This window comes from Typopeltis vanoorti, chromosome 22, assembly GCF_054136105.1.
Source record: "Typopeltis vanoorti isolate ZY-2024b chromosome 22, IOZ_Tvanoo_1.0, whole genome shotgun sequence".
NCBI lineage: Eukaryota > Metazoa > Arthropoda > Arachnida > Uropygi > Thelyphonidae > Typopeltis > Typopeltis vanoorti.
The window spans coordinates 98,854,803-98,998,981 of NC_143570.1; the positions used below are offsets into that span (position 1 = coordinate 98,854,803).

Here is a 144,179-nt window from a genome sequence, read left to right on the forward strand (position 1 = left end):
TTTCACATCTTAATCATCCAGGTGTCTACCAGATTCCGTGCTCTTGTGGATTATCTTATTTCGGACAAACGGGAAGATCTGCCTCTATTCGGCTAGAAAAACACCAATCCTATATTGAATACTTTAAACCTGAAAAGTCTGGACTTGCAGAATATGCCATCTTCACTAGACACAGAGTTCATTGGAGAAAGACAAGAGTTCTTCACAAAAGTCAGTTTCTTATGGAATGCCTTTATAAAGAAACATGCGAAACTCTACTTCATTCTCCTAACTTAAACAGATCCGATGGCTTACGTCTATCCCCTTTATGGGAGATAGTATTTTACAAATCAGGTAATCTTTCCTAACTTTTTGTTGTATTGATTTTTTTTTTTAGGAAATTTATTGACCGTTTTAGTTATCTTACACCAGTTACTTAGGTGGCGCTTTTTGGATTTGTCAGTTATTGTTTAATTTGAGCTTAATGTATTGAAGATGCCTGTGACACACAGGCAAAAATTATACTATTAAATAATCTTTGTATGCGAGTTTTTTTCTGTTATTAATTTTGTATTGAAATGAATATCTCATTTAACAAACAAACCCTTTGGCTACTTGCAAACTGGTGTCAGTAACTGTGTTAAAGGGTAGTCCCTGTAGCAGTCAATTCTCAAAACTTTTGGAATGTAGCTCATATTGATCTAAGTGAAGACTACCTGAAAAAAGTAAACATATCTTCATGACTAACTCTACAGTCTGGGTAATCAGTATAAAGATATAGCCCAGTAATAAATAAATAAATCAGTGTTAAATAAATTTGAAAGGACAAGTGGATGAAGGTGCTAATTCCAAAAAAAATCCCTTTTTCATAAATCAAAACTTTTGCATGGAAGAATGCATTAGGTGACATTAGATCTTTACACCATTTTCCTACATAAAATCTATACAGAACTTTTGCAAATAAAAGCTAACTGCAAATTAAAGAAAGTTAACTTGCATTTCTTTGTTAATTGCTCAATGGTCTGCCTACTGATTTCCTAGATCTGTTAATCATCATCAATTTCCTGATATGGAAATTCCTGAATTTCTTGGTTTCAAGATTACTATGACAGAACTACATGATTAAGTTTACATTATCAATCTCCATTCAACAATTTTCCTCCAAATCAATCTATTACTTGTGAGTGATCCAATATTGTCATATCTAAAATTTTGTGCTTCTAAGGCTTCTGACTGAATCAACCGACCTAGATCTTGATCTTCCTTTTGGGTCTCTTTCCGGCCATCTTGGCATCTGTTTTGCTAACCTTTTCTCTTTCACTCTTTTAAGTGGCCAAACAACTTTAGATTAGCTCTGCTAACCCATTCTTGAATGCTAATAATGTCAAGTTCCTTTCTAATATCTTCATTTTTAATATGATTCTGTCATTGATGCCAGCTGTTCACTTCCTGTTATCTTTCTCAGAACTTTCATAATTGTGGTCTCTAATCTTTAAGTGCTGTATTTTTAACCAAATTCTCAGATTCAGAGCTTAAAACTGGTTTGAACACTTGTATACTGCTTGGTGTTTTGGTTAATTTCTCTCTTATTCCATATAAATTTATTCAATCAGCTCCCCACCATATCAGCTTTGCTTATTCTGTTGTCTATTTCCAGATTTACTTGTCATCTTCACTAAAAACTGTGCCTAAATATTTTACTTGTTCTAGGGAGTAGTGAATGAGTAGAATAGGTTGCCAGAGTCTGTTGTGGGTCCCATGACTGTGAATAAGTTCAAAGCAAAGTATGATAGATACTGTACAAATGTTGGATAGTTCTTGCCATGTTTAGGCCTCCCTCGATGAGTATAACAACTCCTTGGAGTTACCCGTAATAATAATAATAAAGGATCTCCATTCAGAATGGCGCTGAAGTTTTCTATGTTCCTACCTATTTTTATAGTTTTGGTGTTTTTATTGTGATTTTCATACCAAATTTGTTAGAGCTCTCATTCATTTAGAGAATCCTGGAGACTTGCACTAGATGTGTTTAAGAGTACAATATCTGCATAAAGCAGAGAGCTAAGTTTGACATCTCCAATTCTAATATCAGGCTTAATGCCACTTTCTTGCATAATGTGACCCATATAGATGATTGAAGAGTGGAGATAATGTGCATCCTTGTCTTACCCCTGATTTTGCATTAACCTATCTTCCTGTATTTCCTTCAGTTCTAACCGCTGACTGAAAAATTAAATATAGACTAAGTATTGTTCTATATAATGTTCCATTCATCCCATAAAACTATTAGTGTTCCCATATAACTGGACACCTTATCATATGCCTTTTCCAGATCTACAAAACTTAAGAAAAGTACAGATCCTTGTTATATTCTCACAATTTCTCAACAATTTGTTTTAAAGTGAAAAACTGATCTTGACAACCTCTATTTGGCCTGAAAACCTAGCTCGTTCTTTCCAAAGTTTGTCTTCCACAATCTTTCTCAACTGCTTTTCAAGTATGCTTACATAAATCTTACCTGCAACACTTAGTAGAGAAATTCCTCTGTAATTCTCACATTCAGCTTTATTCCCCTTTTTATTCCCTTTTATTCCAACCATCAGGAATTCAACCTTCTGATTGAATTATGCAGTGTAACCACTGCAAAATTTTAATACCTCCAATACTTAAGCATTTATGGTTGAAATCATCTACTCCACCTGCCTTTCCAGATTTCAAGTTTTTGACAGCTTTTTCTATCTCAAGTATTGATGTGTATTCCTCTTGAAAATTTTCTTGTACAGTTCTGTCATCACTGCTTGGTTCGTTTAACAGTCTTTCAAAGTAATTACTTCAGACATCTAGAGCAGGGGTGCCCAACCCTATGCCTGCGGGCACCATGGCACCAGTGGACCAATTTGTGTGTGCCCGCCGTTGTTCAACCATGTGCGGTATAGTTTGAAATAATCATGCAACAATTCATAGCATGTTATATGATGCATGCGTTAATGACACATGAAGTATTAAACGCATACAATGTAAAGCAGACGTTTTACATTCCAGTTTACAGATGTTCATTCCAGTTTAAGAACTAGAATATCATCATATTCTCCTAATTATGAAGCACTGGCCAATGAAATGCAATGCCAAAGATCACACTAACTTACATATATATATTTAAATTTTTATATAATGTAAACTTTTAAGTAATAAAACATTGGATTATAATGTAAACTTTGTATGTATTCATTTAACAAAAGAATTCAAAAAATTTGCTTGAAAAAATAGATGGTGCCATCGCTATACCGGTATTTTAGAATGTGCTCTAGGAAACCAAAAGGTTGGGAACCCCTGATCTAGAGACTTAAAAATTATATTTTGTAACATGACACCTTCATCCATTCTTCTCTTCATTTATTTAATCATATACTACAGGATATTTTTTAACCATGAGAAAGAAATTGAATATCAATTTCTTTCTCATGGGCTTATACTAATCAGTTTCTTTCACTTCATATTCAGGCATGATAGCAATTCAAACTTTTGTAATAAAGATGCAACTTACTCTGCACTAAGTAGATTTTATTTGCTTAAATTCACATTCAAAACACAGAAGAAAATATACAGAAAATAATTTTACAGGAATTAGTTTTCATAGGGTACTTCAAATGGCTTTATAAGTTACTTACTATTAGTTACTATATTAGTTTTATATATATATTATAATATTATAATATATTACTATATTAGCTTTATTAGTTACTTCTAATCTAAGTGCCACTAAAAGTGAATCTAAAATACATATGGAATGGAATGGTTATCAAAATGTATAAAACCCACATTTAACAATGAAGGCAATTTAAGTTCACCAATTACATAAGAAATATCACAAAACACTTAAAATATGTACAAAACAATTAATATGAAAGGCACTAACTCATTCTTGGTTAAATATACATAAACATATTTAAACTTTTATTGAAACTATTATAAGCAACACTGATGATTTCATTGAGGTATTTGCAACAGTGAACTTCAATAAGCATCTTTTCATTCAGACAATTTAAAAATATATATATTATATTGTTACTGTGTATGCATTAGTAATTAATACTGCAAGCTGAAACACGTGACTGCTTTAGCTATTGCTTCACCCTTAACAGCAGTCTTTGGTGGGATGCCAATATATTGTAAAACACGAAACATTAACAGGATTACATGCTGACTTCTTTGTGGAGATTAACTAGCAACAATGTTTGTTATGTTTAGAAGACATGCATTTTGAATTCTGTTAAATGAAGACCTTTACGTGAGAAGTATTTCTGTGGCAACATTATCTGGTATGATAAAGTATTTGCCTGAAAGCATTTTCTATATACTTGGCAAAATCAACCACAGAAATGCACATACAGTATAAGTACTGTAGTAGTCCCCCTCCCCCATCCGTGGTTTCAGTTATCTGCGGTCAACCCCAGTCCAAAAATATTGAATGAAAAATCGCAGAAATAAACAATTTATAATTACATCAGCAAAGTGGATATTAGATCCAACATTATTTCAAAGCCAAATGTTTGTAGAAACTATGAAAGTTTCGTAAGATGACTTGAGAGCTTACGAGAATACAATCCTCGAATTTCATAGGTCCCCAATTTAAATGGGTTAGTAATGACATTACACAAGGGTAACTATGGATACAAAGGGACATTGAAATGCATGTATGTGAACGCAAGAAGTATCAGGAATAAGGGTAAGGAGTTTTTGGCCAAAAATTATTGGCATCACTGAGACCTTATTGACTGAAAATGATATAGTTATTAATGATAGCTGCAGAATTACAACCAACAAAATTAGAAGTGAAAGAGGATATTAGGTCTCAAGGAAATGGTTCATTTAGGCTGTCTAGCGTGAGACAGAGGCAAATAGGACAAAATAGGTTGTTGAGTGCTGCTATAGACCATGGGGTTTACAGAATATGTAGATGTCATGTATCAGCAAATCAGCACAATGAGTGTAGGCCAAACAATTATTATGGAAGACTAACTATGGGGACATCAATTAGAGGGAGGAAAGGGGCATAGCAATGGGATTTATTAAGTTGCTAAGGGATAATTACATGACACAACATGTTATAAAGGGGGACAAGAGGTTGGAGGGTGTTGGATCTGAAAACAGCATCAGATGTATCCATAATCAAGGTAACCTCTGCCTGCAATTGGGGAGAGTGACCGTGCAGTCTTGTTCTGGGAAGTTGCCAAACACGTGGAGTTCTCTATCAAGAAGGGGTTTATGTTCAATTCTAAGGCTGATGATTATGAGAGACTCAGGAGTTATGTTGGAACATTACCATGACTTGAGAAGCTACAAGGAAAGAATGTCAGTAGTGCATGGCAAGTGGTAAGAGATTGCTTGAGGACAGCAGTATCAGACTACATACCGAAGGTAGTGAGGGTAAACCAAGTTAAAATGAAGTGGATGATTAGGGATATAAAGCAAGAGCTGCAAAAACAAAAGAACAATGTGGAGGAAATATAAAGAAAAAAGTGATCAGCATACTCATGAGCAGTACAAAGTGCAAGCAAGAAGGGTGACCAGCATAGTAAAGAAGGCCAAACAGACTATGAGAGAGAATTAGCCAAACAGGCCAAAGTAAACCCAAAAGAGTTTTTTCATTATGTAGCAAGTAAAAGGAAAAATGACTACGGTAGGGTGACTTTAAATAATGCTCATGATACGAAGGCGACTGAACCAAAAGAAATAGTTAAGTTGCTGAGTGATCATTTTGCAAAGGTGTATCATCCAGGTGGTGATTTTATAGCTGCTGATGTTACAGAGATGCATATCAACATTAAGGTGTTCAGCACATTAAAAAATATGAATGTGAACATAGAAGTGGGACTGGGTGGCATATCATCCTGTGTACTATGTGAATGTTCAAGAGAATTGGCATTGCCTCTGACAAAGTTGTTCAATCTAAGTCTCATCTCTGGCATGGTTCAAGGGAGTGGAAAGAGAGTAAGATAAATTTGCATAAAGGTGGCACCAAGACAGAGGTAGCAAACTGCAGACCAATTAATATATCAGGAGTGGTTGTTAAAGTGGAAAAGTTGGCGAAAGGTAAAATACAACAGTCAGTGGATAGGGATGTAATACTCTATAGTTGGTAGCATGGCCAACTACAGTTACAGATACAGAATACTGCATGGAAAACTATTATGAAAACAAGTAAAGATAAGGAATTATTATCTCTCTCTCTTTATAAGGCTATGATTCAGCCACATCTTGACTACTGTGCACAGATTTGGTCACTTGGATTTCTTGGGAATCAGGCAATGTTCATAAGGATTCAAAGACAAGTGACCAAAATAGTGACAGATCTGTGGAACCTTCAAAAATTGATGCAAGTAAAATTTTCAACATATGACAAATACAGAACTAGGACCCATCCATGGAAGTTGTGTAAGAGTGTGGTTAATAGGGACCAGATTTTTTTTTGCATGGAGAAAGTGGAGAGTGAGTGAAACGGATTGCCAGAATTAGTTGAGTTCCTTTGAATGGATTCAAGGAGAGGTATGATGATTTGTGTGTATAATGGTTAATTTGAGTCTCTGGACTCCATGGAGATGTCTTAAAATAATATGGTGAAGGTCTAGGCTCAACTACAGAGGATGACATGACAGCAGGAGTGAGCTTTTTTGATGAATTTGTATATTGCTATTACAAATTTTACAGCTTTCATCATTCTCCTACTCTGTTAAATCTCTCCATATTAGGATTCATTTCCTTACTGAATTATCTGCACTGCCTTAATAATAAAGACATCTGCCAATTTTTTTCATGCAAACTTTTTGTGGACTCAGCTTCCACTTCTTGTTCTGCTTTTTTTCCTCTCTCTCTCCTGCAACTTTTGCTACTAGCTCTATAAGGTCTTCATCTGAGAGCTCTTCCACAGCTTCCAGCAACTGATCTATATCTTTATTTTCAGCTTCCAACTGTTTAGCTGGCAGCAATATATCGTCACCTGTCTCTTGTAAGGATAAGGATGGTCTGTGTTGAATCCTGTGAATGTATGAACATATATTTTCATGTAGATTCTTTCGATCATTTATACTCTGTTGCAACTTCACTCCATGCTGCATTTACGAGATATTATATTCATTCCAAAAGTCTGAGGATTTTTCACCCTGAGCAGCAGCAATTGTCTGAGCAAAAAGTATTGCTTATTTAAGTTATTTAATTCTTAAGTTATTCTTATTTAAATTATTACTTCCTTCATGACAGCAATAACACCTTGGTCCATGAGTTACAGGAATGGAGTAGCAGTGAAAGTGTTAATGGAATGGCTGTTGTAAGTTGCATATGTCATAAGTTGAGGACTGACTGTATACCTTTTTTGAAACTATAACTTTTGAATGGAAATCGCTGCCTGAATTTGAGACAGCAATTTATAAAAGAATCTCAGTGTTCTTGAGAAGATAATGCTTTCTTTATTTAATTCAAAATAATCATCTGGGTATATATTCTCTCTCCCTCCCTCCCTCCCTTTCTTTGGTTGATATTATCCAAGAACATTATATATAAAGAACATTACATAATACCATGCTCTGCATATTTTCACTTAAATATACTGCATCTCCCTCTGCTCAAGATATTTTGTATTTTTATATACAATTTCTGAAGTAAAACAGACAAATTCCTTTTATTTCTGAAATTAATGATGTTTCTGAAAATATTAATGTTGCATTAACAAAAATGTCATGTTTCTTATTAGACTTGTGAAGAGACATGTTAAATTATGTATTCGATTCTGCTATGCATGCATTTCATTATTACTCTCATGTGAAGAGCTCAAATATATATCTGGAAATTTTGATGCTCAGATGCATGGTCATTGCTTTTACACAATCGTTAAAGATATGAAATATTTTTAAAGAAGCACATTTGATTCTTAAGATAGCAACCTTGCAGGGGTAATAGGGATAGTTTGTTAAACTAGTTTGCTATAATGAATCATTTTCTATAGCAGTGGTTCTTAACTGGTGTTCCCCAGAATACTTGTGTTCTGCAAACTGGTTACGGCATTCCACTGGTGAAAGATGTCACATGACACAGTCCTGAGTGTAATTGGTTACTCTGAATAAAAATGTCGAAGGAATTATTTCCGTTATAATTTAACAATTAACAATATTGGAAGAAAAGATTTCAAGTTACTTTCCTTCCTTAAATACACACAATTATGACTGGATCCAAAATCCATTTGGCACAGTTAATACATCAAGTTGTGAATTTGTTACAAGAAGAACAATTAGTTACCTTGTCAATGGATTGTACTCTAAAAATAAAATTCTCTGAAATAACTCTTCAGGAATTTTGGATTTTTGTCCAAACTGAATACCCAGCTCTCTCCAAAGGAGCACTGAAAATTTTCTTACAGTTTTCAACATATTTATGTGAGCTCGGTTTCTCAATATTAACCCATATAAAAACTAAAAAGCGCGAAAGACTTACTAATATAGACAAAGAGATAAGGGTAGCTGTATCACATGTTAGAACTGATATTGCTGAAACCTGCAAAAGCCGACAAGCTCAAGTATCTCATTAAAATAAGTGTCATTTTTATAAAAGGCAAGTCCATGCATATGTTTATTGTTGACCCTAATGCTTTTGGTGTTCCCCAAATTTTTCTTATAATTAAAAGTGTTCCGTGACTTTGAAAAGGTTAAGAATCACTATTCTATAGTTTAAATTGTGTCTTTTGGGCATGGTCAGGACTTTTTGGTAGCATGTATTAAAGTTAATGAGATTGTTAAAATGGTGTTTGTTATAGGAGTTGAGTATATCAGAATATACTAACTCAAAGCAAGTCTGTAACCTACAGCCAGATAACAGTACATTAACATCATTTATTGTTATGAGAAAAGTAACAAGGGGTAATAAATTATATATTTTAAATGACTAGTTTCATCACTAACACCCTTACTGGTATGATTACTTTACTGACATCCTCAAGGTATGCAAAAACTGAGCACACAGCATAACACTAAACATGCAAACTCATTCATGTAATATCAGGAGATATCAGTGTATTCTGATCTGCAGGAAAAGTATGTTGGTTAAGAAGCTTTGCATAAGTATATAAGATTTAAAAAATATCAAACAATCACACTAAAAATTTCTACTCACTAACATTAATTACTAATAATGCTGATATAGAACATGTATATGTCTTTACAAATATTAAAATTAAAAGGGAAAAAAAAACACTAATTGCACTTTAAGTCGTACTAAGAAATAAATAGAAACTAGAATTAGTTCAATGATTGAAGGATTTAGAGACAATATAATAAAGCAGAAAATTATAAAAAGCTAGTTGATCAATTTATTACCATAAAAAAGAGAACTAGGATGTCACTAAAGATTCATTTTTCTTTGTGTTCATAGGACTTTTCACAAAACCCAATGAATGACAATTCATTGGTTTTTGTTTTCCCTGCTTGCAATGAATGACAAGCAGGGAAAACAATTCCATCACCTCCTTCATGACAATAGAACAATAATACTAGGAAACAAAGAATGCCAGTACAATGGGAGCTATTCAAAAAGAGACCTGAAAATACTTGTATGAGAGGAACTGAAACATAAGTACTTGTAAATTTGTGTGCATCTTTTTTTTTTTTTTAATTCTCTTACTTATCATAAAATATACAAGCACCACTTGAATTTTTGAATTTATATTCATTTTACAAAATACAATTTTCTACTTTACTTATTTTTTTTTTTCTTCTTATAACCCAACAATATTTGGCCACGGTCAGTTTGGGGTTTGGGCACACTTGTAAAAATAAATCCCAAGGAGGAAAAAAAATTCAACATTTGAAAATACACAAATTCAACTTTTGGCCTAGTTATAAAATCCCTGTTGACCAGTGTAATTTGTTATTACTAAGGGTCTCTTCAGTGAAATTTGAAAAACAATGCAACATGCAATTTCATATGATGGTAGTAAGTCCCCAACCCTTTTGTTTTGGAAAACATAGGTTTTCCTTCTACAAAACAGCCAGAGAACATATACAATTAGTAAACAAAAATATATTTAGGAAGTAGACAGTGTAGTGTGGAATAGCTTCCTGCAATGAGTCCTGGGATTCCATGGAGATGCTATACACTTAATAAGAGTCCAGGGCATTGAGTACTACATATAATGAGAAGGCTGTTTTTTGAGTGTTTCAGTATGTACAGTCATAAAAATGCTAAATATAGAAATAATATGTGGTAACAAAAATGTTATTTCATTAAAATGAGCTCATGTTAATAATGTTGAAACTGTGGCACACATTACTAATTTATAATTAAAATTAACATGAAATAACATGCTACATCACCACAAAATTACTCTTAACTAGGCTTGCAATTAGTAATATTCAATAAATAAATTGTAGCACATTTGTTTTGGGCTATTTTTTTTTTTTTAGGTATTTGTTCATTTGAATTATTGAATTAATATTCATTGGTCAAACACCAGAACACATCGTTCTTTCTTAATGTGTTGTGAAATGTAAAACAATATTCAAGTGTCAGAATAATAAAAAGCATTTAAATGAGACAGAGGTGAGGTTTGCATGATATACAGTAAAGTATAAATTACTGATGTATATTACTAAATTATTAAATGTCGGTAATATATTATTAATAATATTTAAGATTATTGCAGTTAAATGGTAAAATGAGTAAACTTAATTACCATATTTACTTTTATTAGATGGGAAAAATTTTCTTCTCCAAATGTTTAATAAAAAAAATCTAATAACTTTCGTTATAAATGGTTCTGAGTGTTTGCACTGAATAAGTTACATGGCTAACTTATATACAGCATAGCACGCACGCACGTACACACACATGCGCTGGATATGCTGTGAATGTTATCAAAGATGAAGTGGAAAAATTGAGCAATGTACACATTAGAGGAAGGAGCAAAAATTTATCTGAAATATGTTAAACAACAGCTTCATCCAGTAAATTCATAAATAACATTATACAAAAGCAGCTGCATCTGAAACATCTTGTGTAAATTGCTGTAAGCAGCAACTGCATGCAATATAACATATCTTCAACTGGCTTTAATTACTATTACTACTTCAATCTTAACAAATGAATTGAAATATTACTAATACAATTATCATGTGAAGTAATTTAATTTCTGCTAGAACATAAGAATTAAGGGACCATTCAAAAACTTAGTCTAATCTCCTCCATTTTTTCCCTTCTTATATTGAACTCAAACAAAAGATTGTAAAACGTATAGCACATCAGTGCTATGTATGGGAAATGTTGATGAAATGCAGATTTACATAAAAGGACCTAGGGGAAAATTTCCAGAGGTTAGTAGTCACCTTTTCCAATAATGAATTTGAGAAACATACAGGTGGTATGGCATAAGAGAAAACTTGCCATACTGAATAAAGCAATCAAATAAGAAAGTCTAAACATATATTGAAAATAACATTACATAGATTTGGTCATCTGGTTTTCAATATGATGTGGAAACATTAGAGAGAGTCCAGTAAAGAGATTGAGACAATATCAGTATTCTGGAATGCTGGCTGTGGAGAGGTTGAAGAAATGTGGATTGCAGAGTTTGGTGGAGAGGAGAAAAAGAGGTAATGTGATAGAGACATTTAAGTTAGAGAGGGGATTTTATCGAATTAATCCAGAGGGAATTATAAAAAGAGTAGAAAACAATAGGAAAGAACAAGAGGCCATCTCTGGAAGTTGTGTAAGAATGTGGTGAAGAAGGATGCGAGGAGTAGATTTTTTTACATGGAGAATTGTCAGTGAATGGAATGCATTACTGGAATAAGTTGTTAATGCAGGGAGTGTTAAGGATTTTAAGATTCAGTATGATAGATGTGTTGTCAAGTTGAATTAACCTTCAGGATGAGATTGTCGACTTCATAGAGGGTGTAATAATAATAATATGAACAAATGCTATAGTTCAAAATTAGAACCTTAAGAATGATAACAAAGAACTTTGTAAATAGTTGTTTTTATAAAATGATATGACCAGTATATTCTATATATACATAATTAGATAATCAACAATAGCTAAATACAGACTAGTGTGCTCATACACAAAGCATGAAACTAAATTCTGACATTTCTTTGGTTCAGAAACTGTGAAAGTGAAACAGTGGATGTATGTAAATAAACATATGACAACTATATTGGTACTTAAGTCTAACATACACTCAACGATATAGTCTCAACATAAATTCTCTAAGATAAACTCAACGAGAATTATATTAGCATTTTGTTCACAAAATGCATATTAAAAATTATTTTAGATACACACTATATAAAGAATTTTTTAAAATTTCAGCTATTCAGTAAATTTCACTGTTAGATTTTTTTCAAACTTTTTGGAAGAGAGGCTTATCTATGTAAACTGATGAATACATGAAATAGTATATACAGAATTTCAAACTTGCAAACATTAATAATATATTACATGTTTATAAATATCCATGGTATATATCCTGTAAAAAACTATTCAATGGAAGAAGTTTTAATAGTAACATTAACCATATAATAAAAAACGTTTTTCATTGTGCAGCATTATTTAAAACAATGTCATTAGCATAATTCAAAAACTATTTGATATAAACATTCCTTAAATACTATAATCAGAACTGTTGTAGAAAACAAAGCTGAAAGCAACAGTTCCAATTAATTCATAATTAAGAGAATATTAGCTAACAATCCTGAGCTTCAACAAACTTGTTTTGATTTATTAAAATACTTATTGCACAAAACTCTTGCAATAATATCTGTCCAGAATAAAAATAGACAACTGCAAAACAACTTCATAATAATCCTACACAACCTTCTGTAAAGTATTATCAATAACCATTTCTAAAAACTGTTCATAATGAAGGTTAACAATACCAGTCTGATGGACATCTTTGGTGCGAAAAGCATCAGTCAAAGATTTCAGCATTACACAGGCCTGAATAAAATCATCAAAGTCTATGTTACCTTGGCCACGGCGATCAAAGCGGCGAACAACTAATTCAGAAAACTGTACTGATAATCTAAAAATAATAAAATATTTCCCAATATATATATATATATAGTTATTGGAAGCAAAGCTTTTCAAAATCTCACAGATATGAAAAACATTTGTGAAATTCCAAAATTTTCAGATGAAAATACAAAACACAATTCAGCTTAATAAAAGCCTGTTTTCTTAAAAATAAAACACATGTTGGGCTTTATAAAAAGCACATAAAAACAAAGGAGCGTACTTCACCTTTCTACATCAGGCAGGCTCATTTTTGTTAATTTGACATTTTTAAAATGTCAGTTTAATTATTTTTTTTTTAGAAATTTATCAAGTATTTTTGAACTATCTCAAAGAAATATTTTTATAGAAAACTGTCAAAAAGAAATTAAGCACCTCTATAGTGTAGTGGAAGAATAAACTTAGATTTAAGTTTGTCCATATAAAGATTCCCTTCTTGTCATGAGGAAAGCTTTATATGGACTTTTTAGTTGAAAGTTGTGGGTTATGGGAATGTTAGAAGAGGAGAGAATAGGAACAGTGGAAGAGAGGGAATGAGAGAAGAGGAGAGAATGGAAATAGTAGGAGAGAGGGAATGAGAAGAATGCAAGAGAGCACTGGAACCAGGGATAGAGTGATGTCAGGAAGGCAGGTAAGTAGGGGAACACAGAGAGAAAGTGTTAGACGAGAGAGAGTGAGGTATGCAGGCGAGCAATTGAGGAATAGGGTGGTGAGAGATGTAATGTATGGGGACTCAATGATCCATGGTGTTCAAGATAGGATGCGTGAGGAGTGTTTGCCTGGAAGAACAATAGAAAGTATGGCTATGGCAATTAAGAGGGGTGAAAGAGATGATTATGATGGTAGGAACGAATGACTTGACAGGTAATGTAAATTGGGCAGCGAGAGATATGAGATTCTTGCTTGAGGTTGTGCAAAAGAAGACATAGAGAGGAAAGATAGTGTGTGCGTTGCCTAGGTATGATAATAAAGAGCAGTAATATTGAACAACATAATAGCTAGAATGTGTTAGAAGAGAGGATTGGAATATGTGGATGCTTGGAGGGTGTTTGAGGACAGAGAGGAATTGTATGCGAGAGACCGCTTGTGTATTTGAATGAGGATGGATGTAGGCATCTGGAGAGATTGCTGTTCTGAATGAGTCGATGCATACCCGAGTGGATAGTAGCAGGGGTGGCCTCTTGTGAGAACTGGTACTTGGGAGAAGTGGGACGACATCAGGTAACACTGAGCCTAGTCGAGTCTAGAGGGGATAATGCTGGGTATAGAAACAACAGCATTTTTATGCTTTACACCAATGCCAGGAGTATCCAGAATAAAGGAGAGGAATTGATGGTGCTGATAGTATCAGCCTGGACAAACATTATTGGGATCACTGAGATGTGGTTGAAAGAAGAGGATATAACAACAGGAATAAAAGTAGCAGGGTACAGCATTTTTTGGCAGGATAGGAAGGGAAAGCGTGGTAGTGGAGTACTGCTATTCATTAGTGATGACTTATGTCCTCTAAGAGTGGAGGCTTTGGAAGGCACGGACACTAATGATTTTGAAAGTATATGATGTGAGGTAGAAGTGGGCAGAAACAGGATATTTAGTGGGGCATTGCTACAGACCAAGGAGCACAGAGAGTGGGGACCAGGAGATGTTTAGACAGTTCAGCTTGGCAAGAGAAAGAAGAATGATTGTTATGGGAGATTTTAACTACAGCAGTATAAATTGGGGAGAGGAAGATGAATGTAGCAATAAGGGAATGGAATTTCTAGAATTCTTGAGGGATAAATGTCTTAGGCAACATGTAATAGAGGGAACAAGAGGTTCAAGAATTTTAGATTTGGTCATAGCATCAGAAGAGTTGATAATAACTGAGATGACATCTCTCCCACCAGTTGGAGAGAGTGACCATGTGGTTTTGACTTGGAAGATGAATAGACATGCAGGAGTATCAAAGAGATGGGAAGATATGTGGAATTAAAAGGCATGTGATTACAACAGTCTTAAACGTCAACTTGGGGAAGTTTCGTGGAGGGGGAAATAGGAGGGAAGGGATATCATTAGTGCTTGGGAAATTGTGAACGAATATTTGTTAGCAGCAATACTTAGCTGTATTCCACAAGTGAATAAGAGGACACAATTTGGAGTAAAGTGGATGACGAACAATATTAAACAGGAACTGCATGATGCAAAAAAGAGGCTAAGGAAGAGATATAAGGAGAAGGGTGGAGAGCAAATGCATGAAGAATATAAGACACAGTCCAGGAGAGTGACTAGTATGGTAAGGAAGGCGAAACTGGAATATGAGAAGAGATTGGGCCTATGATCCAAAGAAAATCCTAGGGAATTTTTTAGCTATGTGGCCAGTAGGAGGAGAAATGACTGTGGAAGATTGACATTGGTGGGATAAAAATGGGAACAGAGTGGGAAAATGGGAACATAGTTCCACTATGTCCTCTGATGCAGAGGATATAGTGGAATTGTTCAATAAACACTTTATTGGAGTATTTCATTCTGGAGGAGTCAATTTTAATACTAGAGGGATAGGGCAGATTTGAGGTTTAGAAGTGCAGGAGGAGAGTGTGTTCCAGATTCTGAGTACTCTGGATGTGAGTAAAGCTATGGGATTGGATGGTATTTCAGGGGTTTTAAGAGAATGTGCTCAAGAACTGATAGCTCGTTGACGTGGCTTTTCAATTAAAGTCTCGCTATGGGAAAGGTGCTCAGGAAATGGAAGGAAGGTAAGATAGTGCCATTGCATAAGGGTGGTAGCAGACTGGAAGTGTCTAATTATAGGCAAGTTTGTGTGTCATCAGTAGTTGTTAAGATCTTGGAGAAATTAGTGAGGGACCATATACAGCATTAGGCAGATGAGGGTAATATTATCTGTGAGACTCAACATGGGTTGGGTGCTCTTGTTTTAGTAATATGCTAGCCTTTTATAATAAAGTTACAAGAGCAGTAGATGAGGGAAAGGCAAATACTGCCATTTTCTTGGATTTAGCGAAGGCATTTGACAGGGTGCCTCATGATAAGCTGATATTTAAGTTGCAGCACATGGGTCTGGATGTCAGGTTGGTCAACTGGATTCAGAATTGGCTGTCTGATAGATATCAGAGAGTTGTGTATGATGGGGCAGTTTCAAGGAGACAGAGGGTTACAAGTGGGGTCCCACAGGGACCAGTACTGGGACCTATACTGTTTAACCTTTATATCAATGACATTGTCAGTGGATTGCAAGGGGATATTCAGTTGTTTGCAGATGATGCAAAGCTGGGAAAGGCTATTAGTAATAGTGCAAATGTGGTAGCCCTGCAAGAGGATTTGAATGAGCTAGATAGATGGGCAAATGAATGGGGGTGTCGGTTTAATGCAGCAAAATGCAAGGTCTTGAGGTTTGGGACACGTCGATGAAACACTGCATACTCTAATGGAGGAGCTATTGGAAGTAGGGAGAGAAGGAAGTAGGGAGAGACAAGAGATCTGTGGTTGATGATTGATAGAAACCTGAAATTTAGGGGACATATTGCAAAGGTGGTGAAGGTAACACAGAGGATTGCTGCAATAATGAGAAAGACACTGACCAGCAGATATAAAAGAGTTATCATTCCGTTGTATAAGTCTCTGATCAGACCACACTTGGACTATTGTTCTCAGATTTAGTCCCCAGGATTCGAAGGGGATAAATTAACTGTGGAAAGGATACAAAGACAGATGACAAAGATGGTTTCAGGACTGTACAAGGATAGTTATGAGGATCGGCTGAGGGAATGTGGACTGCAGAGTTTGGTGATAGAAGAAGGTGAGGAAATGTGGACTGCAGAGTTTGGTGGATAGAAGAAGGAGAAGTGATATGATTGAAACTTTTAAGCTGTTGAGAGGTGACACTGGGGAGTTCTTTCGCTTGGTTGAGCATCATGAAGGAGTGATGACAAAGGGCCATACCTAGAAGTTATGAAAGGAAACTGTGAGCAAGCAGGTGAGGAGTGGTTTCTTTGCATGGAGGGTGGCTGAACCATGAAATGCATTCCCTAATAGTGGTGAGAGCAAGAACAGTCAATGAGTTTAAGGAGTAGTATAATAGACTTTGTTCCTAAGAGGGACCTCCCACGATGAGTCTTGATAGATTTGTGTTTCCTCGGAAGGACCTCCAGAGACGAGTCTTTTACTCCATGGAAGTCTGAATAATAATAATAATAGTATATTGCATAGCGTGGATGATGGATTAAATACGGCACTAGCATCGTCATTAGTAGCAGTTGCAGGACATGTGTTGCTCAGATAAGTCCTTATTTTTTAGTAAATATTGGCGATATTATTGCAAATTACAGAACATACTTGCATAACAATAGTTGATATCATACATGCTCCATGCATTTTAATGTACGCGTTCTTCTGAATTTGTAAAAAATATATTTGTATTCGGTTTATTCCTTCATAAGCTGTTTAAGTTTTGTATCACTTTTATACACCCTGACGAGGCCAAACAGCCAAGTTGACGAAACTTGGTGTTTTTACTTTATTTTTGTTATTAAAAATCCTTCGGCCAACATACAACCCAGTTTATGTTCATTTCTTGGTGTTATTTTCTTTATTTTTGACTGTGTTGGTAAGTTGTGACTATTATTGAAGCAATATTATTTCAAATGTTTTCTACGCTATGCCACCAATGTGTATGAGAAAAATGGCAGGCCAAGACATCAAAGTTGAATGATATTAATATGTAGGATTTAGTGCGATGTAGCATGTTTAATGCATTCATTGCTGAGAACGAATGGTTTGTGGTAGTACAAGAGTAAGAATGGAGAGAATGTTTGTCGTAAAATGTTTTGTGAGAAGAAAAAAATAAAAAAAATGAAAATGCGAGTCATGTTGCCAGCAGAAGAATGAAGTGACTGATATTAAGGATATAAGTCAGGATTGTGAAAGTGTTATGGAAAATCTGACAGAAAGCAGTGAATGATAGTGCACAAAATACAAATGAGTTTAAAGGAAGTGGATGAAAATAATAATGTGGATGATGAGATACCAGCGTGGAAAGAAATTACACTTTTATGCAGACCCCTTCACAGGATAAGCATGAGCTCGATCGACTGGAGAAATGATTGGCTTGGTGTACAGCAGAAGGGAGAAAGAAAGAATCAATGGGAAAAGCATCAAAGTGCAAGAAACTGGGAAAAAATAGAAAGTATAGCATGGAGAACTTGATAAGAGGCATACTTAATGAGAAAGTGATAAAGGCATCTCCTAGATTGAAGATAAAGGATGTTAGTGAAGCTATAAGTTGGCAGAAGAAGTGAATGAGTTAATTGTCTTAGCAGGCACAATGATTTGAAAGGTGAGAAACATGCAATGAGAGAGGATTCAAAAGAGCTGTTGGAAAAAGCAAAAATGAAGAGTAAGAAAGTAAAGATTGTGAGTCTGCTGTCTCGGTTAATAGGACAGAAATGAGAAGAAGGTCTGTGGTTGCCAATGAAAGCATTGTGTAGAAGGAATGCTTTATAGATGTGTGGAGTAAATTTGAGTAAACAAAAAAGACCTGTACATGCCTGATGGACTGCACTTGAATGGTTTTGGAGTTAGATACTTAGAGAAAGTGTTGTTCAGTGAGAGCTTGGAAGTGCAAACCAGGGAAACTAGAGATATTAGTGAGGGGAAGCAATCAAGCATGTGTTTAGCCATCCCCAGAACAAATGAGTGTGAGTTCAGGAATGACTAAGGAAATAGCCATTGTGAAGAGCAGGGGTACAGTTTCCAAGGTTTTGAATCTGAATGGGCAGGTAATGACATGTAAGGGTAAATTGTGGGCCCAAGGATATTGAAATGCATGTACATGAACACCCAAAGTATCAGAAACAAAGGACAGGAGTTTGGGTTGATCAGTTTGACTTGGCCAAAAATTAATGGCATCAGTGATACCTGGAGTCAGAGAATGATGTAGTTACAGGGATAGAATGTAATGGATATTTTATTTTCAGGGAAGAGAAAATAGGGCAGGAGGAGGGGTATTATTAACAATAGCTGAAGAACTTCAATCGACAAAAATAAAAGTTAAGGAAGATTGTAGATGCAAGGGAAATGATTCATTTGAGGCTGATGTGAAAAAACAAAATATATTGCTGGTTACTGCTAAAGGCCTGGGGATCCAGAAGAAGATCTGGATAACATGCATCAGCAGATTAGCACAATGAATGCAGGCCAAGCAATTATCATGGGAGGCTTCAACTATGGGGATGTAGATTGGAAGGAAGAAATGGTACATGGCAAAAGAGAATTTATAATGCTTACTTAGGGATATAAATTCTATTTCGCCATGTGCCAAAACCTGAAACAGCATGTGATGGAGGGGACGAGTTGTTTCAGTGTTAGATATGGTAACAGCATCAGAAGACCTATCTATAACTACAGTAGCAACTCTACCCCCAATTTGGGAAAGTTGCTCCAAGTTGGTCAACATATGGAATTTCCAGTCAAGAAACAGTTTATGTAGACCTAGAAAGTTGATTATGACAAAAGGAAGCAACTTAGAGAAGCACAATGGCATAGGAAGCTACATGGAATGAATGTGATTAATGAATGTGAAGCAGTCAGGGATTGTTTGAGTAGGGTAGTATCAGACTGCAAACCCAAAATCAGGAGGATAAATCAATTAGGGATTACATTAGTAGATGAGTAGCAAAATAAAGCAGGAGCTGGGGGAAAAAAAGCACTGTGGAAGGAATATAAACAAAAAAAGGTGATCAGCATGCTCTTGAGCAATATAAAGCACAAGTAAGAAAGGTAACAAGTATGATAAGGAAGACTCAATCAGATTTTGAGAGAAAATTAGCCAAGCAAACCAAAGTGAATCCAAAAGTTTTTTTTTTGCTACATACCAAGTAAAAGAAGGAACGATAATGGAAAAATAACTTTACTCAGTGCTAATGGTAGGAAAGTGACAGAAGTAGAAGAAATAGTTCCGTTACTAATTGATCACCTTGCAAGGCAGTTATTTTTTATATAGTTAGTTATTTTTATACCTAATTTTTTACTTTATAGAATAATCAGTTCATTTACCAGAGAAAATCAAAAATTCTCTAGTATGATCTTTCACTTTATTTGATTAAAAAAAATGTAAAAAAAAAATGAAAAGTTATGGTAAATGAGCACATTTTGAAATTAAAAACTGTGCTATTTATTATTATTTTTTCACTGCAGGCAATATTCTGTAAACAAGATAAAAGCATTAGCAAGAATTTTCGTCGAAATAAAATTTTAAATTAAACGTTTCTGTGTTATGCACTTCACAAAACACACATATGCAGGGTAAATCAGTACACTAGGTTAACTGGTAAATGAAGCAAAAATCCCTTTAAATACCAGTCATTTGGCATTTTCCACTGGTATTTTGGTAAATCAAAAACATTGTTTGCCAGGAGGAACAATAGAAAGGGTGGCTATGACAATTAAGAGAGGTGAAAGGGTGGATGAGATGATTGTGATGGTAGGAACAAATGACTTGAGTGGTAATGTAAGTCGGGCAGCGAGAGATATGAGATTTTTGCTTGAGGCTGTACGGAAGAAGACAGAGAGAGGAAAAATAGTGTGCATGTTGCCTAGGTATGATAATGATGAGCTGAGCAGAAGAGCGGTGATATTGAATGGCATAATAGCGAGAATGTGTGACAAGAGAGCACTGGTATATGTGAATGCTTGGAGTGCGTCTGAGTAAAGAGAGGAATTGTATGCGAGAGACCGCTTACATTTGAATGAGGAAGGACGTAGGCATCTGGAGAGATTGCTGTTCTGAATGAGTCAGTGTGTCCCAGGGAGGATGATAGCAGGGGTGGCCTCTTGTGGGAATGGATACTTGGGAGAGGAGAAACGATGTCAGGTAACACTGAGCCCAGTGGAGTCTAGAAGGGATAATGCTGGGTATAGAAACAATGCCATTTATATGCTTTATACTAATGCCAGGAGTATCTGGAATAAGGGAGAGGAATTGGTGGCGCAGATAGCATCAGCCTGGCCAAAAATTATTGGGATCACTGAGACGTGGTTGACAGAAGGGGATATAATAACAGGAATAGAAGTCGCTGGGTATAGCATTTTTCGTCAGGATAGGAGGGGAAAGCGCGGTGGTAGGGTACTGCTTATGATAAGTGATGACCTATGTCCTCTAAGAGTGGAGGCTTTGGAAGGAAGTGAGACAAATGATTTTGAGAGCATATGGTGTGAGGTAGAGGTAGGCAAGACAGGACATATTTAGTGGGGTGTTGCTACAGACCCAGGAGTACAGAGGATGGGGACCAGGAGATGTTTAGACAGCTAAGTTTGGCAAGTGCAAGAAGAATGATTGTTATGGGAGATTTTAATTACAGTAGTATATATTGGAGGGAGGAAGATGCATGTAGAAATAGGGGAATGGAATTTCTAGAATTCTTGAGGGACAAATGTCTTAAGCAACATGTAACAGAGGGAACAAGAGATTCGAGAGTTTGGGATTTGGTTATAGCATCAGAAGAGTTGATAATAACTGAGATGACATCTCTCCCACCAGTTGGAGAGAGTGACCATATGGTTTTGACTTGGAAAATGAATAGACATGCAGGAGTATCAAAGAGACAGGAACTTATGTGGGATTATAATGCAGGTGATTATAATAGTCTTAGACGTCAACTGCGGGAGAAATTGTGAAAGAATATTTGTTAGCAACAATGGTAAGTTGTATACCACAAGTGAAGAAGAGGACACAATTTGGAGTAAAGTGGATGACAAACAATATTAAACAGGAATTGCATGCGAAAAAGAAGCTATGAAAGAGATATAAGGAGACAGGTGAAGAGAAGATGCATGAAGAATATAAGACACAGGCCAGAAGAGTGACTAGTGTAATAAGGAAAGCGAAACTGGAATATGAGAGGAGATTGGCCCTAAGATCCAAAGAAAATCCTAGGGAATTTTTTTAGCTATGTGGCCAGTAGGGGGAGAAATGACTGTGGAAGAATGATATTGTGGGATAAAAATAGGAATAGAGTGACTGATGCAGAGGACATAGTGGAATTGTTCAATGAACACTTTATTGGAGTATTTCATCCTAGAGGAGTCAGTGTTAATGCTAGAGGGATAGGGCTGGTTCGAGGTTTAGAGGTATAGGAGGAGAGTGTGTTTCAGATACTGAGTACTCTGGATGTCAGTAAAGCTTTGGGACTGGATGTTATTTCACCACGAGTTTTGAGAGAATGTGCTAGGGAACTGACAGTGCCTTTAACCTGGCTTTTCAATGAAAGTCTGGCTTCGGCAAAGGTGCCCAGGGAATGGAAGGAAGGTAAGATAGTGCCATTGCATAATTATAGGCCAGTCTGTGTGTCATCAGTAGTTGTTAAGATCTTGGAGAAAGTAGTGAGGGACCGTATACAGCATTGGGCAGATGAGGGTAATGTTATCTGTGAGAGTCAACATGGATTTGTGAAAGGCGCTCTTGTTTTAGCAATATGCTAGCCTCTTATAAACCTTCTTACAAGAACATTAGATGAGGGAAAGGCATATACTGCAATTTTCTTTGACTTAGCAAAGGCATTTGACAGGGTGCTACATGATAAGCTGATATTTAAGTTCCAGCACATGGGTCTGGATGTCAGATTGGGCAACTGGATTCAGGATTGGCTGTCTGATAGGTATCAGAGAGTTGTGTATGGTGGAGCAGTTTCAAGGAGGCAGAGGGTTACAAGTGGGGTCCCACAGGGCTCAGTACTAGGACCTATACTGTTTAACCTTTATATCAATGACATTGCCAGTGGATTGCAAGGGGATATTCAGTTATTTGCGGATGATGCGAAGCTGGGAAGGATTATTAGTAATAGTGCAGATGTGGTAGCCCTGCAAGAGGATTTGAATAAGCTAGATAGATGGACAAATGAATGGGGGATGTCAGTTTAATGGAGCAAAATGTAAGGTCTTGAGGTTTGGGAAACATCGATGGAATGCTGCATTCTCCATGGGAGGAGTTATACTGGAGGAAGTAGGGGAGACAAGAGATCTGGGGTTGATGATTGATAGAAAACTGAAGTTTAGGGGACATATTGCAAAGGTGGTGAAGGTAACACAGAGGACTGCTGCAATTATGAGAAGGACACTGACCTGCAGAGATAAGAGGGTTATCATTCCATTGTATAAGTCTCTGATCAGACCACACTTGGACTATTGTTCTCAGATTTGGTCCCCAGGATTTGAAGGGGATAAATTAACTGTGGAAAGGGTACAAAGACGGATGACAAAGATGGTTTCAGGACTGTACAAGGATAGTTATGAGGATCGGCTGAGGGAATGTGGACTGCAGAGTTTGGTGGATAGAAGGTGAGGAAATGTGGACTGTAGAGTTTGGTGGATAGAAGAAGGAGAGGTGATATGATTGAAACTTTTAAGCTGTTGAGAGGTGGTTACAGGGTCGACACTGGGGAGTTCTTTCGCTTGGTTGAACAGCGGGAAAGAGTGATGACAAGAGGCCATCCCTGGAAGTTACGAAAGGAAACTGTGAGCAAGAGGGTGAGCAGTGGTTTCTTTGCGTGGAGGGTGGCTGAACTGTGCAATGCATTGTCTGATGGAGTGGTGAGAGCGAGAACGGTCAATGAGTTTAAGGGGTGGTATGACAGACTTTGTGTTTCTTAGGGGGGGGGGGGGGCTCCCCTCGATGAGTCTTGACAGACTTTATGTTCTTAGGAAGGGCCTCCCAAGATGAGTCTTTTGACTACATGGAGGCCTGAATAATAATAATAATAATAATATTGTAATAATTTTGACTAATTTTTTAAAATATCCTGATCTGAACATAAACTGCTAGGACATTCTCCTGTCTGTGTAGTAATATGCTTATGTTAACTGTTGACTGCTTGCATTATTAGTTCAAATATTTGGCGATTTACTTTGTAGTGCTTGTAACTCGTAAAGTTACTATGTTCGTGTTTGGCTGCATCTTGCAATTGTATGTCAGGCGGAAACTTGCTTGACCTTATAACATGTCCCTTTGACATCTGGTGGGCACATTTTTATGACTTAAATATATATGGCATGCCAGTTTCAATTCAGCACTTATTTCTAAAATTAGCATTTGCAAACCATTACTCTGAAGTAGGATGCTAAGGTATTCTAACTAATTTAATGACACTTCTACTTGTTTCAATAATGGAATACTGTGAGTTGGCATAATAACTATAAAAATGGAGGTAAACTAACATTAAAATATATTTATTGGAGAATTTTTGCCTAACACTTAGTTGAAAATTCTACAATAAATAAGTTTTAACAAGTGAATTTTCTTCCATTTTTATAGTTATTACGTTAAATATTTTATTTGGCTTCTGTTCTGTGTAGTATGGCAACTGTGGGGGAATGATGCTTTTCACTGTACAGAGTCATAAATTTCAGTTCTCTAATTACAGTAAAGACTATTTACACTAAATACAATGCACTGGCTCTATATGCTATATTTAATGCTACAATAAAAATTTTTGCTTTCAGTTGTTCAGTATGATATCTTTTGTGGGAGATGTTTCTTCACTACATTGGATCATTTTCATTTCAGTACTAACTACCAAATACTAATACTAAGCTACCAAAGGCACTTTTTATTATTGATTAAATATACCAACAAAATATAGAATTCTCCTTAATTATTGGTTTTTCATATATCCTGAAACAAACAAACAAACCCTTCCCACTACTTTTTTTTTTCAGTTTTGATGGAAGACTTTTCCCTGTCCATCAAGAATATATTAAATGCCAAATAACTGGAAGGAGACCTCCACATTGCCTTCCAGGAATGTGGAGAACCAACTGGGGCTTCTCATCTAATGTCCACTCTTCACCTTCACGTGCTGCACCCTGTCAGTAGATATCTACTGGATACTGAATAAATGAGGGATGGGATGAAAATTTCAGAATTCGCTGACCAAATTATACTCTCTATTGGCTTCAACCACAAATGTATATGATGGTACAACATGATGAAATTTCATGCCAGCTGGAGCATTGCACAGTTAAGCAATTCCCCCCCTCCCACCCCACCAGCTATTTTCGTCAGGGAACCAGATTGAACAGTGACAAGTCAGCTAATGGAACAAACTCCAACTCAAAATCTAGAAGAAGAAGAATAAACCTGACATCAGAAGAACTGACGTTAGGAACCATTAATATAAGGAGTATTAACAGAAAGGAAATCGAACATGCAGAAGAAATGGAAAAGTACCAAGTGGACATACCTGGCATTACAGTGACATTACAAAAACAGGTGGATCTTACTAAATAAAAAGTATAGGATGTTATTTACAGGCAGCAATGATCAAGGAAAAGAAGCAGTAGCAAGAGAATTCAACACCAAACATAAAGATAAACTTCTTGATTGGAAGGCAGTTTCACAAGTTATCTGGGCAAACTTCAAAATGGGGACATGGACAATGACACTTATTTGTGCCTATGGTCCCACAGAAGGTTCTTCAAGGAAGAAGTGGAGGATTTTTTTTGAGACATTAAAACAGGCAGCTGACCTAAAGAAAATGGAAAAAGTAGGCCTTGTTGGAGATCTGAACAGGAGAGTAGGAAATGAATCCCACCAGTCATATAGGAACATTTTGGGAAAATTTGGAGAAAAGGGCAGAGCTAATAATAATGGTAAGTATTTCATGAACTTCTGCTCAGGACATGGACTAGTCATTACTAACACCATGTTTCAACATTAAGATGTGGACAAGTGGAGAGAAGATGCAAGAAATAAGAAAAGACTCAATGACTACGTCATTGTTGATAGTGATATCATAAGGTTGGTTGAAGTTACAAGACTGTATAGGGAATTTGAAACTGGAAGTGACCATGTAGTACCAATGAAGCACCAAGCAAAATAAAAATGGATATTGAAATCATGTTAAAAAGAACAGTATGTAAGACAGTTTTAAAAAAAAATTAAAGTTGAGCAGCTTTTACAGGTAAATTGTAAACTCAACTATGCAAACATTATTGAAAAAAAATTTGCAGAAGTTTGAAAACAAGAACCAGGGGCGAATGCTGGTCTTGAAATTCACGCTTGCTCTTGTTATCATTCAGGTAGTGAGAGGTATGATTGAAGTCTGATTAGCAGAATAATGAATTACACACACGTGTGTGTGTGTGACCATTTAAAACTATATATTTAGAAATTTATGTACATTTAATCATACAAATAATATTCTATCTTTTTCAATTTATCTACTTGAATACAAATTCTATGCTACGGTTCTTCTTTATGAACTGGTCAATAACATTATCATAAAAAGTTGGTTGTAACTTAATTTTCCCAAGCAACACGCACACTTGTAAAGGCTGGCTGAAGCTCACTGAATAGTGAGCTTCAGCCAGCCTTTATGTTGACTGTTATGTTGACTGTGTATGGCCTGCGTTTAAGCAACAGAGTGAGACGACGTGAAATGGCTATGCGCACGCATGAAATCACAGTGATGCTGCAAGGACATGGAAGCTCCTACAACCGAGCAAGTCAAGGTAGCTTTGACTAGACGAGCAAGCATCGCCCTTTGATACACAATGCAAAGCTCAATTATTGCCGCGCAAGCTTAAAGAGTCTTCTGTCTACAAAAATAAAATCCTAAATGGAATGCTTATAAACGCATGCATTTATTAACAAATAAATATTACTTCTTTCTCAATTAATGAGCTTGCACAGCAAGCATGGAGAATTCGCCCCTGACAAGAACCAAATCTTGGAATCTCATTGGCAAACTCTGAAGACGACATTAATTAATTCAGCTAGAAAGGTATGTGGTGAAGTTGTCTGCAAGGATAGAAAAATAAGAACACCATGGTGGACACAAGAAGTTAAAAAAGCAGTCCTGGAAAAGAAGAAAGCATACCAAAAGTTCTTGGCAAATTATTCAGCAGATGCCCTAAAAGAACAAAGAAAATGTAAGAGCTAAGCTGTGTGTAAGAGTAGCAAAACAAAAGTCATGGGAAGGCTTCGGTAAGAGTATGGAAGAAAAATATCAGGAAGGTGGCAAAATGTTCTAGAGGCCATTGAAGAAGTTTAGAAATTGAGGAAAGAGTACTGTAAAAGGAATCAAACTGGTAATTAGTTTATGGAATTAACAACGCATATAAAGTATATTAATTAAAGGTAACTTTAATGAATAACTTCTATATTTCGGCAATGTCACATTGCCATCTTCGGGAACATAAAGATATGGTATGTGCACTCAGGAACTAACACAAAGCAAATGAGGAAGAAAGCAAGAAACTAATATTGTTCCTAAAAGTCCTAATGGTGCCCTCTTGTGGGCTAATTTGGTAGTCTTGGCAGTTGGGCTGAAGTTCTCATAATGAAAGTCTCCCAAATTTGGGGCAGTTTCATGCACCCAAATTTGTTGAGGTTAGGAACGTTTTTTAGAGCTGCTGAAGATTCTTTGAATAATCTTTCGTATTTAAATTTGCTGCGATGGATTATTTTTGTTTTCTTCCAACGAATTTTATGGTGGATATCTAAGGCATGGTCTGCCAGCCTAGAGCGGCTGTACTGGTGAAACCGGATGTAGTCTTGGTGTTCTGAAATCCTGATATTTGTTGTTCTGCCTGTTTGCCCAAAGTAGGACAATTTGCAGCTGCAAGGGACCTGGTATACACTAGATAGGTCTAGGGGAAGTGGTTGGTCTTTGGTAGAGCGGATAAGGGATGCCAACTTTTTATATGGTCTGTAACTGGAAGTAAGGTCATATTTTTTGAGGATATTGGTTATTTTTTTTCAGAGGTGCCCTGGATGTAGGGGATGGTAATAGACTTGGTGTAATCTTTATTGTGGAGGGGGCGAGGGGGGGTTGTGGTTTACAGGTTTTAGTATTTTTTGGATTTTTTTGGGGTTATAGCCATTGGCTAAGAAAGTGTTGAGGATGTGGTTTAGTTCAAGTCAGGGCCTTGTCATCTGAGCAGATTAATTTTGCCCTGTTATATAGTGTTTTTATCACCCCATATTGTTGTGAGGGGGGGGGGATTGCTGGTGAATGTATCTTCCAGTGTGGGTGGGTTTTCTGTAAACAGAGAAAACCAAAGATCCATCAAGCTGGTGGGTGATTAAAGTGTCTAGGAAGGGGAGGGTGTTGTTATCCTCTTTTTCTAAGGTGAACTGGACTCTGGGATGTTGGTTGTTTAAGTGTGTTAAGAAGGAGTGGAGTGTGTCTGAGCCATGTGGCCAAATAGCAAACACATCATCCACATAACGAAGCCAAATAGTGGGTTTTTGTGGGGCGGAGTTTAAGGCTTTCTCTTCAAATGTCTCCATAAAGAAATTGGCCAAGGGTGGGGAAAGTGGTGAACCCATGGCTGTCCCCTCTATCTGTTTGTAGAACTTTCCTTGCCAAACGAAATAGCCTGAGTTCATTGTGAACTGAAATAGGGCTGAGATATCGGGAGGAAACTTGGCTTGGATGAGCTCAAGGGTTTCTTTGAGTGGGACATTAGTGAATAGGGAGGAGACGTCAAAACTGACCATTATGTCAGTGTGTTGGAGTGTAAGGTTTTCTATACTGGCTTTAAAGTGGGCCGAGTTTTTTATGTGTGATGGTGTGTTGCCAGTGTAGTGTGTGAGCATTTTGGCTAAATGTTTGGTTAATTTATATGTGGAGGAATCAATGCCATCCACTATGGGACGCAATGGCACATTTTGTTTATGTATTTTTGGGAGTCCATATAATCGGGGGGGTCTAGAGTTATAAGGTTTAACTTTGTTGGTGACTTCCACAGGCCAAGAAGTGACTTAAGAAAGTCACTTTCTTAAACTAACTTGGCTATGGCTGAGGAAGATCCTTCAGCTCCTCACGTCACTGACGGGAATCGAACCTAGGACACTCCTTCCCCAGGCATATGGTTGTGAAGGGCATAGCCACTAGGCTAACTGCGCGGACCTTGGATGCATATTATTGCCACTCTTATTCATCATTTATATGGATCACATTATGAAAGAAAGTTAAATGAGACCTGATATCAGAATCGAAAATGTCCAACTTAGCTTTCTGCTTTATGCAGATGTTGTACTACTAAACACATCTAGTACAAGTGTCCAGGATTCTCTAACTAAACTGAATAACAGTATAATAAATTGGCATGAAAATCAGCAATTAAAAGACCAAAACTATGAAAACAGGCAGGATCGTGGGGGAAAAAAAAAACGTCAGCTGCACTCTGAATGGAGATCCTATAGAAAAAGTAAAATATTTCAGCTATTTAGACACAGTTTTTAATGAAGATGACAAGTTAAATCTGAAAATCGACAACAGAATAAGCAAAGTTGGTATGGTGGGTAGCCAGCTGAATAAATTTATATGGAATAAGAGAGAAATTAGGCAAAACACCAAAGCAGTATACAAGACAGCATTCAAAGCAGTTTTGAGTTATGCATCTGAGAGTTGAGTTAGAAATAAAGCACTTGATCAAAGACTAGAGACCACAGGGTTTCTAGTCTTTGAGGTATGAGGGTTCTAAGAAAAATTAGGGGAGTGAACGATGGCAGAATAATATTAAAAATGATATTAAAAAGGAACTTGACACTATTAGTATTTAAGAATGTGTAAGCAGAGCTAATCTAAGGTAGAATGGCCACTTAAATAGAATAGGTAAGGAAAGATTAGCAAAACAGGTGTTTGATGCCAAGATGGCCAGAAAGAGACCCAGAAATGTTTGATGTGACAGTATTGGGGTGCTCACAAGTAATAGTTTGATTTGGAGGAAAACTGTTGATAGGATCATGTAATTAATCATGTAATGCTATCATAGTAACCTGAACACTCCTTTGGGGTACATATCAGGAAATTGATGATGTAGATTAATGACAAAATTATATTCTGTTCTGCATTATGACTGATCATCAAGAGAGCAGTGTCAAATAGTTAAAAGTCAAAGATAAGAATTAGAATATTCCATGTGACGATATTTGATAAAAGGGGGTATACCAAAAAGTTTTTTTTTTAATAAAATGGATAAAAACTCACCCTGGTATTAATTTAAACATACTGAAGTGTGAAATGCAGGTGTGAGTTTGTGTAAAAGTGCTAAAAAAGTGGGAAGTATTAGCAACTTATATACCTATTTTAAAAGCTAATACAAAATTAACTTTTTAAAAACTGGAAAAAAAAAAAACTAACACAGCATTTTCAAATGAAATTATTGCTAGTAAGTCTAAATTGGATTCTTAGTTAAAATTATATCATATTATAACAAAGCATGCAAAACAGCATAGGATGGGCTTATCTTTAGTAAATTTATATACAATATATATAATAACAAAGATAATTGTGGACTTAGTGGAAAAAAAAAAAAAAGGGAAAAAAACTGAAGTAGCTGTGATGATCTAACTTCAAAAAAAAAAAAAAAACTAACAATGGTTGTTAAACTGACGTTTCAAGATGAAAATGACAGGAAAATATTTAAAAATGTCTTTTCTTATTATCATCCTAAGACCCCAGAGTCATAGACTCATCTAGGAAGTCCCTTTTGTCATACACACAGTGCTCATCATACCATACCTTAAACACATTCAAATTCTCTGCAGACACCATGTTCTCAGGTAATTCATTCCAATCAATCACAACTCTCCATGCAAAAAACCTGCTTTTCAGTAACCTGCTCACACCTCCTTATACAGCTTCCAGGGATTCTCCCCCAGTCTACCACCATTCTATGAAAAATCTCTTCACTGTTAATCCTATAACAACCCCTTACCAACTTGTATGCCTCTATCATATTACACCTCTTCCTCCTATCCACAAAACTCTACAAATTGTATCATCTCAACCTTTCTTCATATTCAACAATTCAGAGATCAGAAACTATTTTGGTCAGTTGCCTCTGGATCTTCTGCAACATCTCTTCATCCTTTTGAAAACCAGGTGACCAAATCTGTGCACAGTGATCCACATGTGGCCTAATCAAAGCCTTATACAATGGAACTAGAATCTCCCTACTTCTACAAGTCCATGTCCTCCACATCATTGTCAGAGAATTAGTTGTGTTGTACTCACAATTTTAGCAACGTGTCCTCTAAATTTTAGATCCTTATCCACCATCAACCCCCAAGATCTCTTATTTCCTCCACCTCCAACAATATATCTCTACCAAGCATAAATTCTATATCCCAAATTGTTTCCCAAATTTTAAAACCTTACATTTGGCAACATTAAACTGGCGTCCCCACTCCCATCCATTCAATCTATTCAAGTCTTCTTGTTAAAACAACATCTGCTCTACTCCTCATAGTTAGTCCCAACTTTGCATTATCTGCAAACAACTGAATACCTAATCCAAATCTTCCCCAATATCATTAACATACAGGATAAACAGCAATGGGCCTAAAACAGACCCATGAGGCACACCACTAGTGACCTTCCTCTTCCAGGATATTGCTTCCCCACATAACTTGTTGATACTTATCAGACAATCTCCAATCCAATGAACTAGTCTGATATCAAAAGCTTTTGCAATGTCAAAATATACTACTGTGTATCTATCTCCCACATCTAATGCTGCTGTCACCTTATTGTAATAAGTAAGTAGATTACTAAAACGTGACTTCCCTTTAGCAAATCTGTGCTGTCCATCAAAGACAATACCTTAGTTGTCAACCTAATTTTGGATCCTGAATCTCACCAGCCTTTCCAACACTTTAACTACAACATCTGACTCACAGATTGGCCTATAATTTGATGCTTAAATTCTGTCACCTCCTTTATGAAGCAGAAAATCTTGCCTTCCTTCCACTCCTTTGGAACTTGACCCAATGTAAGACTCATATTAAACAAATATGTCAAAGCACATGTCAACTCCCTGGCACATTCCTTCAAAATAAGTCTGTGATATCTCATCAAGTCCCACAACCTTATTAATATTAAGTTTGCTTAATTCCATACCTCTTCCTCACTCACAGGCAGTCTCTACTCATCATCAACTGCTCTCAAACTCTTCATGATGTCACATTCAGAAGGATTAAAGACCTTTATTGAACAGCTCATTAAATATCTCAACCATATCCTCTGCAGCAACTGTCCTTATATCATTTTCTCCAATCAATGCAATCCTACCATAACCATTCTTTTCTTTTCTTTCTTTTTTTTTTTTTTTTTTTTTTTTTTTTTTGCTGGCTACATATCGAAAGAACTCCCTATGGTATTTTTTTTTGGCTTCATTAGCTGCTGCTCATACTGAACTCTGCTACCCTTACTGAGTCACCCTCCTTACCTGTTCTTTGTATTCCTCATGGAATTATTACTACTCCTCCTCTTGCATGAAGAGATTAAGCATATTGAAAGCTTAATCTCTTCATTCATCCATTTCACACCTATCTTATTTAACCTTCGGTTTACATTTAGACATTGCTTCTTCCAGACAGTTCTTGAATATAATCCAAGCAGCTGATTTCCTTTCCACCCAACTCCTCATTCCATGCTACACCTGCAAACTGTCTCCTGAGCTTCTCATAATTACCAGCATTAGTTCAGCATATACCCTTTCATCACATAAGTCCTCAACAAGTAACTTCTCAGAACACCTTCGTATGATATACAGCTTTCCTTGTCAACGTGATTGCAAAGTTACCTACACAGGCTTGATGATCAGATCACTAAAGTTGAGACTACAAGAACACTTCTGTGACTGTAACAAACCCATTCTGTAATATCTAAGTAACAAAAAAGAATAAAAACCAAAACACAAATAAAAAATCAAATACTGGAAAAACTGAAATTGCGATCCATGCATTTGAACAGAATCACACTCTGTAGATTGAAAAAGCTATCATAATTGACAAAATAATGAAGCAGTGTTAAGAATCTCAGAAACCATATACCCATAAAGTAGGGCAGGAATTCCATAAATGTCCACTGCCCCCTACTCAAATTTCAGAAATTTGGAAGCTCCACACATGCAAATTAATCTGAGATTTCCACCAATAAGCAATAACCCAGAAAATTTGATGCAACCACATAAAAAAGATGATATGACAGACCCAATAAAAGTTGAGTCTGTCATATCATCTTTTCTCCCTTGAAAGATGACTCATATGTTGAAATGGCTAGCACACTGTAAAAGCCACATTTTTATTTTCAATCATTTATTCTTCATGAACCCACCATTGCACCACTATACGTATTCCCCTGTTTTTAATTTCCATATTTTTTATCTTTATTCTATTCCCTTCTGAAAAAAGATTCATGCATTTTTTTAATCTAACTGATGGTCTTTAAACTTCTTTTATAGCTCCTTACTGCTTTAAGAGTTTTAGCGTTTCTATTTTTACCAATTTTATATTTCCCAACATTGTTTCATCAAAAATTTTAAGGCAAACACAAGGATCCTTCCAAAAGATATGTCAAACATTACTTTTTTTCATACCATTTCTTTTTCAATATATGTTTGAATAAATACCATTCATGTCTTAATTTAACTGCAGTAAAAAGCCAATTGTTTAACCCTCTCATGCATAAGGGCCTCATATGAGGACACATATTTTCCCCTTATAATTATTCATTCATAATTTAGTGCTACTGTATGCATGTAGTCCTCATCTGGGGAGACCAAAGTGTTCTTAGAAACTACACCAGATGGCAAGAGTCTCAACAGAGTTACAGGAATACCAATCTCTCTGCAGTGCATGGTGGTATCAAGGAGGAAAAGAAAAGCTGCTGTTTTGTTGATTTGAATTTGGTGATTTTATGAGTCTTCTGGAAAGGTAGTATGGTTTTATATATTGTTATACCTTGTAGATGAAGTGTGATATTTCATGTTTATTACCATATTCATAAAACGAACTTGAAACAAACCTGTCCTCACATGTGGACAATATGTTTGTAAGGTAATCTATGTGGCAAAAGTTTGAGGTTAGAAAGTTCTTGTACAATATTTTTATAATTTTATTTATTTTATTTTTGCAAACACATATGAATAGTAAGTGTGTTAACTGGCATTATCATGTCTTTTATAGATGGATAACCAAAATTCAGGTCCATTAGGAATAAAAAAAAGGCCTATTACCACAAGAAGCTTACTGAAGAGGAGATTGAAAAACTCTTGAAGGGATCTGAAGATGGTTTGGAGCTGAGTGATTCTGATGATGATCGTACATACCAGCAGCCACAAAATGATCCTACAGAGAGTGACAGTTGAAGTGAAGACAGTGATGTTCAGTGTCCTTCCCCTGTTGGTTAGACTCACAATGTTCAAAGTCCAGCTAGTGTGCAAAATATCTTTTGTGTAAAATTATCTTTCTCACTAAACCAGTGTGGTTTAGTGAGAAAGATAATCCCTTTGCTGGTAGTACTGAACCACAGTTTAGAGAAAAACACCAAGTAAATATTCAAGGAGAGAGAGCCCTGTAGATTATTTTTCACAGCTATTTCCAGATGAATTGATGGATGAAATTGTGAAACAAACTAATCTGTATGCACGCGTTAAAGGCAAAGATAATTTAGCACTTACTGTGAGTGAACTCAAAATTTATTTTGGAATTGTACTTGTCATGACATACATAAAATACCCACGTGCAAGGCAGTGTTGGTCTTCTGAACATGGACTGTGCATGGATGTTATAGCTGATGCTATGTCAGTGAACAGATGGGAGGACATAAGGCGATATTTGCATTTTGTTGATTCAGACACAATATACCAACAATAAAGACAAAGGAATACTTGTATAAGACCAGTGCTGCAAAAAATTCATGAAACATTCCATGCTGTTGTCAGCCCAGAAGAATTTCAGAGTGTAGATGAGATGATGATTCCATTCAAGAGACGTTCACAACTCAAACAATACTTACCTAAGAAACCAAAAAAATGGGGTTTCAAAATGTGGGTGAGGGCAGGCATTTCAGGCTATGTATATTGTTTTGATCTTGATGTAAGTGCAGATCCTGGAAGACAAAATTCCGACTCATTCAGTGCAAGTGAAAATGTAGTACTCAGGCTTTGTCATGATCTTGCTGGTAAGAACTTCAAGGTATATGCAGACAACTTCTTCACGAGCATCCCCCTAATTAAGGAACTAAAGGAAGATGATATTTATTATGTGGGTACATGCAGAAGAAATCAACTTCAAGGTGCTGACAAGAAACCGAAAAATGAAAAGGATTTGCAGAAGATGGGATGAGGAAATATGTCAGTTACCACATCCACTGATGGCATTACTGTCACTAGATGGGTTGATAACTCAATAGTACATGTGGTATCTAGCTACTTAGGAAAGGAGCCTCTCAGTGTATGTCAGGGGCTCAGCCAGAAAGAAAAAAGTATGTTGAAATTCCACTACCTCACAGTATATCTGTTTATAACAAACATATGGGCGGAGTCGACCTTATGGACTCTCTTGTGGCTTTGTATCGAAATGATACCAGGAACAAACGATGGTATATGAGAATTTTTTACCATATGTTGAACATACTTGTTTGTAATGCACAGATCATTTCGAAATGGGAAGAAAAAGAAAAATTGGATTTGTTGGAATTCAAATCAAGAGTGGCAACTGTTTTGATATATCAAGGTTTAGCTCAGCTAGGTTCAAAGAAACGAGGACATCCTTCAAGTCAGACACCACCAGCACTAAAGAAATGCAAAACTCGCATGAGAAACGTTATGATGGCAATGGACACTTCCCAAAGAAGACAACAGGTGCTAATGCCAATCGTTGCAGAGATGTACACTGCAAGAGTAAAACAAGATATATCTGTGGTAGATGTGAGGTTCCAATCTGTCTGGAATGTTTCAATCTTTCCATACAAAATGAGGCAAAGAGAATAAGACTATTCTTGATTTACATAGCTCTACTGCAAATTCTAATTGTTCTACTTTTTTGTATGTACTAAGTAATCCAAATTTTGATCATTCTGCAGTGTTTCAGCAAAATATAAATTGTTTATAATCTGTTTTGTCATACTTGTAATGTCTTTCAATGAAAATAAATTCCTTAGTTTAAGTCATTTCCATGGAAATATGTCTGTAGTCTGTTGGTGTTAGTGCATGATGTTCTCAGATGAGGATATCATTTTTTACATGTACAGGACATAAATTTAGTAAAATTAATGAATTCATGGTAATACTACAAGATTAAATGGTACAGTATCATGCCATTATAATTTTTTATAAATGAATATAAAAATTCATGCATGAGAGGGTTAATACTATGGATGCCCCTTTAGAAAATAAGCAAATGTACTAAAAGCACCGATTACTTTGAAAGATTGCCAAATGAAATAAGCAGGAGGGTGGTCTGAAAAGCTCTCAGCCTCAACCATAGATGGCAACACTATCGGCAAGATTTTTTTTTTCCAAGTTGGTACGTCTGTAATAAGTACCAATTTCCATGTGAAATTGAAACAAACTACTTGATAGAATGACTTGGTTTTATACAGCTGTCCAAAGCAAAAGTGTTGTCTGTATAAGATCGAGTATTGTGCAGTTATAAAATTGTTTATAAAAGAAGGTTTAACGGCAAAAGAAATTCATTCAAAGTTCATAAAAGTTTATGGGCACTTTCCTATTTCATTTTCAACAATTAAGAACTTGGCTGCCAAGTATAAACGTGGTCATACCAGCCTTGAAGATGATCCATGTGAAGGACATCCAAAAAGTGTAACACCACTAGAAATTATTGATCAAGTGCACAATATGGTAACGGATAACCGGTAAGTCAAAGTGCGTGAAATTGCTGAGACTATAGGCATTTCAAAAGCACGTGTAGGATATATTTTGCATGTAAAACAATAACCGGGGAATATTGTTCTGATCTTTTAACCACTAGATGAAAAAATTTACAGAATAGAGTGGTTGTTCGATCTGCACTATGGATTGTTGGAACCACCACCCTATTCTGCAGATTTGGCTCCCTATGATTCTATCTCTTCTTCGCTGGTCAGCGTTTTTCTTCAAATCAAAAGTGGTTGCAACTGTAGAGGGATATTTTGCAGATCTTACTGAGAAACACTACAGGGACAGGATAATAGTGCTGGAGCATCACTAGAATAAATGTATTAGTCTTAAGGGAGATTATGTTGAAAAATAAAAATTATTTTGAAATTATAAATTCGTTTTTTCATTGTTAGGCTGAGAACTTTTAACACTACCCTTGTAGTATCAGCACAGTGGTATAAACTCCCAGCAAGGATGCATATCAATAATCAAAAACATGAAAATGCGGAAATGCAGATATAGTAGACGAAATTCGAACAGAAATGCTCAAATATGAGGTATAAGTTTTACAGTGGCCGTATTGCATAATTCAGAAGTCACAGGATCAAATTCCATATAAATGGAGCAGAGCTCTCATTGCCCATCTATAAAAAGGGAAATGAAACTGAATGTGAGATTTACAGAAGTATTTCCCTGCTGAGTATGCAAGTATGCTTATGAAATAGCTAAGAAATATTGTGGTCAGGAAGTTTGGTGAAGCTTCCATTCCCTGGGGCAGCTGCTGCTGACAGTTCATTGACAGGAATGCTTGCTGACAGTTCATTGGAACAGTGACCATGGAAGTATCTGTAGAACAGACAGTGTCTGTGGGATAGTTTGAAGTGAATCTCTAAGAGAGGAATCACCTATGAGTTAATTACTCACTTCTGGACAGCATCAAGGATATTAACACCACCCCAAACACACGAGCATTATTCCGAGCATGGGCAGATAAAAGTTTAGTTGGTTGGGTGTAAAATAGCATCCTGAACGAAAAGAATGCCTAGTGTTTGGATGCTGAGGAGGCTATTGAGGTGATGTGTTTATGCCAGCAATGACTAGAGGCAAATGTTAGTCCAAGGTTGTCTCAACACACTGAAGGACAATGTGTAGATCAATGTTTAAGGCACTAGTTCTAGCTGATCTTTTAGCCTGGGATGTCATAGTATTGCATGGTTTGCCAAATGAGTAGAATGAGTTGAGAATACCATCATCTGCAAAGCTGTGGATAGAATTATTGGTGAAGAGAGGAAGCCATCTACCATGACTCACAGAGAAAAAGTAGCTAAAAAGCCAATTACAGAGAGTGGCGGGGAAACCAAAGGATAGCAATTTGTTTAGCAGGCTTTGATGCCATACATGATAGAAAGTTTTTGAAATGTCAAGGGTAACAGGTCATGAGTATTTAAAATCATTTTCATGGCATGTGTCCACTGGTGGGTAATATAAGCTATGAGATCAGCTGTGGATATTGAATGGCAGAATCATGCTGGTGGCTGTTGATTAATTGGTGGGCTCTAAGTAATGAAGGGGTTATCTATTGATAACTTTCTCCATTATTTTTGAGTGGACAGAGATGAAGGGAAATTCGTTGGTAGTTTGGCAATAGACTTCTGTTACCCTTTTTTGGAATATGATGGATATCATAAAACTTCACTGCCAGCTCTAGCTATGATCAGATGAGTCGAAAAGAAAGTGATACAAGGGCTAGGGCATACCCCTCAAGCAACATGCAGCCACATCGCCCTACAGCTGCGAGAGATGGACAAGGGCGGGTGCAGTTAAAGAAGCGAGCTCAGCAAATGGAGAGAATGTTGTGAGTGGGAATGTTGAACGTTGGAAGGGGAAGAGAGATGGCAGACATGATGAGGAAAAGGAAGTTGGATATTTTATGCGTGCAGGAGACAAGGCAGAAGGGGGAAAAGGGCAAAGAAACTAGGAGACGGGTGTAAATTGTTCTACTCTAGAGCAAATAAAGAGAGAAGAAATGGTGTCGGAATTGTGGTGTGTGGCAGAATGAAGGGCGAAGTACTGGAAGTGGGTAGGAGGAATGACAGGATCATGTGAATGAAACTGGGCCTTGGAGAAGAACAACTGGTCGTGTTATGTGTATATGCCCCACAAGTTAGCTGTACAGCAGAAGAGAAAAATGAATTCTGGAATATGCTAGATGAAGAAATGAGGGAACTGGAAGAAAACAAGATGGTGATTGTCGGAGGAGACTTGAACGGACACATAGGGAGACAGAATACGAACTGTGAAAGGGTGCACGGTGGCCATGGAGTGGAAATGATGAACCAGGAAGGAGAGAGAATTTTGGACTTTGCAGTAGCGTTTGATCTGGCAATTGTGAACTCCTTTTTCTGTAAGAAGGAAGAGCATTTCATAACATTCAGAAGTGGCAACAATAGTCCACAGATTGACTACATTTTGACTAGAAGAAAACATCTTAAGGCAGTAACAAATTGCAAGGTAATCCCAACAGATCAGGTGGCGCAGCAACACCGGCTGCTGTGCACAGACTTTAAAATAAAGTTGAAGAAAGGAACCTTTGGAAGTCACGAGAGGAAGAAAATTAAGTGGTTTCGCTTAAAAGAAGAGGGTGTGAGGAACCGTTTTAGGGAGAAGGTGTTAGAGGGGATTTCGGATGGACTAGAAAGTGTATAAGACTTGGAGACATAATTCCAAAGTAATTCTTAGCTATGTAATTGAGGTGCTTGGTGAAATATCCGGAAAGATTAGAGAGCAGGCTTTCTCTAATTAGAGAGAAGGAGGGTTGGTGGTGGAATAATAATGTACAAGCTGCAGTGACGACTACGAGGAAGGCAAAGCAGAAGTGGGACAAATCAAGAGTGGAAGAGGACAGAGAGGAGCACAGAGAGAAAAAGCGAGAAGTCAAAAGAGTTGTTGCACAGGCGAAGGCCATGGCATATCAAGACCCTTATGATCAATTAGAAACAAAGGCAGGACAGAGAAAGATTTATCGATTAGCAAAATATAAAAATAAGGCATTAAAGGACATCATACATGTGAGGCAGAGCAAACACTCTGGAGGAAGGGTATTAAGGAAGGATGTGGATATAAGAAACAGATGGAGAATATACTTTGAAGGGCTTTTGAATGAAGAAAATGCAAGGACTCACAGAGAATATGGGGGAGCCTAATGAGGGAATGGTGCAGAACACTAATAGAGTGGAAGTGAAGGAAGCTGTAAAGAGGATGAAGAATGGAAACTCGATAGACCCTGACAGGATCCCAGTGGAGGCATGGAAGGCACTAGGGGAAAAGGGAATTGACCTGCTGTGGGACCTGTTAATGAAAGTTTGTCAACAGGAAAATATACCTGAGGAATGGAGGGAAAGTACTCTTGTTCCCATCTACAAGAGTAAAGGGGATGCTCAAGACTAAGAAATACAGAGGAATAGAGTTGATGTCCCACACAATGAAGATCCTAGAGAGGGTTCTTGATGGAAGACTGAGGAAGGAGGTAGGGATTGCAAAGGAGCAATATGGCTTTATGTCTGGTCGATCGACGACAAATGCTATCTTTGGGTTACGACAGATGATGGAAAAGTTTTGAGAGAAGCAATGGGAGATACATCTGGTTTTTATTGATGTGGAGAAAGCTTATGATAGAATACCAAGGCAAGAAGTCTGAAGGTGTTTGAGGGAGAAGAAGGTACCGGAGAAATATGTCAGGTTGGTGCAAGAGATGTACAGAAATGTGAAGACAAAAGTTCGAACCTGCCTGGGAGAGAGAAAGTTTTCCAGTGACAGTTGGCTTGCATCAAGGGTCAGCATTAAGTCCGTTTCTGTTTAATATTGTGATGGAGGTGGTGACAGAGAAGGTGAGAGAAGACTCACCTTGGACTATGTTGTATGCAGATGACATCGTGCTGTGTGCAGAATCAAGAGAAAAAGTGGCAGCTAAACTGAAAATTTGGAGGAAAGTACTGGAAGAGAGAAGTATGAGACTGAGCAGAGGTAAGACAGAGTATGTGTTGCAAAGTGGATGGCAGCCAGGAGGCAGATCTAGAGCTGGAAGGAAATGTCATCAGGAAGGTCAGTGACTTTAAAATACTTAGGTTCAACAATTAAAGAGGATGGTGAGGTTGAGAAGGAAGTGGCATGCAGAATACAAGCAGGATGGAGGAACTGGAGAGAGATGGCTGGAATGCTTTGCAATAAGAGGGTGCCAATCAACCTAAAAGGCAAAATCTACAAGACAGTAGTGAGATCAGCTATGATGCATGCTAAGAAAACTGTGGCCCTGAGGAAAAATAACATCAGCAGAATGGAGGTAGCAGATATGAGAATGCTTAGGTGGATGTGCAGTGTGACCAGAAAGGATTGTCTGAGAAATGACTATGTAAGGGGAACAGTGAAAGTTACGAACTTAGGAGCAAAGATACAGGAGGCAAGGTTGAGATGGTTTGGTCATGTGATGAGGAGGGAGGACGAGTATATGGGAAGGTCATGCAGATAGAGATACGGGGGGGGGGAAGCACGGACGGCTAAAGAAGAGATGGAGGGAGATGGTGGAGGAGACTCACCACAAACAGCGACCCTACTTAAGTAGGAAAAGCTGCAAAAGAAGAACAGTGGTACCATTAGAATGAGAGAGGTGGGAGTGCAGATGAGCAGAAGTTGTATCCACTGGCCTTAGCAAGGAACCAGAAGATTTCGCTTCCATTTCGATAAGAGACAAGTTTTCTGCTGTTGGCTAAAATAAAGTCTGATTTTGAGGCCTCCTTCTTTTTATTAGAATGTGTAATTCTGAAAAATTTCAAATGAAAGAAAGCTTAGTTATCCTATATTACATATAATGAATATGCACATATGCTGTTGGCCAACTGGACAGCATGATATGACCTTGAATCCCATCATGAATATGAATGGGAGTGAAAGAAAGTCTTTAGGTGATAGATAATTTCATCACCAGGTGTGAGATTGCCATTCTTCTCATTAGAGGCCTGTAAGTGGTTTGGAAAAAAAAAAAAGTCCATTTGTTCTATAGAGCAGGCTTGTATATTATTTAATTCTTAACTGCTGTATAGGTTTGCAGTCTTTTATGAGGGGAAAGGGGATTTACATAAAAAATGTAATAAAAAAATAATGATCTTGATACTTACCGATATCCAAATGTAGTAAAAGCCTGATGCAACTCATGTGTGTCAATAGTACCAGACCTGTCCAAGTCAAAACTATCAAAACATTGTTTCCACTGCTGGATATAATTCCACAATGAGGAAAATTCATATATATCTATAGTTCCACTTTGGTCTCGATCAAACATTCCTATCATCAGACGACATGTTTCCTATAACATACAACCACCAATGTTAAAAACAAGGTGGCTTTATATTAGCTATATTCTATAAAACATTTCTTAGAATAATAGTAGATTTATTGTATGCCCACACTTCTGATAGCCTATTTTGGCGAATTGCCAAGAAGTCAATTTGTGCTGAAGGGGAGAAAGAAATGAAGAATGTACAAATTGCTAACATGCGAAATCACGTGCTTTCTTGTCTGTCGCTGTAGTAGTAGCTTGATTTTTGTTATCACTTTTTGGCATTATTTTTTTTTTATTATTGATTTGTATGTAGTCAACAAGTTCTGGTGTTAAACCTTTCAGTAGTTCTTGCAAAAGAATATTGCATAATGTGCTGCCATCCTGTGAAAATGAATCGTTAGAAGCCAGTCTCCTTGTTCCACTTCCTCATGTCACAAAACGTGCAAGTGCAATTGTGGGAGTATCGGAGTCGACTGTTAAAAGAATTCGTATGGAATCAAAAAGTGAAGGTAAGCCAAAATTTAAATCTCCTAAAAAGCGCCAGAGAAAGAAAACCATTGAAAACATAGCTTTGAATGATTTTGATGTAGACATTATAAGAACTATTCACAAATTTCACGTGGCCGAAAAAAAAGTGCCAACTGTTCCGAAATTGATTCCTGTGCTGAAAGAAAAAATTAATTTTCCTTGGAAAAGAGAAATTTTAAGGAAAATACTTCATGAAATTGGATTTTGTTTCAAAAAGTCCCAGAATAAAGAAAACTTATCATGGAGTGAAGTGACATTGTTTTATCTAGAACACAGTATTTGAGAGCAATACAATGTTTCAGGGAGGAGAAAAGACTGATTGTGTATATAGATGAAACTTGGAATGACAGTAATTTAACTTATGGAAAATGTTGGCAATCTAAAGCAGAATGTGGAGTGTTACAAACTGGAAATGCTTCAAGGCACATAATTTTGTGTGCAGGTGGAGAAATGTTTTTTTTTTTTTTTTTTTTTTTTTTTTTTTTTTTTTTTTTTTACCAAATTCAAACTTACTATATAAAGCCAATTCAACTACTGGAGATTACCATGGGCAAATGAATTCTACGATCTTCGAAAAGTGGGCAGAAAAAAAACTTGATTCCAAACCTTCCTAAAAAATGCTGTTGTTATAATTGATAACGCTCCATATCACTCCATTCAATTTAACAAATTGTATGTCCACACTTCCGAGAGCCTAGTTTGGCGAATTGCCAAGAATAGTCAATTCAAGCTGAAGGGGAAAAAGAAATGAAGAATGTACGAATTGGTCGCTAACATGCAAAATTCTTCTAATAAGAAGCAAGTCCTTATAGATTGGCTCTCTGCAAATAACATTTCTCATTCTCCAGATATGCGAAAAATTGAATTGCTCAACTTGGTCAAAAGAAACCCGCCCAAAACCAAACTATTTAAATCTGACATGATGCTCAAAGAGCATAGATTCCTAGCTTTGAGGCTACCACCACATCGTTGTCACGCTATTGAGCATGTTTGGACAGAAGTGAAAAATTTCATTCGTCATCGCAACGTAACTGGGGATATTGATATGGTGAAACTTTTTAAGATTTCAAAACAGGCAATTGAAAGTATTACAGTATAACTGGGGAAAATATTGCTCTCATATCACCTTATTGGAAAATATGTATTGGGAAAGAGACGGAATTATTGAAGAATTATGCGACCTTTGGAGATCAACGTAAGTGAAAGTGATGGTGATTCCGACACTGATTCAGATGACTATGAAGATTAAAAGGATTTAATAATGGTATTTTTTTTTTCAAACTTTTTTGCATGGTTTTGTTAAAGAGTCACGACAAGTCATAAATAATTAATCAGTTTAGGACTTAAAAGTGTCTCAGTTCTCTCAACTGTAAGTTTAGAATATCTAAGTTCATTTGAAAAAATTTCTGTGTTTCTGTATAATTATTATTTTTTATACAAAAAACTTTCTTAAAAATAAATTTTGTTAAATTTTTATTTTATAATATCTTTTTTTATTTTGTTAATACTATACATACATTTTTTCCAACTGTTATACAAGCAAAATAGTTACTACTTTAAAAACTACAATGTTCATAAAAGAAAAACTAAATTTTCTGACCTGTAATAATAAATTCATCCCAGAAAATGGATTGATTATCCTATTATCAGAATGGATTCTCCTTCTTGTGACATGCGCAGGGTCTCGCATTTGTGGGTATACAGTACTTTGTTTTAATTTTTGAAATTATTTTAAAATATTTTCAATGTGGGATAATTTGACACATGTCAAAACTAGATAAATGGGAGATCTCCACATAGAATGCAGAGAACTGACAGTGTCTCTGACTCAACTGAATCACCTTCCAGTGGTGCATCTTGTTAACTAAATAACCATTTGAATTACTAGACAAATCAAGATGGGTTAATAGTGAGACACATCCAACTAAAGTTTATTCAGTTTAAACCATACACAACATGATAACATCATATGACTAAAGTCATACTGGCTGAGACATCACCTGGTTAAACCAAGACATCCAACCATCAAGGACAATGAACAATGCTGATGTAAGCTAGTGGAAAACAAATTCAAGAGAAATGAAGACAGATACTATAAACAGAAGTATTAATGGAAAAAAGTAGTGGAGTTAGCAAAAGAATTAAAGAAATATCATGATATAACACGTGAAATAAAGAAGACAAAAAACAGGATTTTTTTTAATCTGATTTTTGTTATCCACACACACAAAAGGTCACAATACCTATAGCAATCACTGCCATGTATGGGTGAGATACTTCTAAATAACAATAAGCTGTTATGTTTTGGCAATAGCAATCAGAGCAGGGAACTATCTAGTATTCTGCACTAAACATGAAGATAAACTTCTGAATGGTAGGCAATTTTAAGAAATGATATGAACAGCCTTCAAAAATGGGAAAATAAACAGTGAGATTTATTTACAGATATAGCACTAGAGAAGATTTGAGTAAGAAAGAAGTTGAGGAATTTGATTCCTTAGAGAGGGCAGAGCTGACATAGAAAAAAGGCCTGGTTCTTGCTAGAGATCTAAACAGCAGAGTAGAAAATGAAGTCATACAAAGAAATTTGGAGAAAATGTGAAGAAAAGAGCAAAGCTAAATAACTGTAAGTGGTATATTCTTGGTTTAATCCCTTATCCAAGTGTAAGCGAACAACTTCACATCACTTGCCTTAGTATCCCATAATGCAACATCCTCATGGAAATGTATAATGTTATGCATTATGGGAAGGGTCACTACCCAGACCGGTTTCAACCTTTATTGAGGTCTCAGCAGTGGGAGTCAGATCCAGAAGCGATAGCAAGGTTGAAGTCATATTTCCATATACAAGTAGCCAAAAGGTGTCGCATAGCATTATGCATGTCCATGAGAATATGTGCTTTGCATTATGGGATACTAAAGCAAGTGATGTGAAGTCATTAGCCTCTATATACAAGTGGTCCAGTCATGAAGTTACTTCACGTGCAAACTTTGTTTGCTTACACTTGGTTAAGGGTTTAAACCAAGAATATAGTTCCTTGGCATTTTTAATTTATAGTATAGCCAAGTGGAAAAACTTTCAATATTTAATTAAGTCTTACAGACTCAGTGGCAAATTTGTGAGACAAACATTGCTTATTTCAAAAAGGGAAACATGATGCGAAGTCATCTGCAAAAAATAGAAAAATTAGGCCTTTATAGTTGTTTGGAATTAGAGTCACAGAAAGTAAGGCTACGAAACATTTTGTGTGTTAATCTTCTGGCTAGTTCGCAGGATGAAACAGAACCAAATGAAACAAACTTACTAATATAAAACATAGGTTGAAATGACTGATTCATTAGACAGGTTTCTTGCATTCTACACAGGATTCAAACCCAGGTCTTTTCATACAAAATGTATCATTATCAAATATGAAATGAACTTGAGCAGACGCAAAGAGACAGTTTGAGAAATGAAAAAATTATATTAAATGCTCCTGGAAAGTAAGCCAACACATCCTTGTATGGGGGGGAGGGAAGAACTTAACTTAAGAAAGTTAAGTTCTATGTAAAATGTAGCAAAACAAAAGTCTGGGGAAGACTGCAAAGAATACAAATAATCATGAAAACGGCAGAATGTCCTAGAGATTATGCAAAAAGCTTAAAAATTAAGGAAAGAGTACTGTAAAGAAATCAGAAGTGAAATATGTGACAAAAACTGAAAATATTTTTTGGATGTTTTTTTCACATCACTCCCACCAACAAAGCTTTTATAACCTTTCTTTGTGAGTTTATTTTTTATTTATTATTATTTTATTACAGGCCTTTTTATAACTCAGTGGAAATGGTGAGTGCATCTCTGGCCACCCAAAGAAAGACTTAAGTTCAATTCTAGTTGCTGACTAGAGGAACTTTTCTAAGCCTTTCTTTGGTTGTTCCCAAGTTAGTCAATCTCTGGCATGGAGAAGCAGGGTTTTTTTGTCCCATAAAACCAAGAAAATCAACTGTAGAATCCACGCTATTTCAGACAATAACATCGTGTTGGGATTAGGGACTGAGATGGCAACACTTGTCAGCCATCTCTTCATCAGGCGCTGCTTATAATTAGAGAGTTGGTATAATTAGTTGGTAGCTATCTCTGATTAGCTACCAACCAACAGAGATCGAACTTCACCCTCAGTCTCCAAAAGACAGATATGGCTAAAACAGCCTTGCCTACTCCCTATAAGGAAATAAAAGGTATTAGCTGATTGCTGAGCTATTTTTTTACATAATTCAGAAACCATGCTCCACAAACCTAACATGGAATTTTTTCTACCTTATATAGAATAGCAGTCTCACAATCATGATGAAATTCAACTCTCGCTTAAAAGACAACTGCAAATACCCATCTCCATATGAGTATTTGAATCCATAGCCTGCTGGTTGGAATGCTAACTGTTGGATAACTAGGACAGTCTGGAGTAATTACTTGGAAAAATTATCATGAACAGTGATAAATATGTAGGAGAAATTCAGTCATGAGAAGATTTCAGTACTAAAGGTAGAAAAGCTGCCAGAAATCTGAAATTTGGAAAAGCAGCTGGAATAAATGAACATCCAATTCCTAATATATGGAAGTCTACTTCAAGGCTATATATAGTGAAAGGTTGGTCTATTTTTATTGCTTTTCTCCAAATTATAATTAGTTTTTTTTAAATAGTATATTGCTTCTGATTTTCATGTATTTATAGTATCAGGTATATTTCTTGATATTCTCTTGGAATACTTGAATATTAAAGTAGTACTGCAAAAGAGCACAAGAATGCACACAGCTGCAATGAGGATGAATGCTAGCATAACTGTGAACAAGGATGCTTGTCCCCAGCATACAGAATCATGACAGTTTGGAAAGCAATGAGGATACTGAGATGAATTAAGTTTTGAAATGTCTAGAATATAACAAATTATCAGAGACAGACTAGGAGGGAACTGGAAAAGTTGAAAAGTGGCATCAGAAGGATGGTCATGAAAAGTAAGCAGCAAAAGAAACAAAAAAGCACTGCCTTACATAAAATATTGCATAATAATATTCTTCATCTTCAGCTTGCTGAACTTCAAAGATTCTCTGCATGTACCAACTTCTTCAATTCCTTTCTGTCTTGAGCTTTTTCATTCCAGCTCTTGATTTCTATCTCTGCTGGGTGTTATCCTCTCAATGCATCTGCAGCCTACTTCTAGGTCACTTTTCATCTGGCTTCAATACTTGTGAATACTTGTACGAGCCATCTCAATCTGCATGCTCCGATTTCATCAACTAGAAATGGGGATCTATAGAGTTCATATAGTTCTTGATTACATCATTTTCTCCATTCACATGGTTTATCTCTTACAGGTTCAAAGACTTCTGAGGGTTTTATTTTCAAAGATCTACAACATGTTTACATTTTGGGTCTGTTATGCTCCATAGAAAAACAACAGGTGTAATGATTGTCTTATTTGTTTTAGCACTGCTTGATAGAATATTGGAGGGTATTAAATGATGGTACAAGGTTTCCCAAACTTTTTTTCCCATGGCCCGGTTATTTTAATACTTCATCTTCGTGACCCATTAAAATTTTTAATGGCAAGCGAGATGAAGAAAGAATGAAATAAAATATTTAGAAACAATTATGGTTGTTCAGCCAAACCTACCGGGCAAGGTACATATAATCAGTAAATACAAAAAAAGTCTCTATTAATTAAATTATTTATTCATCAGTCCCGATTAAATGCTATTTACTTGTATTTTAGAGTTTTGTGAAAAAAAGAAAACCCAAAAACGAAACACCTAGGTTTTCGAGAGTTTTTTCCCCCTTGTTACTCTCTCATTGAATCTCAAAATGGCATGCATATCAGATGTGTAATTAAAGCCAAATGTTTCTTTTTTCTTTACTGCCAGTTCACATTCTTCATTGAACCATTTTTATGCTGTATTTTACTTTTAATTCCAAATGAATTTTCGGCTGCTACTTTTATGCTATCCTTGATATGATTCTAGGTGTTTTTAATATTTTCATTCTCTTCTAGCTGCATATTTTCAATTTTAATTCACACTCATATCTTCTTCTCTTCAGTCTTAACTAGTTTGTTAATATTGTAGAAAAATATTTACTATTTATTTTAAACTAAAGAATAATATTATTCTTGGTAAAATATTTTTGGTAGTGTGCTGTTGTCCATTCGATTTAAAAATCAAAAATTTAATGAATATAACTGAAAAGCAGAAAAGAAAAGTATAAAAGAGATGATAGGTCTGATAGAAAGAAGTGATTTGACTGGCAATAAATACAATGTGAGAGAGGATATGAAACGACTGATGGAAGAGGTGAGAGTGAGAAAATTAGAATAAACAGGTGTTCAAAAGCTAAAGCTGAACTACATTTTTACCTGTATATAAAAAATTGTCATAATTACAGCCAAATGTGGACATAAATTTTGTACAAATTAAATTGCAATATGTTTTTGGCAAAAGTTGCAAATTTCCTAAGGATGTAGTTAAGGAATTAATGCACAGTGCTTACAGAAAACTATGCTGAGAGACATTTCAGTATGAAATATGTCCACCCCAAACTGCAATGTAGCTCTCATATTGTTGTACCATGCTTAGCACCAAGTGATTCAGGATTCTTGAGGAAAACTTGCCCACTCCTCCTTCAGAGCAAGGATAAGGACTTGTTTGCTTTCTGGAAGGGAATTTTGAGCAGCAATATGTCGATTTGTCTCCCTATTGCATTCCAAACTGTGGTTGAAATCTGGGGAACGTGCTGGCCACTCAATTTGATTAATATCCTGGGTCTCCAGCAGTATCTCCACTGCTTGTGTATGATGCAATGTAGCATTATCATCCATAAAAAGTTTTGCCTACATCACCATGGAACAATCAAACATGACATTGAGGAACTTTATTGCAATATTGTTCACCAGTCGTAGTCGCTTTTTCTAGCACTTGTAGCTCGGTGCATCCATTACGCATAATGACTCACCACACCATGACCTCACCAACATCTATCCCTTTCAAGAACACTCTCAGAATGGTAAGCAGTATTATTTTCACGCCAGATCAAGTGTCATCTAAAATCAGAGGAAAGACTAAAACACTCTTATATGTAAAGAGTACATTAGCCTATTAGTGTCTTGTCCAATTTTTATGGATACAACACCACTGAAAACATACGCTACGATGAGCTGTGGATAAAGGTGCACAGACTACAGGCTTTCGGGCACATATAGGCCGACTTGTCGCAGACATTTTGCCACGGTTCGTTGAGATATCCGCATATCTGTGATTGAACAGAGTCTACTTGAAAGCTGAATTTCTGTGGTTCGCAAATTACATTTTGTTGTTATAACCAAAAATGTGTCTTTATGCTCTGTGGTAGAATGAGGTGACCCCTTAGCAAATGTCTGGAATACATTCCACTGGCTTGAAATGCTGCCCAAAACTTGGTTATAATGTTATGTTAGATTCCAAACTCTGTGACATCATCAGTAATTCTGCAGCCTTCTTCAGGCTTTCTAATAATTCTTCCTTATGTGAAATCATCTAGATTTCTTTAAGACATTACAGGACATCCAAGATTGCAACTTTATTCCTTCACGAAAAGAGCTTCGCTTAGTGCTGCCTTTTAACCTGTTGAGTGCTACCCTGTGATCCCTTTGTGTGTGATTCAAAACTTTAAATGTATACCTGCTTTTTACTCTAAATCATCAGTTATACAAATTGCCACAAGCTGATTTGTCTGAATTTACAGTTGTAATCTTCAAAAATAGTGTGCATCCATAGGTTTTGGATGCCAGTGTAGTTAGTATATTACCTAGATATGATAGCATGGAATTAAACAGAAGGAAATTATGGAAAACAATTCGATGCATAGAATGGTTGTGAATTTTGGGGTATGTAGAGTGAGTTTGAAGGAAGAATGGATTTATATGAGGGATGGCCTGCACTTGAATGTGTTTAGTATCAGGAGTCTGAGAAATTATTTATTAGTCATCATCATCATAACACTAATTATGGGTATAGACCATATTGGTCTGTTCAGGTCTCATTATCCATCCAATATCCTTTTTTTGAGGTCTACTTTGCCTTCTCTTTCCAATTGACTTATATTTTAGTATGTGTTTAGGATGTCGGTTGTTGGCCATTCGGTTTACATGGTCAATCCATTTTTGTTTATAATTGTTTAGTTTTTTTTCTATTGATTTGTTTTTAGTTCTTTTAAAATGTCTTCGTTCCTTTTTTGATCTAATAATGTGTATTTTGCAGTTCTTCTCATAAATCTCATTTTACTTGTTTTTATTTTTTGTTTATCTTGTTTGTTTATTGCCCAAATTTCACTGCCATATAATAATGTGGGCACTGCTAAAGTATTGTATATTTTCAAGCGTGTTTCTTTTTGTACTATATTTGGTTGAGTGTTCTATTTATCAGGCCTATAATTTGTAAAAATTTTGAAGTTGTTAATTTTATGTCTTTTTCTCCTTCATATGATATTTATTAGTATGAGACCTAATACAGAGTCAGGGAAACTAGATTATGAATAACAGCAACTAAATTATGGAACTATATTAATGATATGAATATACTTAATAATGATGAATAGGATGAAAAGATGACTGTGAGCTCATCCAGTTCAGATTTATTAAGTATGTTATTTTTAGAAGCACCTCTGGCATAGTATAATTATTAAAAGAACATGTAAGACCACAGTAATCACTTTTAATTAATAAAGGTACAGATATTCCATACTAAAACTAATAGTACATCTTCACACAAATAGTTATAGGAATGGAATACAAGTAACAAACATTTGGTGGATCACCTATTAAAATACAATTGTTGCCGTGTGCTAGGAAATGATAGAAAATAATAATTAATCTTTAAGATAATTGTTTTTTTTATTGATTACATAAAATAAAAGTCTCCCAGATCTTCGAGAAATAGAGACAATCATTTCGATTTAAATTCGGTCGGTGTAAAATAGCTTCACGACTTTCTTTAAAAAGGCATTCATATTTGAACCTGCATCTATGCAGGAGAATAGCTTTATCCCACTGGATATTATGAGTAGTGTTAATAATGTGTTGTGCTAGACCAGACTTCTGAGGTTTGTTGTATTCAATATAATATTGATGTTCTTTAATTCTTTTTTCCACAGAATGGCTAGTTTGTCCAAAATAAGAAACATCGCATTCACATGGTATTTGGTAAACACCAGCCAAAGATAGAGATGACAGTTTACCTTTGTAGAAGGCAATAAAGAGGAAATTTTGTTGATAGGAACATACGTGGGAATCAATTGGTACTTTTTTCAAAATTCTACCTATAGGTTCTGAGATTCCTGGAATGTAAGGGATTGGAACTCTGCAGACTGTTGAAGAAACTTTAGGTATTGGAACATAAGATTCAATTATCTGCCTTGGATTTGATTGGGGTTGTAATTATTCGATTCCATTAACTTTTTAATGATGGAAAGTTCTTGTTGTAAGATTACTGGAGAAGAGCAAACTTTATGTGCTCTATTAATTAGAGATTTAAGAATGCCAAATTTTTGAGATGTGTGGTGAGCAGACTTTTTATGAATGTATGTCAGTAAATGTGGGCTTTCGAAAGATGCTTGTAGATAAGGTACCAGAAGAAGTTCGAGTAAGGAGGATGTCCAAGAATGGTAAAGTACCAGAATTTTCTTTTTCCATGGTAAATTGAATATGTGTTGTAGAAATGTGGAACGCTCATCTTCAGTATGTGACCAAATAGCAAAGACATCATCGCCATAATGATACCAAAGAGATGAAAACATAGCGTCTTCGAATTGTTTCAAAAAGTAGTTTGCCAAAGGTGGAGACAGAGGGCTACCCATGGCAGTACCTTCAACTTGTTCGTAGATCTTGTTTTTCCAGCTGAAATAACCAGAATGGATAACAAATTCGAAAATCTTTGTGTTATCTGGAAGGTAATCTTCATATAATAATTTGACTGTGTTGGTTAATGGAAAATTGGTAAAGAGAGAAACAATGTCGAAACTGACTAACAACTCAGACTCTGATTTTTATATTCTTGATTTTTTCAAGAAAATCTGTTGAATTTTTTTATGTAGTATCTGGAATGTCCAGTGAGAGCACTTAAGGAACGTGACAAGACTTTTGCAATTTGATAGGTAGGAGAATCAATGCAATTCATAATAGGTTGCACTGGATATAGCCTTCTTTATGAGTTTTCAAAAGTCCATATAGACGGGGAGTTCTTCCAAAGTAGGTGCATAATTTATCCACGTAATTTGGGTCCCAAATGATAACCTCATCAAGTAATTTATTTAATTGTTTAATTTGTGAATTTGTAGGATTATGCGTGATCTCTTGGTAGGTCGAGGTGTCTTCTAAAAGGCTGGATACTTTTGTCTCATAGTCAGTCTTATTCATGATTACAATAGCTTTTCCTTTATCGGCCTTAATAAAATATCTAGAAATAGATATTTTATTAACAGTACTCATAATATCCAGTGGGATAAAGCTATTCTCCTTCATAGATGCAGGTTCAAATATGAACACCTTTCTATCAACAAAATTTCCTCTTTATTGCCTTCTACAAAGGATAAACTATCATCTCTATCTTTGGCTGGCGTTTACCAAATATCATGTGAATGCGATGTTTCTTATTTTGGACAAACTGGCCGTTCTGTGGAAAAAATAATTAAAAGAACATCAATATTATATTGAATACAACAAACCTCAGAAGTCTGGTCTAGCACAACACAGTATTAGCACTACTCATAAAATCCAGTGGGATAAAGCTATTCTCCTCCATAGATGCAGGTTCAAATATGAACGCTTTTTTTAAAGAAAGTTGTGAAGCTATTTTACACCGACCGAATTTAAATCTAAATGATTGTCTCTCTCTCTCTCTTGAAGATCTGGGAGAGTTTTATTTTATGTAATCAATAAAAAAAACCCAATTATCTTAAAGATTAATTATTATTTTCTATCATTTCCTAGCACACGGCAACAATTGTATTTTAATAGGTGATCCACCGAATGTTCGTTACTTGTATTCCATTCCTATAACTGTTTGTGTGACACTGAAGATGTACTATTAGTTTTAGTATGAAATATCTGTACCTTTATTAATTAAAAGTGATTACTGTGGTCTTATACAGACATCCTTGCACATACTTGATAATTATTACAAGAACATGCAAGGATGTCTGTATAAGTGAAGCATTAGATATAACCAGGAATCTGAAAGTTGTCCAGCCAAGTCATGCACATTACAGAGGGGAATATATCAGAAAGCACAGAAGTAACTTATGTCTGTACACAAATGCCAGGAGTATCAGGAGAACAAAGGGATTAAGTTTGTTGGCTTAGTAAGTGAATGCATTGTGATCTCAGACTATTGGCATTTAGTGGGACCTGGCTGTCAGAATCAGATGTACTAACTGGTATTGAGTGTAAAGGATAAAGTATGCTTAGAAGGGATAAACACAATAGGAGAGGAGAGGGGAGGATGCTAATGATATTGAACGAGTTGAGTCTACCTGGGTAGAAAGCTATGATTGTAATATTAGTAATAGTTGTCCATGTAGAAGTGGGTCTGAAGCTATATGGTGTGAGGTGGTGTCAAACAAGATCAAAGCAGATGGTAGGGGGTGTTGCTGAAGAACTCATAGATCAGTTGCTAGTGATAATGAAATGCATTACCAAATACACCTAAATACGTACTAAATGATTAATCATTATGGATGATTTTAATTATCTAAAGATTGATTGCATAGCAATGAAATCTTATGAAAAGAAATTTATTAAGCACTTAATAAATTTGATTTCATGGTAACTGATCAGTAAAAGATGCAATTGTTCTGACTCCAGTTAATGACATTGATCATGCTGCACTGACCTGGGAAATGGCTATGTGTATGGATATTGAATTCAGAAAAGATCAGTTACCACAAAGCAAGAAATTATGGCCAACTGAGAAGAATGCTAAGGTTTATTATGGTATTGGGTGCCGAATGTGAAGGATATAGATAGTGCATGGGAAGTATTAAAAAATATACATATAAATATACTGGAATCATTCCTAGAGTTCAAAGAATAAACAGGGTGAGAGTGAAACAGATCTGCAATCTTGTTAAGCAAGAAATTCTTAAAGCAAAGATGTAGAAGAAATACTGGATGCATGAGAATCAGTTATGAAAATTATGAAGAATTATAAAGAAGAAAATTATAAAAAAGAAGAAGAGGCCAGAAGATTTACAAGTACTGTACAGAAAGCTACGTGTGAATATAAAAAGAAAAGAAAACTGGTGCTAACTAAAGACAACCAAAAGAATTGTATTATATTGCAAGAAAAAGAATGAATGTGAAAGAATAACTACTGAATGCAGATGGTAGAAGCGGAAGAGATTGTAATGAGTGCCAATTTTGCTAAAAGCTGGTGTATGCAACAGAGCTCCATGCTACCTCTATGCTGTATGAAGAAATTCACAAGGAGGAGAATGTACTAGAGCTTTTGGAAAAACTAAGGATTTGGCAACAAACACTGATGGGAGACCAGTATGGATGCTAAAAAAAAAGTGTTCAGTTGAAATGCCTGTATTTGATCTCGTTTGACAATATTCTTTCTGCAGAACATATGATAGTCCCATTGCACAATGGTGTTGCAATTAACCTACCAGTTCTCTCTCTAGAGGGGGTAGTGAAAATTTTGAGAAATGTCAATAAGATCTTGCATAGAAATGAGTTAACAGTGAATCTATTCTAAAAAGGTGCAGAGAAAGAACAAAATCTAGGTGGATTGATACTGTAAAATGTGCCTTGAAAGACCAAAATATAAGATCTGACAATATTGGAGTCCTGAGAGATAACAGATCAATTTGGAGGAAAATTGTTGATAGGAAGTAAGTAATGATGTAAACTTTCATGTACAGTAGTGAACCAATTAATCTGAACAAGATGAATTTTCATCAAGTTTTTGGTTTTGGTTTTAGTTCACTATTTTGATTGAATGCTGCATGTTTAACTGTTTCTACGATGTACATTGATAAAGTTGTTGTGTTTTTAGTAGTGTAAACAAGTTGACATTCATAGCGTTTCATTCATTTTGTGTAGCTATAAAATGGAAGCATCTCCTAGAAAGTATTCAAAGATATGTACAGTGGGTAATCGGTTAACATAATCCGTTCAAAGACAATGTTCGCTACCCGAATTGTTCGTTAACCGATCATTGATTTACCATAGATTTTTATGGGAATTTGATTAATTTGTTCTGGAGACCCAAAAAAAAAAAAAATATATATATATATATATAATTTCTTACTACATTTATTTATAATAACAATAATACACACATACACAGTCTTGCATTTTCATCAGTCATGTTTTCTTTCTGTTTGTGGAGCATTAAAGAATCTGTCCAGTGTCAATTGCTTTTCTCTCTTCTTCAGGATTTTTCGGAAGTGATTAATGGCATTGTCATTGTAGAGATCCCCAAGTCCATTGACCTCAACCTGGTTTGGGTGCCATTCTAAGACCGTTGTTCTGACATCCTCCCGCTTCTTCAAAAGATTTTTAATAGGAGATGTCGGCATTGGTCCTCTTTCATCTTCCTCTTTTTCAGAAGAAAACACATCTCGCTGAGTTTCTTGAAGTTCTTCTGTCTTCAGATCATTTTCATGTTCCATTATGAGCTCTTCAATGTCATCTTCATTCACCTCCAATTCCAGATCTCTAGCAGTTGTCATAATTTCATCTATAATTTCAGGGACATCATCTCTGTCTCCCTGAATGCAGGATGGACACAGCTTTCGCCAAGCAGAATTCAACTGTTGTTGAGTGACTTCTGACCACGGCTTTTGAATGAGCCGGATAGCTTCAAGAATATCAAATTTTTCTTTCCAAAGCGTTTTCAACGTCATTGTTGAGGAGAAATGGCATGCTTCAAAACACCGACGAAACAGCGCACGAGTGTACAATTTCTTGAAACCCGCAAAAACCTCCTGATCGATTGGCTGAATCAACGAAGTGGTATTTGGAGGCAGAAACTGAACTGTCAGCCAGGGAATCTCGTTTCCCTGGAATATTCCCAGGGAATTCCAGGGAAACAAGTCTTCCAGCAAATTATCTTCAAGGTCTTTTGAGTGTCCTGGTGCATTGTCAAATAGCAACAGTGCTTTCAATGGCAATTGATTGGTCTGAAGGTAATCCTTGATGCTTGGGACACAAACTTTAAACAGCCATTCTTTGAAAAGAACCTGCATGATCCATGCCCTTTCATTCGATCTCCACATCACTGGCAGTCTTTCATTAATTATGGAATTTTTGTTGAAAGCTCTAGTGTTCTCAGAGTGATAGACAAGAAGCAGTTTAAGCTTCATATCACCACTAGCATTAGCTCCCAAAAGTAACGTCAATCGGTCTTTCATGGGTTTATGCCCAGAAATATTTTTCTCATCTTTCGTGATGTAGGTATGGTTCGGCATACGCTTCCAAAATAAAACAGTTTCGTCACAATTGAAAATTTGTTGTGGACAATATCCTTCTTTTTTAATGAATTCTTGAAATTTGAGACAGAACTTCTAAGCTTTTTTATCTGCACTAGCAAACTCACCGTGCATTACCACATGTTTAATGCCAGATCTCCTTCTAAACATTGCAAACCATCCAGTGGTAGCTTTGAATTCTATCTCCTCATGTGACGAATGTGGAGTTTGTTTCTTCAGTTCTTCAAAACTTTCTCTAGCCTTCTCTTGAATGATAGTCATACTAATTACATCTCTTTTCATTTCCCTTTCTTTTATCCAAACTAAAAGCAATCTCTCCATTTTTTCATGGATGGCAAATCTTCGTTTCTCAGATGTGATTTTCGTTACTCCTTTAGCTGCTTGAGTCTTCTTGATTTTATCTTTCTTAGCTAAGATTGTGCCTACTGTAGACCTGTTCAAGCCATACTGCCTAGCAACATCAGACATCTTCTGCCCACTCTCTACCTTGGCTATTATCTCTTGCTTGGTTTCTATGGTGAGCACAGTTCTTAACACTCCACTCTTTTTAGGCCCCATAATATTATCAGTTTTTTTTTTTAAATAAAAAGTTCAGAAAAGCACTTACAAAAATTCAGAGAACAGAAATCAACTGGCAGTAAAATACAGTTCTACAAATCTTACATACAGCATCGCTTCTTCTTGTGTTTGCTCTGTGAGGTGTTCGTTATCCAAACATAAAAATCTTTCGCGAAAGTGTCCATTGTCCAATTTGTTTGCAGTCCAAATTGTTCGTTAACCGATCACCCACTGTATTCTTTTTCAGCACACATCCATGACTCAAAGACAAATTGCTAATGAGTGTGGCGTTGGTTTGGGTAATGTTAATGCAATTTTAAAGAGAGTTAGGAAGACAGCTACCTTTTCTTCTGACAGAAAAGGATGTGGGCAAAAAAGGAAAACTAAACTTACTCAAGATTGTTTACTAGTTAGGAAAAGAAAAATTGTCCAAGATTGTCTGCTGTGGACTTAAATAGAGACTTGGCAGCTAGTGGGGTTAATGTTTTTGACATGACAGTGTCGAAGAATGTTGGAAACATGGAGGACTGCTCACTGCCCAAAAAAGAAAACCGTTGACAAAGGCTGTGCAGAAAAAAAGGATCCAGTGGGCAAAAGTGTACAAAGGTTGGGCTGTTGAGAAGTGGGAGAAGGTCATATTCCGAGATGAGACCCATTTCTTTGTCCAAGGAGAGAGAGTATATGTACTCACATGATGATCCAGAATCACTTGTGTTGTTGACAGTATAATGAAAACAGTGGTCCCACAGATCTAGAAAGACAAAGAACTCATTTTCTAACAGGATCTCACTCCATGCCACACTTCAAAAAAGTAAAAGAGTTTCTCAAAAACCACAACATCCAATTGCTTTAGTGTCCAGGTAAATCTCTTGACATTATTCCAATAAAAAATGTGTAGGCCATAATGAAAAAGAGAGTTGAAAAATTAAATTGTGATACAAAGGATAATTTAATACAATCCATTATAAAAGTATGGTTTCAAGATGCTGGAATAAGAAAAATGTGTTCTATATTTGTAGAGTCCACACCTAAGCAAATTAATGAACTTCTTAGGAACAGAGGAGCATATATAAGTTATTAGTTAAAGTGGGAGTTTATTTTTTGTGTTTACTTACTTGCAATATTAAATTTTTTTTTTAACATGTGAGTATTCAGATTAATTTGTCTGCTACTGTACAAGCATGTTTGTTAAAAGTCAGATTTCTTCATATTCATTGTATGATTTTTTACCTTGAGGCATAACTGGATGGGAACTGAAAAAGGATGCATGTTAGGCATCCTATTCCTCAATTTGTTGCATAATTAGACATTATGCAACAAGTTTTTGTACCCTTCTCTCCCACCATCACTAATGCTTTTCATTGGTGAGTAGCCACAAATTGATAATCAGTTCATTAACATACCAAAATGATATATTGCACTTTTCATGGTAAGTTCAGTTCATAAACTCTGCTCATTTTTGCTTAGTTAAACATTATTAGCTAAAAAAAAAAAAATTGAAATGACAGAAATTAGAGTGTTCGGATTAATTTGTTTGCTACTATAGCATTATCATAATATTCTATACACCCCTGAGAGTACATAAAGAATTTGATGATGCTTCCCTTGAAAATAATTATGTTAAAGGGTTTTTTTTAAAGGGATATAATAGTAAAGTTTTTTTTGTTTGTTTAAATCTAAAAGTGATATTATCAAAATAGCACATACTGAAATAAATATGGTTTCAAAAATTCAGTATATTGTATATGCTTCATCATAGTTAATTTTAAATATGTTGCTGTTCTGAACAACAGATAATGTTCTAATGCAATCTTTCCATTTTGAGATAAATAACAAATTTATCTGCATGCTAATACTTTATATCCTTCTAAAGTAGATTTTTTTTTTGTAGAGCACTCATTTCAATAATAATATAAAAAAACACTTAATCACACTGTTAAACATATGATGAAAATTATGGAAACATCATATACAGATCGATTTGTATTCTCAAAACTCAAGCATTTTAATCACATCTCCTGAAGCCAATGCACATGCAGCTAAACATTATAATAAATTTAAGTAACTATTTCCAAGTGAGGACTATTTTTCCCAGTACAAAACCACAAACAAAGATGTCAAATAGAAACTATGTTTTTATTTTGACTAGTTTCATGAAATACTTTGTTTTGCTTCATTGGGAAATAGATTATTACTTGATTTCTAGTATTTAGTTTATTTATATTATTTCCTGAAGAAATGAAACTAAGTATTTCATGAAACATATCCTAAATCTATGATTGCATTTTATCAATTTTCAAAAAAATAAACAAAACAAAAATAAAAGAATAATAATCTTTGTTTAAACAAGTGTTTCTAAACTAGGCTATTTTTCAGTAATTTGATTATTCCAGACAATAACATATTTTCCCTCCTCTGGGCTCTCAGTTAAGAGAACTGGAAATAGCTGAATTTTACTAATACATATTGCTGTTATATTTCTAATGTCAAAATCTGCTTTATATTTCAATCATAAAAAGTTACTTTTGGAGGAAGGGGGAGGGGGTATGCATCTAAAAAAAATAAAAAGAAAGCTGAGAAATAAAATGATTTTCAGAAATAAATGCTTTTGAAAACACTTATCTGCAGAGATTACATTCTTTCAGTTTTTCTTCAACTAAACATTGAAAACAATTATAAGAATTAGTTTAGATATTTTAATGAATTAGCTGCAAGTTACTTGATTTGTAAATATTTAGTTTAATGAGTGATTCTGGGAAAGTGCGTGTCTGGAGAGAGATGTTGCAGCTCAAAATACTAACTATTATTTATCATATATCATTTATCATATATACTATCAAAATACTAACAAAATAGTAACTATTATTTGTATGTTTGCTGTAAAAAAAAAATTAAAAAAAATCTGCACAAATGGAGAAAGTGTATGCATTTCATTGCTTCAATATTTGCTCCATGTAAACAGCTTGTTTCAGCTCCTCGTCATCTACAAAATGATTTCCTAAAAGTGTCCTTCAGAAGACAAAATAGTTGGTAAGTCAGGGTGCCAAACAACATATACAGGCTGTGAATGAGACAAAGAAGATTAGTCCAGTTAAATGTTGCAACTGCATCCCTTGTGTCCAAGCAGGCATAAGTTCAGGCACTGTCATCATGGAGAGAAGACCTCATGTTTCTGGTGTCTGTGTGTTTACATCAACAGTATCATCTTCATACACATTTTTCTAGTATGAATTTCCAATGGACTCATTTCTTCCACAGTAAGAAATTCAGTAACTCTCTGATTTGTATGTGCATCAATAACAGCTGCCATTTTGGACAACTTGTATACTATGCCCATGTGAGCAATCACAACACCACTCACACTGTTATGGAACTAGAAACTACTTATGTCCAATCAGTGACATGTAAATCTTTCTTAAATAAAAAGAAAAAAATAGAAGGCATTACTTTTTCACCAATCCTCATATCTCTTACGTGATGTGTAAAGAATAACACATTTCTTGCTTTTGAAAACACTAGCCCTATGATCCACCTATCAATGGGTAAAATCCAGTTAAGTGTTCTTTTGAATGTGAAAGATTATCGTACCTTGTAACAGAGAGAATAGATAGCTTGAACTTCACATCCAACATCATACACTTCACTTCTATGTTATGAGCAATGCCTAAACACAATGTGACCAAATAAGGTTAGGTTAAAATCTTCCTTAACGGCAAATATTTTCCAACTACAATTATAATATTTTCACTGACAAAGGAGTAACAACTGTTTTCTGTTTCTCTTTCATGTAGACTTTCTATACAGTAGTATCTTATGCTATCAGAATTAAGTGGATATTGAATCCAACATTATTTCTTAGCCGAATATATAGCGACTATATAAAAGTTTCAGCAGATATACAAGCGTGAGTCAAGTGGTTCATGACAGGGCAACTCGTAAAAGGTGGATTAAGCTCTGATCACCCTCCTTAGTATTTTCCCATAATGTAAAACATACCTCCTAGGAGATGTATGATGCTATGCATTATGGGGGGAGGTCACTACCCAGACCAGTTTCGACCTTTTTGAGGTCTCGTCAGTGGGAGCTAGACCAAGAATACTCAGGATGAAGTGATACAGAACTTATATACTTTACAATACGAGTTGCTAAAAAAAAACGTGTCACATTACAAAAGGCACCAAAGAATAACTAAAAAAGAGAGCAAAAAGCTTCACTTCAGCGATGTAGAATTATTCAAAGCTTTTTGCTCTCTTTTTTAGTAATTCTTTGGTGCCTTTTGTAATGTGACACCTTTTTTAGCAACTTGTATTGTAAAGTATATAAGTTCTGTATCACTTCATCCTGAGTATTCTTGGTCTAGCTCCCACTGACGAGACCTCAAAAAGGTCAAAACTGGTCTGGGTAGTGACCTCCCCCCATAATGCATAGCATCATACATCTCCTAGGAGGTATGTTTTACATTATGGGAAAATACTAAGGAGGGTGATCAGAGCTTAATCCACCTTTATTACGAGTTGCCCTGTCATGAACCACTTGGCTTACGCTTGTATATCTGCCAAAACTTTTATATAGTTGCTATATATTTGGCATGAAAATCTTGTAGTTTCTATATTCAGCTAAGAAATAATGTTGGATTCAACATCCACTTAATTTTGAATAATTCTGCATTGCCGAAGTGAAGTTTTTTGCTCTCTTTTTTTAGTAATTCTTTAGTACCTTTTGTAATGCGACACCTTTTTTAGCAACTTGTATCGTAAAGTATATAAGTTCTGTATCACTTCATTCTGAGTATTCTTGGTCTAGCTCCCACTGACGAGACCTCAAAAAAAGTCGAAACCGGTCTGGGTTTCGACCTTCCCCCCATAATGTATAACATTACACATCTCCTAGGACATAGATGGCGAACCAATGGCACGCAGCCAGAGGTGGCACTTCCGAGAATTTTGCTGGCACGTCAACGATTTACAGGTGATATCCTTTTATACGCTTATTAATGTAAATTATTCAACTTTTTTTTTAAATTATTATAATACACACAAATTAAATTTTGTTTTACATGAGAGAGCAGCTATGAAGACGTGGATATGATTGGTGCAGTATTAACAAAAGATCGTGCTACTCAAAGACAAAGGCAACCGACAAGTGTTGAGTTGAAATGCTAATTCTCTTCAACTGAATTCCATAACATCTGAAACTGTCATAACAACATTCGCTATATATTTCTTAGTTTTAACATATTCGTGACGGGGTGCTGTTTATCGTTCTGACAGAGCTTCTCATTACCAGCAGGCACAACTCAAAGTTTCAACCCTTGGTTGAATTTTATTACTACCTGTTTGTGTTTGAGCTGGCAGGCGAACTCACACACGCATCATATGTACAGTGACCATATTTTTTTGGAGAAAATAAAGAACAAATCAGAAATTGTTTCATAATAAAAAAATAAAAAAAAAAAACAGGTTGCATTTATTTGTTTCACTGAAACTAAAAAAGCTTTATAATGTTTATTGTAAAATATACACATATACATAGCATTTTAAACAATGATATTATTACTTAAAAAATTTAATTTTGATACTTTTCACAAAAATGAATTTTTTTAAATAAATCAGGTTTGTGTTTTAAAAATTCATAAAACTGTATACAATTCATGTCAAAGTTGCATTTGGTATAAACGAATGCTTTCAATGTTTCGATTTTTAATTGAGTTTTCTGACAGGTCCATGTATTGTTCACTAATGAAAATACTCATTCATTGGGGGCATTAGATACAGGTAGACACATAAGCAAAATTCAACGATTTCTAAATGTTTTTAAAAGATACATATTTATTAGCGAAATATTTAAAAATTTCAAACCATCTATGTCGGCAGGATTCTTCATTCTGTCGCCATTCTTCGATCTTCTCACTGGTGACATGACTTTGAATACACGAACTTATCAAATAGTTCGCCATCATTTATATTTAAGTTCCAGTGATTGAATATGAACAAAACACTTTTCTCGATCTTCACCTGCAAAGGGATTTCTCGTAGTAGGACCCATTCAAATACTTCCATTTCGACAAAACAGCTGTTCCAGTTACAGTGGTACCTCGACTTACAAACCGCTCGACATACGAACTTTTTTCATATCCCATTTTGACCTCTAGATATGAACCGTGATGCTTTTCTTTTCAAATGAACTAAAGCCTGTTTTACATATACTTTTTTTTAAACTTTTTATGCAAGTTTAGCTGAGTGGACGCTGAAATGTCTCTAGTGTAACGATTGTTGTTACTATGTCGTATTTATCTGAAATACGACGAACATGCTGCACGTATTTGCTTTTTTGTGTATCTATTTCGATATTTGTGTAAATAAACAATACACTTTGTGAAGATTTTTTTAGGTTTGTATTTACGATGTGTACTGTATGTATTTTTTTTTTTTTTTTTTTTTTTTTTAATATAAGTGACGTATTTTATTGTAGCTTCACATTTATTTTCTGAATAATCTACTAGATAAGGGTCATTTCACTGATCAGCGTATTATTTTGAACATAGGGACAAAGAAACTAAGAAGAGAAGAGAAGAAAAAAATCACAATTGAAATTAAGAAAGAGATTGTGGAAAATATGAGAAAGGAGTCAGGCAAAGTGATCTGTGCAAGCAGTATGACTTGTCCAAAATCCACCATAGCTACAATTGTGAAGAAAGCAGATTTTTATAAGGAACTGGATTTGGCCAAAGGAGTATCTATAGTGTCATCTCGAAGAAATAAAGTTATGGAAGAAATGGAAACTTTCTACTCGTCTGGATTAATGACATGCAACTGAAAGGAGATAGTGTATCTCAAAACATGATCTGTTTACAAGCTCAAACTATTTACAAAGATCTTTCGCAGAACTTGCCATCCACTAGCAGTAGCAAAGACATCGGCAAGGAGTTTAAAGCTAGCAAAGGATGGTTTGAGAAATTCAAGAATAGAACTGGTACCCATAATGTTGTTAGACATAGAGAAGGTGCTAGTATTGACAAAGATGCTGCTGAAAAGTTCGTGAAGGAATTTCAGAAACTGATGGAGTCAGAAGGTTACAGACTAGAACAAGTTTTCAACTGCGATGAAACTGGGCTTTTCTGGAAGAAAATGCCTAAGAGAACGTTCATCACTAAGGAGGAAATGGCATTGCCAGGACACAAGCCAATGAAATACAGACTAACTTTGCTTTTTTGTGCCAATGCCAGTGGTGACCTGAAGATAAAACCTCTGTTGGCATACCACTCTGAAAATCCTAGAGTCTTTAAAAAGCAAAAAGTTAACAGGCACAAACTCAGCGTTATGTGGAGAGGTAACAGCAGAGCCTGGGTAACCAGGCAATTCTTCTGTGAGTGGATGACAGAGGTCTTTGCTCCCACAGTGAAAAGGTATCTACAAGGAAAGGTTCTGCTGAGAAAGTTCTTCTTATAATGGACAATGCTCCAGCACATCCACCACAGTTGGAAGAAGATTTCGACGAAGAGTTTAATTTCATCAAAATTAAGTTCTTGCCTCCTAATACCAAACCACTCCTACAACCAATAGATCAATATGTTATTTCCAACTTCAAAAAGCTTTATATCAAAGCTCTTTTCCAAAGATGTTTCGAAATTAACACCAACACAGAATTAACCCTCACGGAATTCTGGAAGAATCACTTCAATATTCTTCATTGTTTGTGTCTTATTAGTCAGGCATGGGAAGATGTTTCTGTGAGAACTCTAAAATCAGTCTGGAAAAAATTATGGCCCGACTGTGTCCGAGGGACTGCACTGGAAGGACCTGGAAGTGAAATTGACATTGTAGATACAGTTGTCTACTTGGGCAAGACCATGCATTTGGAGGTTGATGAAGTAGACATAGTAGAGCTGGTAGAGGAGTACAACGTTGAACTGACCACTGAAGAGCTACAGGAGTTAAGAGCAGGAAAAAGAAAGGGATGAGGAGGAAAACCAAATTTCTTCAGAGGACAAAGAATACAGCAACAAAAAGGTAGCAATTCCAACAAGTGACGTAAAAAAAATCTTGCAGCACTGGGGAAAATTGCAAGAATTGGTTAACAGGTGGCATTGAAATCAAGGTGTTGTTTCTAGAGTCATCAATATCTTCAATGAGAATGTCATTAATCACTTTAGAAGGTGTTAAGGAAACGACAGATTCAGTCAACGTTGGATAGGTTTTTTAAACCTCCCTCACCTAAGAGACAAAAAAAAAGCAACTGATGGCAACCAATCGAAAATTCCTGAACCACAAAACCAGCCACAAGAAAACTGATTTTTTTTTACAATTTAATGGAAGATGATTTTCATACTAATCATGTGAAACCAAAGATTTCATAAATAAAAATTAATATGTAATGGTATACAAAATGCATATTTATAGTAAAAATGCTCCTTCTCACTCCTCCATTTCTTTGCATTTCCTTCATTTAGTTGAGAATAGTTTTTTTTTTTGGGGGGGGGGATTTTTTTTAAATTTTTGAATCGGGAACGGATTAATTGATTTCCCATAAGATGCAATGGAAAATTCGGTTTCATGATACATACTTTTCGAGATACGAACTGCGGTCAGGAACGAATTCAGTTCCTAAGTCGAAGTACCACTGTATTTAAATAATCAATGCAGGGTTGGTAAAATTTATGAATTGCATCTTTAAATATGTTGGCATCAATATTCAATTTACTATTTCAATTCACAAAATAAAAGACAAAATGGCCATTTTTGAAAAAAATAAATCTAAAGGACAGAGCAGTGAAATAAAGGACTGTCCTCTTAAATAAAGGACGTAATTATATGGCATGTCTCAATTCGTGGTAGAATTTTATTTGAAGTTAGCCTTTGTGATCTGTCATAATGACATTGTGAATTTCAAATGCAATATAACAAACACTTATTTCATGTAATTGAAAAATTGGACAATAGTTTTTAATCAGATATTGTTTTTCAGTGCAACATATGGTTTTGCTTGAGTCCATACAGCATAGTTTCTGTGGGAAAGGAAAATAATAGTTCAATTAGAGGCAGCTGGAATAAAAACAGTGCTAACTAATGAATCACACTATTTGTTGAGAAATACAGACTGCAAAAACCACTGTACCTTATTCGGGGATACAATAAAACTGCTTGTTTTTCTTGCATCTGCAGTATAATGGCTGTTGGGGAGGATGTGTTGTTACTGCGGGGAGCGAGTTACTATCACCGCGACGTGAACATGTTTAAACATTTTTCGTGTGCGAGGTATATGCAAACCCTTTTAATGACTTTTTTCATAAAGAAAAATCAGGGGTGCGAGTTATATGCAAGGGCAAGTTACATTCGAGTAAATACGGTAAGCATTTCCCGACAAGTTGACATCCTTGTGTTGCTATCTGTGCTCGGATGACTTGTATGGTGAGTTAAAATGCATAAATATTTTTCTCAATAATGTTTTTTTTTTCAAAAAAATCAACATCATTAAAATCAATTTAATAATCAATAATACAATAATCAATTTTACACTGAATAATATTATAAATTTATATATAAATAAATATAAATAAAATAGTATTTATAAAATTATAAATAATTATTTATAAAATATTATATAATATTATAAATTAATTAATTTTCCCCCTACTAAAAACTGCCCGGCACGTCAGCAACTTGATTTGTAAATTTTTGGCACACGGCGGCATGTCAGCAACTTGATTTTTAAGCTTTTGGCACACACGTGTGAAAAGGTTCACCACGACTGTCCTAGGAGATGTGTTTTACATTACGGGAAAATACTAAGACAGTGATCGGAGCTTAATCAATCTTTACTTCGAGTTGCCCTGTCATGAACCACATGGCTTACGCTTGTACATCCACCAAAACTTTTATATAGTCGCTATATATTCGGCATGAAACTCTTGTAGTGTCTATATTCGGCTAAGAAATAATGTTGGATTCAATATCCACTTAATTTTGAATAATTCTGCATCGCCGAAGTGAAGCTTTTTGCTCTCTTTTTTAGTAGTTATGCTATCAGTTATTATACTCAGCAGACCTCCAAGGAGCCAAAAAAAATCATCATGGGAGAGTGGCACTCTCAAATATAGATTCATTCAAACTGTACTTTTTATTTCACATCCTGTTTCCAGGAAATTTCAGGAAATGCATTCCATTTACCTGCCACTCACAAGCAAAAACCTACATCTCACTCCCTTACTCAAACCATTGCTTTTGCTCCATAAAAAATATCTGCTGCATTAATCTGGTACAAATCCTTCATATTTATATATCAATCACTTGAAAGTGCACACCCACCAACACTTTGCTTGTTAAGACCTGTTGTCGGACTTCAACGCCAATCGGTTGTAGCTTGCATTTTGTAAGTTTCCTTGGAAAATAATTACGCCCTTTACTTATGTTATACAACAGTTATATCATCAAAAATTTTTATGATAAATTTTTTTCAGCATCTCATTTTTTCAGTGTCCTAAGTTTTATCCTTATTTTGCTTTCACTGCCCCATTATTTCAATTCAACACCCCCTTTTGCTCATGAGGCCATAACCCCCCGGATCATTTCACATTTCAGCACCCCAAGGGTGCGGTACTGCCCACTTTGGGAACCACTAACCTATATAGATCACAGTACGAAAGAAAGTGGTATCAAGCCTGATATTAGAATTGGAGGTGTCAAACTTAGCTCTCTGAGTTATGCAGATGATGTTGTACTCCTAAACATATCTAGTGCAAGTCTTCGGGATTCAATTGAATAATAGCTGTAACAAATGCGGCATGAAAATCTGCAATAAAAAAACCAAAACTATGAAAATAGGCAGCAGCATAGAAAACTTCAGCTACATTCTGAATTGAACAAGTAAAATATTTCAACTATTTAGGCACACAGTCTTTAGTGCAGATAGCAAGTTAAATATGGAAATAGACAACAAAGCAAAGTTGCTTTGGTGGGTAGCCAGCTGAATAAATTTATATGAAATAAGAGAGAAATTTGCCAAAAAAAAAAAAAAAAAAAAAAAACTAGCATAGTATACAAGACAGTGTTCAAATCAGTAGTTTTAAGTTATGGATCTGAGAGTTGGGTTAAAAATAAAGCACTTGACCAAAGACTAAAGACCACTTTCTAATATCATCATCTATGATGGCAGATTATGATATTATACAGGAACTTGATACTATTAGTATTCAAGAATGTGTAAGCAGAGATAATCTAAGGTAGTATGGTCACTTAAATAGAATGGGCGAAGAAAGGTTAGCAAAACAGGTGTTTGATGTCAAGATGACAGGAAAAAGACCCAGAGGAAGACCAAAGTCTAGGTGGATTGATTCAGTCAAAAGTGCCCTAGAAGCACAGAATGTTAGATATGACAATACTGGAGTACTCACAAATAATAGATTGATTTGAAGAAAAATGTGATAGATTATAATAATGTAAACTTAATAATGTAGTTCTGTCATAGTAACCTGAACACCTCTTATGGGTACATATCAGAGATCATTTCAGCTATGATCTTAGATAAGATCATAGTTGAAAAGAGACTATAAAAAATTGTGTCAGAATAATTTGGGTTCAGGACAAAGATTGCCTGGATTAGGACATACTTGAAGGCTAAAAGTCAAGAAATCATGGAAATGTAACAAAGATCTGTATTTAAGTTTATTAGATCTAGAAAAGGCTTAAGCTGTCAATAGCTCCTCAAAACACTCCATGGTGTAAATGAGACATTATACAGATATCTACAATAGACCCTACCATTCTAATTGCTGGCATATAATTGATTAAGTGAAGGAGGTACAGGAATAGTTTCATGTAAAATCAGGTAACAAGAGAGCACATGTTATCTGTTATTTATCTTATATGGATCACTTTATAAAAAGAATAAAGTCTACAAGTCTTCTACCACAACATGATAATAGCAAATTGAAAAGAACAATGATCATAAATGAGCCAATGTGTAAATTGAGCAGGAGGAAGGGCATGCAATTTGTGGATGTGTGGAGAGAATTTGATGGACTGGAGGACTTGTATATGACTGATGAATTACACTCGAATGGATCCGAGTTGGATGTCTGGAGAAAATGTCATTCAGAGAGAGCCTGGAAATGCCGAGTCAAGGAAATGTTTTTTTTTTTTTTGGGGGGGGGGGAGAAGTTAGTGAAAGAATTGATAAAAGATGCTAAATTAGTTAAATCTCAGGTCCTGAAATTGAGTGGAATAGTGAATGAAAAACTGTAAGGGTAGTTGCGAGTCAAAGGTTATATATTGGAAATTTATTGATACTAATATCAGAAGTATACAGAATAAGGAGAATTTTTGTTCACTGGTTAGTCCAAGAAGTTATAGACATTAATAAGACTTGCTTGACAGAGGATGCTATCATTACAAGAAATAATGTAAGGAGTACTGTATTTTCAGATGATTTCAGGAACAAGATATTGGAGGGGAAAGAGAGAGAGAGAGAGAGAGAGAGGAAGAGGTTTTGCTAATGATAACAGAAGAACTGCAAGCCAAAATCAGTATGATAAGATTTCAGCAGAAGAGTAGTGAAGCAGCAGGCAGTGCATCTGAGGCCATCTGGTGTGAGGGAGAGGACACAAGACAAAATACAGTCTGTTGCCCCTATAGGCCAGGATGTAAGGGAGGATATGGTGACAGAATGCATCAGCAAATTAACACACTGAGTATAGGACAAGTTATTATGGGGGATTCAACTACTGTGACATAAGATTGAAAGGAAGAAAGGTTACACTTGAGGAAAGGAAATGGAATGTATTCAGACAATCTCTGATGATAAGATCAAAGATTGTCTGACAAGCTAAAAAGCAGCTTAAAGCAGTGCCATGATATAAGAATCTACAAGAAAAAGGGTGTTAACATTATATGAGATGGCCACGGGATGTATAAATTTAAGAAGCAGTAGCAAAATGCATACCCATGGTCAAGAGAAGAAATCAGGTAGGGGTTAGAGATGGATGAGTAGCATCATTAACTGCCGAACTGGCCAAGATAAATGAAATATCAGCCATGTTACACTTTGTATCCATGTTATTTTAATGGAATCTCCATGGCATACTTCACATTCATATTTTGGTTAAGAAATATCCATTATGTCCCACTGGATAGGTGAGCAGGAACTGCAAAAAATAATGTGAAAGGTGTGTTGCTGATCACTTTTCTCCTTATGAAATGAAATCCTATAAAACCATTAAGATTTTATAAGATTTCTGCAGAAGATATTTTTCAATATAGGAGACAGGCAACAAGCAAAAAATAATGTGAAAGGTGTGTTGCTGATCACTTTTCTCCTTATGAAATGAAATCCTATAAAACCATTAAGATTTTATAAGATTTCTGCAGAAGATATTTTTCAATATAGGAGACAGGCAAGAACAAGGAGTCAGTTTTGTCTTGTGTAAAATTGCAGTTAGAAAAGACATGAAGGATTAGTTTTTTATTGTTTTCTTCACTTAAAGTGGTCAATGGGGTTGCAGAGTCAGCTGTAAGTGTTTTGTGAGCAAATTTGTTCAAGGAGTGCAATAGGTATCTTGTAAATAATGGTTAGTGTGGTCCACCTGTAATGAGTCCTTGAACTCTTTGAAGATGTCCGAGTAATAATAAATATGCAAATAGGAAGGCCATGGAAAATAATTGCATTTTCAATGAAGAATTTACAGAACAAGTAAATAATTTTACAATGGTCTATAAAATTTTTTTAACAGTAAAATTATTTATTTGTTCTATATTTTCTCAATAGATCACTATTTAGTCTTGAGCAGAATAAAATATTATTTCATATTGAAAAGAATAACATGTAAGAAAATTTTAAAGCGAATAAAAGTTGAGTAGTTCTCGGATGTGAACTGTAGACTAAAATACACAAAGATTATTGAAGAAAAAACGAAAGAGTTTGAGAACAAGGAACCAAACCTTGGAGATTCAGTGGCAAGCCTTGAAGAAAACCCCGATTGATTCAGCCAGAGAGGCATTTGGTGAGGTTGTCTGCACGGATAGAAAAATCAGAACTCCATGGTGGACACAGGAAGTTAAAGAGGCAGTGAAGGAAAAGAAGAAAGCAGATCAAAAGTTCCTGGCAAATAAGTCAGTGTCATAATGAAAATAGGTAGAATTGTTGAAAATGTTAACTGTGTTTTGAACGGAGAACCTGTGGAACAAGTAAAACATTTCAGCTACTCAGGCACGATTTTTACTGAAGATGGTAAATTAAATATAGAAATAGACAACAGAATCAGCAAAGCTGGTGGGAAGTCAATTGAATAAATTCATATGGAATAAGAGAGAAATTAGTCAGAACACTAAATTAGCTGTATACAAGACAACGTTCTAATCAGTTTTAAGTTATGGATCTGAGAGCTGAGTCAGAAGTAAAACGCTTGACCAAAGACTAGAGACCGCATTCCTGAGAAAGATTATAGGCGTGAACAGATGGCATCAAAGGAATATCATATTAAAAACGAAGATATTAGGAAAGAACTTGACATTGTCAGCATCCAGGAATGCGATACCAGAGCTAATCTCAGGTGGTATAGTCACTTAAACAGAATGGGCGAAGAAAGAGCAAAACAAGTGTTCTCTGCCAGGTTAGCAGCAAAAAGACCCAGAGGAAGACCAAGATATAGGTGCATTGATACGGTACAAAGTGCCTTAGATGATAGAAATATAAGATCTGATAATGTTGGAGTCTTGACTAGTAACAGACTGATTTGGAGGAAAATTGTAGATAGGAAGTTCGTAATGATGTAAATTTTTCATGTTGTACTATCATACCTTGTACACCCCTTGAGGGTAACATTGCAGGAATTTGATGATGATATTTTCCAAATCTATTTAGGCATAATTTTTACTGAAGGTGATAAATTCAATATGGAATTTGATAACAGAATAAGCAAAACTATTATATGATGTGGGAAGCAAAAATATGCTATACATTGAGACAGCATTCAAACAATTTTTAACTTATGAATCGGAGAGTTCAGTTAGAAATAAAGCAGTTGATTCAAAGACCATTGTTATGAGAGTTCTGAGAAAAATTAGGGAGCGAACAATAACATTAATAAAAAAATCATTAAAAATGAAGTTATTAGAAAGGAATTTATTAAAAATGAAGTTATTAAAATGAAGTTATTAAAAAGACACCAATTGAAGATGTGAACAGAGTTAATTTAAAGTGTATGGCCAATTGAAAAATATTGAAAAGAATAACATGTAAGAAAGTTTTAAAACGAATAAAAGTTGAGCAGCTCTCAGATGTGAACTGTAGACTAAAAGACACAAAGGTTAATTCAGTGGCAAGCCTTCAAGAAAGCCCTGATTGATTCAGCTAGAGAAGCATGTGGTGAAGTTGTCTGCAAGGACAGAAAAATTAGAACTCCATGGTGGACACAGGAAGTCAAAGAGGCAGTGAAGGAAAAGAAGAAAGCAGATCAAAAGTTCCTGGCAAATAAGTCAGCTTGTGCTCTTAGAGAATACAGAGACAAACGTAAGAAACCTAAACACTGTGTAAAACTAGCTAAACAAAAGTCATGGGAGGACTTTGGCAAGAATATAGAAAATAAATATCAAGAAGGTGGCAAAATATTCTATGGAGGTTGTTGAAGAAGCTTAGGAATGGAGGAAAGAGTGCTGTTAAAGGAGTTAGAGATGATAAAGGAGACATGAAAACGGGGGGGGGGATATCCTTGAAGTATGGAGTAATTACTTTGAAAAATTGCTAAATGAAACAAGCAGTGATGACAGCACAGTGGTAAAAAACACTCAACAGGCATACAGTCAGGAATACATATCCATACTTCAAGTAGAAAAAGCCATCAAAGGCTTGAAATGTGGAAAGGCAGCAAGAGTAGATGATATTCGACCAGAAATGCTGAAGTACGGTGGTATAAAAGTCTTATAGTAGATGCACTGCATAGTTCAGAAAGTCTGGACAGAGGGACGAATTCCCGATGATTGGAATAGAGCTCTCATAGTACCCATATATAAAAAGGGAAATAAAACTGAATGTGAGAATTACAAAAGGTATTTCCCTACTGAGTGTTCCTGGCAAGATCTATGCAAGTATACTTGAGAAATGGTTGAGAAAAATTGTGGAAGAAAAGCTGGGTGAAGAACAAGCTGGATTCAGGCCAAATAGAGGCTGTCAGGATCAGATTTTCACCTTACAACAGGTAGCTGAGAAAGCATGGGAATATAACAAAGATCTGTATTTAAGTTTTGTCAATTTGGAAAAGGCATATGACAAGGTGCCAAGAGAGAAGCTATTCAATACGCTACAGTTATATCGTGTCAATGGGTCATTATATCAAGCAATACTTAGTCTGTATTTGAGTTGTAAGTCAGCAGTTAGAATTGAAGGAAGTACACGAAGATGGTTTAATGTTAAATCTGGTGTGAGAGAAGGATGTACATTATCCCCTCTGTTATTCATTATCTATATGGATCACATTATGAAGGAAAGTGGTATTAAACATGATATCAAAATTGGAGATGTTAATGTCAGCTCTTTGCTTTATGCAGATGATGTTATACTTCTAAATAAATCTGCTACAAGTCTGCAAGATTCTCTGACTAAATTGAATAACTGTTGTAATAGATATGGTATGAAGGTCAGCAATAACCAAATTGTATTCTTATTGGTTAAACCAAAATAAAAAATGATGGTACAACATGACAAAATTTCATGCCGGCTGGGGCGTCGCCCGGTTAAACAAGGCCCCCGTTGTTTTCGCCAGGGAACCAGGGCGAACAGCGAAAAGTCAGCTACTGGAACAAATCTGAAAACAAACCCCAACTCAACATCACCAGAGTTAAAGATCGGTACTATCAACGTAAGAAGCTGAATGGCAAAGAAATGGAGCTAGCTGAGGAATTAGATAAGTACCAGATCGACATAATAGGGGTGACTGAAACAAAAAAGACCAAAACTGGTGAGATCTTTCTGAGCAATAAATACAAAATGTTATATTCAGGCAATAACAATCAAGGAAAAGAAGGAGTAGTCATAGTATTCAACACAAAATATGAGGCTAATCTTCTTGAATGGCAGTCAGTCTCAAGTAGAGTAATGTGGGCAAATATGAGAATGGGGAACTGGACAATGAGACTTATTTGTGCCTATGGTCCCACAGAAGGTTCTACTAAGGTAGAAGTGGAGGAATTTTTTGAGGCTTTAGAAAAAGCAACTGACACAATGAAAAAGGAAAAGTTGGTCCTTGTTGGGGATCTAAATAGTAGAGTAGGAAATGATTGTGAGACATACAAAAATATTTTGGGAAAATTTGGAGAAAAGAGCAAAGCTAATAATAATGGCAAATATCTGTTGGATTTCTGCTCAGGACATGGACTGGTTATTACTAACACCATGTTCCAACATAAAAATGTGCACAAATTCACATGGAGAGAAGAGGCTAGGAATAAGAAAAGTCTCATTGACTATGTTATTGTTGATAGTGATGTTTTCTCCCTGGTGCAGGACACCAGAGTGTACAGAGGATTTGAAATTGGAAGTGATCACTATTTAGTCTTGAGCAGGATAAAATTGAATTTCATATTGAAAAGAATAACATGTAAGAAAGTTTTAAAGCGAATAAAAGTTGAGCAGCTCTCAGATGTAAACTGTAGACTAAAATACAGAAATATCATTGAAAAGAAAATGAAAGAGTTTGAGAACAGGAATCAAACCTTGGAGATTCAGTGGCAAACTCTGAAGGAAACATTGATTGATTCTGCCAGAGAGGCATGTGGTGAGGTTGTGTGCAAAGATAAAAAAATCAGAACTCCCTGGTGGACACAGGAAGTTAAAGAGGCAGTGAAGGAAAAGAAGAAAGCATATCAAAAGTTCCTGGGAAATAAGTCAGCTTTTACTCTTACAGAATACAGAGACAAATGTAAGAAAGCTAAACAGTGTGTAAAACTAGCTAAACAAAAGTCATGGGAGGACTTTGGCAAGAATATAGAAAATAAATATCAAGAAGGTGGCAAAATATTCTGGAGGTTGTTGAAGAAGCTTAGGAATGGAGGAAAGAGTGCTGTAAAAGGAATTAGAGATGATAAAGGTGAAATGAAAACAGGAGAAAAAGATATCCTTGAAGTATGGAGTAATTACTTTGAAAAACTGCTAAACGAAACAAGCAGTGATGACAGCACAGTGATAAAAAACACTGACCAGGCATGCAGTCAGGAATACATATCCGTACTTGAAGTAGAAAAAGCCATCAAAGGCTTGAAATGTGGAAAGGCAGCAGGAGTAGATGATATTCGACCAGAAATGCTGAAGTATGGTGGTATAAAAGTCTTACAGTGGCTGCACTGCATAGTTCAGAAAGCCTGGACAGAGGGACGAATTCCCGATGATTGGAGTAGAGCTCTCATAGTACCCATATATAAAAAGGGAAATAAAACTGAATGTGAGAATTACAGAGGTATTTCCCTACTGAGTGTTCCCGGCAAGATCTATGCAAGTATACTTGAGAAACGGTTGAGAAGAATTGTGGAAGAAAAGCTTGGTGAAGAACAAGCTGGATTCAGGCCAAATAGAGGCTGTCAGGATCAGATCTTCACTTTACGACAAATAGCCGAGAAAGCATGGGAATATAACAAAGATCTGTATTTAAGTTTTGTCGATTTGGAAAAGGCATATGACAAGGTGCAAGAGAGAAGCTATTCAATACGCTGCAGTTATATGGTGTCAATGGGGCATTATATCAAGCAATACTTAGTCTTTATTTGAGTTGTGAGTCAGCAGTTAGAATTGAAGGAAGTACAGGAAGATGGTTTAATCTTAAATCTGGTGTGAGACAAGGATGTACATTATCCCCTCTGTTATTCATTATCTATATGGATCACATTATGAAGGAATGTGGTATTAAACCTGATATCAAAATTGGAGATGTTAATGTCAGCTCTTTGCTTTATGCGGATGATGTTATACTTCTAAATAAATCCGCTACAAGTCTGCAAGATTCTCTGACTAAATTGAATAGCTGTTGTAATAGATATGGTATGAAGGTCAGCAATAAAAAGACAAAGACAATGAAAATAGGCAGAATCATTGAAAATGTCAACTGTGTTGGGAATGGAGAACCTGTGGAACAAGTAAAACATTTCAGCTACTTAGGCACGATTTTTACTGAAGATGGTAAATTAAATATGGAAATAGACAACAGAATCAGCAAAGCTGGTATGGTGGGAAGTCAATTGAATAAATTCATATGGAATAAGAGAGAAATTAGTCAGAAAACTAAATTAGCTGAATACAAGACAGGGTTCAAATCAGTTTTAACTTATGGATCTGAGAGCTGGGTCAGAAGTAAAACACTTGACCAAAGACTAGAGACTGCAGATATGCGAGTCCTGAGAAAGATTATAGGCGTGAACAGATGGCATCAATGGCAATATCATATTAAAAGTGAAGATATTAAGAAAGAACTTGACATTGTCAGTATCCAGGAATGCGTTACCAGAGCTAATCTCAGGTGGTATGGTGACTTAAACAGAATGGGCGAAGAAAGATTAGCAAAACAAGTGTTCTCTGCCAGGTTGGCAGCAAAACGACCCAGAGGAAGACCAAGATATAGGTGGATTGATATGGTACGAAGTGCCTTAGACGATAGAAATATAAGATCTGATAATGTTAGAGTCTTGACAAGTAACAGACTGATTTGGAGGAAAATTGTAGATAGGAAGTTAGTAATGATGTAATTTTTTTCATATAGTACTATCATATCCTGTATACCCCTTGAGGATACATGGCAGGAATTTGATGATGATGATGGTCACAAAAAAAAAAGGGGAAAGGAAAGGTTAGGAAAAAAAGTGACATGATACTAGAATGGAAAGAACAAAAGCCCAGAGGATTACCAAGGAGTGTCCAGTCAACAGGACCTTAGAAACTAAAATGTAAGAGTTCAGTGTTGGACAGCTGACAAAAGACTAATTTGGAAGAAAGTAGTTCATATGTGGCTAGCAAATAATGCAAACTTAATCGTGTGGTACTGTCACAGTACCACAAGATTAAGTATTCCATGCACTCCTTGATAAAATCAGAAATCTGATGAGTAATTAAAAGTAATTATTTACTATTATTTACTTCTTCTTCTTCTTCTGCAGCTTCTCCCACTTACGTGTGGTCACTGTTGATGATGAGTCTCCTCCACATCATCCTGTCTCCACATCCAAGTTCTTCATCCTCAAGTCCTCTTCTACCAGCTTCCTCCATCTTTTCTTTGGCTGCCCACACTTCCTCCTTTCTTGCACATCCATCTACATGACCCTTCTTCCCACTATTCATCCTCCCTCCTCATCACATGACCAAACCATCTCAACCTTGCCTCCTGTATCTTCGCTCCTAAGTTCGTACCTTTCACTGTTCCCTTCACATAGTCATTTCTCAGACAATCCTTTCTGGTCACACCGCACATCCACCTAAGCATTCTCATATCTGCTACCTCCATTCTGCTGATGTTATTTTTCCTCAGGGCCACAGTTTTCATAGCATGCATGATAGCTGGTCTCACTACTGTCCTGTAGATTTTGCCTTTTAGATTGATTGGCACCCTCTTATCGCAAAGCATTCCAGCCATCTCTCTCTCCAGTTCCTCCAACCCATTTGTATCCTGCATCCCACTTCCTTCTCATCTCCTCCATCTTCTTCCACTGTTGAACCTAAGTATCTAAAGTCCTTCACCTTCCTGATGACATTTCCTTCCAGCTCCAGATCTGTCTCCTGGCTGCCGCCCACTGTGCAACACATATACTCTGTCTTACTTCTGCTCAGTCTCATACCTCTCTCTTCCAGTACTTTTCTCCATCTTTCCAGTTTAGTTACCGCTTCTTCTTTTGAATCTGCACACAGCAAGATGTCATCTGCATACAATATTGTCCAAGGCACATCTTCTCTCACCTCCTCTGTCACCACCTCCATCACAATGTTAAACAGAAACGAACTAAATGCTGACCCTTGATGCAAGCCAACTGTTACTTGAAAACTTTCTGTCTGTCCCAGACAGGTCCGAACACTTGTCTTCACATTTCTGTACATCTCCCGCACCAACCTGACATATTTCTCTGGAACTTTCATCTCCCTCAAACACCTCCAGACTTCTTGCCTTGGCACTCTATCGTATGCTTTCTCCAGATCAATAAATGCCAGATGTTGCTCCCGCTGTTTTTCTCGAAACTTTTCCATCATCTGCCGTAACCCAAAGATAGCATCTGTTGTTGATCTACCAGGCATGAAGCCAAATTGTTCCTTTGCAATCTCCACCTCCTTCCTCAATGTTCTATCAAGAACCCTTTCTAGGATTTTCATTGTGTGGGACATCAACTTTATTCCTCTGTAATTTTTACAGTCTCTTGTGCATCCCCTTTATCCTTGTAGATGGGGACAAGAGTACTCTCCCTCCATTCCTCGGGTATATTTTCCTGTTATTTACTCTATTTTAATATTAGTAATGACTATTTTGCTTCTGACTAACCCTTACCTACAAATGCCACTATTTTTACAATTAATATGTGGTATTTGTGTGGTGGTATATTTAGCTTTTTGCTATTATCCCATAGCTAAACATTCTGTTCAATCTGCAATGTATTTTCTTATATTTCAAGACAAAAAAAAAATCTTATGAAGTTATTAGAAAGGAAACTGACACCATTCAAGAAGATGTGAGCAGAGCTAATTTAAAGTATCTTACATGTTGCTACACAAACTTTTGGTCTTACATATTGATTTATATATTATTTAATCCAAATATTTCTCATCTATTTTTATGTTTTTCATTAATGTGGCTACAATCAAATATGTTTTATATCATAAATCAACAAAACCTATATTCGTGTTTAATATTATATACTAAAATCCATACTGTTTGAATAAATCACCATATGAATGTTATTTAAAGATCTCAATTGTTGAGCTTTTTTGTTTTTTTCAGATTACACCAACATAAGTTATATCTGAGAAGAACCATTTGACTTTATTCTTACTTCCACTACTTCACACATTGATGACATTCACTGTCAGCTCTGCACTCTGCTGAAGTTGTTCAAATGCTTGATTTATCCTGTTCTTTGGAATAAAACAGATAATAAAAACTGCTTCATTTATTTATATATAATTAATCTCCCAAAATGTTTTCATTTTTATAAATTCTATTAAGGCTTGTATTTTTGATACCTCATTAAAAGGGGAGAAATTTCCATTTAACAAGGCTCTCTGCAATTCAGTTGCAGATATTGCACCACTACAATCTTGATCAACTGCTTGGAACCAAAGCCATAATTCAGGGCTTATTCCTGGAGGTGGTGGAGCTATAAAAACATAACAATACTAGTTCAACAAAGTATAACAGACATAAATATTTAACTTGCTATTTGCAAAATATCTAAATTAATTAGTCTACTGTTGTTCAAGATGAGGTAGTGTAGCAAATTGCACAGATTATCTCAGCACTTCACAGAATATTAAAAACACTGAAGAGCAAACAGGAAAGTATAAAATGAAATTTCACATGAACAAATAAACTTTAATGTATGCAATGTGAATGCAAGAATTTGAGTATTTTGGATAATGAATTAAAGTTCAGGAAATCATACTGATAATTTATTGTTTTGACTAATTTCTTTCTTATTCCATATAAACTTATTTAGCTGGCTTCCTACGAAATCAGAAATAGAGAACAGAACTACTAAATCTGTTGTCTGTTTCCATATTTAATTTGCCACCTTCACTAAAAATTGTGCCTAAATAACCAAAGTATTTTACTTGTTCTATAGCTTCACCAATCAAGATACAATAGATGTTTTCAATGTTTCTGCCTATTTTCATTGTCTTTCTTTTGATTGCAGATTTTTATACCAAATTTATTATAACAGTTATTCAATTTAGTCAGGGAATCTTGTAGATTTGTACTGGATTTATTCAGAAGTATAATATAATGTGCATAAAGTAAAGAGCTAAGAATAACATTGCCAATTTTGATATTTAATACCACTTTCTTTCATAACGTGATCCAGTGGAGATAATGTACACCTCTGTCACACACCTGATTTAACAAACCATCTTCCTGTACTTCCTTCAATTCTAACTGCTAACAGCTTAAATAAAGACTATGAATTGCTCAACATAATGTCCCACTCATACCATATTACTGTAGCATTTTGAAGAGCATTCCTCTTGGAACCTTGTCACATGCCTTTTGCAGATTTATAAAACTTAAATACAAATCCATATTACATTCCCTAGATTTGAACTATTTGTTTAAAGGTGAAAATCTGATCCTGACAACCTACATTTGGATTGAATCTATCTCGTTCTTCACCAAGCTGGATTTTTTCATAGCTATTTCTCAAGTATACTTACATAATAAATCTTTCCAGTAAAATGTTCAGTAGGGAAATAACTCTAATTCTCACTGTCAGTTTTATTTCCCTTTTTATAAATGGGTATTCTGAGAGCTCTGCTCCAATCATCTGGAATTTGACCCTCTGACCAGGCCTTCTGAATTATGCAATGCAGCCACTGTAAAACTTTTATACCTCCATATTTGAGCATTTCTTTTCAAATTTTCCACATTTCAGATTTTTGGCGACTTTAACCTGACTGCATTCCTGCTGGAAATTTTCTAAAACTGTACTGACGTTCCTTGTTTCATTCAGTAGGCTTTCAAATTAATTACTCTAGACATCTAGGATAACTTTATCATCCTTAATTCCTTTTACAGTACTCTTTTCTCCATTTCATCCAGAATATTTTGTCACCTTCTTGATATTTATTTTCTATGTTCTTACCAAAGTCTTTAATACTTTGTTTTCCCATCACTTTTGTTTAGCTAGTTTTACACAGTGCTTTGCTTTTCCCCCCCCTCTATATTCTCTAAGAGCACAAGTTGATTTACTTACCAGAAGTTTTGATGTGCTTTATTATTTTCGTTGACTGCCGCTTTAACATCCTGAGTCTACCATGGAGTACTGATTTTTCTATCCTTATAGACAACCTCCCCACTTGCCCCTGTGGCTGAATTCATGAATGGTATTTCTTTTTTTTTTTTTTTAAACATTTGGTTCTTGTATTCAAATTCTTTTTTTCTTGAATGATGTTTGTGCATTCTGAGTATACAGTTCACCTCTGAAATGCTCAAATTTGATTTAATTTTAAAACTTTCTTACACACACTTCTTTTCAATATGAAATTCAATTTTATCCTGCTCAAAACTAAATAGTGACCTTCCTATTTCAAATCCTTTGTATACTCTTCTTGTGTCCTAAACCAGTGGAAAAACATCACTATCAACTATAACATAGTCAATGAGACTTTGCTTATCATGAAGGTTATTTTCTTGATCATAAATTAGTAAATAATAATATTTGGTTTACCAATCAAATTGATTAATAAAATTGATCAACACTTGATCGGTAAACCAAATATTATTATTTAGAGACTTTGCTTATTTCTTGCATCTTCTCTCCATATGAATTTATACATATTTTTATGTTGGAACATGGTGTTACTAATAACCAGTTCATCCTGAACAGAAATCCAGCAGGTACTTACCATTGTTATTAACTTGACTCTTTTCTCCAAATTTTCCCAAAACATTTAGATATGTCTGGTAATCATCCCAATTCTAGTGTTTAGATCAACAAGGACCAGCTTTTCCTTTTTCATAGTGTCTGCTGCCTTCTCTAACGGCTTGGAAAATTCCTCCATTTTTTTCTTTGGCAGAACCTTCTGTGGGACGATAGGAATAAATAAGCCTCATTTGTCCAGTTTCCCATTCTAATATTTGCCCACATCACTCTACTAGATAATGCCTGCCATTCAAGATTATCCTCATATTTAGTGTTGGATACTATAACTATTCCTTCTTTTCTCTGATTGTTATTGCCTGAATGTAACGTTTTTTTTTATTTCTTGCTTAGAAAGATCTCACTTGTTTTCGTCTTCCTTGTTTCAGTAATTATGTTGATCTGGAACTTATCCAATTCTTCTGTAGTTCCATTTCTTTTCCACTGATGCTTCTTACAATGCTAGGCTCAATCTTAAACTCTGCTGACTGTTGAGTTGAGATGTGTTCCTGGATTGTTTCCAGTGGCTGAATTTTGTGCTGTTTACCCTGTTTCCCCTGACGAGAACAATCAGGGCCTTGTTTAACTGGGCAACACTCTAGCCTACATGAAATTCTATCATGTTGTACTTTCATTTTACATTGTGGTTTAAGCCAATGAGAATACAATTTGATCAGCTAAATCACAAATTGGCAATCCATCCTTGTTCTTTCAGCATCCAGGTAGGTACCTAATAGGGTACACCACAAGGTGAGGATTGAACATTAGGTCAGAAGCTCCAATTGGTTTTCTGCATTCCTCAAAAGACTGCATGGAAGTCTCTCTCCCATTATAGAGCTTTGACCTTTAAGCACCCCATTAAAAATCTCATAAAAACACAAAGCTGAAGCTCATAAATATAGATCAGTTCAGACTCCTACTGTCTATAGGATTCTTCAACAAGAATCTGTTGCACTTGCTGAACAAGGAATATAAAAAATTCAGTAGAGAGAGAGAGAAAAAAAATAGAAGTTCATTAAGTATGTTCTACAAGATGTGTAAGTACCTGTAAAATGTTGTCAGTTGCTGCATTGTATATTTTATATTCTACCTAGCTTATTATAGCTCTATTTCTTGTCCACTAAAATTTCCATTAAGCTCTATTCAGTTCTCATGTACGTGCACACTTTATGCCTAACCTCAAATCTTCGTTTTATTCAACTTAACAATTATCTGCTTATCTTAGGCTCCACAATTAATCCCTTCTATTCTTACCTATGTTAGCTTTGTTAGTGAAAGACCCTTGGATTTTGTCTGTCCACTATAACAGGTTACCAACTCCCACTTTGAGTAATTTAGAAAAAGTTATTTGTTTTATGACTGCAGCATTCTAAATTATGTATACAGCATGAGAAATTGGGTTTGAACATATGTAAGATCTGAATATTTATATGCTCAATTCTTTAAAAGTTAGTCGTGGCAATTTTTACTTTAATAGGCTCGCAGGTTTGATGTTTATTTGGAAACAGTGCATTGGCTGATAGATCAGTCAAGAGATTTACACAAACAAAACATGTTTATTTTAAACTAAGTCAATTGTACAATGCAATAGATAATTATGAGACATAAGCTCCGAAAGGCCTATCACTTGCTCAGCATGCAACGTATACAATTGGACATAACATATACAAACTCTTAATCAACTTGTTTATAACACTTAGCTATCTAGAGCTACCTCTTACATTATACTCAGTTAAGTATTCTATCCAGGCATACCTAAGTTAACATTTTCCTTCTCTCTCTATTCCCGCAATTTAATAACTAACTAATCACAGTCTAACTTCAGTAAGTATACATACAAATCTCAAGTACAGCTACTTCAACATTAACAGAGCAGAGCTTACTCACATTTGCGTTTCACATACAGTCCTAACAACTTGGATGAAACTTCCAAAGGTTCTACTACACTTTGCCTTTCTTTCTGAGTGCTGGCTATAATCTGGATGGCTCTTGGTGGTCCTGCTGTGGCAGTTTTCTCGGAAGAGTGTAGATTGATTCTCTGTTGGTAAACTAGAACTACTGGATGCTGCGAACTCCACACGTTCATAGCAGTCCAGCAGCTACTGGAAATACCTTGGACGGTAATGGCCTCTCCTGGATACCCCCTATGCCTGGGGTCACGCACCTGGAGCCAAGGTCTCGACACTAGCAAAACTGAGAGAGAGAGTGAGCTCCAAGAGCCTAGAGCCATTTTACAGCTCTGTTTATTCTTTGTTCTTTGGCTGTAACTCCCCGGATCTTCTGCAAACATGATGACGTCACTTGGGCTACCTTTGGTTTTGGAGGCAAATTTCTACATTTCACGACCTTTCGAACTTAATGGGTCAAACATAATCCGAGCTAATCCCTTATTTTTCGTTACACATAGACCTTCAATATACATTGTTTTATATACAAGTTAACAGTAGAATCATTACATTAGTTTTAAAACTTTACAATTTCTGATTTCTACATGATTTAAAACCTATATAAAAGTGATCGCAGAAATTTGTATACAATTTTATCGTGAGAGATTTTACATACCTATAAGATTCATTTTCTAGTTCATACACAAGTACTTCTGAATTCATGCTGGCAAATTTGATTCATTAGAAACATCTGTTAGTCCATCTTAATTTTTACTTCAACTGAAATGCTAACAGGAGCTAAGAGAACATTCACAACATCATACAATTAAGCATCTAAAATACTTTATCCTCCACTTACACATTTCATAATATTCACCATATTACATCATTTCTACCCACTCATTGGTGTCTGTAAATTGCATGTTTCTCTGGGAAATTTGACTGCATAAAGGAGGAAAAACCCAAGTTTCCATATGAAACTCACTAACTGACGATACAAACATTATATATAAAGAAAATATACTCAAGTTGCCCAACACAGAAAAAGAGGAAAAATTCAAAAACATCTAATATTAGTATATATAAACTATATATGCTAATATTAAATTTAAAAAATATAAACTATACATTAATATATATAAGCTATATATCTTCTTCTTCTACGCGTTATTCCCGCTTCCTATGCAGAGTCCACGTGTTACTTAGATGCGACTTCTTGTTAGTACTACTCCCAACTGACCCGTCGTCTGGTCTGCCACTGGGGGGGGATATATATTTTTGACTGTAGAGGCATATGTTCACGGGGCCGGTTTGCCTGCTTGCGGGATGAAAAACGCCAGATAAACTGGCGGAAAAAACCCTACTGACCGTGCCCAAGACCGACTAACTTGGCTATGCCTGAGGAAGATCCTCAAATTCCTCACGTCTACAACGGGAATCGAACCTGGGACACTCCTTCCCCAGGCATATGGTTGCAAAGTGCAAAGCCACTAGGCTAACCGCACGGTATATATAAGCTATATATAAACTATATAAAAAAATTAAAAATTGCAGAATAAAAAACAAAGGAATGTTAACTTGAGAATAATAAGATTAAGAATAATGAAAATTAGGAAATCAAAAATCAGACTTCACATTATTATCTTGATTGTTAATGTAGACATGACACAGATATGTAAACATACAATTTGGAACACTATTCCAACAAGTATCTCATAACTGAGACAATGATATAGACAACTGCTCAGCAGAATTCATCATTCATGCTCTCTGAACCATTTTTGATACCTCACAAAAGTTTTTGGGCTAGGTGTGGTGGCACTGTCAAGACCTATTACATGTGAAAGTGTTGGTATCATAGGCTAAACATGATATGTTGGGGTCAACACACAAAATACTGCAGCACATTGTCCTCCTACAGAATGGTTTTCCTGATCATCATAGTTCTATTACAAGCTTGAACTATACTTATTATTATTAGTGTATGATAAACACTTTAAAGTCCTCTACAGGTACAGCACTATTTCTGTAAACAATCTGGGAAAGGAGATGTCCCTAATATCTCTTTTCCCAACCCACTACCCATACATGTACTAACATATATGTTAGTTAACCAACCTCTCATGTATGGGCTCAACATAAAATTTTATATATCAGGGGCAAATATTCAGGGTGTGCTGGGTGTGCAGTGCACATTCATGGAATAGCAATATCACCGATATTATATTTTTGCATTTATTCCTGTGAAAGACTCCTCTAATTGTTTCCTGGCTTCATATGATTCCTAAAATTAAACATAATATACAAATGTTTCATGAAGAGGACACTTTTCAATGCATAAAGATTGCATCACATTCACATTAATAGTCAGTGGTGTGGTCACAAATACATACACCTTTGAGCCCTTTGAACAAACATACAGATAGTGCAGTGAGTTAAATTCTTAGCATTCCAGTAGTTTTAAACTGCCCAGAAGACAAGTCAGGGTGAGGGCTGAGACAATAACATCCAGAAATCAGTGGCTGTAATTGGTCATTGTGTCAACCAATCCAATCGGAAGTTGTCATGAGTTGCTGTGCTTTTGCATGTGTGAAATGTGAACTGATGTGTTTATGACGCTGATCTACTGAATGTCCCATTTTCTGCCAGAGCTTTCGCAGATTATATGACTGATTATAGTCGAAGGAGGTTAGAATTTGTGTATACATAAAATGAGTTATTACTATTACTAGTGACACCTCCAGGGAGTCCAAAGACTCATCAAGGGAGGTCACCTATTTTACAGCTCTGTCTTCCACCAACCTTCACCGTTCACACCAACGCCACCTATCGCCGACCACCACTAGTATTTTCACAGACAATCACAAACATCCATGCCCATGGTGGGATTCGAACCCGCAGCCTTTTGGCTGGAGAGCGGATACGCTAACCACACGGCCAACCAGGACAGCGATTATTTCAGCCTTTCTCTGATTCAATCTGGAAAAATAATAATTTCCCAAGTGATTACCTTTTCCAATTTCTGTGCATATTATATGGCTGCATTTAAAAATTTTATCAAAATTCAAATTATCTGCATCTCACTAGCATTTGCCAATGATAATCTAATCTCACCATGAAGAATAAACCATTTGTGCTTCCCACATAAACAGCACGTGTGATGCATAGCTATTGTTCATTTGACCTTTATGTTTTCCATATTTAAAATTATATTAATTGATAAATTAAAGTATTCAAATTTATCCTACAATTAATTGCATCAATTAAGATGAACGCTAATGCACTATGCACTCTTAAAACTTTCGCACATCAATAAAAATGCAATCATATGTTCAAATTGACCTGAATTATGTGTTGCATAAGCCATATGACAGCACACCCAAAGTAAATGATATATATAATATATCAATGCCACTGATATATATAATATATCATTGCCACTGATATATATAATATATCATTGCTATGATAATGCATTTTTGCCTATAAAAACTGCATGTATTCTTTGGCCAGTTTGTTTTACAAGATGAGTAATCCTATCGCCTCCATATCAGACTTGCTGACCCATCTTTAGATGAAATAACTCTTATAAAGATTCATGTCCTAGGGAAGATTTGAATCCAAAATTTTTCCAACCAAATGGCACCGTTTGCTATTGGCAGCTGAACTACAGAGAATGTAAGGTATAATGGCAGTGTATGATGAATCCTTTGGTCAGTAGTCCAAAAATCTCGGCTAGAGTAGATGACATTTTGTGTTACTGAGTTTCCAACCAAGCATACTCTCAGATGTCATGTCGAGCTTGATCAACTTGGCTACTGAGGACTTATGGATAATGGACAAAACAGAAGTATTGAGGTATGATAGGTACCCATACTTAAGCAATGCTCATGAACATCACTTTGTGCAAGCCCATAAATAAAAAATTTGAATGGTTGGCCATTCAAAACTGAACTAAGGGACAAATGATAGTGTTTCCCAGACCACAATCCAATGTACTCTCCTCTGTATCACCTCTGAAGTAGGCGCCAATTCAAGGTACCCACACCTACACCTAATCATTACCAATTACATATTCAACTGGTATCTAAGATGCCAAATGGATCATTGAAAACTTGCCTTTGACTGAATCTCATTTCCAGCTATGCCACATGGACAGTAGGTGCAGGGTCAGAAGAAAATGAAGGGAAAGGAATCACTCTCATATCACGGTGATGGGATGTTTTTCTGAGAATCTCTTGGGCCCTGATAGCCATAGCGGGTAGAATAAATGCTCAAAGTACATTATCCATTATCCCTTCATGGCAACTTTCTTCACAGATAGCACAGGTTTATTCCAGAAGGATAATGCACCATGCCACATCACTAGTATCATTCTAGAGTGATTTGCCAAACCAAACACAACAACAAATTCCAGGTGTTATATGGTTGTTGAATTCAGATTTCAATCATTGAATGTTTCTAGGATTACGTAATGCGAATCATCAAGGAATCAAATTTGAATGTCCATCCCAAACACTTGCATATCTGTAGCAGGCAGTCCTGATGACATGGTACAGCATATCATTTGCAACATTTCAAACAATAGAGTATATGCTACACTGTGTAGCACAGCTCTGTCAATAAGTGAGGAACCTATGAACTATTAGGATGGTGTGGTGGTTATAATCTTAATAGGATTGTGTGTGTGTGTGTGTGTATACACACACACACACACACACACACACACACACACACACACACACACACACACACACACAGAGCAAGCACTGTTTATAAAAATGTTTCTGCCAGTATGACAATGAAAAACTACTAGCACATTACAGTAGTGCTGATACCTAATAAACACTGACATAATTTTACAATGTTTATATTGTGCCTGCATCTGGCAATGATGTGCTATAGATTTTGCAAACCCTTTTTACATGTGGGTCAGATAAAGTAGAACGGATCAGCACCATTAGTTTTTCTAATTTCTATCATTTCAATTTTTTTTTTTTTAATATTTTAGCTAATAATGTTTAACTAAGCAGAAACGAGCAGAGTTTATAAACTGAACTTACCATGAAAAGTGCAATATATCATTTTGGTATGTTAATGAACTGATCATCAATTTGTAGCTACTCACCAATGAAAAGCATTAGTAGTGATGGGAGAGAAGGGTACAAAGACGTTGTATAATGTCTAATTATGCAACAAGTTGAGAAAAAGGATGCCTAACATGCATCCTTTTAACAAACATGCTCGTACAGTAGCAGACAAATTAATCTGAATACTCACATTTTAAAGAAAAATGTTAATATTGCAAGAAAGTAAACACAAAAAATAAACTCCAACTTTAACTAATATGTGCTCCTCTGTTCCTAAGAAGTTCATTAATTTGCTTAGGCATGGACTCTACAAACATTGAACACATTTTCCTTATTTCAGCATCTCGAAACCATACTTTTATAATGGATTATATTAACTTATCCTTTGTATCACAATTTAATTTTCCACGTCTCTTTTTCACTATGGCCCACAAATTTTCTATTGGGTTAATATCAAGGGAATTATCTGGTAACTAAAGCAACTGGATGTTGTGATTTTTGAGGAACTCTCACTTTTTTTGAAGTGTGGCATGGAGAAATCCTGTTGGAAGATGAGTTCTTTGTCTTTCTGGATCTGTGGGACCACTATTTTCTCCAATATTTTTTATGTATTGGTCACTTTTGATCATATTATTAATAGCACAAGTGATACTGGATCGTCATATGTAAAACAGTCCCAGAACATCTTTTTAGCTGGGTGTTTAGAAGCTTGTTGAAGGTGGGCAGGAGACATAAACATAGGGTACTCTCTCTCTCTCTTCCCCTCCTTGAATGGGTCTCATCTGAGATTATGATCTTCTTCCATTTCTCAACAGTCCAATATTTGTAAACTTTTGCTCACTGGAGCATCTTTGTGAACTGTGACATGACAGTATGTCTTTTCAACAGACTGTCATGTCAGAAACATTAATCCCACGAGCTGCCAAGTCTCTATTTAAGTCTACAGCAGAGACCTTGGATTCGTTTTGCTTTTCCTAACTAGTAAACAATATTGAGTAAGTATAGTTTTCCTTTTTTGTCCATGTTTTCCTTTTCTGTCAGAAGAAAAAAAGGTACCCATCTCCTAAACCTCTTTAAAATTGCATTAACAGTACCCAAACCAACACCACCCTCGTTGGCAATTTGTCTTTGAGTCATGGATGTGTGCTGAGAAAGAATACATATCTTTGAACACTGTCTTGGAGATGCATCCATTTTATAGCTACACAAAATGAATAAAACACTATGAATGTCAACTTGTTTGCACTAAAAATGCACAACTTTATTAATAAACATCATAGAGACAGTTAAAACATGCAAAACTCAATAGTGAGCCAAAACCAAACCACGTCAAAATCGATAACTCAATGAAAATTCGGGTCATATGGATTAATTTGTTTGCTAATGTATGTAGCAATTGTTGGTAAGATGACTAATAGCATGTGCTGCTGGGGAAAAATAAATAAAATAAATAAAGTGCTACATATATATGTGTATGTGCATATACATGTGTGAGACCACCTTGAAGGCCTGTAGTGGCTAGAAAAAGTTGCATGTTTGGTCTTCTCTAGAACAGGGTTTCTGGACTAAGCAAAAAAAGGAATAAAAAAATATATAAAACTGATAAAAAAAAATCCTTAGTCCTCCCATGGTACAAAATGTGCTATAGATTTGCAAATAACCTTTTGTGGGTGGGAGCAACATAAAAACATGCATGTGTATGTGTCTTTGTCTGCATTTTTCTTTGCTACCAACAAAAACTGGAAACTACCAGTAAACCTCTGGCTTGGAGGACCTTAGACTAGAAAGCATGATTTGTTCCTACTGACAATTAGCAATGGACTGAAATTACAGGCATACTGCTGACTAGCAAAACTCCTCTCTCTCTCCCTCTCTCTCACAGCAATGAAAAAAACAAAAAAAAACTTGCTTCTTGCTCACACTCTCCTTACACATTTTCCAGGAATGCTGCTTGTATTATCCTTATTTCTCACTGCTATGAAACATTTATACATATCTTCTTATATCTCCATGGTACAACTGGAAGAATAACAGGGCCCATGCTCTTTGATTATAAAAGTTCTCAAATTATCATTGTTCAAAGAATTATGTGAACTTTTTCAACTGAAGGTGAATTAACCAGTATTATGGTGAAGATAACATGGTTTTTCCTTCCTCCTACTTTTGGAAATATTTTTGTCCAAAGACAGGCAAATCAGCCAACAAATCAGGCAACAGGTTGTGTAGTGTATCCTCCTACACAAGTTCTCAGATCTCACGGAGGTGTTGTAATAATAAAATCTCTTCTTCATTAATCTGATATCTCTTAACAACTTAGATATCTTGAGATATCATCATCATCGTGCTTTAAGAGGAATTAGGTCTAGAGTGGCCTGTTCTGGCCTTAGAAGTCATCGTTGAATCTCTTTAGAGGATGTCCTGCTTTTCTTTTTCCTAATGGCTTGTAATTTATGGCTTGCTTTGGAAATCTTGCTGTTTTCATTCTTGCGATATAAAATATATGCTTGAGCATATTAATTCTCTTTATATCCACCAGGGATCTTCAAATGCATTCTTTCAATCTCTCCTCCTACCTAACATACCAGAGGCCTGAAATTGCTTAATCATTCTTCTCTGAATCCTTTCCAAATCTGTCTGCAGCTATCTGTATCTTTATTTCTGCATGACAATATCCTCTCCATCATTGACAGTTCATTGTATTATGCACATAACGTTCCCAAAGTGTCCCTAAATTCCAAGTACGTTATCATGTCCACCAATGTGCTTTTTTTCTATTGGCAAACATAAGAAAAGAACTTGATATTTTACAGGTGTCACTGAACAAGAATGAATGGAAAACTTCATGGTGTGGAATTGCAATTTTCAACACTATGTTGGAAAAACAAGAAATCCAAACAATGACTCTTATGACGAATGTCATACCAGAACATGCTAAGCTACACTTTTCCCTATCAAACAATTATTAATGTGTTCCCAGAACAGAAATGTCATGAACTAGCAAGTTACTGGCATGGATTTCAATGCAGACTGATCTCAACATTTGCAAAATATTCATGATAGAGGAATAATAGAGCAAAGCATCACTGAGAAAGGATTAGATATACTATTTAATTCTTCCAATCTTTCATCTGTTACAAAGACATTGTCAGGGAGTACAACACAGGAGTTGTAACACACCATGGCAACACAAAATTAAGTGAAACATATGCTGTACTCCCTGACTATGACTGAGCCAAAATACTAGAAGAATTAAATATTATTTTTAATCCTTTCTCAGTGCTGTTTCACACTATTAAGCCTCTAACATGAATTTCTCCCAGAAGTTAAGCCTTAATACACAGATATTCAAAATATAGTCTTACCTGAATACTGAACTTGTGAAGTAGTAGACTTTTTCTTTCCAAAGAGAGATGACAACATCGCCGGTCTCTGAAAAACGTAAATGCATCTTTAAAATTTAAGACAGTATCTTGTAACATTTTTTCGCCCTTTCAGTATCTACCTTTATAACACTACATCATAGTTAAATAAATTAACACACCATTCGGAATCCTTGAAGGTGTCACGAAATAATAAAAATAATAACACAAAGTGAAAGTATGGGGGGGGGGGAGTAAACGCTGGCTGAGGCGAAACGTTTATCAGAATAATAACTGGCTAAAATTAAGATTGTTTCTTTTGAAAATAGCATGAAAAATCATTCAATGTCTTCATGTCATCGATGAATTTCAATGACCAATGCACAACGCTGGCTGAGGCGAAACGTTTATCAGAATAATAACTGGCTAAAATTAAGATTGTTTCTTTTGAAAATAGCATGAAAAATCATTCAATGTCTTCATGTCATCGATGAATTTCAATGACCAATGCACAAAGTAGCACATCACAAATCAAAACAAAAACATATCACGTCTTATTTGTCTTCTATTTCCATATATATATATATATATATTTCCATATATATATATAGGGCTGTTGAACGCGAAATAAAACAAGTACTATTCGCCAATTTTTTCAAGAAAAATCCCTCGATGTGTCTCTTGACTCCGGGATGTGTCTGTACAATAATAATAATAATAATAATAATAATAACAATAATAAAAGCCTAACTTATAATTTTTTTTTTTTTTGGTATTCCAGGATGTGTCTGTACAATAATAATAATAAAAGCCTAACTTAGAATTTTGTTTGTTTTTTTTGGTATTCCAGCTTCATTATGATAACTCAGTAGATGATAATAATAACAAATATCAAATGATCTTCAGGAGTTACCCTTCATTATTATTATTTAAATATATGTTTTAGAATCATCTGAAAATAATAAACTTACGCTCTTTAATCACAGAAAAAGACTATTAATCACCTGACAAAGTGATTAAAATAAGCAGAACAATAATACACTTGAGCAGCTTTTAAATTCCTAATCACTCTCATAATCACGTGTGTGTATGTGAACTATCATGCGCCACTTCCAACGTCAACTTTCTGTACATTTTGTTTAATATCAAATATCTAAAGGATTTAAAATATTGTAAAATATGCCTAAAATTGTCAGTTTTCTTTTCATTCATATCCATACATTTTTATTATTTTTATTACTCGGCTGTTAAACATATTTTTTAACAGAATTGAATGACATAAATCGAGAGTAAAGGGAAAAGGTTTAATGGTATCACATGACTAGTTTCGGCTTTTTCCATAAACTTCTTCAGGTGTTTTCATATAAGAAAAGAAAAAACATTAAACATTGAAGATAAAAACTGTGAACAGCACAGGAAAGTCACTATACATATTTAATTTATAGTAGTTGTGAAAATGTTGTAGTTAACGTATTCAAAGTAGTTCCTTCGTTGGTTACATTGTTGAGTGAGTGCGTGCGTATGGCATCTCGTGAGCGCCAGTATTTGATCACAGCAGAATGACAGTCTAGGAGGTATAGCTTAAATTCAGGGCCGCGCCAACCCGAGGGTAAAAGGGATGCACCGCACCCGGGCGACAACATTGATAGGGCGGCATTTTGTGCAACTAATATCTAATTTGGATTGTACAATGCAGTATTAGGGGCGGCTGATAAAAGTTTGCACCCGAGTGGCAAATACCCTTGGCGTTCCCCTGCTGAAATTATTATTTAAATGTACAGGGTTGAGGATAATTTCTCTAGGTTCTACAGTTTTTCTCTCAAATTCGTCATGGAACGGAAAATGTTGTTAGATCTATCCCAAAGGATTATATGACCATGGTTTTCATCATCAGAATCGGCAGAAAAAAAGGATATGGATGGATAAAGCACTGGCACGTGTTCTCTTGTAAACGATGTCCCTTCTGTGCTCCTTCATACGCAATTCAATAGACTTATCCGTCTGGCCAAAGTAAGGGATGTCGCAGTCACACTATATCTTATACACACCGGGATATTTCAGATTGTGATGGCTAGGCTTTGGACGGCTTACTAGCGAGCGGATCTTAGGAAGCGGAGTAAATAAAGTTCTAATGTTATATTTTTTGAGAACCTTGGCTAATTTTTGAGAAACTGTGCTTATGTATGGAATAGATATATTGCCTTTAATATTATTCATTTCTTGAGTGGCAACTAGGAGGATTAAAAAGGAATTTTTTAGTAATTTTTTGAGAATAACTATTCAGTCTGAAGGTAGATGTAAGAAAATTGATTTCTTTACAAAGTTCATCAGGTCGTCAAGAAGAGCTCTATGTGTCAAAGTAGAAATAATTCCAAGTTTCTGAGGGGGGGAAATGATGGGACTGACTATGGAGATATCTATTGGTGTGTGTAGGTTTTCTGTACATCGAAATTTTAAGTTTTTCAGAAGAACGGGTTAGTTTCACGTCCGAGAAGGGCAGGGAGCCATTAGTTTCAAACTCAGCCGTGAATTGGATACTCGGGTGTTGACTATTGAGATGTTCAAGGAAATCCAGGAGAGAATCACGTCCATGGCTCCAAATGAGGAAAATGTCGTCCACATATCGTTTCCAAATTCTAGGTGCTAAGGAATAGGAAGAGATAGCTTTGACTTCAAAATCTTCCAGATAAAAGTTGGCAAATACAGGAGATAAAGGATTACCTGTTGCTAGATCATGTTTTGCGTGTAGATGGTGTCTCGAAATCTAAAGTATCCAGACTTGACGCAATGAGCAAGTAAGGCTAACATTTTTAAGTAAGTAAGGCTAACATATATTAAGGATACCAAGTAATTTTATAAACTTGGTTTTTTTACTCCTTCTCCCAAGTAAGCAAAACAGTTAAGTTTGCGCCTGAACGTAGTTCAAGTCTAAAGGTAGTGCAACACCAGGGCAACTCGTTGTAAAGGTGAGTAAAGCTCTGACCACTATTCTTAGTATTTCCCATAATGTAAAACACATCTCACTAAGAGATGTATACTGTTATACATTATGGGTGGGGGGCCACTACTCAGACCGGTTTCAACCTTTTTTTGAGGTCTCCTCAGTGAGTAGCTAGACCTTGATATACCAAGGCTTTTAGTAATACAGAGCTTTATCAACTTTACCCATACAAGTTGCTACAAGGTGCTTTTGCTTTGAATAAGAAATTCTGGATGAGATAAAGATGTGAAAAATAATGATCAGGGCTTTACCCACTTTTACAACGAGTTTCCCTGGTGCTGCACTACCTTTAGACTTGAACTACGTTCAGGCACAAACTTAACTGTTTTGCTTACTTGAGAGAAGGAGTAAAAAAACCAAGTTTATAAAATTACTTGGTATCCTTAATATATATTATCCCAAAGGTAAAAAACTTTTCACATATATATATATATATATATATATATATATATATGTGTGAAAAAAAAAAAATATATATATATGCCGACTTCGTCATGTGAATACATTACCATGGAGAAAACAACATCTTAAAAATATATTGTACTTTAGACAAAACAGAATTTAGAACAAGTATAATTCAATCTGAGCGCTAGTTTTGGCATGAAGCACTGTGTGTGTGTGTGTGTGTGTGTGTGTGTGTGTGTGTGTGTGTGTGTGTGTGTGTGTGTGTGTGTGTGTGTGTGTGTGTGTGTGTGTGTGTGTGTGTGTGTGTGTGTGTGTGTGTGTGTGTGTGTGTGTGTGAATGATATCATGAGTGCACCAAAACTGGATTACAGCGCTATGTTAATCGGGAAGGGTGTAACTGAGATTGCTGTTTTTAGATGGGCAGGGTCCAGAGCTATTTCTTTGGATTCCAAGATGCGTCTTTCTAATTCATCAGAGCATTTATAGATGTTTGAAGATGAGTTCCGTTCTATTTGATGTTGTCGACCTTCAACATTGGTATTGGCTGAGAATTAAACGTGGCTGGATGTTATGATATTCATCAATGATATTCATTGATGAATGTCATAACTAGCACGGACTCTGTTATAAGCAATGTCACGTTGGTGTTCTTCTAGGCCAGTGGTTCTTAACTTTCCTAAGTTAAGAACTAACTTTCTTAACTTTCCTAAGTCACGGAACACTTCTGGTTATAAGAAAAATTTGGGGAACACTAAAAGCATTATGGTCATAAACTAACAATAAACATATGCATGGACTTGCCTATTATAAAAATTGAACTTATTTTAATGCGATACTTGAGCTTGTCGGCTTTTGCATGTTTCAGCAATATCAGGTCTAATATGTGATATAGCTAACCCCATCTCTTTGTCTATATCAGTAAGTCTTTCACGCTTTTTAGTTTTTATATGGGTTAATATTGAGAAACCGAGATCACACAAACATGATGTTGAAAATTGTAACAAAATTTTCAGTGCCTTTGTGAAAAGAGCTGGGTATTCGGCTTGGACAAAACTCCAAAATTCCTCAAGAGTTATTTCAGAAAATTTAATTTTTAGAGTACGATCCGTTGATAAGATCATTAAATGTTCTTCTTCTTGTAACGAAAATTCACAACTCGATGTATTAACCGTACTAAATTTATTTCGTATCCAGTCATAATTCTGTGTGTATTTAAAGATGGAAAGTAGCTTGAAATCTTTTCTTCCAATATTGTTAATTGTTCTTATAACGGAAATAATTCTCTCGATATTTTTATTCAGAGTAGTCAATTACACTCAGAACTGTGTCATGTGACATATTTCACCTGCCGGACACTTGTAACCAGTTCGCGAAACACAAATGTTCCAGGGAACACCGGTTAAGAACCACTGTTCTAGGCAGAGAGAGATGGACTTTTTTGTCTGGCCATGATATGGTTTGCACAACTGCAAATTATTTTGTATACTCGTGGGAACTGAAGAAGGTTGTTTTTACTTTAGGTTGACTGAGGTACGATCAGAGTTTTGGAAAGGTAAAGAAATATGTTTTAACATTAAATTTCCTCAGGATTTTCGCTAGTTTAGGAGAAAGACAGTTAAAACACAATCTTCTTCAGTTCCCAGGAGTATACAAAATCATTTGCAGTTGCGGCAAACCATATAAGGAGTTTATAGCCAGAAACCATAATATGGTTTCTGGCCATAAACTTCTTTCTTCCTACCCAAGAGGCAAACCTACTCTGCATTGAATCCATTTTCATCATCATTAATGCCAAACTCCTACAGATAATATCTCTCTCTTCATCAGAACGACAGGCTCTTAAGAAGTTACAAAAATCAAAAATTCAACTAATGCCTTTTATTCCCTAATAGGGAGTAGGCGAGGCTTTTATACCCCATCTAGCTTTTGGAGACTGAGTAGGCAGTTCAATCTCCACCGGTAGCCAATCAGAGATAGCTTGCCCATGTCTATTACTAATTATAGCAGCCACCGATGAAGAGGCTGGCAGACAAGTGCTGCCATCTCTTGGTACCTAAACCTGACAAGATATGCCACTGTCTGAAATAATGTGGGTACTACGGTCGATTTTCTTGAGTTTACGGGACGAAAAACCCGAGTTTCCGGGGAGAAAGACCCGCTTGCTTGTGCCAGAGATCGACTAACTCGGGAACCGATCGAAGATAGGCTTAGGAAAAGTTCCTCCAGTCAGCGACTAGACTAGAACCTAGGTCTAACTTCAAGTGGCCAAGCGCCACTTCCACTGAGCTACACAGATGGAATTGTTATGGAGTGACACTTACTCGAACCTCGAGCAAGATCTCACCCGTGAACTCCACAACCGGGCCAACAATCTACTAAGAACTATCTCTGTACTACCTAGAAACATACACCTTTCTCTTCGTTCTCTCCATCCGCTTATTTGACGATTATATGGACTACTTAAAATTCATAAGGAAAATACACCACTTCGACCTATCGTAGAAGGAATTGATTCTCCGACATATAACCTTTCAAAATATCTGGCTAAATCTCTCAAATGTTTTTCCAGTAAATCATCGTTTTTATTAAAAACTCCGCATTTTTTGTTTCACGTATAAAAGATATTATTATTAAGGAAGATGAAATTGGCTAGTTTTGATATAGTCTCCTTATTTACCAATGTTCCTACAGACGAAGTTCTTGTGCTACTCAAAGATAAATTATCTAAAACGATCATGGCCTTACTTACTTATTGCATCCACTCAGGATACTTTAAGTTTCAGGACACCATCTAAAAACAAAATTATGGCCTTGCAATGGGTAATCCGTTGCCATCTGTACTTGCCAATATCTATTTAGAAGATCTGGAAGTTAAAGCCAACTCTTCTTATCCTTTAAAATCAAGAATTTGGAAAAGATATGTTGATGACAGTGGCGGCTCGTAAGAATATGTAGTGGTTAGGGACAGTAGCAATAAATGTAAAAAAAAATCAATATTAAAACAAAAAATTATAGGAATTAGTGAGACTTGGTTAACTAAGAATGATATAGTTATTGGGATTGAATGTAAGGGATACTATTTCCAGGAAGGACAGAGATTATGCAATGAGGGGAGATGTTTTACTAATGATAGACGAAGCATTAAAGCCAAAATGGATAGAAGTGTCACAAGGTGACAAGTACGAAGAGTGCAGCTCATTTGAGGCTGTTTTGTGTGAGATAGAGATCAACAGAGCGAAATATGTAATCAGTTGTTGCTATAATCCAAGGGATATAAGGGAGAATGTAGATAGTATGTATTGGCAAATTACCATGATGAATGAAGGTCGAGTAATTATTATGGGGGATTTTAACTTTGTGGACATAGATTGGGAGAAGAAATGGTCACAAGGAACAAAGGAAATGGAGTTTATACAGTTGCTAAGAGATAACTACCTGAGACAGCATGTAATGGAAGGGACAAGAGATTTTCGGGGATGTTAGATCTGGTCACAGCATCGGAGAACATATCAGTAAGTAATTTAGATACACTGTCTCCACTTGGGGAAAGCGATCATGTGGTCTTGACCTGGGAGATTGTAAGATGTGCTGAATATTCTATTAAGAAGGGGTATATGTGGAATTACAAGGCTAGTGATTATGACAAGCTGAGAAGTCAGCTTTCAGCAGTGCTATAGCATGAGAATTTGAAGGGGAGAGATGTTGATGGTGCATGGGAGATTGTCAAGGAATATTTAAGGAAAGTTGTATCAGACTATATTCCCAGAGTCAGAAGGAGAAATCAAGTAGGAGTAAGATGGATGAATAATATTGTTAAGCAGGAGTTGAAGATAAAATAAAACATTGTTGTGGAAGTATTATTATTATTATTATTATTATTATTATTATTATTATTATTCGTGACACATCCAAGGAGTCCGAAGACTCATCGCAGAGGACACCTAGTGTACATCTCTCCGTCTCCACCCTACCGAACCTCCACTACCAATCAACTACATCAACGCCATCCACCGCCCACCACCACCACAACCAAAACAAGTATCTTTTGTCTGTAAATTGCGTGTGTTCTGAAGGGCGGATTTGTCTGTATGCGGGATGAAAAACCCGAGTTTCCGGGGGGAAAAACCCTGCTATAAAGAGAAAAAAGAGGTGATGAGCGTCCCATGAGCAATACAATGTACAAGCAAAGAGAGTAACCTGTATAGTAATGAAAGCCAAAGCTAATTATGAGAGGAAGCTAGCTGATGAGTCCAAAAGAAATCCTAAGGAGTTCTTTTGCTATGTGACAAGTAAAAGGAAGAATAGTCATGGAAGGGTAACTGTAAAAAGTGTTGATGGTAAGGAAATTACAGAAGCAAATCAAATAGTTGAGTTACTTAGTGATCATTTTGCAAAAGTGTACCATCTTGGCTGTGATATTGCAGTACCGAATGTGTCATTGACTGATGAGAGCCTAGAGATAGACGAAATAGAGGTGCCATCTAACCCAATGGGTTAGATGGCATGTCGGTCCATGTGTTACGAGAATGCGCAAGAGAATTAGCACATCCTCTAACCAGGATGTTTAATTTAAGCCTGTTCTTGTAAAGTTCCAATAGAGTGGAAAGAGAGAAAAATAATTCCACTCCAGAGGTAGCAAATTTGCCACCAGAGGTAGCAAATTATAGACCAATCAATGTATCTGGAGCGGTGGTTAAGGTTTTGGAAAAATTGGTAAAATTGGTTTTGTGAAGGTTGGTCTTGCCTTAGTAACTTGCTTACTTTATATAATAAAGCAACAGCCGAGTTGGATAAAGGAAATCCTTACTGAGTGATACTGCTAGACTTTGCTAAGGCATTTGACAGGATTCCAGACGGAACTCTGTTGCATAAATTGGAAGAAATGGGTATGGATCCAAAGCTAGTGTTTTGGATTAGAGGGTGGCTGGTGGATAGATATCAAAGAGTGGTTCATGGAGAAGCTGAGTGCAGGAGAAGGCAGGTGACTAGTGGCGTAGCTCGGGGCTCAGAGCTTGGTTCTCTATTGTTTAATTTGTACATTAATGATATTTGAAATAATTTGAAAGGAAATATCCACGTGTTTGTAGATCATGCAAAATTAGGAAGGGCGGTAGTCAATTCAGATGATGTAGATATTTTGCAGGATGAATTTAAGGGCTGATGGTATGGGCTAAGGTAAATGGCTGTAAGTTTAACGTAGCTAAGTGTAAGGTGATGCACTTTGGGAGGATGAGATCACATGCTGTTTACTGCATTAAAACTGAATTGCAAGAAGTTGACGAGGTAAAGGACTTGGGAGTTATTGTGGACAGAGAACTTAAGTTTAAAGGGCATATTGTAAAGGTTTCCAAAACATCGCATCAAATTACACGGTTGTTGAAGAACACACTAACAAGCAGGGATAAGAAAGTAATTGTCCCACTTTATAAGGCATTAATAAGACCGCATTTGGACTATTGCACACAGATCTGATTGGGGTTCAATCAGATCTGTGTGCAATAGTCCAAATGCGGTACCGATCTGTGTGCAATAGTCCAAATAGTTCAACGTTGGGGTCCATGTCATCAGCCATTTTGAGAACATCGCTAGCTGCAGAGGACATTTCTGCAAGACCCTTCACTCCGAATTGTTGAACTACCTCTTCATGTTTCCCTTCCTCTTTTGCAAGCCCTTGTTCCTCCAGTTCGACCAATTCTTCGTTGGTCAACTCCTCAGGGGCACTTTCTATTAATTGAGTTATGTCGTCATCATTCCCTTCGAGATTCAGATTGTTTGCTGAGCCCACTGTTTCTTCACTCGATTTACAAAGGGGTTCGTTTTTTTTGTTTTTTTTTTCAAAACTTCCAAAATCGTGCAGAAACCTTTTTAATGTTTTTTCCATGTGCCACTCATACAATTAGAGTCACTTCGTTCCAAGCCCAGGGCGCGCCGGCAATAGGTGCAATGTGTGCGACGCACACAGGCGCCAGGACAGTAAAGCGCCAAAGATTTCAGGCGAGGAGGAAATACTTAAAAAAATATTATTCTTTAATTATATCAAAATAAATTACATTTTTTGTTTAAATTTTAATTATATTTTATAGATTTGTCTTAAACAAATTATTTATAATCACTTATTTGTTATTATTCCTTAAGATCTTATTTTATTCTGATCCTAGTTCTAACAAGTAGTTTAGCGTAAACAAGTAAAAACTTGCGAGTTTACTGTATACAGGATGACGCGCGTTTGACTTGTTTAATGTTGTTCACACTCGCTCTAAACATATATAAGAACATCTGCTGCAATTTTAACTTTATTCTATATTCTGCTGTTATCAGCAGAATATAGGCAACATCTTGCAATGTACTTGATTCGTCAGGAGAAAAATTTAAATCACTTGAACAATTACAAAAAATGGACAGAATTAATTACATCCTTAAAAATAAAACTTGTATTGATCATTTGCAGCAAACAGTTTTAGATAATGAAAGGAAACGTTGGTATGAAGTTATAAAAATAATAATTTTCGTAGTACAGTTTTTAGGCAAACAAAATCTAGCTTTTCGTGGTAAAAGTAATAAACTTTACGATTGCAACAATGGCAATTTTGTTAAATGCACTGAGATGTTAGAAAAGTTTGATCCTTTTATATCGAAGCACACGCGACGGGCTAATGATCCTGACTTTAAAAATATGCCCTCCTATTTAGGAGATAAAATTGAAAATGAAATACTCACTTTATTGGCATCAAATATTAAAAATAACGTTTTTATAAAGTGTTTTTATAAAGTGTTTTTTTTTATTGGGGGGAAGGGGTATAGGGGCGTCAACTAAAGTTTTGCACACATGCGCCGGACACTACTGGAGAGTCCCTGAGCCACAGCAATATTTTAATAGCATAATAAACATCGAATGCCTTCCAGAAATGCATGAGAGTCTGATCATTTCCTTCAGTGGCGGAAATGACTTGCGAAAAAAGTTCTCTGTAGATAATAGGCCTTAAGCACTGTAGGGACTCCCTGATCCATTGGTTGGATCAATGAAGTAATGTTTGGAGGGAGAAACATGACCTTGATCTTGGGGTGAAGATCACCGATGTAAGGTGGAGGACCTGGAGCATTATCTAGAATTAATAAAAACTTTAAATTCTACATTTTCTTTCACACAATAGCTTTCCATTTCCTTCTCAAAACAGTTGATTAAGGCATCCTCAAACAATTTTTGAGTCCTCCACGACTTCTTATTGCTCCGATAATGAACTGGAAGAGTAAACTTCCTAATGTTTTTAAAGGCTCGTGGATCCTCACTGTGACATATCACAAATGGTTTCAGTGTATATCCAGCCACATTGCCCTAACAGAATCGTAATACGGTCTTTAAGAGCTTTGAAACCAGGCATAGATTTTATCTTTTTGTGGAGATGAATTGTCCGCTCAGGCATTTTTTCCAAAACAAGGCGGTCTCGTCCATATTAAATATTTGCATTGGCATTGGTTTTATTACTGATGAACAAGAGCATCAGCTGGCAAGAGAGAGTGAGAGAGTGAAAACGTTAGTCTATTATTACCGAGATATGGTAATACTGTGCGAATACAGACACGAAATCCCACGACAAGCATTGCAGAAGAAGGTGAATCCATTCCGATAACAGGGTAATCAATGCGTTCCGTGGGATGAGTGTTTATTATTATACGTCGGGAAATTAGCTTTTCTTTTATGGAAATTCTAATTTTAAAATGGTAACTATTTTGCTTGTACAACACTCGGAAAAGTTTACGTATAAAGCACCTGATTTCGCATGTATGGTAACGAATTCGTACATTGCCTTATTCCTTTCTCCCCTTCAACGTGAATTGACTCTTCTTAGCAATCTTCCAAAGACGGCTCTCGCTTCCGTGGTAGGAAGAAATTGGGTTATTGTTTTGTACATTATTTTAATAGACAACTATAAGAGGGAAGGCCTGCACGTAAATAGATTTGGCATCACACTTATCAGCCAAAATATGGCCACGCAACTTGTTTTCGGTCAACCAGAATGGGCGGTTAGTTGTCCAAAAACACCAGCAATGGTGGTGTTGGGATTGATTTCTGATGAACATCACTCAGGACCGGATTTATTATTATTGTACAGGAACTACTACGGAGTCTGAAGACTCATCGCGAGAAACCTAATTTAGCCACACAATCAATAATACCTCTCATTGAACCCATTAACAGACAAATCGCTAGCATTAACTCTAGCAACCAATTCAATTCATTCACAACTCTCCAAGTGAAAAATCTAGCCGTCACCCTTAACTCTTATACAACTTCCGGAGATGACTCTTGTTCTCTCCCTTCTAGATAAGTGCCAAAACATTTCTCCTGCATCAATCCTATGAAACCCTTCAAGTAACTTGGAAAATGGATGTCAATTTAATGTGGCAAAGTATAAAGTTATGCATTGGCGTGAAAAGATTAGCAGCAGTATATCGCATTGGTGGAACCGTAATCCAGGAGATTGATGAGGCCAGGGATTTGGGAGTGTGTGGATAGGAATTTGAAGTTTAGGGGGCACATCGCAAAAGTGGCCAAATCAGTTCATCAAATCACTTGGTTGCTGAAAAATACTTTAACAAGCAGAGACAAACAAGTTATTGTTCCTCTGTATCGTGCCTTGATAAGACCCCCATCTAGACTATTGTGCCCAGATATGGGTGCCAGGGTTTCTTCTTGATGGGGAGGAGGTGGAGAGGATCCAGAGACGAGTGACCAAGATGATAGCAGGTCTGTGGAATGAACCTTATGAGAACAGGTTGAAGATTTGTGGGTTGCAAAAATTGGTCGATAGGCGGAAAAGGGGTGATATGATTGAGACATTCAAATTAATGAAGGATCTCTATAAGATTAATCCAGAAGATATTTTTGAGAATAGGACTGGTGGTGGGAGGACCAGGGGCCATACATGGAAGCTGGGCAAGAATGTGGTTAGCAGGGGTGTTAGAGCTAGGTTCTTTACTTGGAGAGTGGTAAATGAGTGGAATAAGCTGCCAGAGTCTGTTGTGGGTGCCATGACTGTGAATGAGTTCAAGGCGAGGTATGATAAATACTGTGTGAATGTCGAATAGTTTTCCTTGACATGATGTTAGGGCCTCCCTCGATGAATCTGTCGACTCCTTGGAGGTGCCCGAAATAATAATAATAATAATAAACTTAAATGTTTCTATCATATCCCCTCATTTTCGCCTATCAACCAACTTCCGTAGTCTACACACCATCAAGCTGTCCTAATAGCGAACTTCCACATGAAACCAAGATGGTGAGTGGTTTCATGCCTCTGAATCCTCTCCATCACTTCAACCCCAAAAAAACCAGGAGACCAGACCTGAGCACAGTAATCCAGGTGTGGACGTATCAAGGTGTAATAAAGGGAAATAACAACTTCCTTATCTCTACTCATTAGTGTGTTCTTCTCCAAGTAATCTTATGAGCAACCTTAGTAATATGCCCTCTGTCTCTAAACTTTAACTCTTTGTCTAGCACCAGCCCTAAATCCCTAGCTTTATCTGTTTCCTGGAATATCAATGCGGTACACAGCTTGTAATCTGTTTACCCCCTGACATGCAAAACTTTACATTTCTACACATTAAACTGAACCCATCATCTTTTGCCTATTCTGAAAGCCTATTTAAATAATCCTGCAAGCTCTCCCCATCGCCTTAATTCGCTATTGCTCTACTTAATTTTGCATCATCAGCAAACTGAATATTTCCTCTCAGGTTACTTTTTGTATCATTTAGTACGAATTAGTACAGCAGTGGTCCTAGCACTGAACCTTGCAACACATCACTAGTCACCAGCTTTTGCCTGGATTCTGTCCCTCCATATAACCGCTCTTTGATATCTGTCCATCAACCATCCTCTTATCCACTTAACCCATTTCACATCCCTCCCCTTTTGTTCTAATTTGCGTAACAGAGTTCCATGAGATATTCTGTCAAATGCCTCTGCAAAACCAGCATAATCATCGTGTAGCCATTTCCCTTATCGGACGCAGCTGTCACTCTACTATAAAACGTTAGTAAATTACTAAGGGATGACCGACCCTTCACAAAGTCATGTTGCCCTCCTCATAGTTATCATATTTTATCCAACTATTCTTTAATCCCCTTTTTGATGAACTTTCCAGTACTTTTACCACCACACCTGAGATATTGATTGGTCAATAATTTGTTGCTGCAGTCTTAGAACCTCCTTATGCAAAGGAACAGTTTTGCCCTCTTTACATCCCTTGGAAATCTACAAGAGCTGAGATTTAAATTAAAGAACCTAGTCACAGGCATTGCCAGTTTCCTTGCACATTCCCTCAAAACGTAAGCTGATATCCCATTTAATCCAACAGCTGTATTCACATTGAAATTCTGTAATATTCCAAGAACCTCCAATTCATCTACCTCGGTTCACCCGTAAGTCATTCTCACGTATTTCACAGCAGTAACCTCACTTGGATGATAACCCATGGAAAGAGATCACTCAGTAACTGAACTATTCTATCTCTTCAGTCACCTCGTGACCATGAGCACTCATTAAGATAATTCTTCCATAGTCATTCTTCCTCTTACTTGCCACACAACGAAGAACTCTTTTGGGAACTCTCTTGGTCTGCTCGGCTAGTTTCTTCTTTTAATTCGATTTTACCTCCTTACCATATTTCTTGCCTGACACTTGCACTGTTCATGAGTTTGCTGGCCATCTTTCTTCTTATATACCCTCCACAGCACTTTCTTTTTCTGAAGCTAATGCTTAATGATCTTACTCATCCATCTACTCTCACCTGAATGACCATTCTTACTTTAGGTCTGCAATTTAATATAGCTTCCTCTAAAATGCTCGTTAACTATCTCCCTTGAACTACTAACATCCTTGCTTTGCAGGGTTTTATGCCATGGAAGACCTTTGAGCTTCCTCCTAAGCTTTTCATAATCACCTGCCTTTTATTTCACTCATACTCCATCTTGAAGAATATTCCTAATTTTTTACAGTCTCCCAAGTCAAGACTGCATTGTCACTTTTCCCGATTAGAGGCAATGTGGCCACCTTAGTTTTCGATAACTATAATGATCCCATGACCAGTTCCAATGCTCTTGCACCTCGAGTCCCCTCCATCACATACTGCCTCAACTAATTATCTCTCAGTAGGTTTATAAATTCGACTTTATTCTGGCCATATGATCTTTCTTCCTTCCAATCTCTATAGTTGAAGTCTCTCATAACAATTACTCATCCTGCACTCATTCTACTAATTTGCTGATGCATGTCTTCCAGATCATACTTGGAACCCACTGGGCTTATAGCAGCAACCAACCATTATTTTGAGTTTACGAAAGGACGAAAAACCCGAGTTTCCGGGAGAAAAAACCCGCTTGCCCGTGCCAAAGATCGAACTCAGGAACCGGTCAAAGAAAGGCTTATAAAAAGTTCTTCTGGTCGGTGACTAGACTCGAACTGGTATTAATCTTGGAGTGTAGAAATCAGTTCTTATTCGATTATTTCTAAGAAGGGATCGGTCTTTGCCTTTTAATTGTCGTCTAATTTCACCGATTTCTGTTCGTTCTGAAGCAATGGAAAACCCACTAATACGGAATTTCTATGACAAATTGAATCTTCTCAACTAACTAACAATCGCAGTATGAATTCCACGACTGTCGAACAACATAGGTACTTCCTTCTTTTCTTCTCCATTTTTTTTTTTTTAATGTAAGGAAAATTTTTGTGAGTATCAAGTAGCCATTGATATCTCTGAGGCATTTGATCGGGTATTGGATAATTGCCTATTAAGTAATCTCCCGTTATATGATTTGACTTGTGCAATTGGACCAAATTATTGTCTGGATATATTTTACGCGTGATGGAGGATGGATCTCTACCCTTTAACTATGGAACAAATTCTGTTCCACGACTTTGTCTTCCGCCTGATTTCTTCCTTCTGTATATCAATGACCTCCATTGGACTGCAAAACTAATTAAAGCACATTGTACCCATCTGACCTATTTGACAAGCTTGCAAAACATAAATCACCAAAACTTCCATAAAATTTGCACAGTCCCAAACAAATTCTGATCTCAAAACCATCATTCATTGGCGATTCTTTGGGTTTTTTTTTTTTTTTGCCAAATTTTTATAAAATTATTTCATCAAATACAAATATTTAATAAAATCTAGCACACAAAACAGAAGAATGATGTTCACTTTAATTTAACCAATCTATTATTTAAAAACTGACTATAAAAAAATAATAAATAAATATTTTCTTCATTCTCTCTGTGTTCTTAATTTCACTTTTTTCGGGAGAGGGAATCAATAATTAGGTAAAAATTGTTTTAAAGCAGTAGGCAGTGCATTAAAAATTGTACTGAGTGCTTTCCGTTCTTTCATATCCAGAATGCAAAGGTCATTGAATGCGAATAAATCAATAAGATTCTATGATATAGGTAAAATACCAAGAAAGAGTCACACAAGATTGTCCTCTTGCTGTTTGCCTTCGTTATAAAACATGTCCCATAGGAATGGATACTTTGAAGGATAATGAATCCTGAATGAAAATGAATCCCTGTATTATTATTATTATACGGGCACCTCCATGGAGTCCGAAGACTCATCACGGAAGACCCAATCAATCCACACAATCTGTCATACCACTCTTTGAACACATTAACAGACAAAGCGGTCACGACTGACTCTCGTAACCCATTCCATTCATTCATCACTCTCCAAGCAAAAAATCTAGTCTTCACACCCCTTCTGACCACACCTTTTTCCAACTTCCAGAGATGACCCCTTGTTCTGGTCCCTCTAGCCAAGTGCTGAATCATTTCCCCTGCATTTATCCTATAAAATCCTTTAAGCAACTTAAATGTTTCTATTATATCCCCTCTTTTTCTCCTATCAACCAACTTCTGCAATCCACACACCCTCAATCTATCCTCATAGGGAGCATTCAACACGCCTCTCACCATCTTGGCCGCTCGCCTCTGAATCCTCTCCACCACCATTTTTGTATCAGTGATACAAATGTGTCATTTTTGTTTCCTGAAAAAATTCAGCGACGGTCAAAGGACTAACTGCCAACCCTGACCAGAAGAAATAAATGGAGGAAAGGACATCGGAGACATTCCATTTTGTCGAAGCCCTAAGAGAATGAAAACTCAGATCACTCTTTTCTTCCAGACCTTCTGTGCTTAAAAGGATAATTTTTCCTGTCCATCAGGACGTAATTAATATTAATGAGAACACCAAAACAGAAAGAAAAAAATGGGGGGGGGGATAACGGAATTACAGATACAGGGATGTCAAAAATGAATTCCTTCAATGATCACGAGCAAAAGGACTTCTCGATTTTAGTGTGAAAGTTTTATCTCTTCAAAAGTTTATATTTTCTAGTTTATCCCACATGCGAGGACCCCATCCCAAGCGAGCCCCTTCGCTTAAAAAGTTCCAAAAAACGTTAAAAATGTTTTGCAAGGTAAAGCTGCAAGAAATTCTAAAGGTAGGTTTTTAAAGTTTTATTTTTATAAATAAATAACAAATAATATATTTTAAACTTGGCTTGGGGGGGTTGGAGATGGAGAGGTTGTCCCACATAATCAAGGTTAATAGTTTTGATAGGTTTATCAGCAAATTGATCTATCAAGCACCCAATCTGGCTGAAAATCTTTTCCCCGGGTTAATAATGACCTTCCACGCAAGTGAATATGTTCCTTTTTTTTTTTTTTTTCTTCCCATAAACTAGGATCAGCAAAATTAGAAAAACCAGTTGTAAAATTTATAAGCTTCACACGTTAGCACTATAATACTAGTCTGGAGTAGGTAAATGGATTGGCAATAACGAAGATGGCGAATAATTGCCAATCTCCTTCGTGACGACGAAGAGGGCCATCAAATCCCAAAATACCATAGAAGCAGCATTATCACGTAGTGTGTTTGCTGTGGATATATTCTGGTACAAATCCCACTCCCCTTTTCAACACTATTACTGCTGAGTCTAGAAGAGGAAAAAAATGGGGGAGGGGGGGATTGTTACCAGAATATATCGAGAGCAAATGCGTTAATAACGACATTTTGGCTCATCCATTTCAAATATTAAAACAATAGTTCGTTATCTTATAGGACCATGTGCTTACAGCTTGAATCCAAATGATGTAGATTTCATTAATATCTAAAAGGTTAAGTTGAAATCCCTCTTGAAATGTCCTTTAGTGATTCAGTGATGATGATGAGGCTCCGTGATTGAGGGATTCCCTATTTTTGTCGAAAATTTTAGTAAGAGAGATGTCGAAGGCCATCCTCGCTGAGTCTCTCGCCCTCTAGAAGCGCTCTGTAAACATAATAAGAAGGTAAGATATTAATACACATACATTAATCCAATTTTCACTAATATTTGCAATGCTATGTATGAATTGCATAGACAAGATAAATATAAAAGAATTCTCTGACGTATGTAAAAAAAAAAAATAATAATGATGAAAAGGATGATAGGAGAAATTTGAAATTTCAGAACAAGAAAAATCAGAATTACAACAGGAACAGAGTCTGAAATGAGTGAGAAGAGAATTGTCTTAAGGACAAAGTAAATGAATAACCCTTAAAGATGGAAAGGGAGTACTAATTGGAGACTAAGAAAGATCGTTGGAAGAATAAAACCTTTTATGTCATATGATGGATTACACCGATATGAAAACAATCATGTAATACTCTAAATGGAAGAGGATGACATATGTCCTGATGATGCTTTAAAAGAAAAACTAAATAAAACTCTAAAACGAAATATAAACGGGCCCGTACAGACTTCGTTGCTGTTCATCGGGCGATTTGAATGGTTGGTGCATCAGTAAGGAAAACTTTCGCACATCACAATAACGAAAAATGAATTTGCAAAATAATAAAGCTGGCTCAGCTTCCAATCGGGCTTTAGATCATTACGTTCAGGCCGTGGACCTTTTAAACAGACTTTCGGAAATCTCGGAGATTTCCAATAGACCACCTTAGGAGTGTTTGAAATCATGTGGTCACGTAACTATTACTCCGAGAAGAACCTTCTGGGACAACTGCAATAACAAACAGCAATTTGAAAATAAGTCGACTTGGGCATGCAAAAAAAAAAAAAAAAAAATCACATATTGAGTGCTGGTTGCTTTTTGAAACACCCCTTCGTATTTTGTGTAAGGAGAGTCAAATACTTTTAATCGCAAAATGACGGTGTTTGATGCCATGGAACTGCCACAGACAGGCGTTCAGGATTGCATGTCACGAGGTAGCCACACACTTCGTTGATGTCTTGATTCTTTTGAAAATTTTATTATAAATTTGTTGGCTCTAAATAGGAGCGATTTGCATGTGTATTACGGTAGTTTCCCGAAAGATCAAAGTAAAGTGTGCCATATTGTGACAGGATCGATAATATCCTTTCGCTTCGACTTACGAAAGAGTTCGATAGTCCTGCCTTTATTTTCTGACTGATCTACGGGTACCTTACGATAAAATAAAATAAATAAATAAATAAAAATAAATCTCCTATTGGTATATTACCGTCCCAGAATTAGACGTTTCGTACATCAGTTCACATCGTCTGTTTATCGAGTTCCCAATTTAAATCTCAAGCGCTGCACTTCAATTACGACAACACGCAATAACTCCATTCATTTGCATAACAACAAATGAGATGGCTGCGTATCCGCTAATCCTAGGTGAGAGTAATCGGATTATTGTTTATTTCTTGTTATGGCAACTTCGTCACTACAAAAACCAACTGCTTTTAAAATTGAGGGGCTTCTTAAAACTCATTTTGAAATATTGCAAATGCTAAGCTGTTACATCTCCCGGGGTGTGGGGAACAAAATAATAAAATGCACATCACGATACAGAAAACAAAACCATCACCGAACAAAATTATTTGAATCGTTGAAGAAACGAGGTGGAGTACAATAAGAAAAGGTGGGGGAATTCAGAGCTACCAATTTCAGCAGAGGGTAGTCGAATGCTACCCTACGGAAGGGTTTCATAAACTTTACCTTAAGAAGTTATGGATTTACCTCAACCATAAATCCCGGTTCAGGCGTATGCCGACGATTGATTTGGATGTTAAGCAACGGAGCATTCCCGTTGAAATTGATGCGGCTCAAGACAGTAAGTAGCCTCGAAGGCAGGAAGTTTTCAAATGCTAAGAAAATCACAAGGTCCTCGTTACTTTATTCTTCCTCCGAGGATTCCAATTTATTTCATTGCAAACTCTTTGGGGATCGGAAAAATCGGCTGAAGAATGGGCATGAATTTCAGCCAGCGTCTCTTAGTAACCCCGAAGAAAGTGAACTGTGCGCCTTTATATACTCACACGTGAAGTCTGACTCGGAAAAATAAATAAAATAAAATTTTAACTATTTTTATATCCCGACACTCCTTCGTAGTGGTGGGTATGGCAATTCACCCACGGCTCGTACAGGTATAAAAGGAAGTCTTGCAATCTTAGTAGACAAACATTAAGTAAAATAGGCCGTACTGAAGAGCTCAGTGACTTTCAACCTTGAGCCACCCGCCGGATTCTCACTCGTTGGACGAATTTTACTGCAATTTTATTTTCTGGATGGGACTAAAATTTGTCCAGTTTAGTTTCACTTCCAAACGTTAGAAAATATTGTCATTGCCCGTTAAGTGTATTCCTTGCTCTTCTCCCTCACTCCCATTAGCCGATTTCGATTTGACGTTTTTAGCGTGTGTGTCTTCGTATATGCCTCACGTTTAGTTTCGAGACAGCAAATAATCTCTACATCCCATAATAGTTGATTTCCTGAAGACTTTAGCCGTCAAGTTTTATTTTTTGATGCGTTTGTAACGAGAGGAATCGCCACGTGGTTAAACTTATCCGCACAAAGTGAGATTCTTTTTAATGTTTTTTTTTTTTTTCCTGTCAAATTTTCCCAACATATCAATAATATCAATATGGGAGGATTTCGACCACTCGTAGAATATTTCGGCTAATGAAGCAGGGCGTGTATGTCGTAAACACTGTGACCCTGGGACAACGATGCACGCCAACAAAATCAAATTGTTTCTTTTGGGAGGATCTTGTTTCTCTCTGAAGTTAACGTTATACTGTGCAGTGTAATGTTCAGTGAAAGAAAAAAATGCTCGCGGGAAAAACATCTGTTATTCTACGATACTTTGAATTAGGTTGTCCTTTAAGAGCAAATGAACAGCACTCGTTTCCAACTGTTAGCGTTGGCTGCGATCTGTTTAATTGAAATTAAACTGACTACATAACATGATCGATAAAATATTTCCTAACAAGACTTTCATTTAATTTTCATTCATTCAGTTATCGCCTTGGGAAAGGTAAACTTCCGTCTCGCAGCTATTAACCCCTCCCTTTAAGAAGCCCTTTGTTCTTCTGCGTTTTGTTATTATTTTGTATTGCAACATCGCCGTTTCGGCGAACTTGAGTTTTCCGTATAACTCCACCCTTTCCCCCCCTCTCACTCTAGGGCAGCTCTAAACGCTCGACCAATCGCGCACCACAAAAATTGCTAAACGAAGTCCCGACTTCGGTCATTGGTTAGCCGATTGCAACATCCAGAAAGGTTTGTTTGCGTTTTTTTCGCGCTTAAGAAAAAAATCTGAGGAGTTTTCGCTTATCCCTCTGCAGCTGAGGAATATAAACACGACACAGAATGAAATGGACGGCGCTACGATTGGGCCGATCTACATCATGCACCCCAGGTAATGAGGAGCAGCTCGAGATATTTTGATATCCCTGCTGCACCTCCCACCCCCTCACCAGCTAGCCGACTGCACGTCGTCTATGAAACCGAAAAGGTGGTACGATCTGTGTTTATATCTTGGGTTCCCTAGCAACCGAGCCCCATATAACAGTGACCCACATTGATATCCGCCTCTTTTTCGGCGATCCACGGTCAAGGTCAGGTAAGTGGAATCTTTTGCAAATTTTCACTTGGCGAACGTTAGAAACGAAATATTTACTGAATTTCACGAAATGCGGCGTCAATAGAGCGAGAAAGAGATTGAGTGAGTGAGGGAAGTTTACCATAACAGTATGAAAAACGGAATCAAATGGACATAAAAAATGTAAAAAAAAAAAAAAAAGGGAAAGGAGAGCGAGATAGTTTTTCTTTCTCTCTCTCTCGTTTTAAGGGAGTGCCTCAAAATGAAACAGAAGAAATTGATGGAGATGAGAAGCAGAAAATAGAAGTAAAAAAAAAAAACCAAGTCTGAAGGACTTTTCTCTCAAGTTTAGACTGCAAAGGAATGAAAAATGTGAATAAGAAATCGAAACGCGCAGAATTAAAGGAAATGTGCGAAAACGGGTTAAGAAGAAGAAACTGCGCAATCGAATTGACGGGGAAGAATTTTCTTCTTATGAAGTCCCAGAGAGAAGCACCCCACTGAAGGCATTTAAAACGGTCAACTTTACGAGAGAGAGAGAGAGAATTATTTCTTGAGGATACTGCTAATTGTGCAGAGTTGAACATGCATCGATGAAATCTCCGTAACAAAAGAGCTTTTTCTTTTTTTTTTTATTATTTCCTCTCGGAATTCTTTCTGCAGGGAAAAAAAAAAAAAAAAAAATCCTCTTCTCTGGTCTTGAGCTAAGGACCAAACCGTATATTTCGCTTATTTACGAAAGTGAAAGGATTGCGATTCGGGGACGGCATTAGAAGCAAGTGACCGCCTTTAAAGTTCGGAAATCAGTATGTGTGGGTAACGGAATCGTTGACCCATTCGAGCTCTTCTGTCGATATTTAAAAATGTACCCGCTCTTGCTTTTAATAACTCGGGCTGCTGCTTTATCCACTCGGAATAGAGCAGACCTGCACGGAAGAGACGGCGAGCTTCAGCGAGACCCTCCCAACATTCATTTCCGATCAACCGCAGTTCGGAAATACTTGAAAGCAGCTTTTCCGAGCAACATTCGAGGAATATTCCGAACACTCGAAAAACATCCTAAAAATAAGCCAAAACTTTCCTTTTGTTTTTTATTAAAACATTTTCCAGACCGAAGTTTTATGCGGGGATCGTCCCTTTCTATTCATTTAAAATTAAGAATGCACGCGCTAATAAAGCGTATCTGCGAGTTTTTCTCGTCGCGTTAGGAGCGCGAATTAAAGCTTTTCACGCGCAAAACATGACCTCTATGTTTCGCGGGTGAAATACGGAAGTGTGGTGGGTTGAACACAAACAATCATAGAAAACGAGAGACATTTAAGAAAGTGGCCAACTCGCCGCGAAATCAGTGACCAAGTCAGAACCTTCCCCTGACCAATTTCTCGAATGAAGAGAATCAGAAGATTCCTTAAGAAAAATATTGGCGTAAAAAGAATCGGTTCTAAATGGAAGAATTGGTTCCCTTCTCCTGATTTTTCTTTTCTCAATTTGTCATAAGAATTCTGAAAATCGGATCAGAATTGAAGACGCTGAAGAATCGAAATGAAGATTTTCAAAGTATTGTCACTTCGCTGTTTAGCAGTACTTGGGTGGGTGGGTGGGTGGGGGGTTGCATCTGTCTTTAGGAAAAAACAATCGCTGGAAAACGCATCCAGGCAGCTTCAACAAGATCGAAAAGTGACGCCGATTTAACTACTTCTAATTCAATCTGAGTTTCTGGAATTCAGTTAGCAGACAAACAGAAATATTTCTCGAATCACTCTTCACTTTCGCGATCATCATCCTGTTTTTTATTTTATTTTTAAATAAGTTAAATACCGGTGTCGTTTTCTTTGGCGTTGATATTTAAAAAAAAAAAAGAAAGAAAACGCTGGGGATAATTTCAGTAAGGGTTTAATCGATAACATCAAAACTACGCTTTTCAATTGACCACAGATTAAATATTAGCTTTCAGAGACTAAGTTTGCTAAAATCTGACTTCGATGAGGAATCCCGTCCCGCTTTGAGCCAAGAAGGCGATAATCAATAAGCAAGCTCATTTCCAAAATAAGTTTTCTTTCGCGCCCAGAATGTTGTAAAATATATTTGCGTGTCTGACGAGCAATGTTTGTTTGTTTCTGAATTTACATGCGATCCATCTCACGTGAACTGGATGTTCTGGAACTGCACGCTTAGATTGTCAGTGCGATGCTGCTGCGAAATTCCAAACATAACATTCATTGCACGTTTCCCCCCCTATCCCCACCCGCATGTCGAACTCTTTCTTGTTGTTTGGCTTTGCTCAAGCCGACAAAAGTAGTTTTTCCGATGAGTCACTTCACAGACGCCACTCACACACGCCTTCCAGGAAGGCGAAGGCAGGAAGAGAACTTCTTCTCCCTCAATCGGCTTCATCGCCGGGAGTTCATAAAAGTTTCCTGAAAATTATCCCTCGAGTCCCTTTTTGTTTTCTTTTCGTTCTCCCTTCGAATCTCTTTTAAGGAGTTACTCGGTTTTCAGTGACCAGATCTGACCTTTGAGGTGATTTCTAGAGAAGGTTCGTTTGCCATGCAATCGACCTTCGTTACGTTAAGAGTATTCTTCTTTCTCCTTAACAGTGCCCACTTACCGTTATCAAGGGCGACAGAGAATCTGCAAATAGACGTCAAATAGTTTGATTCCTGATTTTTACACAAACAGGAAATGCGTTCTGAGGAATTCCAGTTCAAAATTCTGTCTGCACGTGATGCAGAAATCCTCCGTCAGCCCTGCGCTGTTCCACAAACACTCTTTGAGAACAACAGATTTTTTTTTTTTTTTTTACCATTAATCACATTATGAAAAAAAAAAACTCCACGCACTTCCTGTTTGGTCATTTGCGCCGCGTGAGAAAGTGATGCCATCAAATTCAATCAAGTGAAGAATAATAAAAGTTGCAACGGAATCAAACCAGTCCGAAACAATTGTAATTATAAAAAAGGGAGTTCTTCGGAAGTTTGTATTAAGATTACGCAACGAATGGATCGTGGATATGAAAAAAAATGGAACTTCGTAATTAGTTGCACCGCGCCCAAAACTTTCATAAATGCATTTTTCTTTTTGTTTAGTAGTTTAAGAAGGAAACGCCTTTAAGTGGGTTCGTGTTGCTCTTTTACTGACGTTTCACTAGCAAGTGAACTCAGTCGGTCCACTCAGATAATCCTGATTCGCGGTGTTCTGTGGGCAGAATTTTCTCTCCTTCTGTCAAGCCGCCTTCGTCAGTTTCATTTTACGCGCGGCTTTCCTGGTTTAGAAAGACAGCAGCACGTTAACCGATGTTTAAACGTCGCTTGGAATTGGGCATTGAAAAGGAGTAGGACAAGAATTAGGGTTACTTGATTTTTTTTTTTTTTTTTTTTTAAGCTCCATTTTCCAGAAAACTGGCTCCAAACTAACTATAATACAAAGAGGTGGGGGGGGGGGGGGAGAATAAAGAAGGCAGGCGAGTTTTATTCCTTTATCTTATCTTGGGGTTTTATTATCGCTAATATCAGATCTCGGGATGACAAAGGAATTGAATCCCGCACAACCAGAAGAGTATTGGGGGTGGTTTTTAAGTTAAAACACAGCTGCCATTCGCTCTTCATTATAAAATGGGGAGGACTACGGAAATGCAATTCTTAGTTTCCTGTACTTCCTTCGTCTCATTTGATAAAACTAAAGGGGAAATGAAAATCCGGTCAAATTTCATAATCGCCCCAAATAGCAAACCTTTCCCGGTGTAACGGGGTGGAGCGCGTCTGCTCTTTGAGGCTTTGACGAACACGATGATCAAAGCGAATTTCGCACGAAACCTTCTGCCGAAAGGGAACTCTGACACCACGGACAAGAACACCATCTTTAAAGTCAAGTTTTAAAATGACTTCGAGAGAGAGAAATCTCCGCGGCTAAGTCGATGAAGCTCCGGTCGGGATGATCTGGTTTGTGAGTCCCGTTTAAGAAAGGAGAGCAGCCTGCATTCGTGAGGGCTTCTCACGTTTGAGGAGGTGAAAAGGTTTTTCATTCTGCAAGATAAACCGGCCAAAGAACACACACAGGTATCAGACATGAAAGACTGGATTAACTGTCGTGTCGGAGCAACGATGAGGTTTCTAAAGTCAAGTTTACTTTAACTTGTCGTTTTTTTTTTATTATTTTTTTTATTTTTAAGCTTCCTATAATAGTAAAATATGTTGAACGATTTATGCGCAATAAGAGCAACAGCTTATCCAGGTTACGATATGCATAAAGTCACAAAAATTTATGTAATTCATTTTCATTATATACACATGTACATTCATATAATATACATATTAGAATATAATTACATAATAAAATCACATGCTAATATGTACAGAGAAAGTTGCATAACATTTAATTAGGAACAAAATAAAACAAAGCAGTTAAATAGCATTAAAATTTTTATGATCTTTGAATACAAATATGCTAAAAAGCAATAATTTATACAATTATTTTGAACAGAGCTTCCTCAATTGTGGGAAAATAAATACCCTTTGATTAGAGTTTTTTTGTATTTCTTTGGGTTAGTTTCGTTTCTTATTGTAAAAGGTGGTGCGTTAAATACTTTTGGCGCTAAATAAGTGTAATGTTCGTGTATTGCTTCTTTATTTGCTTTTGGAACTAAATATTTTAGGCCCTTATATCTACTAAGGAAAGTATCTTGTTTGATATTTACGTATTCGTTGTCGTGTTTTATGAATAACAGTACCCTATAGACGTATAAATATCTAAGAGGTAGTACGCTTAGTATGGTGTATTTATTGCACATTGCAGTATTCTTATATTTGTTTCTAGTTAAGATTTTAAGTGCTTTTTTCTGAGTCGAGACTGAAGGTTTCAGCGTAGTACGATGGATTCCTCCCCAACTTAATATACCATATTTGTAGTGCGCTTTGAATCCACCCAGAATATAATATTTTTAGCATATTTGAATTTAAGAATCTGTTTAGGTAGTAAAGTCTGTTCAACATAATCCTTACTTTATTTACGACATCGGTGATATGCGGTTTCCAGCTTAAACTACTATCAATTTTTAATCCCAAGTAAGTTATTACACTGACTTTGTCTGTTTCCTCACAGTTGTAATTTGAATTTGTCCTGCAAAGTTAATTGTGCATTGAAGTTCATTTTGCCAGTTGTATTTCGCAAGTTAAAATTTACGTATTTAGTTTTTGAGACATTCAGACTGAGTTTGTTTGACTGGAACCAATTTGTTACTTTCAAAAGATCAGCATTCACGATGGTTTTCATTTGTTCGGCTGTGTCCGTAGAGAACATTAGGACGGTATCATCTAATATTTATGTCATTATTTATCAGGGGCGAATGCTGGTCTTGAAATTCACGCTTGCTCTTGTTATCATTCAGGGAGTGAGAGGTGTGGTTGAAGTCTGATTAGCCGAATAATGAATTACTGACCATTTAAAACTATATATTTAGAAATTTGTGTACATTTAATCATACAAATACAACATTTATTTTACAAATGATATTCTATCTTTTTCAATTTAGCTACGTGAATACAAATTCTACCCTCCGGTTCTTCTTTATGAACTGGTCAATAACATCGTCATAAAAAGTTGGTTGTAACTTAATTTTCCCAGCAACACGCACACTTGTAAAGGCTGGCTGAAGCTCACTGGCTAGAGCTACTTTGAACTGCGTATGGCCCGTGTTTAAGCAACAGGGTGAGATGACGTGGGGAGGGGACGGAAATGGCTATGTGCATGCATGAAATCACAGTGCTGAAACGAGGAACTGGATGCTCCCACAGCCGAGCAAGCATCGGCCTTCGATACACAACGCAAAGCTCAATTATTGCCGCGCAAGCTTAAGACGTCTCCTGTCTACAAAAATAAAAGCCTAAATGGAATGCTTATAAATGCATTCATTTATTGACAAATAAATAGTACTTCTTTCTCGATTAATGAGCTTGAGCAGCAAGTATGGAGAATTCGCCACTGATATTTATCATCTAATATCATTTAATATGGGTCTTAAGACAGATCCTTGTGGTACATCGCAGTCTACTGTTTTGGAGCTGCTATAGCTGTTGTTTTATTTTTACAATTTGTGATCTGGCATTTAAGTAATTTTTGAACCACTTTTGGGAAGTACTTCGTATTCTTATGACTTCTACTATTTTTTTATTTTATTAAAATTTCATGTGATACAGAGTCAAAAGCTTTGTGTATATCTAAAAATACTGCAAATGTTACTTTATGTTCATCTAGGGAGGCATATAAACTGTTTTGTGAAGTTCAGCAAAGTATGTTCTGTGCTAAATGTTTGCCTGAACCCAAATTGATTCTTTGAGAAGTTGTTTTTGTCCAAAAATTTCATGAGTCTAATTTTAACAATATCTAAAATATTTTCGAAAAGACCGGTACAAAGAAGATCAATGTCTGTAATCTTTCAAATTATTTTGGTTTCCCTTTTTGTAAATAGGTATTCTATGGCCTTCTTAAAATCAGATGTAAACGTCCCTGTCATCGATGATAAGTTAAAAATGTCCGTTAAGGGTTCTATGATGTACATTTGGCATTCTTTCGCAATGTTTGTGTTAATGCCATCGTATCCTGAAGTTCTGGTTGTGTTTAGGCTAGCTATAACATTTTTGATTTCGTTTTCACAAGTGGGGAAAAGATAGATGGCGTTATCAAGTCTCTCGAGAGTGCAATTCCGAGGGGTAGGTTTAGCATTTTTCAGAATGCTTTCACTGACTGTGGCAAAGTGGTTATTGAATTCTTCAGCTAATCCTCTGTCTCCATTTTCTCTATTCCTATCGATATCTTTAAGTATGGGGAGGTTTAGTTTGTGTTTTATCTTTACCGATTAATTTATTCACAAACTTTCATTGTTTTCTGGAGTTTCCTTGGCATTTTAGGAATTCATTTCTGTAGTACTCGTTTTTACTTTCTTTTAATTTGTGGTGTATCAGATTCCTATAATACTTGAAACTGTGTTCATAATATTGATTATGATGGTATTTTGTAAACTTTTTATACACTTTATCTCTAATTTTTATGTAGTGGCTGATGTCCTGTGTAATCCAGGGCTTTGTTTCTTTCGTTTTGTCGATTATTTTAACTTTAATCGAGTCTTGTATTTTATTGTTCAATATTGCAATAAATTTCTGATACGAGGTATCAATATTTGTTTCCGTCATTATATCTTCCCAGGAGATAGTGCTCAAGTTACGTTTCAATACTCTGGAGTCAATTGTTGTGTAGGAGATGTTTTCGGTTGTACCATCTTTGTGCTGTACTTGCAAATGCACTTGAATACCGATTGGGAAGTGATCCGCGAGAGTTTAGCGCTGAACTGCTGCTTGGATTTTGTTTCCACTTAATGTTCTCCCGAATACATTTTATAGACACATTCTACCACCATTGAATTCTCTCGTGGGGACATTAATATATTGTTCGTGTCCAGGGATATTACATCCCATATTGTTTCATAGCCGAATAAGAAACGCAAAGAGTTTCATGCCGAATATAGTAAATATATAGAGTTCGGCGATTCCAAGCGTAAGCAAATACCTGGATAGTGTTACAACTGACCCTTTAGGGAGTGCAACACTATCCAGGGATTTGCTTACGCTTGGAATCGCCGAACTCTATATATTTACTATATTCGGCATGAAACTCTTTTGAGTTTCTTATTCGGCTATGAAACAATATGGGATGTAATATCTCTTAACTTAAATAAGATCTTGATAATCTTGAGAGGATCCGCTTTTCCTCAGCAAGTCAATATTCAAATCCCCAAGTATGAGAACATTTTGTCACTTTTGATCTCATCTAGGCTACCCTCGAGTTCTTGTATAAAATTGGACTCTGTGTAACAATGCGACCTATATACAGCCATTTTATATATATATATATATATATATATATATATATATATATTACGATGTTCTAAATATAAATTGACATTTTCAGCTGTTTTCTTTTTTATGTTGTTAATGTTATTAATAGATGGAATTTCGGATTAAGATAATCACTCCTCCAGATTTGTTATAATTTCTACATTGATAATAATTTTTAAATCCGCTTAAATGATACAAATCAACTACTTCGTCTTTAACCCAGATTTCTGTTAATATCAAAACATCTAGCCGACAGTTTCTCGAATACTTCTTATTCATATGCAGAATATTCAAGGTACTTTACAGTGTCTGAGGAGAAAAAGATTCTTAACTCTATTGAATCATGACAAATTACCAAATTCGTCCTTGGTGAAGAATTCTTAAGCGACTTGCATATTCTGTCTTTTCCCTTCATCTTGTAATCTCATCCCCCAAAGTTTGTAAAACTTCCTAAGTGCTGCTCTTGCGACCAAAAGAAAATGGATCGAGAGATCCTGGGAACTTGCTCGAGCCATTTCAGACCTTCAGTGAGCAAGGTGTTGGGGATGATGGCTCGCATGAGGCAGTAAAAAATCATTTAACACCTAAATTTTTAATCAGGCAGGCGTGCTATTTCCACAGAACGTTGTTACCTTCCCCACAAAGTTTGCATGACTGAAACTCATCGCGTCATCTATCGGGCCATTGACCTGGTCCTGTTTTAACCAAAATCGCAGCAAAATTATTAGTAATAATTCTGCTATGGCTAAATTGAATACAATTCAGTTTTTGCAGGAGATTAAAAAAACAAAAAAGATTTCGGTGTTGTTGATCTCGAAAACGTATATGATAACTTGCGATGAGGAAAATCGCCCGAAATACTAAGTCGATAAGCATTAATAGAACTTTATACAGATGTCAGTTTATGCATAAACTGACAAGTAAAGATCGGCAAAGTTGTATGTAATTCCCAATGTTAAGCTACATGAACCACATATTCGGGACAAAGTATTAAAATCGACATTTAAGAACACGAGTGGAAAGAAACTGTCCTCTTAAATAAATGTGCTGCAAGTTTTTAAAAGAGGAAATTAAATAACCGCTGTGACAAATTTCGTATGAAAAATTGCCGATGTAGAAGAATAAAAGTAGAAAAACTGTTCAGAATAGGTGGGGAGAACCCTCGCCTGATCGGCCGAGTAACGACGTGTTTCCTGTTAGGTTGGAGAGCACAAACGGCTAACCAGGCCAGTGGTTGACGTCTTCTGTTCTACGTATGCGAATTCCACGACAGCACATGGATGCCCTTTAGGCAGAAGCGCATAAAAATTTCCCAGTAGTAAACCTATTGAAGAAGTCCCAGATTTGAACTATTTATTATTATTATTACGTGACGCTTCCAAGATAATTTTCATTGAAGATGGAAAATTCACATGGAAAAAACAGGCAACAGAAGGGTGAGGAGTCGGCTGGGTAAATTGTTATGGAGAGAGAAATAGAATAAGAGAAGTTAGTTGAATTAGCTGCATACAAGACAGCTCAAATGCATACAAATACAGTCGATAAAACACAGGACCACAGATATGACAGTTCTGAGAAAAATTAGGAAAGTAAACTTTTTTTAAAATAGTGATCCCATACACAATAGGCAAAGGAACTTTTGAGCACATCAGTTCTGCGGGGGGGGGGTAAGTAAGAATGGCAATTCTGGAGATTGGCTCCAGGTTTTCATTAGTTAGAGGAAGGACGTACTGTGCGAGAGGAGACATGCAGAAGACGGTGATTTTGAGTTACACCGTACAGGTCACACTTCTCCTCGGTATCCAGAAGTGGTGAAAAGAGATGAAGAGTATTGCAAGCGAGGACGGGGATTAGGGTGGGAGCGCGTTTCGTTAGGTCATTTTCTGTAGCAACAACTTTCGCATCTCCTCCAGGATAAGGGGTGAGCCAGTTGGAGTTGTGGACGTTAAGGCGACTTCATTATTTTGATTGCAGAAACTTCATGGATAGGTGAGTGAAGAGGTCAGGGTTGATTTACCGAGTTTGACCTGTGAATGCAGAAGAGAATGTTATAAACAGAGAGAAAAAAAGTCAGTCTTGAGCCAGACGAAGTCTAACGCAGGAGATTCGAAATTATTCATTCTCTGGCAAGCAATGTTGGATCTCGCAAAGGCACGAATGTTATCGTTGGTGGCGAAAGGAATGATGACGTCATTTGGAGAATGAAGGTGGGTTGTGGTTGGTGTAGCCGCAATGTGGGCTTCCATTAAAAGTAAGATGACTGCAAGTGATAATGAACGCCATTTTGGTCAGTAATTATATGCTACGGATGTTAGTGAAGTGGGTGTGAAAGCGATTTTTTTTGTGTGTGGGGGAGATTCTGGCACGTTTCGTATATCGTTTGTGTCGGGGTTTTTTTAAGATTAATTTTTGAGGGTGAATTTTATTTCAATCGCAGTGCCACCGACACTGTTTGTATGACTCTTCATAAGTTCGTAGTTAGATCGAAGGGTGGGGCGGGGACATGCAGCGAGAGGAGATACTTTCAGATGTGTCATCCCTACGGAGAGCAGCTAATTTCCAGGTGGAATCAATGGCAGAATCGTTAAAATGAGGATATTAGGAAGGAACTTGATATTGTTAACGTTCAGGAATTCGTGAGCAAAGCAAAATCCGAGATGTGGAAGAAATGAAAGAAAAGGAAGAGAACAGGATACGCCTGAGATTCAATAATATTCTGTTCTAGCTTGGCCCTGGGGGTCGAGAAGTCATCCCCTGTTTAGGCGACGATTCAGAGAATGTGCTCTGCACCGCACTCAAAGAAAATCGGGTCAGAAAGAGTCCGGAGTTTAATAAGTCCGTACACCCCATACCTCTCAAGGATGCAGTTACGGAGTTAAGTCGTGTGGTGTTCTTCCTGAAGCAGACACACCAGGTCTTGGTTTTCAGCACCTTTCACGAAATGAGTACTCGCTCAAACGAGTCGATAATAACTTGATCTGGAACAGTACAACGATTTCGTTTCCTCTTCGCTACAAGGTCAAGCTGCCTTAGTCCGATAATGGGGATCTACTGCTGTTACCCAACCTAATATTCTTTAACCTGCTAACCCTCGTATACGTGTCAGAAGACGCAAATGATGCGCGATATCAACGCTGCACAGCTTCAGCCAAAGTTCTCTACACGGACAACCTATTCTGCAGTTCTTATAATCGCTTGTTTGCTGAGTTGTGAAAGCTCCAGTCGGCAGAGTGCACCTTCTCGTCTCTCGTCCTGATCTATCAGTGTTGAACAGAAACACGTTTAGATTCTTGCAATGAAGCGCCGTCGAGTGGAGGGTGCAGCGTTCGAGTCCATCTTCAGCAGAGACCGTCTTAATCGGTATCCTTCCATCGAGTGCCCATCCAGAGGAACGTCAAAAATCATCTCTAATATGATTCTCAAGTGGAGACGTTTTATTTATTTTTTAATCTGGATAGAAGTAATCTCGGCATTATCCATCGCAACGAGGGAATTCAATTCCAATGGTTTACGGTGGCGTGGAAATATGCAGATGGACGTCGTGAAGAAGATGCGACCAAGAACAGACCGCCCAGCAAGCGCACATCGACTCCGGACAGTACTGAGAACCTCTACTTAGGATTAATAACGAGCAGCCGCTGTTAAGGTTTTAGTGGGGCTTTTCGGAGAAGAGCTTGTCAGAGAAAAGAAAACGCCAAGGTATCTCCACTCCACTAGAAACGAGACAACATAACGTGCAGGTAAAACTCGGTTCTCAACACCTTCAATTTATTGTCTGTACGAGAGGGGACGGGAGAAAACGTACTCGTTAGTACTGTGGGTGGTCTGAGGGTTACATGATCCGCTCTACTGCTCTAGAGACCAAACGTGGACCTCTTCGAGTCACTTCCGGCTTCCAATAAGCAAAGGTAGTGGTGGTGTTTCACTTAAGGACATTCGCAAACATTTATTCCAAATTGGATTTGAACCCGCGACCTGTTAGTTGGAAAGCGGATATTCTGTCTACTCGGCCGAGTAGTCCGCTTGTAACTGTACTACTCGGCCGAGAAGTACAATTAAAGGGGAAAAAAGAGAATGTTTGGACATTTTTAATATCTATTAGTTTTATCTATTTTTTTCTTTATAAAAAATAAGCATCAATATGCAAAACCACTAAAAAAAAAAAAAAAAAAAAATCACTGTTTGGATTTTAGTGCATCTTTCGGTTTCAAGTTTGTCTCCACTCTTGTGAAACTCAATTTTTGCCCTCTGACCTGAAAGAAAGGTTCTTTTAGGGCGAATCCGTTCAAGACACATTTTTATTGAGTATTAAAAAGGCGACATCATCCCACTGATTGTAAACAATTCTTACTTTTTCGTCCGTCGGTCGACCTACAGAAGAAATTCTTTCCGACTCCTCTTATTCTGCAGCGATGTAAAAGAATGTTTTGATAATGCTCTTAAAGGGATGAAGGGGACAAAATGTTTTTAATTTCCTTTTGCGGAGTCATTGAGGTACATAATATAAAAAAAAAATAATAATAAATTGTCATGGACTTCGATGACCAGGACTTATTTTTCTATAATTCAGGTTTCCCCCCCCCCCCACATTCTCGCATGTTTTCGATCTTTCCGGAGAAATTAATGAATTTGAAAATAATTTTAGATAACTGTGCGACAAATGCCGACTCTTATTACCGCTGTGCAACCTGGGGAGGGGGAGGAGATGATATGGGAACGATGGGCTGCACAATAAGCGGAATCCAACTGAGTGTGTTGCAGACTCGCAATATCATTTAAATAACGGCAAAGTAATGTCAAGTTGTTGCGAGTCCCGTTTTCTTTGCTCGAGAGTTTGTTGCGACTCCGTGGGGGGGGGGGGGGGAATCTACCTTTTTAGAGGCTTGTGAGGGAGTGACGGACTGTCATCTCCTTAAATTTTTGCTTATGTAACAAACGCATCGTAACAGTGGGTGCGATTACCCTTAAACTGTCCCTTTAGAATTGAATATACCGAAAGGATCCCCACTATACCAGCTTGCGAATTCGAGTGAAACAGCTTTTTTCTTTTTTTTTTCTGCAGTATTTTCAATGCTCGTCTGGCATCAACAACAAGCTGAGCTGAAATAACACGCGCTGGCAATGGACGAGGGAAAAAATTTTAAAGGAGACGAAAGTAGGCTGTAATAGCCATAAAATATAATTTAGAGAGTACCGTGGGACCTTTAAAGGGAATATTTCTTTTAAGGCAAATAAGTCTCTTCCCCCCCCCCCGTACAGTTAACTATTTACAAGCATGTCGCTTAAGCCAGAAAGCACATAGGCCAACGAATTTGCGAGCAACTCCTTTTGTTTATTTTTTCTAGAACTCCACTCACGAAAAAATTGCGAAACTTTTATCCTTTAATCCAGTGGGTGGATTAAGAGTTGGATTAATCTCTTCTCCTGCGTCAGGTTCGATATAAGCAAGGTGGTGACACTGGTCTCGCGTCAAGCCGAAGAACGTGATCTCCCACCTAGAACACTCGCTTCCCGATTGAAATGCGCATCCAAGACCCAACGGTTGGGAAGCTGAGGGAGCACGACCCGCTCGAGCAACCAGTTCGTATTTTGAAGTGCCTGTTGGAGTTGGGTTCATTGTTTTCACACCCAACACATTCGTACGCCGCTTAGTCTATGAATGGATCGTTCTTTACGAGTGCATTTAATGAACACTTGTAAACCATTTAACCCACCTTACGGTGCCCCACGAGGCAGGGTAGGTGGGGTAAAAGTGTTAAATGCTCCTCTCGCAGTATGGAGGAAAAAAAGAGTCCAACTTAACTAAAGAACGCTGACTGCGCTGTGAATGTATTGCGCGAGAAGATAAAAACTGGGATGCAGTTTGGGTGTCGGGCGAAAACCAATGAAAACCGTTCTTTCCGAGGTGTTTTCAAAATAAGAAATCTCACTTAAAACTTAAGCATAATATTTTTCCATTTTGTTTTACCGCAGTATCATAAAAGTTGGTTTTCACATTCATTTTTGCCAAACTCTTATAATTCTCCGGGGGATCACTTACGTGAGACACTCATTTTTTTTTTTTTTTCAGTTGTGTTAACCGGTCTCATGCGGACGCGAGAGGTTTTCCTGGTGGATTTTTTAACAGTAGTCCAGTTGGGTGGGTCAACGCGTCCCTAAAAACATGTCTGAGATTGAAAGAGTCTTTTCTTGGGCGGGAAATTGGACGCAAACATTAAAAAGAAATATTTCGTTAGCCAAGGCACAAACGAAGTAAATCAGTCTTTCGGAAATGAACGATTTCGAACTCAGCGAAAGCTTACCAAAATACAGACATTCGAGTCGGCTTGGCATCGCACCATAAAAGACGAGGACTTTTTCCGTGAGCCTGTCGATTTGTTCGCTTTTTATTGTCGCCTTTGGCCGAGTGTTTTCAAGGGCCCTCCGCGAACTGTTCTGCGTCATCGGAGATCAGGAAGAGCACTTTTATAGATTCGCTCGTGTTTTCCATTGTGGTAGTTGGATCGCTGAGTTGTGTCCGTTGGCTACTTTGGCCCATCGAGGAAAACGGGACTTCAACGAGTACTGGGTGTCAGAGTTAAAAGTTACGAGACAGGATCCGAGTCTCGTAAAGGTGCTTCGAAACTCTGTCAAGACAAAGGAACGAAGTGATTTTGCATAAATGGGGAAGAAAAAAAATTCTCTTACTTAAAACGGTGGAAACTTGCGGTTGCGAATAATTACTTTTCCGGGTATGAAAAAAAATATTCCCACTCTGTTTAACATGTTAAAGGGGGAGAGGGGGGGTAGCGCGGAAGTCGGTCATGTGAATCGACGGCCACTCGCATCGCTGAGTGCTACTCCGTTAGGATAATGTCGAATGAACTCGGACTGATTTTATGGGAATTTGAAACGCGTCAGAATGAGTGAAAAAGTAAATGGAGTGGGTTGATAACGAACGGGTCCAGCATTTATCAGTACAGAATGCACGTCTTTTATCTGCGGTTAGTTAAAATGATTCGCACACCAGACGCGGTGTCATTCGTGGTGACGTTGAGTTGTCTTATCGCCATTTGCGAATTTTCGTTTTCCAATTAGCGAGTTTAAAACAAGCAGCGAGCTGTTCGGGTTATTCACGTGATCCCATCTTCTCCACCTCTGAATGTGTCGTTTTCAAGAGCTTAAACACAAAAGCGTTCGCTGGTATTTCCGTTCATGCGACCCAGCACGATCGCACAATGGACATTCGCTGCCACCTGGATGATAATCGCAGCACCTGGCGTTTCCGGAGATTGCCCTTAACAGTCGCTGATATGCAGAAAGGGTTGTTGCGAAAACGTAAACAAGGAAGCGCAAAGTAGCTTGTGGGGCTTGATTAAAAGCTTTTATTATTATTATTTTTTTAATAGCGGAAGAGTTTTTTTTTTTTTTCGCTCTTTCCTGGAAATGAGGTTCGTTCAACGCGCGACTAGTGAACAGCAGAAAACAAACTGCGTAATCCTTCCGTTTTCTTGCTTTTGTTATCCTCTGGTGTCTTTTTCTTTTCTTACTCCCCCCAATCAAGTACATGCGCGTTCTGTTTGCAGCGCGTATCAGTTGAGAGCGTGTGAATGTTGCATTTGTGGCATCCGAACGTAGATGCCTCTGAAAATAGTGGCGAGCGCTTATCGCTGATGGGTGGCTCGCCTATTTCGTTCTTAACAACCCGACGTGTGCTGCTTGCGACAGTAGATATGCATAGTGACTACTCTTTAATATGGTTGACGCAAGAATTTTTTTGTTTGTTTGTTTCATGGAAGACGCATCGTCATCACAAAACAAACGACGTCATGCTATTGATAAACAAACAACGAAATGAATGCAACAGCGAACCCGATTCTAATCTTCCGAGTGTCAGTTGCATTTTGAATTTTTTTAAAGTTCAAGGTTAACTTAACGAGGTGGTTGGGGATGAAAAAAGCTGTCCAAGTCTCGAAAATAACGAGTAGTCCTAGAAAATCCTGCATTTTAACGAAGTCGCAGAGTTCCTCGAGCTGATGCGTAATTAAAAGCGAAAGCATTTCCGCTGGTGGCGCCATTTCGATGGAAATATCGGACTTCGCATCTCCAGTCCAGGAAGAGGAAACCGCGAGTATTTTTATGAATGGAGATTAGTTTAGCCAGTCTCCTATGGACGCGAGTCCATAGGAGACTCGTAATAGTCGCGCAACATTTTTCCTCACTCAGAACAGACAAAGAACATGCAGGTCACGTGTATGAGGTGCTGGCAACTGCATGTTCTTTGTCTGTTCTGTTTTGTTTCTATAATATACAGAAATGTTTCTCACCGTCATTAAGATGCCACTTGCAGGAGATCATTCGACGAGTCCTTACCCTAAGGAGTGTAAGGACTCGTCGCGGAAGGGCACTCTGCTCCACTCCTCCATAAACATCTTATCGGTCTCCCCTACTACACACAACTGCCATCACCGCTATCTACCGCCCATCACCAACCGGTTTTTTGTTTGTTTTCTCTTTATTTTATGAATTTCTTTCTTTCTTTTTGTGTCCAGCTGTTGAATCGTGATAAACTAATAGGACCTTCAAAATAGTCAAGTTTCAATGACTGAGAAGGTTTTAGTAGATATATATCATCTACTAAGTATTCCTGTGTGTAAGTACGCATGTGTACGTGTGTGTTTTGTGATTTTTTGTTAACTTTTGGTTTTCAAACTAGATGGCGCGCGTACCGAAGTGTATGAATACAAAAACGTGACGCGATAGGCATGCGTACGTTAATTCAGGCGTGATATTTTCGTCCACTGTTATGATAACGTAGTTCACTTTTTTTTTTACGTGTTTGGTATCTGTTCACTTGCCGCTCGCATTCTGCCTATTCTTTATCATTTTTGAGCTACGATACCGAATAAACGACATTTGTCATTTATTCGGTATCGTAGGAATAACCTCGCAGTTCATAACGCTGGTCGACTGTACTCACGGGAAACATTTTCCCCTGCATATGTTGATTGAGGTGAATGCATGCACAGTTCTTAAACGCCCAACGACACCACGTGACGCGAATACATTTTCCCGAAAAATAAATAATTGTCCATAATTAAGACCAATTTATACATAACATGTTGTGGTTAATTTTTTAATTTATTTGTGTGTGTGTGTGTGTGTGTGTGTGTGTGTGTGTGTGTTATATTTAGTAGTGAGCATTTGAGACCTTTTCAGTGATTATAAAAAACTGACCTACCTGCCGGGATGAGAACCTCGAGAGAGCTTTTGCATTTGGGAGGGCTCGCATTTGTTAGAATTCTATTTTAATACAAATAGTTAACGCAAATATCTCTCTAACTGACGAGTGCATTTTAAATATTTTCTTTCAAAATATTTACTCACGATAGAATTCAGTTTTAGAAGTTTCTGATTTTTAACTATAATAAATTAAAAAATTGATCTTGATTATATGAATTAAATCTCAAATATAAACAGATTTGCGGTACTTTTTTTAGTATTCGGTTCCTGCAGAAATTCTGTGGCTGAGATGAAATTTAAAACAACTTGATTTGTTTCGGCATTTTCGTTTTGCAAACATTTGTACCACGTGACCACAAAGAGCAGACGACAGTTAATACGAGTGGCGCGTCCCTCCAGCATGTTGAAGTTTGTGCACTCCCCCCCCCCCACCAGTACAAAACACTCTGCTGCTGCTTTACATAACGTAGTAGTGGAAGTGCTGATGGTTTAAAATGTCGGCACCTGAATTGATGACGTCACTATGCCCAGCGCAGCTTGTGACGCAAGTGATATTTTGAACTTTAGGAAATAAATTATTGACAGATCTGCGTTCAGTGATTTAAGGGCACTGATTTTATCAAACTGAATGTTTTTTTTTCCTCGCTTATTTATTTATTTTTTGTCGCATATTTTCTGATTCTTTTGCACAGTTTACTTACCAGTTAGTTTGTGTATTGAGAAAACAAGCGCTTTTTCCCAATAAGAATTGAATTTTAAAAGAAAATTGGCTGTTTACGATTTGTATAAATCCGCCACTGAGACTGAATTTTTCAGAACAAAACATAAACGCGTTTCAATCATCAGGTTTCGTGTTATCAACGAAATTGTTAATTGCGGTTAATGGACGTCACTCCAGGGATGTGAGATGGCAGTTGTACCTTAAAGGCTGTTCTTGCGCTAAAGATAATTATTCTGTCATCTAACTGCAATATAAAATATTTATTAATATTATGTGCTGACAGGAAAAAAAAAAAAAAAAAAAACTTGCAGGAGATGCAACGTTATTTTTATTTGGAAAAAATAAAGCAGTCGTTGAATGTACTATTTTTAAGTTTCTCGTTTCCTCACGAGGCGATCCTTGAAAGCGAGCGATCTGTTGGAAACCTAAGTCACGAGGGATACATTTTTTCCCCCAAAATAGTTTCCCATTTCTGTAGAAAAGCAAACATTCCTCGATCAGATTCTTGCATTTATAAGGAAAACATTTTTGTTTATAGCAAATATTTGTTATAAATTTGAATTTTTATTTTTAAATATGACGTACGTGATGATGACAACACACATTGTCAAATGTGCAAAGCCATAACAGTGAATTTCTTGATGATTTTTAAGAGACAAATGGCTGCTGCTCGGGGCACATCTCACTCTCCGACAACTTTTCTTTCCTTTCTGAATGGACTACCCTCTCTCTCTCTCTGTCTGCTGGCTCCAAGATGATTCCTTTTTCGCCGCAGTTAAGGCCCTCTTAAAAAGAGGGGCAAGAAATACACTTCATTCACTCTCTCTAATATATACAGGGATTCGGTTGAAACCGCCCACAGAAATTGCTGAGGTTGATGTTCGCTGTTTGGATTGATCTTCAGGATGACGTGCAATTCAGTGGATGTTGTTCGTTAATTGCCGCCGGTTTGCTTCTTCTGCAAGAGAAAGAAAAAAAAAATGCCAGTAACTCCGAAAAGAAACTTGCTATCATAGTAATGTTTCCCGTCTCCCATTCGGAGTAAGCGACCCTACCACTGACATTCGTTCTGCTCGCAGATTCCCGAATTCGAATGTCAGATCGGTTCCTTCCCAATGGGATTCTGCCGTCTGTTTGTTCTCTTCCCTAATTTTTCGCAAGCCTTTCACCGAATGGACGATTTCTGTTAATTCAACTGATTCCACGTTGGTTGGGAAAAATTAAACTTTTTTTCGGTCATGACGAAATTTCGAAGAATGATCGTGATGTCTGAGAAAGTTAACTAAATATCCGACGAACGTGTCAAAGGTTGTAACTCATTCCGTTACCTTTGATCCGTTTCATGCACTCCCCACATTTGAAATTCGTTTCGGCTAATTTCGCGGCTTCAGATCTTCCGTAGCACTGAAAGGACTACGAGCGACCCCAAATACACAATTCGGTGAATTCTGCGGAATTCTTAACCCCCGTCAGTCCCAAACAGAATCGCAACGAAAAGCATTCTTTTTGCATTCCAAATTCCGTCGAATTCGATCCGCGGTTATTGCGATACGAACTTCGACACGTTTGTCCTTGGACGAGTTTTGCGAGGGTTGCAAAGGCGAAATTCAATCCAACGAGGCGTCCATGATGAAGGTGGCCTGCGGACCGACAAAACGACTTGCATGGGTGCTTTCGCATTTGGCGAAACGTACCAATAAAAGCGCTCAAAATTCTCCCTCGAGCCCAACATGGCTGAACGGTTTTATTTTATTCGATTTAACTGTTTTCGGTTATTAACAACGATAAAAAATAGTCGACGCACAATTTATGCGGGAACATATTTGCTCACGCGCCGCCTACCCAACATCGCTTTCACGCTACCCTTTTAGAAACGGATCGCCCTTCGATAAGATCCGAAATTGACTTAAAACGGCATTTTCATTCACGCTCTCCTTTCGGCGAACTCTTCCATCATTTGCAGCGTTAAAGATTTTTCCGAACCTTTCGGTGGATGGGTCACGTGATCTTTCCTTCTCCGTTGTTTCCGAATGTTCGTTAGTGAAGTGGGAACAAAAACGAGGCGGCATTTGGCGAGAAGTGCTGCTCTCTGAGGGTTAAACGGTTCGATCGCGAATGTTCCTCCTTCGATGTAGAATTTGAATTTAATTCAACAGGCAATAAGATGGGGTGTTCTTACTCGACGCAAATACAAGAGGAGACGATGATCAACGTGAAATGATGCGAACGTCAAGTCAGCTACGCTGCGTTTACCAAATCCGTTGCATTTATTACAGCAGCGCGTGGAATTATGGGAAGAACAGGCGGATTTTGCGCATGTCTAATCCAAGAGCCGATATAAATCTGTTTGAGCTTGCAAAGTCCATCGAATTTCATTCTTCAAGTAATAGCGCGGCGTAAATATTCCCACGAATGCTCACTGGGGAAGGCAAACCAATAAAGTGGGTCGAGAACATTTTTTAATGTAAATCTCGCCCACGAACGTCATAAACCGGAAGTACAAAGCTTTGTACTGTGGGGATTAGTGGCAGGCATATGCTTGCTCGATAAGTTATGCAGTCTGGACTTTGATTTGCGTCTTGCTCAAAATCTCTCTCTCCACTCAGACGTATGCAAATCGATATTATTATTATCGGCCTTCAACCGGCAGGTGTACTGGGTTCAAGGCTTTGTTGCTTCGGCCATATTATAAACCGAGCAGTCCCCTAGAATCGGAGCACTCAAAGCCACAGCCCAAGACCGACTAACTGAACCTTGCAGGGAAAAAAAAATAACAAAAGGCAACCAAAGTGAACTGTATACGACTGAATGCACTATCATCAACTTCCTGCCATGTACCCTCAAGGGGTGTACACGATATGACAGTACTACATGAAAAATTTACATTATTACTAACTTCCTATCTACAATTTTCCTCCAAATCAGTCTGTTACTTGTCAAGACTCCAACATTATCAGATCTTATATTTCCATCTTCTAAGGCATTTTTTACTATATCAATCCACCTATATCTGAAATGTTAAAAGTTAAAACTGGTTTGAACACTGTCTTGTATACAGCTAATTTAGTGTTCCTACTAATTTCTCTTATTCCATATGAATGTATTCAATTGACTTCCCACCATACCAGCTTTGCTGATTCTGTTGTCTATTTCCATATTAAATTTACCATCTTCTGTAAAAATCGTGCCTAAGTAGCTGAAATGTTTTACTTGTTCCACAGGTTCTCCATTCACAACACAGTTGACATTTTCAATGATTCTGCCTATTTTCATTGTCTTTGTCTTTTTATTGCTGACCTTCATACCATATCTATTACAACAGCTATTCAATTTAGTCAGGCAACCTTGCAGATTTATTTAGAAGTATAACATCGTCCGCATAAAGCAAAGAGCTGACATTAAAATCTCCAATTTCGATATAATTTTTAATACCACTTTCCTTCATAATGTGATCCATATAGAAAACGAATAACAGAGGGGATAATATACATCCTTGTCTCACACCAGATTTAACATTAAACCATCTTCCTGTACATCCTTCAATTCCAACTGCTGACTACCAAATCAAATAAAGACGAAGTATTGCTTGGTATAATGCCCCATTGACACCATATAACTGCCGCATATTGAATAGCTTCTCTCTTGGCACCTTGTCATATGCCTTTTCCAAATCGACAAAACTTAAATACAGATCTTTATATTCCCATGCTTTCTCGACTATTTGTCGTAAAGTGAAGATCTGATCCTGACAGCCTCTATTTGGCCTGAATCCAGCTTGTTCTTCACCAAGCTTTTCTTCCACAATTCTTCTCAACCGTTTCTCGAGTATACTTGCATGATTCTTGCCAGGAACACTCAGTAGGGAAATACCTCTGTAATTCTCGCATTCAGTTTTATTTCCCTTTTTATATATGGGTACTATGAGAGCTCTACTCCAATCATCGGGAATTCGTCCCTCTGTCCAGGCTTTCTGAACTATGCAGTGCAGCCACTGTAAGACTCTTATACCACCATACTTCAGCATTTCTGGTCGAATATCATCCACTCCTGCTTCCTTTCCACATTTCAAGCCTTTGATGGCTTTTTCTACTTCTAGTATGGATATGTATTCCTGACTGCATGCCTGGTCAGTGTTTTTTACCACTGTGCTGTCATCACTGCTTGTTTCATTTAGCAGTTTTTCAAAGTAATTACTCCATACTTCAAGGATATCTTTTTCTACCGTTTTCATGTCACCTTTATCATCTCTAACTCCTTTTACAGCACCCCTTTCAGACAACCTCACCACATGCGTGTCTGGCTGAATCAATCAATGTTTTCTTCAGGGGTTGCCAAGGTTTGATTCCTGTTCTCAAAGTGTTTCATTTTTTCTTCAATAATCTTTGTGTATTTTAGTCTACAGTTCACATCTGAGAGCTGCTCAACTTTCATTCTCTTTAAAACTTTCTTACATGTTATTCTTTTCAATATGAAATTAAATTTTATCCTGCTCAAGACTAAATAGCGATCACTTCCAATTTCAAATCCTCTGTACACTCTGATGTCCTGCACCAGAAAGAAAACATCACTATCAACAATAACATAGTCAATGAGACTGTTCTTGTTCCTTGCCTCTTCTCTTCATGTGAATTTGTGCACATTTTTATGTTGGAACATGGTGTTAGTAATAACCAGTCCATGTCCTCAACAGAAATCCAACAGATATTTGCCATTATTATTAGCTTTGCTCTTTTCTCCAAATTTTCCCAAAATATTTTTGTATGTCTCACAATCATTTCCTTCTCTGCTATTTAGATCCCCTACAAGGACCAACTCTTCTTTTTTCATTGTGTCAGTTGCTTTTTCTAAAGCGTCAAAAAATTCCTCCACTTCTACCTTAGTAGAACCTTCTGTGGGACCATAGGCACAAATAAGTCTCATTGTCCAGTTCCCCATTCTCATATTTGCCCACATTACTCTACTTGAGACTGAGTGCCATTCAAGAAGATTAGCCTCGTATTTTGTGTTGAATATTATGGCTACTCCTTCTTTTCCTTGATTGTTGTTGCCTGAATATAACATTTTGTATTTATTGCTCAGAAAGATCTCACCAGTTTTGGTCTTTTTTGTTTCAGTCACCCCTATTATGTCGATCTGGTACTTATCTAATTCCTCAGCTAGCTCAATTTCTTTGCCATTCAGGCTTCTTACGTTGATAGTACCAATCTTTAACTCTGGTGATGTTGAGTTGGGGTTTGTTTTCAGATTTGTTCCAGTAGCTGACTTTTCGCTGTTCGCCCTGGTTCCCTGGCGAAAACAACGGGGGCCTTGTTTAACCAGGCGACACCCCAGCCGGCATAAAATTTTGTCATGTCGTACCATCATTTATTATTTTGGTTTAAGCCAATAAGAATACAATTTGGTCGGCTAAATCCCAAATTGCCAGCCCATCCTCGTTCGTTCAGTATCCAAGTAGATACCCAACAGGGTGCACCACGAGAAGGTGAGGATTGGACATTAGGTCAGAAGCCCTGGTCGGTTCTCCGCATTCCTTTTAAAGGCAATGTGGAGGTCTCCTCTCAGTTGTGCAGCTTTGACCCTTAAGCACCGCACGAGTGATTGTCACTGTCGCCAAACTGCTACAGTAAAACGAAACTCGCCACTGGTGAACACGTGAGCTCGAGTATATTTCTAGCCTGATTGCTTATCTTAAAACTCTCTCCTGTCGCCTTCTTTCATTTTCTGGCGTGCATCTAAAAAAAAAACTTCCTTTCGAATGTTGCCACTCTGTATTACGATGAAAGTTGTAACCACATCCCGTAGAAAGTCATCTGATTTATGAGAGACAGTGAGCGCCGTCTTTTCACCAATCCGAGACAAAATGCACTAATTTGCATTTTGTCTGTTTACCGCTTCAGTAAAAGAAAAAAAACTAAGAAGGCGTGCGAAAATCGAATCGGAGAAATAAATCTGCGCTGCTTATATAATAAAATGCACGCGATCTCTTGATTTAAATAAAAATCAGCGATCCGATTTTAAATTTTCAGTTGTGCGCACTTTCAGTGTTTGCGATGCCCTTCTTCGCTATGACGCGTTGGTTTACGTTGTTTTGACTGTCGCTGAGTTGAATTGTTTAATCCGCCACTTACTGACGAAACAGGCGAAGTAATTGGAACTGTTAACCCAACCTTACTCGCTCCGACACGTTTACAAGTCAAGGAATACGTGGAGGCGAAGTGTCGAAACAACATGTGGATGCGAATTAATCAATTCCGTTTAAATAATCTCAAAATAGATTTCGCCAAGTTTTAATTATTTTTTTCGTTTTATGGTAGGAAATTGTCTCCAAAAACAATACTCTGCTAACCTGATACTGTTCTAGAATAAAGTAACAATCTAATGGGCCAGATTTCTCTTAGTTTTCGGTTTGGGTCTTGATCTGATTGGAGGTGCAGTGCGATTGTTCTCACAACGGCTTTGCATCCTCTCTCTCTCTCTCTCTCTCTACTATCCTCTAGTTTCGGAGAGTGAAACTTAAGAAATGTATCGCCATCAAGTGTCGCCATCTGCTGCTAATTTTAAGAAACTTTCTGTATGCCTGGAAAGTTTTCGTCAGGAACTGTACACATTTAGAGATGTCATAAGTTCCAGACAAAAGTACCAATCATCAAGTAAGTTTCTTAAAATTAACAGCAGATGGCGACACTTGATGGTGATCCATCTGCCCACTTTAGCTACAGTACTACATGAATTTGAGTGAATACATAGCGACAAAAGGATTTGGTCAGTTCTTTGCCTTTTGTTCATTTCTAGTTAGCTGTCCATGAGAAACATTTTGTATTATTATTAAAGAATAACTTTATTTATTATAAATTATTTAACCTAATTTTTCTTTTTTTTTTAATTTCTACCAGTCTGTAATTATGAATTGTACACCATCCCTCAAAATAAAATGATTATTAATATATTTTATCAATAAATTATAAATAAGTTGTATTTATCGAAATATAGTCATAATTCGTGATAATTTTATAAAATTTTTATAAACAATTTAACTGTTATAAATTAGAATTTTTAAGGTGCTGATGCAGAGAAGCCCTGCGCGAGTTCATCTGGCCTGAGAGTTGCTCGGGCGAAAACCATCGTCCGCCGTGCACACTCGTGCATCTTGTATTTTTGGCCTCTCACTTAAAAGCTTATTAGAATTGCTTCTGTTTTTAGCGGATGGTTATCTCCCCCCCCCCTCCCTTCTATGAGTGAGGATGCCTCCCGTTAGGCACTGCTGTACCAAAGCATGTGCGTTTCTGGGAGAAACTTTCCTTGCCGAAAAGCGCCTTTCTCTCTTTTTAAAAGGAAAAAGGGCGAATTCCTCTTGCAGAAACTGAATCGGGTTTGAAATTACTGCAGCAGCAACTAATGCTGCCCGACAAGCGTATTACGATCTCTGTTAAGTGCGGGCGGTCGTCTGATCAATTTGCCACGATACGAAACCCTCACTCAGTCGCCACATGAACTAATCCCTTATGAAAGTTCTTCCCCCCTGGACGGATTCCTTCGAATTGAGGCCCTTCCAACAGAAACGAATTAAAAACTGCTGCAGATTACGAAACGCCGTGGCGATCTGAACGCAAGTCAACGAATTCCGCGCATAACAGAGGCCGCTTGGAAGAGAGTCTACACGTGAACGCAAATTACGTTTTGGTTTCAGCCCAAGTTGCCTTCGTGGAATATTCAGCGGGGGCTCTGCTGGGTCCAGCAGGAAATCCGCAGTTGCGCCTTCATGTGAACTGCGACGGTCTCATCATAGCCGATATTTCGCTGGCACAACTAGTTACGGAATTGTGGACGTGCAGGTCAGCGACTAATCCCACAAAGACCTTTTATCCCGCCGGTAAAAGAATCGGAACTTGATGCGATCTGCTAACCTCGACTCGAAGAAAGTTAGGAAAAGTGTCGTGGGTTTGTATGTAACCAGTCGGTTGGCTTCCATCCGAAAATGGCATTTCCGTCCATCAGACGGAACGAGAAAGCCTCGCCAGTGATGACCGAATCCTTGACAACGATCTGCACAATCCGATGAATCTTCGTCCTGTAGGCAGGATGGATAAACACCAGAATGCATGCGACTGGAATCGAAGCCCCTTACAAGAAACCAAGGAGTAGAACATGAAGAGGACAGGGGGAGTCGAGAAGTATTCGCTATTGATCTTTTTTTTTTTTTTGCAGATTGAATAAATACACGGCGTAAAAAAGTGAGGTAATGCGGCGTGCATATTTATGGCGATTAAAACTGCTACGTAACCTGTATTTTGAAAGCGCTTCGATTTATTTAACGAGGCTGAGTAAACACAGAAAATGCATTTAACAGATTACGCTTGATTTGCTAGTGGCGCCATCTATGGAGTAAAGGCTAATGTGTCCAAGCAGCCTCGACTTTTTCCGGCTCAACGAACACACACGGTACCCAAAAGTGCCTTCTCAGAGCGACAAAGATAATTTATATTTAATTATCGTAATTACTTGTGACGAACCCACTCCAGTGGCGATGTCTTGCTTATTTCGTTAATATTCATGAGTGCGTAATTTGCCGAACGAGGAGTGCGGTGTCTTGTATTTGCTACTTCGCTTAACTGCGGGGCCCTCTAATCGCATCCTTCTGGTCTCGCTCGGTCTGGTGTGACTGACCAGAGCAGCGTTCTAAAAAGAGCCGCAGATCGATCTGCTCAAAACTGACACTCGAAGGTAAATCACAATCGCCAATTAAAACGCAAAGCAGTCTGAACTGCGCAGAAGAATATTTTCTTCCGCCCGTCGTTGCCCGTTAGTTTTTGGCCTTTCACGTGTTCAAAAAATGTGCATTTAAGAGCCAACGCACCGGAATGCAGCGTTTTCGCTCCCTTATTAACAGCGCGTATTCCTACACGTAACAATTATTTTGCGCTACAGCATTTCTGTTACTAGAAACAAGATGGCGCTGTCATTCTGTGAATTTTTTGTTTTAAAATGCGAATTTTCGCTTGCCTTTTGTAAACAATCGAAAATTAAAAGTTTAGTTCGTATTTCAAGAACTTCGGTGAAATTATCAGTGCTCGCTGCCATAAATGCCCCTCGCGGTGTGTAGCGCAACTGGTGTTTTCATTGAACTTTGGTTAACCAAATATTTCTTCAGTGCTTCGCAGATAGTTTGGGAATTCCTAACTTTCCAGAAAATCAAGTGGGTTTTTTTTATTATTTATTTATTCGAGAATATCTGCCGATAATAAGTTTTAGTTTCCTTAGTGGGCCCATTTGAGAAGATTTAAGTGTTATGCTGACTCCCACGCCTTAAGTTTTGTTTATTTTTTTGGCATCAAAACGAAGGGTTTCGGTTGAGTTACCAAACGCAAATAGGTGAACGTTTCCGCGTTGCGAAGTCTTCGAAAGTTTTTACGATAACAAAAGTGCGAGGAAAAGATTTCCGAAGTGGGCGATCCCTTTCCAGGGGCACGTCTGAATATCGGATGAAAATCACCCCAATTCCATCCGCATATCCGATGGGTTCTTGCGGATGAAGGAGGTCAGCGAGACTTTGTTCCTGTCTCGAGCGTTTCGTCAAACGCAATTTAGTAGATCAGGGTTAGTCGATGCGCGTGAAATTTGCGAAAACTGTTCGCCGCTGTCTTTACGACTTAGAGTATTTCTGGCCGTCTTGAACTCTTCCAGCGAGTCCTGTTTCCTTCCTTTGAGACCCAAATGCGATTCTCCGCTTCCGTAAACATATTCGGAGTAATCGAAATTTATAACGCTTCTCAGTGGGGGGGGGGTCGGAATGGACCAAGCGCGCAGAAATGCCTCTCGAGATCTTTTGCTCGACCGATGGAAACTGCAGTTCGGGGGAGATCTTCACTCCGCTCCGACGAACAGATCGATGCAATCAATGACCCAATCGAAATGGATCTTTCGCCATCGGGGGTATCGACTCGCTCCCTTTCTCTGATGAAGGGAGAGCTAATGGAGTTCGTTGACCTCGCTTTTCTCCTGCGTGTAATAAACAAATACGCACGGAACCGTCCCCTTCCTCCTCCCTCGCGTCATTAGGGGACGTGTATAATAGTCCCCGGACTTTGTCCCCTTCCTTTATCTAAGATGTGGGAAACCCCCCCCCCCCCCACCCCCCCCCCCCCCCACCCCCCCCCCCCCCCACCCCCCCCCCCCCCCACCCCCCCCCCCCCCCACCCCCCCCCCCCCCCACCCCCCCCCCCCCCCACCCCCCCCCCCCCCCACCCCCCCCCCCCCCCACCCCCCCCCCCCCCCACCCCCCCCCCCCCCCACCCCCCCCCCCCCCCACCCCCCCCCCCCCCCACCCCCCCCCCCCCCCACCCCCCCCCCCCCCCACCCCCCCCCCCCCCCACCCCCCCCCCCCCCCACCCCCCCCCCCCCCCACCCCCCCCCCCCCCCACCCCCCCCCCCCCCCACCCCCCCCCCCCCCCACCCCCCCCCCCCCCCACCCCCCCCCCCCCCCACCCCCCCCCCCCCCCACCCCCCCCCCCCCCCACCCCCCCCCCCCCCCACCCCCCCCCCCCCCCACCCCCCCCCCCCCCCACCCCCCCCCCCCCCCACCCCCCCCCCCCCCCACCCCCCCCCCCCCCCACCCCCAGCAGGTTTACAGTTTCGTGGGTCACAGAAAAAAAAAAGTTGCCTCAAGAAGCACTTCCCGTGAGCCATTGGGAAAAAAGAAACGAAGTCGTCCTCTGCTGGGGGATTGTTCAAACCCTTCGACCGAAGGATGGATTTTTGCCGGGAGGTGGGGTAGAGCGAGGAGAGCCAGTTTCGTTCATCTCCGTATTTGTTGGACGCTAATCCACTCCTTTGGGAAGGGGTCCAGTGGGTTAGTGAAAGATAAGCAGCAGCGTACAACAATTAAAGGAAAAAAAATTCTGAACACCAAATAAAACGATAAACGACAGAATGAGAAAATGAATTTTGCTTGCTTTAAAGTATGCGATAAATTTTTAGACGCTCTTTACGATGGGGAGGGAGAGCATGACGTTGTTTTTATGAATGAAAACATTTCATTCTGACGAAAGGATAGAAATGTTGCTTTGCAGACCTTGGAGACCCGAAAGTCTCCAGGAAGCAAGATGGCGAGGAAAAGCATCCAACGCACGATCTGCATCTTAGGTTTGACAATGGGTTTTATTTTTCGTTCACAGTCACGTGTCTTATGAGAACGCCTCTTTGAAAAGTGGTCCAGATGAGATAAGATTCCCAAACGATTTCTTTTTCTTAGCTTGGCCACCAGGCAGAGCGGCGCGTCTCTCTTCACTTGAAATACCTCGGTTCGAATCCAGACGAGAACGCGAAGAACCCTCATAACGACCTTTCGACCGAAAACGATACGGAGGCGACTTAAAGGTCGTCGTGCAAAGGCCGGAGAGTTCCCCCCGGGTAATTAACAGACCTAACAGTACCCTGGCACTGTGCAGTCGAAAGAATAATGCGGAGGCTCGATTGCTAGGACGAGAGCAAACTTGATCGAGTGCGGAGGTGCGCGATGACCAGCAAAACGGAGAGAACTGACCAAAGAGCGCGAGCGCACTCATTTGGGGAAAACTGCACTTAAACTTTTTAGAAATCTATTCCTTGGTCGAAAATTCTTTTTCTTAATGCGAAAAAAGAAATGCAAGTCCTTCCTCAAAACGATTCGTAAACCGCGATGGATTTTTCCTCTTCGGAAGGCTTGATGAAACCGCATCCTGTTCTTCTGTTGGCTGTCTTGCCAAACCCCAACGTTTCGGTGCTTAAGGGGAAGAATCGCAAGTTCCTCTTCTAAGGATAGTGGGAGTCCTCGCACCCACGAAAGGCATTTGCAAGCCCATAACACATTTTGTACTGTGGGTAGGATGAGGGTATTTTTTCCCTACTTTTATCGATTTTTATTTAATTTTTGTATTTTTTTTTTAATTTTTAGATAGTCCGGAAACCCTGCCCGAGCTACTCGAGGCCTCCAATAGGCAGAGGGGTGGTCTCGCACCTAAACGAGGCATGTTTCTGATAACTTATTTACAGGAGATTGTTGTGAGCGCCCTAAAATTGGGTGTTTGTGAAAATGTTTAGGTGGGAGTCGATTCTCCTCGCTCGGCTAGTGTCCATCACATTGGAGCTTCCGTATTTAGTTTCCAGAGCAGACTTTTAATCCGTAGTGTACCCACGGCGATAAGAAAAAATGACGTTTTTAAAACTTCGCTGGGCACGAAGGCCAGGACCCCACGAAATCGGGGTCCTTAAACATTCATCGCAAACGCTGCAGGCAAGCGGAGACTTTACAGCCGCACCCGCCAAGAATTTTGCAATCGTTACCCGATGAAATTATGCTTCCATTAGCACCCTTCGTGGGAATCATTTCGTACGTTTTTAACTGTTTCCGAATGTCGGTCATCTTTATTCTTTCGGACTGTTTTACTTTGACAGCTCCCCCACATGTTATGTAATAAAATAAACGGAGCTCGCGGTACAGACCGAGTAGGCGGTAATATGAAAAG

At 37.2% G+C, this 144,179-nt stretch overlaps 1 protein-coding gene across 2 annotated transcripts; it reads right to left on the bottom strand.

Annotated features, from left to right (window-relative positions):
- Positions 1–509: 509 nt before the first annotated feature.
- Positions 510–93,590, bottom strand: LOC150094586 (programmed cell death protein 6-like). 2 transcript variants are annotated; one of them, XM_090412111.1, is made up of 6 exons: positions 93,504–93,590; positions 92,536–92,602; positions 79,808–79,941; positions 41,869–42,056; positions 12,898–13,043; positions 510–695 (listed from the first exon to the last, which is right to left on the bottom strand). In XM_090412111.1, exons 2-6 carry the CDS (start codon positions 92,591–92,593, stop codon positions 643–645), a joined length of 579 nt encoding a protein of 192 aa, XP_090268237.1. In that variant the 5' UTR covers positions 92,594–92,602; positions 93,504–93,590; the 3' UTR covers positions 510–642. The 2 variants fall into 2 exon arrangements, with proteins under 2 accessions (XP_090268237.1, XP_090268236.1); XM_090412110.1 differs by lacking the exon at positions 510–695 and having other exon boundaries at positions 7,514–13,043.
- Positions 93,591–144,179: the final 50,589 nt, after the last annotated feature.

Excerpts from the sequence above, each read along its gene's own strand:
- LOC150094586 (XM_090412110.1), bottom strand. The coding sequence starts at position 92,593 with ATGTTGTCATCTCTCTTTGGAAAGAAAAAGTCTACTACTTCACAAGTT. Across the intron at positions 79,942-92,535 it reads TTCACAAGTTCAGTATTCAG|CTCCACCACCTCCAGGAATA; the intron begins GTAAGACTATAT and ends ATGTTTTTATAG. Across the intron at positions 42,057-79,807 it reads ATTTCTCCCCTTTTAATGAG|GAAACATGTCGTCTGATGAT; the intron begins GTATCAAAAATA and ends TGTATGTTATAG.